Source organism: Phallusia mammillata, chromosome 3 (genome assembly GCF_965637545.1).
Source record: "Phallusia mammillata chromosome 3, kaPhaMamm4.hap1.1, whole genome shotgun sequence".
NCBI lineage: Eukaryota > Metazoa > Chordata > Ascidiacea > Phlebobranchia > Ascidiidae > Phallusia > Phallusia mammillata.
Window position 1 is genome coordinate 13929753 of NC_137254.1, and position 143294 is coordinate 14073046.

Here is a 143294-nt window from a genome sequence, read left to right on the forward strand (position 1 = left end):
CTGTTTCAAAGTTGAAAAAAGCTAACAGTGTTTGGCAGTTTAGCCCTGCCTTGATGGTTGTAATCCATTATTGGAACTGTTGTTGTTTATTAAGTGGAAGGTTTTGCGGCCATCCAACAGCAGATTTTGATCAAGGTTTTACAGCACCTCGTTTGAAAACTTCGACTCTTTAGTAGTACAGTCAAACTTCGACACTATTCTAGGGTTGCCATATTTTATGATATACAATCCCTGACAAAATTTACCTCAGTTGCTTTAACCCAGTGGTTTTCAAACGTTTTCATTATTTTTTTCTAAACGGTCCAATTGCCATTATTTCGAGGGCTCGCGGTCCTTAAGCTCAAATGTATATTTCAGAAAAACGAAAGTCGATTGCAGGATTTTAGCTAGTTATGCAAAATTGCGCATAACAATGATCCAAATCTGACATCACAGACAAGACAAAAACATTGCAATTGTGCGCGAACAATTGCATTTTTGTTAGTTGTCATGCAATAAAGCCTATTGTTTACAATGGAGACAGTCGATTTAAACTTATTCAGTTGCACAAAATGACGCCAAATCAGAACATAGAATTACCCTTTTCGCGGTCACCGCAAAATTGCCTCACGGACCCCAGTTTGAGAACCGCAGCGTTAACCTTTTTTGCGATCCAAACACTTCTATTATGAAATAAATTTCGAAAATTCGAAAGTGACACGCACGGCGACATGAGAACACTTTATACCAGGGGCGGGCAACTTCTCCAGTCGGCGGGCCTGATATGGTAAAATGAAGTACTTGGCGGGCCGGATTCCCGAATCGATACATTAATAGCGTATTCATCCAGTGATTTAAAACGGATTTTTGACCACCTAAACCAGTGGTTCTCAAACTTTTTTATTGTCAGGGCCAAATGGTATTTTTTTAAGTGTGCAGGGAGCCGCAAAAAAAAACGAAACCTTGAGAAAATCACTAAAGATTATGACTTTAAAAGCTAAAATAGCAATCTTTGGTGGTTTTCTGAGGTCTGGTGCGAGCCGCAAAATAAGTAGTTGGGAGCCGCATGCGGCCCCGAAAACCGAGTGTGAGAACCACTGACCTAAACCAAATACAATCAAGAACGTCACAATTACAATACAGTCCAAACAATTCTAACTGATATAACATAAAATTATTCACCACAGACTTAGATACTGCTGAAACACTAACTAGGCTACACGTGTGGAAACAAAGGAAACCGTGAAAGCAGGTCACATATAAGGTTGGCAGTTATGTCGTAACAATGGACGATATATGGTAACAACGGCGGGAAATTTTTTTGCTATTGGGTAGCGTTACTGTCCGTACAAATATAACTTGACGTAGTAAGCAAGTAGTGGGGGATTGCGGCCGACTGTGGCCGCGGGTCACTTTATCATGTAAGACCAGAAACTGTCTGCGGGCCGCTCAAAATCCCGTCGCGGGCCGGATCCGGCCCGCGGGCCGTATGTTGCCCGCCCCTGCTTTATACGATACTCTGATCCTTGTCAATTAACTTTCTGCGAAGGATTCTGTTTAGTTTTTAGGCTAAGCTCACTGCTCATACTGTACTTGAAACAATAAGCACATATATCAGTGGTCGCCAACCTTTACCACTCCAAAAGCCATTCCCACCAATTTTATTCAGGAAAAAAAACACTGTAAACCACAAAGACCTTTTCAAATTTGAAATAAAATGCCACTGTAAAAACGTTTTTATTATCTTCCGACATTCGACTTTTTGTTGTTATATAGTTTCTTGCATTTGAGGTACACAGTTACAGCAAATGAAACTTCCCACGTTTCCATGTAGCATCGAATGCTGTGGTTTCTTGAGACGCGGGTTTTTATTTGCGTATTTCAGGGGTGACACTAAAACGCGGAATGGGCGGGAGATGGCGGGACGTCGTGAAAACCGCTGAATATCGGGTTAAATTGCTGACGATTAGTGCTATTAAGTTTAAAGAGCTCTTCTGGCAAATGTGATTTTATTCCGACGTTTCGACGTCCTACAGGTCGTCTTTAAACTTGATACTATGCCTGGCAGCAATAGCTTATATAGTGCTATTAAGGTTGGGATAAGGTTTTATAATAGAAAATCATTAAAAATAATTCCCCCGGATACATTCCGCGACCGAGGGAAACATTCAGCTGCCGAGGTAGACTTCCCGCCCAAGCATTTTTTCTGAATGTCAGGAAACAGCTGAATAAGTTTTAGGCAGGGACATTTTTTGATTCACATACTTTTATAAAACCTCAACCCAAACCTAATAGCACTAACCGTCAGCAATTTTCCCGATATTTAACGGTTTCCACGACGTCCCGCCCGTTCCACCCATTCAGCGTTTTAGTGTCACACTATTTAAGGCGTATTGTTAGACTAGTAACAAACAGGTATTGTTTGCTAGTAACAAACAGGTATTGTTACGCGCACACACACACTGCAAAACGAAAAAGTAACCGTGTGCGTCAACCTGCGCGCCGCCAGTTTACCTCTTTACGTTTCATTGTATAGACGCGGTTGTAGTTTATCAAAAACTTTCTCTGTTGGTACATGGATTTCATAGTATAATTTTTGTTCTTAAATTCCTGATATAATTTTTGTTCTTAAATTCTTTTGATTGTTGCGTCACTCCTGCGCATGCGCGAACTGTAGCGTGGTTGATATCATTTCCAAGTTTGTGTGTCAGGGTTTGTCTGTTTCTGGCCGTGTCGATTGGTTAGCGATTGGAATTTATGTGAAAGCTGTCGTAGTTGTGTAAGCTAACCTAGTCTATACATTATTGCAGCTGTGGAATATAGTGGCAAACTGTAAAGATTAATTGGATGGATTTAACTGAAATTCGATTGGCGATCTTGTGATTCTGTGCATTGCTGTCGTGGTTAAGCTTTCTTGCATATGCTTTTAACTTAAAGTGTTCGACTTCAATCTAACTTTAAATGTAAGTATTACAGTTGTGACATCCGTCGCATGTAAACTGCACAGTCGTGTTGACTGCAAATACATATTGCTGGTGAGTGAATATGTCCTGTGACGTCATAATGCCTTATTCATGTGTGATATGTTATTTCAGCTTTGCCACTCACTGAGTTACCTCTGTGGGCCATTTCTCACAAGTAAAAAACTGCATTGCTACGTGACTGAGATTGATTGTGTTACGAATAAAATTACAACTTTCTTTACTGCTCTGTTTTGCCACTTGCTTAGTTTGTTGTTTTGTCACTATGTGTTTTCCTTTTCTCGTAATATGATTTATTGGTTTATTGAACAGTTTTGTTATTGCTTTGGTTTGTTGGTTCGTCGACATACGTTCATACGCGATTCATTTTCATATGTTGCGCACATTATTACCTTTGTTTATTCGTTTTCTGTCCCGGCACTATGTTTGATTGTTGCACTGTCACTATATGTTATTCATCTTTTCTGTTTGTGTTTCACCATTGGTGTTGTTTTTTTACGTAGGTTTCTCAACCTACCTTGCGTATATTTGTTTCTCATAACAGACTTTCATTTTGTTTTATTTCCTATTTCGTTTCGAATGCAACCCACCGTGTTGGCTTGGCATTCCTGCGCGTGTCCCTAATTACAAACATCTTCGGGACTTTGCTTAATTTGCCCCAAGATCAACTGCTGACTTTTCCTCGTGGCTGGCTCCCTAACGTGAGGGCTGTGAAAATGTGATCGGGGAGACTTGGTTGGTCGGCCTTGGTAGAACGTGCTTCTTGGCTTGTGAGATCTTTTATCTATTTGTCCGTTTTTACATCGTGTTTTTTAAGTGCTACGTTAGCCCGATTGTGTTGTCGAGAACCGTGCTTATTTTACTCCGCTTGTATAATAAGAACAAAGGATATATTGCATATTTTGTTACTGTTTTGCAAAAAGTAAGAGTAGCGCGCGGTCTAGTTATTGGTTTTACCGGCTAGCCGTTAGAGCAGCGTCCTGAACCTTAGGCGCAGAAATAGTAGCGCTACAATTGTATTCGCCGATTAAAGCATTTCATGGTGTCTGTCGGTGTTCTGGTTACCAACGATGCAGTAAGAACGGAGATTGCAGAGGTGACCTGTTACGCTGTCCGAAGAAGCTGGCCACTTTTCTAAGGGGGCTGCGTTACAAATACGAAACATGTTTGTTTTAAAGTGGAGATTAAAAAATTAAACAAAAAACAGCATAAAAGAAGGTAAACAGTGGGTTCAGTTCAGAGTCTGTTCAGTAAAGTGGTACTGGAAACAGATCAAATTCAATTTTAAAATGCACAAAAATTAAATCTGAAAAGAAGTAACCTTAATAATTGTCACACAAAGGTAGTAGTGAAAATCAGTTGCATTTCAGGTGTTTGTAAATTTGGGATCCTTTTGACGGGTATAGTTGCGCTTTTCCGCAATTTGACCTGGCAACACTAAACGATCTGTTGCCTGCCTCACGAGGTTCAGGACTTAAACGAAGCACAGAAAAACTAGCCTTGGAAAGTTACAAAAACTACAAAACCGTGCTGCAATTAACTTCTACATCTAAAGCTGACTTAAGTGAAGTAGGATAAAAAAAAGGTGTGAAAGTTAGCTTCTACATCAGTGATTCTAAAACCGTGTGCCGCGAAATATTTCCTATTTGAATATGCAAACATTTCTTGGGGTTTTATGTCTTCATGACGAAATACTGGTGTGCATGTCAACGTTTTAAAGCATATAATTTTGTTATTAATAATGAAAAGCATCATTACCCACCACAACAAAGTTGAAAATTAACATTCCTTAAATAACTTTGGTTATTTTTACGTGCAAAGTGTGCCGCGGAAGGAAATTTTTGTTTTTTAATGTGCTGCATGCTTAAAAAGTTTGAGAACCACTCTTCTACGTGTAGAAAGTTGATGCTGTTATTTAAAAAAGCAGTTTAATACTAGGACATAGTTTGATGTATTAGGAAGTTTAAATGATGAACAAGTTATATCAACCTGCAACCAAGATGGACCTGTATGCACTGTGCTTGGTAAGACTTACTTATTTTATGTTACCAATCAATTTTTCAAAGCCTTTTTTAACCTTACAGAGTTATAATGTTTTAATTGTGTTTGATCATTTGTGTGTGCTTCTCTGCATTCTTTCCTTGTTTAATCACTTACAAGTACTTCTTCAGCAAACCAGTTGATGATTCTGTTTATGTATGCAAATGGAGTGATTGCGTTAATACTGTGACTCTATCTTGTCTGTTTTCAATACAAAAATTTGCGCTGTTTTTAAACTACTACTAGTGATTTTATTACACAGTCAATGCACAGAAATGATAGAATATAGTTAAACCTCTGAAAATGTTTTCAATAAAGTAGTCAGTAACAGTTAATGCACCAGAACAAGTAAAATAGAAAGAAGATGTACATATCACAATTTGCAAAATTCATATCATCACAACCTTCAAGAAGTATTTTCAATGATAGTTATAAGTACTACTGGATTCTAAGTATCTTGTAAAGGAAGCATGTGCAGCCTGAGCCAGCATTACTCAAATCATTGGAGAATTGTCTGTTCCTTCAGTCAAAACATGGCCCTCCCAGCAGGCACCGCGCCGTCGAAATGAGGTTCGGACCAGACGTCGTTTCCACTAAGATTTTTTGGTCGAAAATGCAACAAAATTTAGGAAGTTCGACGTCTAACAACGACGTCAGTTTTTCGACTTTTACTGACGTTGAAATCGCGTCTATTACCGACATCTTTTTGCTACACATATTAAGGTTGGGTAAACATAAATGCTATTCACAGGATCTGTCCCTCTAATAGTAGGCATGTAAATATCCACGATCACTGAGTCAAAATTCTTTCAGTAAATGATTAATTAAGAAGCAAATGCTTCTGACTCAAAATCAGTAGACACTGTGTTGGTATATTCGAGATATATATTTCACCTATTCAGACATCGTCAGTCTCTAAAAACTGCAAACAACGAAGGTAAATTAAAAGAGAACAGATGTAAAAGCATACAAAATAAAATAGTAAAAAACTTAAAACACTAAAAGCATTTATGTCTAGTTTGGTTAACACAGTTTACACGAGCACAAAAGCGTAAAGTAATGAGGACGAAAAAACAGACGCAACGGCGGAAAAAAGGTGAGAGGCGTAAAACGGAAAAAGATAACGTCAACAGACACGCGCAAGATTAGAAATAACTCTGCGGATCAGCGCAATCTAGGTAAAACCATTTTTTGTATATTGATAGTGGCCTGTGTTATTTTAAGCCACTTGGTTTCACATGCATCCAGGTCTTTAGGTGCCGGCTGCTGTAGAAACGTTACGCTAAAACATTGTGTTATGTCGGGGTGTGTTGAAAAAACTGCTGTGTGTTTTGTGGCGTAGTGGTGCAATAATGCTGCATTGTCATTTTCCTCATTTACTTTGTGTTCTTTCCATGTGGATCTGTGATGTGTCCAACGGGTGCTAAACCGTTTTTTTGTTTGTCCAATGTATTGCGCGCTACATATGTTGCAAGTAGCCGCATATATGCCGTAGCACTTGCAGTCCAGGTCTTGCTTCAATTCTAAAACTTGTCCGTCTGTTGTGAACTTGCGCTGTTTATAAACAATGCTCTTATGACTACCATGATTGCCACACAAAGCACACTTTTCGCAAGGGCGCGACTGGCCGATGGGCTGTTTTGACGCATGGGCCAAGCTTCTGTAATTAGTCAGGAGGTTCCCCAGGGTACTTGCTCTTTTATAAACTACAGTCGCGGAAAGTTGTAAGTCCCTTTTCTTAGCTGTTAACTTCAAGGCCTGTGGGAAAGCTGTACCCCAAGCTATCCTTGGTTTGTGGGATCGACAAGTTGGTGACGCGAACCGTTTCATCCAAGTTTTCGAAACACTTAAACACTGTTCTGTAATGCTTTTTAGTACGGTTGGCGTCAAACAGTCGAGTAGTCGGTTCCACAAGGTTCCGGGCCCCACTGCAAAGCACTTCGCCAATACCAACCCAGCATATGTATATCCGCTGTTTAAAACTTACAAACTGCGAAAGGATGTCCTAAAGGAAGTGACAGCTTTAGAGATCCCGGTCAGACTAGTACAAGCAGCAGGGAACACCTACCTCTCTCGCTGTACAATGTTTTTAGAATCTTTGCTTAAGCCAATTTGCATAGATTACTGTACTAAAGGTGTCAATGAATACTGCAAGGACACTCAAGACTATCTTAAAGCATTGGTTGCGTGGCAGTTGGAAACTAGTCAGTTGCATCAAGAAACACCGGAACTATTTATTGCGGCTGCAGATGTTGTCGGACTTTATCCTAACATCCCTAGAGATTTGATAACGAAGTCTCTTTCTCGAGACCTTCGTCGTCACACTGCGATCCCGACCACGTCTCGTAAGTGCATTGTCGATTTTGTAATATTTACGATAAATAATGCAATTATACAGTACGGCGGAAAAGCATACAGACAGAAAGAGGGCATTGCCACCGGTGAGAACCATTCTGTTTCCCTAGCCAACATAGCTATGCACTATGTTGTGGAGTCGGTCGCCCCAGCAATAAGAAAAGCTGAGATATTTAAAAGGTACATCGACGATATTCTGTGGATTTCGTTTGGACGGAAAGCCACCAAGGAAATAAAGTTAGCGTTGCAAGCTGCTTTTCACAAATCCGGTTTAAAGCTCACATTTCGGGAAATTTCCAATAGAGATCGGAAAGGGAGTGTGGAATTTCTTGATGTTTTGCACTGCTATTTAAGTGTTACAAAGTTACATTTCGTCACCAAAGACCACGTGAAAGAAACAAGCAAACACCGTTGCTTCCTGTACGGAACTTCCCATCACCCTTCACATGTATTTCGGGGCATTGTGTTGGGTGAGGCCAGCAGATTAAGAAGGCTGAATGAGTTGGACAAAGACTATTTCACCAGTCTGGAACGACTCAGGGAAAAGTGCCAAAGATCTGCGTTTCCCGAACGCATTACAGAACAGTGTTTCGAAAACTTGGATGAAACGGTTCGCGTCACCAACTTGTCGATCCCGCAAACCAAGGATAGCTTGGGGTACAGCTTTCCCACAGGCCTTGAAGTTAACAGCTAAGAAAAGGGACTTACAACTTTCCGCGACTGTAGTTTATAAAAGAGCAAGTACCCTGGGGAACCTTCTGACTAATTACAGAAGCTTGGCCCATGCGTCAAAACAGCCCGCCGGCCAGTCGCGCCCTTGCGAAAAGTGTGCTTTGTGTGGCAATCATGGTAGTCATAAGAGCATGGTTTATAAACAGCGCAAGTTCACAACACACGGACAAGTTTTAGAATTGAAGCAAGACCTGGACTGCAAGTGCTACGGCATATATGCGGCTATGTTGCCTGCCAGGGCATTTCATGCAAACTATGTTGAAATAGCAAAAGTGCTGGAACTTGTTTCACTCAATTTAGATTTAAAATGCAGTTTACAAAATGTTTTGAGTAATTTAACTCACCTGTATCTTATAAAATTAAGTATGATCAGCTTTTCCTGACATTGCCAACAGAAACAAAACTTGATTTTAGGGTGCTGAATCTTGCTCTTAGATAATTCATGGCGTACAGGCTGCACAACTTATTATTCAGTTTTGTTCATATTTGTATGCATACATCTACTACAATGCCTATCAAATCACTATACTGAATGCCAGCAATATACATCCGTTGGCAAAGGTACTTCTCAGTTCCAAATTAAGCTCTGATATAATGTTTTAACTCGACTTTCGAATATAAAAGCGCTGTTCGGCATTTTCAAGCTTGCAATACATGTAAACGGTTCACAACAAAAACATGGCCCAAAACATACATGGCCTAAACTAAGTTCAAACGTTTTTTACTTCCAAATATCACATGACCCAAATCCGGAAGGATGTAGCTATCTTGTTAGATTCATGTCTAAAATACTCAAAAAAGCACGCAAACCACTTATATTGCCACTTAGTAATGATTTATTTCAACACTAACTTAATAACGTATATCCAGTACACCTATACTAATACACATCACAGTCAATCTACGCATATTTATAGGTTATTACACACTCGAATACATGCGTCCTATTAATCTAGAAATCATATCTGAAAAAATCCCTATACAAATGGCTAAAACAAAAATTATCGTCACTTTTCCACTCTCTCCCCATTGCCCGCAATGCATTTTTGGGGGTTATTTTTCAGCCGCCATTACGCTTCGCTTCAACCGTGACGGCCAGTAGCGCAATCCAGGGTTTATAGAGATCAGTGGTCAAAACAATTAAATGTGTGTTTTTCTCTGTAAAACGATTCATGCAATGTAAAGACGATAAGTTTTTACAGGCAATTTTATTGCCTTGCAACATGATGATATCTTAGGAATACGATAGTGTCCAGAATGTTTTGATCAAAGGTAATAATCTGATTATGTACAAGCAATCAAGTAAGAATATGTGCAAGCAATAGATTAAGATTACATGTACGACTGGTGTCATATAAAATTAAACAATCAACAAGATTTTGTATGCTTTCTTCGAAATCAGTTGGTAAATAGTTAGCGCTGTACCCTCCTCCCTCACTGTTTTCTTACATGTCCACAGGGAATCCGGCAATTTTTTATGGTGTGTTCTTGCATAAAATTGTGTTAGTTTGTTAACCCCTCTACCATCGAGTTACTAAATAAAAATAGTAATATGTAAAGAAAGTCATATTCCGGATAACCTTGATTTCTGTTGTTTAAATTGTGCAAGGCAGTTGTGGACAAAGTTGTATGGTTGAAAGCTTTGATTGGTGAGTGACGAGTTGCTGTTGATGTGCAGTAAGCGTGACAAGCCCATAATGGAATGCTTACAGCGTCAGAAATGTTTACGTCTCAGATCGTACCATTTTTGCTTTGGGCATGTGGCTAAACGACCTAAACTATATTATGTTTAAAGATTACAAATGCAATGTATCCAAATTGTAATTTAAGTTAGTAAATGTTCGGTAAAGTATTCAGTTCTAATATAGTCAGTTGTGTATGAAACTTGGTGTCACATGTGATCCAGAAATTTTACCGCGCAACCTACAACGCTAATGGTAAATTTAGGCCCACAGATACAAATCGCACATTTACGCCGAAGTCTAAATTAAACTACACCTAAAATTACAACACTGTATTAATGTAAACAAGCATACTTCAATAGAGAGGCCAAGCAAAAATGTTTTTATTGTCATTATTGAAAAGATCAATTGTTAAGTTTCTAGTTTCCGCATACGCAATTTTGAACATTAATTTTGCTGGTTTTTGTGTTGTTTCATTTTGTTCGTGGACAATGGCCACATTTGTATCGGCATGTACTACTTGTGTTACATGCAAAGTATGCTAGCAAAAGCATTAAAACTGCTTCTAAACAAGAAGAGTTTGGACAGCATTCATCCTACCAACGTATTGCTTGTCTCGGGCATCTCTTTCCATATCGTCATGATGACGTTTTCGCTACATTTGAGTTCCCAAGGCAGATCCTTATTTTGTAAACGCGACACTTTCGTTCCATAATCTTTCTCCGAAGACCTCATCCTTGGCAAACTCCCACAGTTCCTTTCGAGCACAGTCTTTAAAGTACTCTTCGCTCATTTGAGTAGCATCGTCGAATGAGCAGTTTTAATATGTTTGGGGAGCGTACGTCGGTTTTCCGAGTTGTTAATATTTTGTGTTGAATTTAACAAGCGCCTTTGAAATCCCAGGTAATCTCTTTCACAAAATCTCGATTGTTACAAATACTCAGTTAGAATTTTCTCAATGCCTTGGTTTAGTTTTGTGGCAATCGTTAACTTTCGCCAAGCTTATATTTTAAGTTGTCTCCCATTTATAATAATTTGCATTCAGTCACTAAATGCACATGGGTTGGGTATGCATTTAAGGACAAGACCCCTTACTCTTGTTTGATTAAGGTTGCAGCAATATCTGATGTGATATGAACAAGCTTTTGCAATTAGACCTGTCGAGTCGCTTCGTCTTCATAGACAAAAAGTATAATTTGCTTCGGTGCATTTGATCTAATTTGTCTGTAAGCATCAAATTGTAAAGCACAAAAAACACATTCAAAAATTTAGTGCAGTCTGCTACTCCTAATGGCGTAGATACAGTTTAACTCAGGGGTCTACAACTTAACGGTTGTCCCAGGCTAATTTTCTAGAGACCGCGGGCCACTAATTACTATATGCTACCAATCATAGAAAATAGACAGTTCATGGTCCCTTAGTGGCTAACGGCGTTATTTTTGTTGACCTCCAAGAGCTCATGACTTTACAATCTTACATGCGTGTTCATTAATGCTTTTTTTATTTCATAAAATTCAACAACAAAAAAATCAATTGTTTTGCGCATAATTCCATATCTTAGTTTTGCCTGTGATGTCTCAATCCGCTCTTAGATCATTGATATGGGTAACTAATTGATAATATGTAGGTAAAATAATTCATAAAGCTATAGTGAAACAAAGGTTAAATTACATTTAGTAGCTTAAGCTGATTAATTGGTTTTAGCATTGAATTGAGCGTGGACCGCGGAAAATTACGAGACGGCTGTTATGTAAATAAAATGGTTTGGAAACCACTGACCTATACGCATCTGAAAAAGTCAAATGCGACCAGCATAAGTGGGTTTGCCCTCAAAAATTTCCTTATCCCCAAGCTAAACAAAAATAGTGTACACAAAAAACTTAACGGATTTTAACTTTACGCTTTGATGAGACGCATTATTTCATCACAATTATACTAATAATCTATCACAACGGTTAAATTTGGTATTTTAACTTATTTATTTTGAATTGTGAAATACTTGAAGGGGAAATAAAACAAACACATCCTTTAAATTTTACAAGATATTACTTTGACTTTTCATTGCCAATAACGCCGTGGGCCACGGAAAACTGCCTGACGGGCCACATGTGGCCCGCGGGCAGCGTGTTGGAGACCACTGGTTTAACTCATGTCGTCACTGAGCGTACAGTGGCAGTCTTTTCTTCGTCATGTTTTTTTTCAAACAATCACTTTTAGACAATAATGTTGGTGACGTTAGGGTGCCTTAAGTGTCAATGACATCATATTAGTATTTAAATTGTTACACGCACGAATTAATAACCAACGGAAAAAATGTAGCAAAACTTATTCAGAAAAACTCTGTTGGTTAGTCATTAGAGTACAAAAATGACGCTCCATCAAACTAAATTACAATTGAGCAAACAGAAACGCATGCATGATGCAAGAACTGGTTTGTCAAATACTAATTTCGATTGTACTTTTTCTCACTTGAATCTTTCTTCATTTATAAACTTTTCTTATGCAAAGTTTGCCGACCACTCATTTAAGGAATGTGCAGGGGCTCTTTCCAACCGGGAAGTATGCATTTTCCGTTATTTTCGAACATATAATTTTGCAACTCCGCTTTTAATGAGGAGTTTATAATTACTTCTGGCGGTAAACGATTTGGTCCTACAGCTGACGGCTTTGTCTTTTGCGTAGTATTTCCAAATCCTTCGCCATTTTCTCCCGTCCGTATGCGTCCACCTTTTCCAAAGGGTTTTGTTAAAGTAATCGTAAAGTACAATATCCTGAACACAAAAGAAACCAAACTGTTACGGAACACAACGTTACTTTAACCCAAATCAAGCCTAGAAATAAGAATGCGCGGTATTCGAATCTATAAACTATCGCTTGACGCTTCTTAAATAACAACAGAAGTTTACTACTCCTGCCAAGTCATGCGACTTAACGTATAGAAGCTTACTATGAACAGTGTTATACATAATATCGGATTCCAGAAAGAGCGTTACAAAACTTTTTCTGTGCTTACGTACAATGTTATAGAGTTGCTGAAAGTTTTTCTTCTCCTGTTCATCAATTAGGGATTTTCGATTGTACAAATTTTTGTTTAAATAGGCAAAATTGCTTACAACATCCCAATCGCAACACAGTAGATCCTAACACAAAAAAGATATTTTTCGGTTCAAAAGGTCCAAAGTTTAACGTTGAAATATTCTTGCAAAAAAACAAACAATTATCTTTGATGATTTGCATCAAATCTATTCGCAACTCTTTTAAAAGAAGTCGTTGTTGGTTACATTTCAAGTTAGAACATGTTAAATAGAAGTTTGCATCTCAAACAAGCCTTTGAGTATGAGAGACTCCTCAAGATGTTCAAGCAGCATAACTAGATCCATGTTTTTATCCAATTCTCGTATCTGTCTTTTAACTTCTTTGTCATCGTTCAACATCGAGTCAATTCCTAAATCATATGACTGAGAATTTCGGTATCTGTACAAAGAAGGTTGGTTTCGTTTTAATCGAGTGTTTGTGACAGATCCTCGAGTCACTTCATCATTTTCAAACAATTTGTTCACCGCATTGGCACAAAACTGGCCTGAAATAAAAAGGAGCCGACGAATTGAGCAAGAATACTGATCGGATATTCCGCAGTCTGCAACTGCAAAATGTAAGCCATATGATGCAGAACGAAAAGGAAACGGAACAGTGTGATTTAAATACAATGTAACTGAGGCGAACCATTCAAACGTGACTGTTGGTACACCATTTTGTTAATTCGTAGTCCCTAAAAGCAGGCCTGCACAACACAAAACATTTCAAGTGCCGCAACGGGAAAAACTTTTGTCGCGCAAGCGCAAAAATTGGGAATGAAGTCATGCAATTCACATGCAAGTCCGTTCTTATAAATCGAAGCAGTACTAAAACATAGCATATTTTAGCGGCAGCATGGAGTAGGACTGCCCAAAAATAAACCTTTTCCAGATCACAAATGAAAGCGTAAAATTCTGTGCATTTCGAATGAACATCTAAAGTAAACTGTCAAGTCACAAAGACGGTACTACTAACGCTGAGCACAGGCTGGGGCCCGACCTGAGAACTTCTGGTAGGTGGTGCAACAAAGCATAGGCGTTTATGGTGCTGTTACAGCAATTTGGGTTTATGATAAGAATAATAGCTTAGTCAGCACCATAAACGCATATGCTCTTTTGCGCCACCTACCAGAAGTTCTCAGGTCTGGCCCCAGCCTATGCTCAGCGTTAGTAGTTCTACCGTCTTTGTGACTTGACAGTTTACTTTAGATGTTAGCCACAAAGACAATGCCAAAAAAAGGAAACAAACACAGTGAGTAGTGGTTGTTGCGATGAGTTTCATGTTATTTTAATCGAACAAAACCGAACTCTGCAATCATATCTTTTGTTGTAAACCACGTTATCCGAAGTTGCAAACCTTACCTGTGACACGTTATGTTTATTCATGAATTTGTGGAGCAACCACTAGTAACCAGTGTTATGAGTCTTTACAAACACGAACTTGAGCATAGGCCCGGAACATTTTTTATTTTCCATTCTGATCACTGGAGTAATGTTTGCGTGTTGTTGAATAATTGGCTACCAAAAACAAACAGGACCATATAAGAGGCGATGCACAGTGATAAAGATAACTAAGATCGGTGTATAAACACAGCAGATTAGAACAGATAATGAGATACGCAACACTTACCTTTACATCGATTACCGGTTTTATCGGTGTAATAAGCATAAAACATATTGCGGTCAATGATAGAAAAACTGAAATAATAAAACCGTTACGACACAGCTCTAGTCTGTTCATTATGGTCCCGATGCTCTGTAAAAACCGGTCACATTCAAACTAAGTTAAGCATGCCAGAATACCTTCTGTGTGCTGAACTACTGTAGTACCAACATGCCCCTATGTTTTAAACACGATACTAAAATTTAAGTTATTTGAATTGCATTTCGTCAACAGCAACAAGTTGTTTAAGCTTCATACTGTGCACAGTGCAATCAACAGCTACGCGGTGTATTAGAATCATTGTTGATGCAAACAGCGAGCCCACGACAGAACAAGCACAGGAACTAACCTGTCAATGGCAGAGCTGGATTACCCATTTGACGTGCTTTATGACTACTGAATCATGATCATAACGAACTCTAACAGAAGCACGCCATAGTTTGCGGTGCAGTATATCGCTGTTTAGTGTATACTAAGAGGTATTTTTATTGCGTCACGCGATTATGGGACAAATCATCAATAACCATTGGTTTTCTCTTGATTGTTTTGTTAGATATTGATCATTTTTGTCAAACCGCACAGACGTCTCTGATTTGCCTGATGTCGACAGACTTGTCGCTTGGATAGCCAGGCTCTCAGGGACACATCATTTGTCAGTAGATCGTGTAATTGTGGCAGCGTCTTTCAGCAGAACAGAAGTGACCGGAAATAAGCTATTGCTGCCAGGCATAATGTGCCTAAATTTTCTATACTTTTAGGATCTGGAAGGATTCGTCGCGTAAAACGCGTCTGATCGCTGCTAAGTATATGTTTGCTTATTACTGATTTAACTATCAAATTCACGAATGCGCAGCTGTGTTGTCCCTTCGTGGAGAGTTGTCAAGAAGAACACCGTACTTCATCAAACTCCTGTCTAACTGCTGAATGTTTTTGTTACATGGGAAGGAACAATAGGATAGGACACTCAATTAATTATTTGGACCAAAAGCCCCTGTCGTTTATTGTACGCTTTGTTGTTGTGCAGTTTAGGTTTCAAGTATTCCCATTCCTTTGCTTGTATGAAACTGTTTCACTATACGGGTGGCGTAGAATACGTTAGATAAAAGTCTAAAGTTGTTTGTTGAAAGGCGACCAAAAAAAAAAAAAACAGAAGCTAATTTTCTTTTCCAAAATCGCGACAACCATTTTACGAACGCGCAAAGACTGAGCACGCAGAATGTACAAATTCCTTTTTCGTTCGGCAACGGTTCAGTGCATGCATTTCTTCTCTTGTCACGCTGGTCACGTTTGACATTCACCATTGCTTTGAGATCCTTAGCGAAAATAAAAAAAACTTTGGCAATTATATGTACCTACATAGCAAAGGTCTCGAGATGTGTGTGCAGTCCATGTTTCCTTGGCAGGTCTACTCACCCTTCTTGCTTATTCCCTGGCACCCACACTTGCGTTTGATAAACAATTGTACAATTAACACTAAAAATGTAATAGAGTGGACAAAACAGCACGAATATAAGAGTAAACAGGGGGACAAACAGCGTTTCGAAGTGTCATTGTGTCAATCATCGACTTAAGTGTTTGGCAGTGGAAAATAGCATGAAAACAACAGACAAACAATATTTAATCGACACCAATTCGTTACAGTTCGGAGGGGTTGCATTTTGATCCGAAATAAGAATATATGAACAAAACAATCATATCTGCAGCGTACAATAGTCCATTAAGTCCTTGCAGAACTGTCACTTTTTGTGCAAGGCAAAAGAAACACTATTATTGGAAGAACATTGTAATTTTGTTTGTGTTGTATTTATGTAGAGACTGACGCTATTCCAACGCTCTGAATCAGCTCAATAAACGCGTTAACATAAGTTCAAAGTCAAAACTCACAAAAAGGCAGGATATAAAAAAGGACCCTGGTGTTTTCTGAATTCACGTTATATGTGCAAGACTATCACATAAGCAAGATAAAGCACCAATAAGAACTGTTTTACCACAGAAATACACAGGTTATATACACTGCAGAAGGTCTAGCTTGAGCCTTCAAACATATGGACGGAAATTGCGAAACCGTAGTAAAGATTACTTTAAAGAAATGGCGATTGACTCAAATAAAAAAGCACTGACTTAAAACAACAGATAAACTGTGGTGGTCAGTTAGCCAGCGCCTACAGATTAACTACTACACTAAAACGTTGTGTGCTAACCATATAGACCGGCAGCCCAGCGACATTTGGGTATGCGAATTAGATACCAATATCTGACTGTACAAGTGTGTTGAGGGTCACCAGAGGTCAATGAAAATGGGTGTCTGCCGGGTACCACCCACTGGGTATTCCCCCGGGGGACCCCGAAAGCTGCTAAAAAATGGGTACAAAACAAACTGGAGAAATACCACTTGATTCCACCGCCATGGGATGCCCATTTAGATCCTCATACTAATTCCACAAACGACAGACATTTTTCCCGCCTCATTTGGCCCGCCAGACCCCCCACAAAGGGCCCAAAAAGGGGGGTAGCATAAACGAGTGAGATACCACTCGCAACAAATGCCAAACGAACAACTTGAGTTTATACAATGATAATTGGAATACGACAGACTACTGTTCCGCTGCATCGCTAGTATCAGACTCCCTAAAGTTCGACTGTGTCATTGACGTGACAATACTGTTCTGACGTCAAATCCATTGTGGTGCAATTACCTTGTGCTATGCGTGACTGCATGATGTGCATTATAGTCTTTGCTGCTTGCAGTTAGTAACGAAATATTGTATGTGGAATTAGACAGGTTGTTTTAAATAGATCAGTGTGATTATTTAATAATATTAGTGTGCAACTAAACCAGAACGCACGTTATTTAATAAGAGCGTAATAAACATTAACATTCATATGACTTATTTTCCATAAATCGTGAGTTCTTTAGGTGTGTTAAGGCCCGAGTCGAAGAACCTACTCTGCAGACAGCAAACTCTAGAAACAGAGAGTTACATTCAATGACCTTTAGCACTATTGTGGCATTTATTGAATCAGAGGTGATCATAAATCGACAGGCAATGTTGATTTCGTCTTTGTTTGACTTATACAAGACAGAATATCTTGGATATGGAGGAGCAGAAGACACATTGGATAGCTACAAAATACAGACCTTAACAAAGAAAATAAAAGACAAGTTCGGGGATCAAATATCCATCTCGCTCTTTAATAATCAAAGAGGGAACTTCTTGTACAGCTCTGTTTTATCAGAGGAAGATGGAAAGGCATGTTTGCGAAATGAGAAAGATAAACACCAAACCACTATAAGAAGTGCAGCCCTTTACTTGAGAAATGAAATTCTGCGCATGCCGAAATGGGAAACACCTAGCCCTACATCCATTGAATCTTTGAAGACCTGCTCACCAGATCTACCCAAGGATCTGCTGTTGTTTTTTACGACCTTGCTTTGTGGACTTCGCAAAACTACCGGTGACACTAACAAGGATATCATAGAAAGAAAGGTCACTGCAATGTCATCTGATGCCGTGTTCAATACATCCCGTGGTTCAGTACATCCATGGAAGCACACTGTACTGCGGGTTTGGGCATGGGAACCCTTGCAGGATCCAAACTGATTCTTCGGATTTTGAACCGTCTTGGATATAGCCTGAGTTACGACGAAGTAAAGTCGTTGGAAACAGAATTCGCGTTTTCAACTGAAGAGAACGATGCACCAGATGGTATTAAGTTGAAATCAGATCTTGGAACAGGACTTGCGTGGGATAACTACGATGTCAACATGGACACTTTGGATGGAAAAGATACTTTACATGCGACTGTCGGGATTTGCTACCAAAACATCACAACAGATGAAACAGTACCATACAGACCGATCTCTATCAGAAGTGGGAGGAACAGGCGTTTGTTCGGTGGAAGAGAACGTGAAATTACACCAATGCACCAGCAGCTAAGTAAAGCAACTTTTCAACTGTCAGCATCAGATGACCAGCATGGAACTATAGCAACTACTCAACGCAAAACTGATTTCTTTTGGTTAATGAGGTTTCAAGTTATGCCACAGCCACTGTTTGCTGGTTTCTTCTCACAGTTTGTCCATGATGACCTACCTCAGCAGAAGATCTGTTACATGGATCCTATAGCTTTGCCTCCAACAAGAAATGATGTTGTTCGCGAAACTATGATGAGAACTATGAAGGTGGCCGTAAAAACAAATCAAGAATTTGCAATTGTTTCCTATGACCTAGCAGTTGCACTCAAGGCCTACTCTATTCAGTCACTTGAAGCTCCACGTTTTGATCGTCTGTTAATAATGCTGGGTAACTTTCACCTGGAGTTATCGTTTTACGGTGCCATGGGGACTTTCATCAATGAATCTGGTGCAGGATACCTTCTGACAGAAAGTGGAATATTGGCAGAGGGTTCACTCAATGGATTCATGCGAGGAAAATACTACAACCGCTGCACCAGAATTCATGAAATTTTGGCTGTAACAATGGAAAGGAAACTTTACGAAAGTTTCCAATCAAGTCTCCCACTGGAAAAGCAAGAAGCAATATGCACATTCTTACAAGATGCCACAAGAGATCCAATTGTGACGGAAGAGTTCCTTGAAACAAGTCAGGTGTTCAAGGAGCACATGGAGCAATATGAGGACTTCTTTACCTGGGTGATTAAGGGTGCTTTGGGGCCAACAGCTCAATACTGGCGTATTTATGTGTACATGATAAATCGTATACACCGAGATCTTATGCGAGCTTTGCGTACCAATGATGTAGAAGGATACATTGCAATTCTTCCTCAAGTTATTGATGTATTTTTTGGTCTTAATCGTCCAAACTATGCTCGCTGGGGAGTGCTGTATCTGGAAAAGCTTAAAACTTTGGACCAAAAGTTTCTTTCCGTTCTAAAAAAAGGAGCGTTTTCCATTCGACGGACATTGAAGGACTTCTCTCGAACTGCGGTAGACTTGTCCCTTGAGCAAACTGTAAACAGGGATGCAGCATCACCCATGAAAGGGATAACTGGCTTCCATAATTCCACCAACGCCATACGCCGTTGGTGCATCACTTCTACCCAGCGAGGGATGTCAGTGACCGAGTTGAGACGGCTGACAGGACTTCTACCAGAAGAACAACCAAGAACACAGCTTCATTCAAGCAGGATTAAGAAGGATAACCAACAAATTGAAGCTCTCCTCAATGCAGTGACAGAAGCTTGTGATCCATTTTCTGCAGCAGCATCTACATCTTCAATGCTCTTGAATATCGCCACAGGGAAGGGGTCATCTGCGCAAACACAAGAATACCTCACAGATTCGTTAGAAGCTGGCCATAAGCTACACGAAAAATTCAGAAATGAGTGTTCTGAAGATAGTTCAAGATTGTTAAAGCCAATCAAACGAAGAAAAGTGCAGAATTTCGCAAGTGAACACACAAAACCCAAGCAGAAAAGCACTTCAAAGTTTACCTCGACAGCTAACAGTTTAAGGGATAGTTTCATCCGCATGATGGTAGTCATTTCCGAAAACACAAACTTTCATCTGCAACACGTCTTAACTTACCCCATCACAGTCGTTCCACTGTCTATTGCTCAACCCGATGGTTCGCAGGTTAAGACCTCAAAAAGTAAGCTACTAAACAAGCTCGAGTCGATGCAAAAATGTGTACAAATTCTGCCTCATATTGAAGCAACATTAATCGACGGAGGACTGCTGCTCCACTCCTTCCTTTTAGCAATTGGCAAAATCTCCTCCTACGGAAATTTAGCAAGGCGTCTGTTAGTTCACATTTGCTCCAGCAAAGGAAAGGAATTTCATGTCCTGTTCGACAAGTACATATCTTCATCCCTTAAGGAAAGTGAAAGAACATTACGTGGAGCCAATGATCAGTGAGCAGGCGCCTAAACAGAACTGCCAAAAGTTGCTGCAGAATGGCATATTTAAAGACCAATTGGCAAAATTTCTTCTACTAGAGTGGCAGAAAGATCAATATGGATCCATCTTAGACAGCAAGACGCTGATTTTATCTCACGGAGGGCGGTGTGTACGAATCACATTCAACCAAATCAGTCGCAAGATGCATGTTGACTATCCGCATGACTTACAGGGCACACACGAGGAAGCAGACACCTTACTTGCGTTTCACGCTGCATATGTTCCTGGGAATGTGTTGGTCCGAACCAGTGACACTGATGTCATTGCGATACTTGTTGGCATGTTTGGTCGCGCTTTAATGGGTGGAAGCCAACTGAAGTCGATAATAATAGATTGTGGTTCTGGAAACAAGCGCCGTTACATAGATATAAGCAGTGTGGTAAGGGCATTGGAGAACAAGCAACGTGGACTTTTTGCTGCGCTTCCAGGTCTGCATGCCTTTACAGGCTGTGATTTTACAGCAGCTTTCTACAAAAAAGGAAAAACGAAACCATACGACATCTTGGAAAATGACAGCCATGGACAATTCATCAACTTCTTTTGCAACTTGTCGTCCAGGGACGAGCCATGCCGTCAGACAGCAGAAGAGTTTGTCTGCCACTTGTATGGCGTGAAACGGGTGAAAGATGTGAATAAGGCAAGGCACATAAAGCTTGTGCAAATGACAGGAAAAATAAGCAAGGTGATAATCATCCGTTATAAATAAGAGTTTAAATTGTTGAAAGTTTACGTACTTCGCTTAATTGTATATCTGTTTTTATGTATTGTGTACTCCTTAATTTGTGAAAAAGCAAATCTTGTTTCTCATTTTAGAAAAACCCAATGGCCAACATTAAAAACGTTGACTGTGCCCTGTTACCACCTTGTTCCAAGACCCTTTGGATGAAGACGCAGCGTGCACATTATGTCAGCATCTCATCTGGGGAAATGCTGATAGTGCACAACCAGATCACGATTTGGATCCATTGGAATACGGATGGAAAAAAGAAAATGACCTTGATATGCCTGACTGGTTTCCTAAATCAGTGTTGCCAGTTAATCTTTTTGAAGAGGTGACCGACAACAATGAAAACGACACCAATGAAAATGACACCAATGAAAACTACACCAATGAAAATGACATAGGCTCTGGTCAAGAGTGGAGCGATGACTCCGACTGTGAATTTGAAATGTAGGCCTGTTGACATCATATCTTGTACATTTACAAAAATTTTCACTTTCTTTCATTTATCCCTTACAGCGTGCTTGATAAACTATGTTTCCGCTGGTATTTGAAATACCTAAGGTAGATTAGATTTGGAGAGGGGATGTATATTTAGTCGAACTTTAGATCTGTTACAGCCGAGGCAGTGTATATAGATGGTCTGTAACAGGTCGTTTGGGATTCCTTACAATGTTCTAGACCATTTGTCATTGGCTGCCTGTGGTATTTGCAATCTAAGTTAAGAGAGATGGGGGCGAGGGGGGGGGGGGTATCTAGTCGAACTTTAGGGAGTCTGATACTAGCGATGCGGTGGAACAGTAGTCTGTCGTATTCCAATTATCATTGTATAAACTCAACTTGTTCGTTTGGCATTAGTTGCGAGTGGTATCTCACTCGTTTATGCTACCCCCCTTTTTGGGCCCTTTGTGGGGGGTCTGGCGGGCCAAATGAGGCGGGAAAAATGTCTGTCGTTTGTGGAATTAGTATGAGGATCTAAATGGGCATCCCATGGCGGTGGAATCAAGTGGTATTTCTCCAGTTTGTTTTGTACCCATTTTTTAGCAGCTTTCGGGGTCCCCCGGGGGAATACCCAGTGGGTGGTACCCGGCAGACACCCATTTTCATTGACCTCTGGTGACCCTCAACACACTTGTACAGTCAGATATTGGTATCTAATTCGCATACCCAAATGTCGCTGGGCTGCCGGTCTAATATGCTTGTGTCAAATGCTGGCATGGAAAATAAATTTTCCATTATCGCATAGAATTGCGTACGAACCTAATATACCTTCAAAATGAAGTTTTTCAATAAAAGTGCTGCAAGGCGATTTGAAACCCTCCCTAAACCTTGCTGAAGTGACTTGCTCATAACCAAGGTCTTGTGACGTAAATTAATTGTTATTTTTGCAATAATGCCTTGTTGCGATAACAAAATTATAGGCCAATCACTGGTGCAATTTTCATAACAAGACAGATAATTGAGAAGGCAAGGGAACAACAAGTCCCATTGCACCTCAACTTATTCGACTTCTAGTCCGCCTTCGATACAATATGGAGGGAGGCGCTCTGGAAGATGCTTGTCCAAATCGGAATTCCCTTACAATATATCAGGATTATGAAAATGACACAAGATGTGCGGTCAACGCAAGAGGACAACTTACGGACTGGTTTCCAGTTAATGTGGGAGTGAGACAATGTTGCAATATGTCACCGAGTCTGTTCATTATATTCCTGGAGCATATAATGAAGGACATCAAAAGCCTGGACAAAGAGTTCAAACTGAAAGACGACATGTCAATTGACATAGTACGCAGATGTCACTACGCTAATATCAACTGTGTTCGAAAAACTAATATTATCAACCATCGAACTCGAAAAAGCCTGCAGAAAATGGGACCTGAAGTTAAACCCTTCGAAATGCGCAATCATGTCTCCAGAACCCTATAACTTAGGTCATGTAAGGCTTTGGTTCTGAGTCGTGGACTCTCAGAGAACAAGAGAAGAGATCTGCTAGTGTTTGAAATAAAATGTCCCAAAACAGTCTTTAGAGTGACACGGAGGGACAGACCTAGCAATAAGCATGTTCGAAACACGCTGAGCATGACCGAAACCATAGAAGATGTGGTGTCGGCAAGGAGACTTCGATGGTTCGGGCATGTTGCCAGCAGCAGTAAACTCATAAATTTCAGCTACAAGCAAGACTTTGGTAAAGCTAGGAGAAGCGGACGCCCAACAAAGAGATGGACAGACGCCACCAGGCCACAGTGTGGTGTTCCTCTTCTGATGCTAGAGAGGGATGCCATCAGAAGAAATAAACTCACGTCCATCAAAGCGAGGGGACGCCAAGTCCTGAGCATAGATTGATTAATAATGTAGATCTTTGTGGTAACACAGTAAAAAAATGTGACTCTTCTTTAACCGGTTGGCCACCCCTGCTCTAGGTGTACCACAAAGTTCTCAATTAGGTCCCCCTATCATTTATTATTTACGCAAATGACTTCGCTAATGGTCTAAAATTTGGATCGCCATTAATGTTTGCTGATGACACAACCATATATTATCAGCTAAATCCAAAAGCACACTGCGGTGCGAACAAGTAAATCTCAATATTAATAACTGGCTATCAGTAGTTTCCAAACTTTTTGTAGACACGGACCCCTTTTATAAGCTTTATACGCCAGCGAACCCCAAACGTAATTTTTCGTTTCTTGCATTATATGTTAATATATTTTTGGGCGACATTTCAATCAGCCGTTACAGTCCTTAAATCACAATGAAGTGTTGTAAAAGTAGCAACAAAGAGATACATTGCAGTGTTTATTTTTCCAGACCCAAAATTCTGATAAACAGTCTGCACTTGTATTTGGTATAAACATAAAAGTGATCTGACCAAAGTACTGAAGGAAAACTCTTAAACTCTCAACCTAGGAGCTATTCCATCTTGAAACCTCCTTGTTAATGTATTAAGTAAAATATTAATACACTTCCAGATATATATTTAACAATTTCGTAAATAACCTAACATCGCAAACTTGTGCCAGCTCCTTAAAAGTTCTACCGCACAACACAAAGTCAGCAGTCAATTAGACATAGCATCGAGCGCAAGAATGTTCGCAAATCACTTTACTCCATATCTTTTGCACTATATAGTCTTGATACCACTGATGTGAATTATGTAACTATCTTGTTATAATTATCAAAACACCTGTACTTTGTTCCTAAAAGCTACGCCGTAGGCAACCAAGGTTCTACAGTGCCAAACCACCTGCATGCGTTTTAAGTTGTTGATGACTGTACACTGATTGCATTTTAGCATTATTCACCGTCACTATAGTGCCACTTCTACTAACAGATTTTCCTGCATGATGTCACGCATACTGCAATTTTAACTGAATTTGCTGCAGATGTTTCCGCGGGCAGCTGTCATCGGCAAGCACCCTAAGACGCGATAACCCATAAATTCGTTTTGAATTTCTTTTTACTTTTTTATTTATTTATCGTTTTGTATTTTTGTGCCTTTTTTCGAGTAATGTATTAAAACTACATATTGTTTAATATCGTCACTACGTTTTGTGCTGCACCCTTTCTTCCGGTGCCTGAAACTATCCAACAGGGTTTCTTTGGGTAGTTTCTTTTTCTGTTGAACCCCACCCTCTTTCCCTAAAATGGGTGGTTAGCTTCTAGGTCCCAACTTGTCAATAAGTGCTTGGTACCCGTTAGGTCATCATGGTACAAAGACAGGATACGCGTATCGTACAAGTAATTGTGGCTCCCCCTTCCAAAACAGACACATATTATTTCGTCTGCTTTTTTGAAAAAAATACACAGATGATATATATGACCCAACGGTAAACTTTGAAACTTCAGTTAACAACTCATGACCTTGCATTGTTGCTTGGTGTATCACTGAGTGCTCCAAAGTATTTTTTAACTTTTAGGTAAATTTAACCCGTTCTTTACCCCAAATGTTCTTCTTTTGTGTTGAAGGCCTTTTAGGTCAGAAATGCTACACCTAAACTTTAAACACTTGTTGTGAATATAATCACGCAAACGTCCCTAACTGTGACCTTCACTTTAACGTTTTAATGTTATGCAGCTCTTTCTGGCTTTGGGATTGCTTTACTATTTTGGTTACGCTATGCTTTCTTTTAACAAGCGAAATAACTTCTAGTTTCATCAAATTCCCATGGAAATCTGGAGTGTTAATTAGCAAACTGCTCATTCCAACTTGCGTTAAACTTTGCTTATTCAACTTGCGTTATCTCAATAAATTGAGACTTTTTTTCACAAATGTCGGATAAAATGTATTTGCTTGTAGGATCAAAATATGACAACACTTTTTCACAAACAAAATGCATTGAAATGTCCATTCATGGTAATCTTCACGCAACTTTTGTTGTAGTGTAGACGATGAGATTTCTTAATAATGTGCGCCGACATGTGCCTTTAAAACTACTCTTTAACTGTATGGATCAACATGTGTCTTTTCAGAACTCCTCTTCGGGCAAAGCTTTTTGCACAAACATCGCATCGATGAGGTTTCTCTCCGGTGTGCGTCAACATGTGTGATTTCAAATGCCCACCTCTTGCAAAGTTTTTTTCACAAACTTTACATCGGTGAGGTTTCTCATTAATGTGTAGTAACATGTGTCTTTTTAAATCTCCAGCTTGGGCAAATCTTTTTTTACAAATTAGACATAGATGAGGTTTTTCTTTGGTATGTGTCAACATATGTCTTTTCAAACCTCCACCTTTGGCAAATCCTTTTTTACAAATAAGACATAGATGAGGTTTCTCTCTGGTGTGTGCGTGTGTCAACATGTGTGTTTTTAAATTTCCACCTTGGACAAAGCTTTTTTCACAAAGTTCACATCGATAAGGTTTTTCATTGGTGTGTGTCAACATATGTATCTTTAAATGACTACCTTCACCAAATCGTTTTTCACAAACGTCACATCGATAAGGTTTTTCGTTGGTATGTGTCATCATGTGTCTTTTCAAATGTGAACCCAAAGCAAATCTTTTCTGACAAATATGACATTGATGGGGTTTCTCCTTAGTATGTGTCAACATGTGTCTTTTTAAATGTCCACTTTGGATAAATCTTTTCTCACAAACATGACATTGATGGGGTTTCTCTTTAGTATGTGTCAACATGTGTCTTTTCAAATGTCCACTTCGGCTAAAACTTTTTTCACAAACATCGCATCGATAAGTTTTCTTCCCAGTATTATAATTTGACTTCTGTGTTTCCAAATGTCCATCTTTATTAAACTTTTTTCTGCTAGTTTGTTGGATTTTCATCTTATTAGTTAAACAACTAAATATTGAAATCTAATGTTTAAAACAAGATAACAGTTTACTCTCTCGTCAAAATAATTTACCCAGTGTTTCCACTGCCCACAACACAATCGTCCTTATAGCACCAAACATGGTGATAAAAAGTGTAGTTTAGTATAGAGGGGACAACTTATATCCATTAGAACGCTTTAACCAGTGAAATCTCCATCTAAGCACCAAGATATTGGCAACAATGTGGACGGCACGCTGTCTACATACTGTCTTTGCCTCACTAAAACAGCAAGAATCGTATTCACGGTAGAGTTGCAAAGCAAAACCCGGACTTACTTTAATGGGTAGACTTTCTACGTGCGTGTACCACAAGCCGACGAGCATTACGCATGATCTACAGTTAACATTTTAAACCCTCTCTATCTCAAAAGATATAACTGTGCTAAACACACTAAGAGGGCAGGCAATCCGTTTGACAATAGACTAGGTTGAACGGCTACCCTATTTTGATGTGAGACAGTTTATCTAAACAGATCCAGGCGGTGGGACTTCGATGCTGTCGCACACAGAAAAAAATGCGACAAGGGGCGTAGTATATGCTATACCGTTCGGTGAGTGCGACGAATTCACACTACCGGAACGGTTAAATAGGCGCAGCAGAGAGCACGAAAGGAATTAATGCTCAGAAGTAATTTACATTTCTCCTATTTGGCAATCAACCGTCCCGTTACATCGTCGCACTCACCGACAGCATCCGTAGGTTTTTGAAATAGCACATTAAAAAATAGACGTATAGCAATAAAAAGTCTGTTTAACATTTATGTTGCTGTCCTGCAAGTGGAAATTTCTTGCTTGTGATGATACTAAGCTTGTTTCGCCAACACTGTAACAGCAAAAAAAACTATCGTGCTACTCTGTATCAACTGCTGCATTTAGTTCCCCTCGATGTTTCAACGCCACTGCTGATGTCGTGAAAATGTTGCTAATGCTACTGACCGCTAAAGCATCAGTCATATTCCTTAAAGGCTTAAATGATGTAATAAAAAGTCCGGTGCAGAAACTGGTGATGCGAAAACAAAAAAACATCTCTTTAGCATCCATTTTTTTCTCCTATACAGTGGTGCAAGACAACTGATAAGATGACAAAAATGCGATTGTTTGCTCGTCGCAGAGCAAAAAGATTTAGAGTGGGTATCAACGAATTAGTAAAAAGGTAGATCAAACACATAACGTTGCAGGCAAACATCCCCTGCAGGATGTAACACTCCACATGCCTGCCGCACATTTCTCGCTAGTTTGGTTTTCCCTTTCATGTTTGCGTCGGTAAGTTGTTTGCCATTTAATACTGATATTTTTGAAACGTTTTAAAACAATCGGTGGTAAACATTATACAGCACGTTTTTGATCACAGGAAGTTTTTAAATATCAGAGTTGTTCTACGCATATAACACACATTAGGGGATTATTAGAGAATGTATTGCTAAAAATCTGAACGGATTTCTAAAGGTTACGGGGTATTGGTCAGACAAGACTACACAATGCCGTGTCGCTTTCATGTGTCACTTGCTGTAATGTTGACTGGCTGTTGCGACCTATTACCTAAGAATTTATTCGATTAAAGTGTGAGCTAATCGGACTGTCAAGTGAGTATTGCTACGTATTAAAATAGGTCGCTCGTGAGTTCTATTTTTTTGTAATAAGTCTTATCTTTCTCAGTTGCCTATCCTGAAGTAAAGAGCAACGCCACTGCATTTTATATGATTAGAATTATATTTAACAAAAGACCGGATCAGAAATTTAGCAAAGAGACACGAAATTCAGCTTACTACTACGTAAACGAGAAATGCACAGTGGAGTTTGACTCCAATTCTTACAGTTCATATATACTGAAAACGAGAGAGCGATATTTGAAAAAAGAGAGAGAAAGGCATTACTCGAGTGAAGAAGTTCCCAGTTACACTTGAATTGGCACCGATAATTCGACTTTAGTTAGCAGTTCTTGCGAATCATAAAACATTGCGTACAATCCAAATATTACGAAATCGCGTTTTGAAAGACGTTGATCTAAAAACAAAGGACCATTCACCTAGAGATGCTGAATGGACAAATGCTCTTTACTACATATCCGATTATAAAAGGGATGAGGGTTCCGAGTGTTCATGGCGTTTGTGGCTATTTGTGTGACCAAGTTCTTGTTGCTTATTTCAAACGACGTAACATTGGCACTGTGTATGAAAATATCGAAGCTTTAACCCTTGAGGAAGACAGGCACAGTCAAACTAGTTCCAATTAGTGGGAGCCATTGTTTTCCTTGCGACGAAACAGACGCAAAACATCTCGTAACATCTTATCAATTTTCTGGTACCTCTAGCAATAGAAAAAGAAACTCTTGAGGCTAAAAGGGTGTCTGTTGTTTTGCACCACCAGTTTCTGTACCCGATCTGTTACAAATCACACTCAATCACTATCAGCATTCTTACAGATGGAATGAAGGCAGCAGTTGATTGTAGTAATAAAAGACACAAGACATTTGTTGCATATCAGATGTAGTGAATGTTAGCAAACGTGCACAACCAAAAACTATTGTTCAGGCTGTGAACATTGGGCAATAATATTTAAATGTGTTTTTTTCTTGCTTTTTGAGGTATAGTGAGTTATATGGAGACCTAAAAGATTGATTGTTCAAAAAGTTTGCAGGATCATAATGGCACACTTGGAAATGAAATCGAGGTGTTAAGGTTTCTCCTCTTTGAAATACAAACGTCATTCTGACAATAAAAACTCAACTGATTTTAAAAGAAAATAAGCTAATCAGTTCGAACGACCACAGTTGATTCACACTGTATAGAAACCACATAGATGTGATGTTTGTGAGAAAGTATTTGAGCGCTACGGAAACTTGAAAAGACATATCTTCACTCACACCAAAGAGAAACCCTATAGATGTGATGTTTGTGAGAACGTATTTGGACGCTATGGAAATTTGGAGACATATGTTGACTCACACCAAAGAAAAACCCTATAGAAACTGCATTTGACGTAATTTTGAACGTTTCTTCTTCACGTTGCAACAAGCAGATGTGACGTAAAATTCACGTTTATCTCTGACGTCAAATTTCACTTGTGTACAACTGTTTTCGACGTCAGTTTAAACGTTTTTTCTCCGTCATTGACAAGTAAACTACATTTACAATGTTATTTGCAAGTTTTAAACTGAAACGTCACTTTCAAATTGCATGTTTCTAAAATTGATTTTTCTGTGCATTTACCAACTTTTTGACGGCCTTTCTTGTTAATGTATTCCTTGTACAATCTTGGCGTGAAAGGGGTCTCGAGTCCGACTTAAGTCACCATATTCGAAGAGTTGACTTGATTCTCAGCTGTGAAAAGACTTCCAAATACCTGTACACATAATGCATTCACAAGTGTTGTACATGGGATGTTCATTATATGTATCACTACATCACAACATGTAAAATTTTGAAACACAGTTCACAGAAGTTAAGCACCATTCCAAAGGAACTTTGCACTGATTCTTCTGTATTTGTTGTCCATTTATGAGGCTAAATCCTCCCAACATTTGACAAATATAAATGCAGTTGATGACCAAATACAATCAAAATATAGGTCAGCTACCATAAACTTCCAGGGTCAAAAGGATTCTACAACAGTTCTTTTCGTGATAAATAACTGCTGTCACCACTAATAGTAGCTAAACTGACTGATACAGCAATATTCAAGCAAACCAAGGCAAATTCACTACCCCCAACTACCCACTTTCAAGCCCAATTTAGCTGAACACATATCATATTTTAAACAAAGATCGCCGCAACACGCGTGCGAAGCCCTGAATTCAACTCCAAACAGCTGTCTGTGAATCAACCAAGCGTAAAATAATATAAAACGGCTCAAACCAAAAACGAATTTTTACTTTCTCCTTACTGTAGTTAATTGTTTTCAAATACTAACATATCATTTTTTTTGAATAAATTGAATCCAACATGCATAAGCTTTCAAACGCACCCCAGTTGGAAAAAATATTCGCACTGATATGATTTTTATCGCTGTGTACAACGAGGCATGTCTCGGGGCGCATTTATGCGCTCCCCGCAGTTAAAGGGTTGAAAAAGAAGCCTTTTCTATTTCGATATATTTCTACATTTTCTTCCCCAGGTGAGGCAATCGAAATATGGGAACAATCAATTGCTCCAATAACAATGGGAAAACCTGCTACTGCATGAAATATCACCTTTACGTCTGGCATTTCGTCATTTGATGGAAAGTGAATGAATAATTTGTGTTGTTTAGCAATTGCTCTTGACACTCTGTGAATAATCCGACATGAAGATGATTGACTGATGCCTATGAGATCTCCATCGTTTTTTGTTTTTTTTTAAACTGTCCAGTTGCAAAAAATCGTAATGCTGTACAGATCTGCAAAATAGGTGGAATGTAGTTGTTTTTGGTTGTTGCACAGACAAGGTCATCTTCAATTAAACTCAATAGCTGAAGTACATTTTCTTTGCTAAACCGAAATCGGCTAAAAATTCTACATCATCAAACTTCTCAATTGGATTGATCTGTCTCTTATGATTTTTTTCAACAGTCTTGTGGTTTCTGTGACATTATTGTCTACACTTTCTATCACATCCATTTTACTGCTTTGAAATATAAATATCTGCAGTGAGGCAAGTTGGAGAGTGGTGATTTTTAAAAATCAGATTTAAGTATTATTTTTACATTTTTTAATTAATATACACAAATAAAGCTTAATTAAACACAAAACCTACTTTTTATCCCGGTTAAAATACCCAAACAACCCAGAATTCAACTTAATCAACCTTAAGCCTGGGGTAGGGCAGGATTAAAATTTTGCCTATTTAATCCGAGATTAAAATTTAATCTAGGTTCGTGAATACGGATCCCTCACTTAATCTAGGATTACGGTAATCTAGGTTTAATCCGACTTGGTGAATTCCACTCTAAAGGTACTGCAAAAAAAACATTATATATAGTACAAATAAACCTTGCAATTGGATTTGTTGAATTGTTGTCTGCCAGTGAGGGATATCGCTTTACAAGGTCCAAACAAATCAACATATATTTAAGTGGGGATGGGACATACATAACTTTTCTTTTCATTGCTACAACAACATGTCAAAGACCTGCATGTCGTTGGCACTTAAAAGTAGCAAACATGACTTGTACTATCTTGTTTCTTACTGCTTTTGTAAGAGGTTTGCCTTCAGCAATCACGTTTTTTTTATGTACAATGGTAGAGGCGGCAACTTAAGTTTTGCAACCCATGTTAACTCTTTATCTTCAAGTTGAACATGATTCATATCACTACTACTGGATGCAGCTTCACTCTTGGTACCCAGTATCACCTTCTGCATAATATCCACATAAATTTGTTTAGTTGTTTACACTAGAGATCATTTTTATCATGGCATAAAGTAAGACTGTGTGTTCACCTGATTCTTGCAGTAGCAATTTTACATTATCAGGTACATTTTTACCATCTATGACTTCATGCCAGTCCTCGAAACCCTTGTCATACACTTGAAGATATACTGCTTTATTAAGATTAAATGTACTTAACAGTTTGTCAAATAAACATTCTTTGTCTGTCACGCTGACCATTAGTTTTTTGTATTTATAAGTTACGTGATACTTGAATTCCAAGTCCTTAACATAATCTGCAAAACACTACACACTTTGTCAATTATAATTACACAAAGGCAAACCAATAATATTATAAAACTTCTCTTCCTCACTTTGAACAACATTTTTTGGGTTGTAATCTTAACAACATAACATTGAATGTGAGTCTGGAAACATATATCATTCAAGTTTCAAAGAATAACGACAAATATTTGTTTTACTACTTGTCACAATAATTTTGTAAACTTTACCAAACACTCGTCTGTCATCAATTGTATCAACAACAGTAAAAACTCCACACACAACAAATCACATAACTGAAAAACATTTAACTTTACGATGAGGAATCCTCCCAAACTTGGCTGTTTGACCAATCACAGCACCACATTTTCGATTTCGCAAAGCAAGCACGTGCAGAGGACTGAACGTACATCCGGGAGATTGTCATACAAATCAGTAAGAAAACCAAACTTGCTTGTTATCGTTCCGTTTACTAAAAGTTATATAATTTTTACTAGACATAGACCGATTATCGGCGCCGATATTCGGGGTTTCGCCGATTATCGGTATCGGCCTTTTTTAATCAGTTGGCCGATAATTGTTGGGGGTTTAGTAGACTCAGTCGTATTTCTTCGTCTAATCGTCTCAGTCTGGCCGCCAATTGGTTTCACCGCAAAAGTGAAGCACGTGTCTATTTTGTACAAATTTACGTTTGCGTAATGCGCGACGGCAAGCGACCTAGTGCTCATTAACAATGACCCCTAACATTAAAGCTGATTTTTCTGTTTTATGTACAGCATGTATTAAAACATACAAGACTAACTTTCTTTGCAGTTGTCGAACATTTTGTCACACAATCATGACATGCGTCATTATTTTTTACTTCTGATCATGCTCCTGCGAACACAGTTCATTAGCAGAGCATGGTCCAAGGGTGAACCAAAATTGTGTGGCCTGTAGTGGCCACATATTGTGTAAACAGAACATTTCCACGACGCAATGCCTTGAAACTAGATGAAGCTCGAGATGGTGCAATCTCGGTATTGCATAGGAATGTTGCGAGAGTTATTTGAAAAAAACTGAAAGTTAGTTGTTGTGTTGAGATGGTACCATTTCCGGCATTGCCTTTCTAATTTTGCAATCTCGATGTAAAACAAACTAAAAATCGAAAAGAACCGCCGTTGCGAAACATCGCTATTAGCGGTGTATATAAGCTCGCGTTGTCCTTCGGTTTAATTACTGGTGCGGGCTAGGACAGCACTAGTTATTCTTTAACCTATGACAGGCTTTTTAGTGTAGCGTATAATAGTTTGCCATAATTTTAGTTGCAAAATAAATTAATAACTTGTCGCGGCAAATAATTGTTGTCCTCCAGTGGTATAATTTCTGTGCTGTCGCCGGGTAACACGCCTGTGCGCATTACTAGCCCTAATCCCTCTGCCCCAGTGCACAATGCAATTTAAAACATTCACAATGCGAGAGTGATGGTCCTGGCAAAATCTACGTGGTACACCAGAAATTTAGGAACAGTGACTCAAACACAATGACCTTTCGTTTGAACTATTACGCAGAGTGAGCATTGTTACGTTTCACGGTATGTCGTGTTGCAATATAGGCTGCAAGCTGCAGCGGGTAAATGTGCACAAGATTGCAACACAGCAGGCTATTTGGTGTTTTTGACTGGTTTAAACCTAGCTGATGGCATTGCAAGAAAATAGTCAGTGACAGGAGTGTTGATGTGCAAGAATAGTGTAATTCAGCACGTTTTATTGCAGGAAAGCACATTGCAGAACTATAGCTAGTGAAATTTGATTGCAGATGAACAGACCAAAGGTACAAAGTGCAGTATGGACTTTTTATACTCAACCACAACCGGGAAAGGCAGTTTGTGTAGTATGCAATAAAGTGGTTAGCATGGGGGCAACTGTGGGAAAAATAAAAATACGTCAAACTTGTGGACCCATCTCAGGATTCATCACTTAGAGTTGTTTGATTAAACACAAAAGAAACAGAAATGTAAATCAAACAAGAATGAAGCAACTTCATTTCCGTCAACAATCGACAACATGTTTAAACAACAAAGAATGTGGTCAAATTCGGATGGAAGGTCGAAAAAATTGGATAAACTGGTTATAGAGATGATAGCTGCTGATAATTATCATTATAATCAACCATTCACAGTGGTGTCAGATGTTAGCTTCAAACGCCTTATGGCTTTAGCAGAGCCGAGATATGAACTGAAAGTGACAAGTACTACCGAACCGACAAGCTGCAAGAGGTTTAAGGTTGTGGATAAGATCAAAGGTATGATTCAACCAGAAAATGCTGGCTACTCACTCTCCTTCACCACAGACTGCTGGTCTGGTGTGACAGAATCTCTAATAAGTCTAACATGCCATTTCATTGATGCTACATGGACTAGAAAGCAAGTAATCCTAAACACAAAAGCAATACATGGGTCCTATACAGGGGAATATCTGAAAGTAACTTTCCTTAATATGCTTGATGAGTGGCAAATATGCAAAGACCGTGTAGCCCTTGCTCCGTGACTGTGGAGCAAATATTGTAAAGGGAATGAGACTTGCTGAGCTTCAAGACCCAAGCAGCACGACACACTCACCTTGCAACTTGTGGTAAATGATGGGCTTACAAGTGAGTTATCATTGATATCATCGCGATGTTGAAAATGTGTTTGAAACACATTTTCATCATTCAATCGTGGCCAAACAACGGTTGCGAGACATTTAGAGGGGGACTTGGCTTGCCACAGCACAACCTAATCCAGCCTGTACCGACAAGGTGGAACTCAACACTTCACACGCTACAAAGAATGCTAGAGCAAAAGCGCACACTGACAATATACTGTGGCGAGCATGGAGGGTTAGTTTGTCCCACTGCTTATCAGTGGGACCTTGTAGCCAATTTAATTGAGACTCTTATTCCAATAGAAGAAGTTACACTTCATGTAAGCCACAGCAACTGAACAGCTTCCTGTATAATTCCATGTCTGAGTGTGCTGAAGATGCTTCTTTGTGATGATGAGGGCCCCTCAACAAAAGACATTGGAACAATTAGGCAAGTCATGAAGGAGAGCATCAGCAAACGCTTTGTTAAAGTAGAAGACACAAAAGCTGTGTTGTTGGCTTGTCTCCAAGGTATAAGAGTCCTGCATTCTCTTGCGCTACCACATTGAGCAAGGCCATTGAATGGTTGAAAAAAAAGGTCACACAGCATACCACGCAAGAGACAGCAGCAACTGAAACCGAGGGAAACATGAGCAACAAAAGGTGCCGAATGGAAAACACATCTAGCAGGGTTGATGCGGTGTTTTAGCTCACACTGGTGATGAATTACATCTATATCTTAAAGGGCCTGTGATCGACAGACGCGTAGGGGACCCACTGCAGTGGTGGAAACAAAATAAAGAGCGTTTTAAGCTTCTTGTTAACCAGGCAAGAAAATTTCTTTGCATACCACCATCATCAGTCCCAAGTGAGCGTGTCTTCAGCGAAGTTTCTCAGATATGTGAAAGTAAAAGAAGCCGTCTCACAGGACAGCACGCTGAGCAATTGTGCTTCTTGCACCATAATTTACCCTTGCTTAATTGGGAATACTAATTAATGACACTTTGTTGCTGACTTTGGGTTACATGTTACCATATTCGTTTCGTTTTTGTTATCATTGAAAAAACATTTTAGTTATTGTCCAATAAACATGTGCTTCAAGGCATACAGCCAATGATTGTTCCTGAGACTAAACTTTTTCCCTAAAATATAAACAAAATATCGGTTATCGGTATCGGCCCTAAAAAAACATATCGGTTTATCCCTAATTGTTGCAAATGACTGCGTAACTGTTACATACAGTCTATGTTACAATACAATAAGTTAGGCGCACCTGTGGGAGCATTCATGCTTTTCTGTTGCCATTTTGCAATGCGAGGTTAGCAGCAGCTGAGTTGAATTGCTTCACAGGTTGTTAAGGCGTTCATGATTAACTTTAAAATTTAATGTTGAAATACTGGTTGCTGAGGAATACAACAGGTACCAAAAAGCACTGGGGATGAGCGCTCGACAAAAGACTCCGATTTTAAACCAGACTCATAAACCAGCCCAAGCAAAAAACTGACAACCAGCGCAAGCAAAAGTACATTGAAAAATTTTTAAACGTTGTTTTTACCTGTATTCTTATAAATGATAATTGACGTCCTCAACGCGTTGTTTGCTCCGAGGTTATTGTCAACAAGAGGCTGAACAGAAGGAAATTGAAACGCCATAATACATTGACATTTAATTGACAAACGAAAAGCTTTTTTGCTAGAATTGTTAAGTCAAAGAAAACCATGATAAACCATCTCTCAAGCTTTTTTGCTACAATTGTTAATTCAAAGAAAACCATGATGAACCACCTCACAATCTTGGAAAAATCTCAAAAGGCATTGTTGCGCCTTATGCTGTCGTGATAAACCTATATGTTTAGTCTTACAAATATCAGCTAGCAAATGAGTCTCAATTATTCCACACGATAGCCATAAGGACATATGTGAGTTCTATTTTGTTATATCTCGAGTTGCCTACCCTAAAGTAAAGAACAACGCCAAGAGACATGAAATACACTTGTTTTGTCATTTTCACGCAAACAAACGAGCGCTCGTTGTAAAAAACTAGAAAATAAAACAACATTGGTGTGGGTAAGGAACGTAAACGTTTTTAAAACTCGAAATGGCGTAAGTAAATAAGGCACTGGAAAACAAACTGAAGTAGCCCTGTATGATTGGCCCAACACAAACGTTAGGTTAGTTGCTTTTAACCTTAATGCTGAAACAAGTATTATTAAAATCCTTATTTTTGAAATCTACACAACTTCTTGGTCTTGACTCTTAAGATTCTCTTCTTGATATCAAAGTAAGGCCATGATAATGCCTTACTGGATGCAACACCCGATTTGCTAAGATCACCACTTAAGTCATAAGTTTTATGTATTTTCTTCCATTTGTTTTTTATTTAGGTTCTAATCTAAGCAGCAATACAAAGGATACATATTACAGGACAAAAATGTAGGTAGTCCTACTGAACTAGGCCATAAGTTCTTTAACAAATTGTGGCCTTTTAATGTCATTTCATTGACTATCCATAAAAAACTTTTTCTAACATTCTTTGAATCCATTAGTTGCACTAATTTATTTTGTTCAATACTTCAAATTAGGTCATTTGTCGTTTTTTCAGCTCTAGGTTTTCCATCTCAAAAATACTATTGTCTTAATAAATAACTTATTTTGAAAACCTTTTTTTTACTGTTCCCTGTAATCAGGCGTATAAAGTCATATGAAATAATTCCAGGTTAATCATAAATTTCAGTCAGGTATAATTAGTAGGAACTAAAACCTGAATTTAGAACAAATTTTCAGCTAACCAGTAATCTGGTACACACGCGTTTAGTTCATTTCCTAACCCAGGCAGTCTGAAATATGCGTCTGCCTCCACCAAACTGTCCAGTTGTTGGCTATTATCTGTCCACCCAAGCAATTTTTATGCCTTTACTTGGGCGTTAAAAACTTGAAATATTGTGGGAACTTGTGGATTATTACTGCAGCGTACAAAAACTCGAAACAAATCCGTTACCTAAAACGAATTTGTTACTGGAAATTGATTGGTAAAACTACGCTTAACATAGTGGGATTTTCGCTGTGCATTTATTCACATAAACTTGATGAAGTGTGAATTTGTACTTAAAAACCCCACTTGTACAATTTACGACTTTTAAAAATTCGAAACGTTTTTTATTTGCAATCCTCTACTGACATCTAGTAGTCAAAAGAAATGTCCAAAATTTGTTTCGAAATTCGTAACGAGGTTATGGTCAATAATAAAAAAATCGTTTCCGACCATATATAAGGGTTTGGAAAGCACGGTGGCGACCACCGTGGATATTTTGGTTTGTTTATAGCGGTGGTGTACGAAACATCGCAAATTAAAAAATAAATTCGTAAAAGTTTGATTTTAAACAAACGTAATGGCAATATAGCAACAAAACGTGCCGTAAAACTTCAGTGTCTAGTACCTAATTGTTTATGACATCAAACAATTGTTTGTCAGTGCATGTTTGGTCATTATTGTGTACAATGCGAATATATTATAATATATGACTATTTCAGGTGCCACATAGCAACAGCAACTTAAAACATTTTTCAAACTTTCCTAAACCAATAATAAACAGCAACGTGTTAAAAACCAAACAATGTTTCAAACATTTCGTTTTTTTTATAATTTTGACGGACATGTCATGGTATTGAAAGTTTGTTGGGCTTTGAGATTAAACTATTTGTAGTTACACACTTTAGTGACGTCATACTTTACGTCCGCCACCTTGCAGGTTTGTGAAACTCGGCGCCTATAGCGCACTCAAATTGCCACAATGCACAATCAAGACTACAATATTTACAAAAGCCGTTTTTTAGGGTGAAGTTGCCTTATCTGTTTATGCGAGTGTTGTTCGGGCTTAGTTGTTCGTCCACGAAAATTGATGACGACATTTAAAGTCGATAATTACGTTTGTAGACATTTGCTATTTGTGCAATTTATCTTATTGTAGTTCGTTGTTTTAATTGATTTGTGACAATATGTATGAAGAAATCTGAGCCATTTCGTGTACCTTTTTTGTGATTCCATGACGCGTTGCTTATTTTTTTTACTGCTTGCATTGGTTTTACCTGCTCACTTGGTTTCAATGCACAATCATCACTAGAAGAACAGGTGTGTAGTAACAACACGCCAATTTTGAAGCCGTGTACAACACACGACACACTAAGCCGTGTTGTCAGGTGGTGTGTTGTTCAACGACACGCCTGCCGTGTTGTGTGAAGCTGCAGTTTTGCGACACACCTGGTGTGTTGTTTGAACACACTCATACAACACGCGTGTTGCGTGTTGTTTAGAGCTATAAAGCATGACACACCAAATACCGTGTTGTATTTTATTGTAAACAGTACCGTACCAACGAAATGGCGCATATATCGAAGAAACAGAACAGAACAAACAAAGTTATAGCATGAATGTAACGGTGGGAGAAACACTGGTAAAAATACACACAAAAACAAAAGTTCAACTGCATGTCCAATGCTATATAATTGTAATGTACTCAACAAGGCATGTTCAATATCACTACAATAAAAATAACCAGTATTACAATGAAAAATCGAAACCAGAAGAAAACCTGTTCATTTCATTCTTATTGACAACAACACTTGGATAACCAGGCGATGTTGCAAACTGGTCCTGTAAAGTAAATAAGCAGTTATCAAACAAGGTTTTACTGCCAGTTAATGTGATTGAAATCAAAGTTTGTTGGAGTTACTAATGGATCTAATCAAAATACCTGTGTTTCGAAGATGACAACATTACTTTTTTTGTAGCAATTTCCTTTCACAAACAAGCAGCATATGATTATCTAAAGGTTCCCCTATGGCACTTTTGAGAACATCAGTTACGTTTACCATCTGCAAATCAGTAAACACCATATATATTTAAAATATGCTGGAGAAAGAGGCCGATTACTTACATGTCAATTAAACTCACACACCAAATGTCCCTTAAAGATTTCTGGTAGCAAGTGATATTGAGTGTCCCTTAATGTTGATTGTCTAAAAACAAGTAATGTATATAAAGCAATGTGTAAGTAATGTATCCATCAACAAGAACACTAGAATAATATGCTATTGCATAATGAAAAAAGATGTATTTTCTCAAATGTAACTATCTCAAACATGTTTACTTGTTTGCAACTCAGCCATAAACATTGGGTTTAATGCCTACCACATGCCGCCTTTGTAACAAAATTAGTTCCTTCATATAATTCCCTTTGTTGTTCAATTAATCCATGTCAAGCACAGTAAGGTCAGTTGCATCATTAGGTTTTGTACAGGACTCAACAAATTAAACATTGAAATATGTAATCATTAAGCAGAAAGTTCTGGTATAAAGGATTGATATCGTGGAAAGTTAAATTCTTTACCACTTTCAAGCACTTACCAACAACTGTAATAATTTGGCAAAACATGCAAATAGAGGTCACTAAAATGCATGTTTCGTATGCGTTCTACTCGACAGTGATACCAAGTTGTTATGATAACCACTTCGCTCAGTCATTCGGTAACAGTCTAGTCTAATACAAAAAACAACAAGCCATTACAAGATGCACAAACATATGTTTTATACATGCACAAATGTATGTGAAATTGTAAATATATCAACCTTTATTAGATTTGCAACACCATCCTAAAAGTCGTGAATACAATAAAACTTGTCAATAAATACTAAATTACCTCCTATTAGCCTTGATAATAGGTCTCTTACTCTTATCAATTTACTAAGTTTAAGCATAGATAACTTAATTCACCAGATGCGCAACTCGGCGTGATCGCTCAGACAGGTCACGCTTGAATGAACCAGTACACATTGTCTTCTTTACAATGGCGGGTAATGGGTGAAGAGTGAAGATATTGGCAAAAAATCGCAATTTATTGCATTAACCGTCAAATAACTTTGGAATTGAAGTGATAATAAACTTGCAGCTTACGTAAGTGTCATGTACCTCGTGTATTTTATTCGTTTTTAAAAGTTTATTGTGTGTTTTAAAAGGATCACTAACCGTTTTTGTTTGATTGATTTTGTATGTTAAATATACCATGGACAAGACTAAATTATCGTATTTGTGATTTAGTTGTATTTCTGTGTAATAGCTAGGTGAGCCACACCGTGCCAGCCAATGGCAAAAAAACTTTGTTTAAAATTTGCAATCCTGAATTTCAAAGCAACTCTGATATGAAGAAACATTACAGCAATTTACAAAAATGTGTGCTCTTATTGCGTGACCCAACTAAGGTCATAATACATGCTTCATAAAGAAACGTAATATTAATTTCCTTTTAACCCACTTCTGTTGTCAAAATCAAACAGTAATTCTTTTAGAGCAGTGCTTCCCAACCTTTTCCAGATCGCGGCCCACTTAAAAAAAAAATTTTTCTATCGGACCACCGTATAATATTGCGAGAAAACCACAATGAAAAAACTATTCATTTTGTAGCTACGCAAAGACCAAATAAACAAAGCGAGAGTTCATGCATCAAGATTTTACAACTAGTACAAGTACTGTTGTGACGCGACAATCGCAGTTTGTTTGTGTAATAAAGCTTTCTTTAACGTGAAATCTTATGCGCCATGCGGCTTTTATAGTAGTATCATATTTTTAAGAAAAATGGTTAAATTTGAAAGCACGTTCACACAAACTGTGGAACTTTCTTAACCTCTATATTAATATGGTAGTAGTTTGGAAAGCTTCGCGGCCCACCAGAAAGAACGTCGCGGCCCACCGGTTGGGAAGCGGTGTTTTAGAGCATTCATATGTGAAGATCACTTTGAAAAAAGCAATCTGCCGATTATTGGTTGCAGAAAAAAGTTAAAAATTTTCCTAAACAGCAGTACAGGACAAAATTGGTAACATTTCCCATGAACATATAAATGTTTATTATAGCTAAAATCATTTGTTGTGGCCTAGACAAGCAGAAAGGCACCATTTGACAGAAAGGTTGTTTCAGAAGTTAAACACCACAGCATTAAATGTGTTGAGAAAGCTTTCAAACAATTAGGTCCTCATCTGAAAGTCAGTAACAAGTTGTACAATATTTAGAAAAGTTGTCATTTTATGGAAAAGGCAAATACCTTTTGGTAGAACAATATAAAAATAAAATTGTTAAAGCATACATAAGGTACAGTTATGTTTATTAAGAATTAATCTGGGGTTTTGTATGTTGTAATTTTTGTGGTAGACTTTGCATCTCAAGCAATGTCGAGGTTGAATGGGCTCAATTTTATGGATGGCGTGTTAAACCACCATCCTTGGGTATTACTCTATTGAGGAAATCAACTTTAAATGCATTTTTAAGTATGACACCTGCTTTCAAAACAAGAAAGTTTTTATCCTTAGGCTTTTATTGTGTGTGTTTTTTACATCATTACAAGGGAGTTGGATAACTTTAAACTTTGTACGGGAGAAAGCAGGAAAAACAAGAATATTAACAAACATGTCATACAAGCATGGAACGCCCTGACAGGCACAGACATACATATATGTGTTTGTTTGTATTGTAGGCGGCAGGATTTCTTCAAATGGTTGATAAGCGGATCATTGCTAAAATTGATGAAATGGTAAATGAAGGCATATGCAATACTGGGGAGATCATGAGAGGCCTAAAATTATTTGTGGTGCATGAACTGTTTAAAAATGATAATGTGCCATCAAACACAAACTTAAGATTTTTTCCGACAAGAAAGGATGTCGAGAGCCACTTCTACAGGGCATTTTCCAAACGTAAACTGGCTAAAATCGATCAAACAAATGTCCAATGTTTGGTTGACGAGTGGGTCAAGTCTGAAGATCCACAGGACAACATTTTTTTAGACCATATATTCCTAATGTGGTAAACACCACTAATTTAGACCTTACAGATGAAAAAACACCTCCTGTAATTTCATCAGAGCAAACTATGTTGTTTGTCCATCAACTTCATTGGCAGCAAAAACTTCTTCTTCGTTACGGGCAGGACATTTGTCTACTAGATGCTACATATAAGACTTCTAAATATGCCCTGCCTTTGTTTTTTGTGTGGTAAAACAAACATGAACTACCACGTTGTGGCTAGTTTTATCACACAAAATGAGAGGCAAATTGATATTGAAGAAGCTCTTTCGCTTTTGAAGAAAAGGACACCTGGCTGGAAACCAACTTTTTTTATATGACAGACAAATGTGATGCTGAATTACATGCCATTGAAACTTTTTTTCAGGTAAGCTTGTTTTTAATTTTGAGTTATGTAAATGTTTAATGAAAAGACTAATATATAAACTATACTTTTGCAGATTGCCATGTTTTAATATGCGACTTTCATCGTGAGCAAGCATGGGAGCGTTGGGTGAAAAAGTCTGAAAACGGTGTTCGGGATAGCAAAGATGAAGTATGAGCATTTATGAGAGCTATTGCCAGAGCTGAAAGTGAGTAAATTTACCAAACAGCATTACACGATTTTCAGTCATGTGTTCAATGGATTGATAACGATAAACTTCAAAACTATTTTATTAAAACTTGGCTATCACAAAAAGAGGTAAGGAAGGTTGTTAAATAAAAGATACAAGCTAGGTATTTATGACAGGTACGTTTTTAGCGTTGGTTGTGGCTGTATCGAGCAGATCAATTAAAAGTACTTGTTCGCACCAACTATGGTGTGGAAAGACAAAATCGAGTTTTAAAAGAATGCCATACACGTTTCAGAACAGACAAATCTTTATCTGGACTGATTAGAATTTTACACAAAGATTTTCTCCCAGAAGGAAAAACCAAGTAAGCTGCAACAAAAATAGAATTTGTTAGATCCCTGTTTGTACAACATTTGTCAAAGTACTCAACTTGTTAAGGAATATTCACATTTGTCTCATACTTTTTTATTTAATTATAGTTGACTGTCGGTGTATGAAAAAAAGTATGTAATCTAGGTATGAGCAAGAAAACTTAAGATCTTCAAGCAACTACAGAAGTTACAACAGTTCTGTTCCTGACTTTTTACAAAACAGACCAAGAGAATTGGTAAAACATTGTATTCAAAGAATTGGGGAGTCTGCAAATTTGCAATCAAACACAATTGCAAGGAATGGAAATGTATTCTCAGTTAAAAGTGAATCTACTGGCCAAATATACACTGTGCAATTGGGATCAAAGGATGAATTTCCCAAATGCACATGTGCAGATTTTACCCGACACTTCTTGCCATGTAAGCACATGTTTGCTGTGTTTAACAAGTATGATGATGTTGATTGGTCCAGTTTACCTGAATGGTACCACAATTCTGTTCACATGGTGTTGAATCCAAATGTTGTGAACTATATAAGTGCATTAAAACCGAATGAAGAAGCTGTTACAAGTAATATCATTTCAACTTATTCATTGTGTTCAAACACAACTGTGAATTCACCCACTGTTGCAAATGAAGACACTCCAAGACAGCAAACCATCCGGAAATTCAACGATTTGTTGGTTGACATAAAAAATATGTCTTATGATGTAACATCCCAAAAAGCTTTGGAGCAAGGTATCCAAGACCTTCAATCTATCAAAGACAACCTGATGGAAGCCTGTTGTTATGATGATGGACTTAGAATTTCAAAAATTCCAAAACACAAATCTGTTAAAACAAAAAGAAAGGTGCTTTGGTCTGAAAGTGGTGATGAGCTTCCCCGTAAACGACCAAAGGTGAACCCATTTACATCAAGAGTGGGAGCTTCTGCAAATACTCTGCAGCCATTGTACCAAGTGACTACTATGCCTTCCCCTTCACACAAGGTAACTTCAAAAGCTCCCATTGTCAAGCCAATTTTGAACAGTTTTACACCAAGTGTAGAAAGCCTTAGAGGTTACAAACTTAATGAACAAATTTTGGTAAATGGAACACATTACCTTTCAATTGTGGAGTTAAAGTCACTGGAACCAACTTTACCAAAACATGAAGAGCAACTATTAAAAAGAGTTGATGAACGCTTTGTAGCTGGATGGCTTTATGGCGAAGTAATTAACAGTTTTTTGTGGCAGATAGTTTCTGCTAACAACCATACTTTGTATGTCTGTTCTATGGTGGCACAAAACCTTGACAAAAAGGGTCCCATTGAAAATCTTTGGCGTGGCATGTCCCTTACAGACAAAAAGCTTATTTTCATTCCATGGAACCCATCGCAGAGCCACTGGATTCTTTTGACAATTGATATTGAAAACAAAAAACTTATTTACGGATCCTATTGATATGCCTTGTATTAGGACAAGTACAAAGATTCAAGCTGCAAAGGAGTTGGCTACCTACCTGCTGGCTGAAAAATTCCATTTCCATCTAGAATCAGTGGAAGTTCCGAAGCGAACCCCACAAAAAGATTCTTCTAGTTGTGGTGTTTTTATTTGCATGCACGCAAAATGGCTTGCAGCAGGCACAAACCTTATGCAACCCGCTTTCACAGTTGTATATCGAAAAAATATGTTCCACTGTATTTCTGGTAACTGTCTTCAAGGAAGTCTGAAGAGAGACCAGTGTAAAATATGTCAAACTGGCACTATGTTAGACAATACCAGCGTTATGAAAGGGGAATGGGTTAAGTGTGTGAGATGTAAACAAGGTTTTCACACCAGCTGTCTTTACACAATTTCACAATGTTCCATTGTGGACAATAGGCTTATATGCCCTTAAATGCTGCAATATCTAGTTGTGCATGTAATAGACAAGAAAAGTTTATCAGTATCAGTACAAATGCTTTGAAAGTGTTATTACCTAACAAGCATTTTTCCTGAAACACATTATTGTGGTCAACCCCTAAGCTTTTTAGCTTGAACGCCTGAGTGTGGTTAACCCTTAAGCATTTAGCTTGAACGCCTGAGTGTGATTGACTCACTGCAATAGTATTTTACTATTACGGCAAGAAGTTTTGAACACTTCAACAGGTGTGGTTAGCCTTAAGTCTGCAGATTTAAACCCTGCAGTCTTGAACGCTTAAAGGTGTGGTTGTACTGCAAACCCCCAGTTTCATAGGGCTACTGGCGAGGCGTCTGGGTTATCAAAAATGCCAGCGACCACAAATGAGAGCCCCATGGGTGTGGTTGGAATTCTCATGATAGTTTACATAAGTTCTCATATTAGTAAATACAATCCTAAATATTGTTATCTTTTTATCATAAACATAACTGCCAAAGAAATTGTGTATATGGAACGCATTATGCAGACTAAAACTTTCAAAAACGACACCATAAACAACTTGTTCATTTTATTTCTCTTCTTTCTGCAAAGCATAGCAACAGTTTCAAAAAACTTTACACTTAAGGGCTTTTACCATACTTAAATTTTCCGCCAGGGTGTCCTGTTTTGGTGCCTACAAAAATGGTGATGTCATTATCTCTATCATAGACATAATCAATTGGTAAAAACACCTTACTGTAACCCACTGTTATTAATAATTCCACATACTTACATCTTCCGCTGGGGTGTCCTGTATTAGGGCCTACAAAAATGGTGATGTCATTATCTCTATCATAGACATAATCAATTGGCACAAACACCTTACTGAAACCCACTGTTATTAATATTCCACATACTTACATTTTCTGCCGGGGTGTCCTGTTTTGGTGCCTACAAAAATGGTGATGTCATTAGCTCTATCAAAGACATGATCAATTGGCACAAACACCTTACTGAAATCCACTGTTATGTCACATACTTACTTTATTTTTAAATGGGACTCTTCTTAGGTCTAAAAACACAATGTTGTTATCTATTTTATAAACAGGCATATTTAAAAAATGGTCTTACTTCTATGATTAAATTTGTTTCTGGGAAGCCATCTGTAAATAATAATGCAATAGATGGATTAATTACTCCAAATTTCAGTTACACCCCTTTGCTTACTCTGCATTAGGGTATATTTTATTTTGTCTGTAAAATATAAGACATATAATAGTAACACATTGTACGGTAATGATTATAAACAGGTCACTTACTGTTGTAGGGCCCTGAATTGCCGGTAAGGCATAAATCTGTAAAATTGAACATATATACAGCATTTCCATTTATGTTAAGTCATCTGCCACACAGATTTCCTAATTAGCAATCAACTGTATTACCTTCGTTGCCGATTTTCCCTTTGTGTCTGTATAATAAACAGAATGAATTAGGTTGTCTTGCTAAATTTTGAACGACTACTTGACAATTTAAAACAACTCACTTTGCTGTCAGCAACCTGCCGCAGCTCCACGTGACAGTTTTTGCAATTAATAAACTTTATATCCATTGCTCTACATGAAAATTAATAAATTTAATGTCCATTTTATAAAACAAACACAACATAATTAAACTACACACCACGACCAAATAATGTAAGTACACTTTCAATAATACGCCTTTTTGGCGCGGATCGCTCTATTGCGCCACCTACCGGAAATTAGGTCATTTTGGGGGGTAGATCCTCGTTATCGTGTTAGTAGCTCTACCGGTACGCGAAGGTCTTTTAGGTGGTACGCGAGTAGATTTCGTTTTTTTTTTGCACAAAAACCTGGATTCACAACTTTATTTTTTGTTTATCTGGTTTTGTTTACAAAAAAACGTTACCTAAGCCTATTCTTATTGTTACGTAACTACTACTGTTGTGACGTGTTATTGCGATCTTCAAAATACAGGCCATGTCAATTGTCAGCACACAGTTGTTTTGAAAAACCGTAAAAAGAATCACAGTTGTTTTGAAAAACCGTATAACGGTGTGGCGCAGTGGGCGTTAATCATGTCAAGCAGCGAAAATGCATGTAACAAAAATCTCATTAAATTTAGTTGTGGCGCTTTAGTGTTATTTTAGTAGGCCAATATTCTTCTTCTCCATTCAATATGATTCGATCAAATTAGTTGTTCTGCAAGAAGTGGTACGAGGTCGTAAAAAGGTTGGGAACCCCTGGTATATATGAAGTGTAAAAATTGGATTCAAACGATCTACTAGCTGATATTCGTTAAAACAAAACATTATGTTTATCACGGCGCTACAACCAATAAATGTTTGTAAAATTCCGCTGGTAATTAGTCTAATCCCCGGGATTTGTTATTTTTCATTGTCAATTTTCCCTCACACACACGCGCTTTTTTTCTCGCCCAGTGTTGGACAAGCTATATTACTAATGTAGTCGTATATTTTACTAGTAGTGCAGAACGGGTTTTTGTTCGCACTGTACATCCTTTTAAAATACTTTTGAAGGGTGCGTAAAATTGTGGTTTGGTGTGTTTCTTTCTTCAAAGTTAGGTTTAGTCGCGTAATTGTTTTCTTTTCCACTGCGTTTTTCGAGGCATAGAAAGCATGCATTACTTTTACCTCCATATTCAACCCACCGAGCTTTATATCCTACTATTGCGCTTTTGCTATACCTTTTCATAATCTCATCATATTTTTCTTGTGTTACCGTAATTTCGCTAGTTATGCGCTTATCATGGGGTTGGGGTAATGTTTCCAGCTCTGTTTTGCTTTAGCCTTCCTTTTTGCTTGCATACTTTATAATGCAACCGCGAAGGTTGCATTTCAGTGCTTGGATTTAGGAAATAAATCTCCGATGTTTAGCTGCTATTTAATCACTATCTTTGTTCGTTGTGCCACCAGTCTACACAATTGTCTGATGTTAGTAGGTCTAGCATATTTTTCGAGCGTACATGTGAATGCTTACTTAGGCTTTTTCGTAATGGCGCCGTTCAAAACTATGCTTTCAGCAAACATGATTTTTGACTTTGAGCAGCCTTCTTGGATTCCAATCCAAACGCAGTCGGAGGCTTTAAGCAGATTTTAATACAACGCATCTTCAATCGGCATTCATTAAGAAACTTACGAATCAGGTTTTCAGTGAAGTTAATGCGATCATTCCCTTTAGCAAAGTACTGCAATACGACTGTAGAACACCGAACATTTACAATGCCCGCATGTTTTTGTGCAATCAAGTTATTGCTAGCAAGAAGTAAAAACCGAAAATGCGCAACAATAGAAAGTTTCAAGAGGAAAGGAAGTGACAGAAACTATAATGAAATATGCGAGCAAATAGTTGCAAAAATGGTCCAATAACAGTAAAGTGAAAAATAAATCAATGTTCGATATCAACTGTTTCAAGCCTTGTGAAAGGTGAAAAGGGATACTTCAATATATCCTTCCACGTTTCGAACGTTAAAACAATAGCTAATAGGTTGCAAGAAATTGCTGCTGCAAATAGCTCCAACTCCACATACAAGTTACTAAGTATTGCTACAATATCAGTTGAAATGCAAAGGAGGGACATAAAAGCTGTTCGTTTGATCATTTGTAGCCCGGCAATGCCATTTACTCCTGGCTGGGCGCATTTAAATGGATAGAGAAAAAGGAATAGTAGTAAGCACTGGCCACCAAAATCAATTGCACTTCCCCCTATTAAAGGCCACACAGCATTTCCGTCAACATGTTTACACCCATACCCAAATGACTGAAATCGTTGAGTAATCGAGTATCCAATGCAAGCAGTAAATATGCCTGGATTCAGAAAGACAATGCTCAACCAATTTAGTACTTTAATCCAACGTTTGTAAAGGTGATTCAAAAGCGAACTTTTGTAGAAACATCGTTGTTTGTACCACAGAAATGTGTAAACTGTACATGTATTAAAACCTAGCACCATGGCCATGACTTTTGTTAAAGTTTGACATGTGTTCGTTGATCCTAGAAAGTAACCAACATTTATATAACATAAGTCAAGCACGGTGTATATGACGACTAGGATGGACGCTACACTAGTCAACATGTACATAACCCATACATTTCTGTCTCCACTTGTATACTTGTTGTATGAACAACCATAAGCAAATATTGCAATAGTCAAGTAAATGGTAAAGCATAAGTTGCATCTATCGTCTGCCAAGCAATTTTTTGAGAAGAATTTTTCGTTCTTTCTTCGATGTCTGCGAGAGTGGAAACGTTGAATTCCATCTTTCAGCAAAATCCAAAACGTAAACTACAATTTTCAATCAATAATAATCTGCCAAACCAAGCCTGAGTATAACGTCATACAATGTCAACCGCAGTTATAAGCAGCACAGCATATAAGAAACCATACTTCCTTCTTTAACGCGAACGTCTGATTGTGAAGTGTTTCGGTCCGACAATGAACTGAAACTCAGAAGTGAAAGTCCGAAAGTTTCGGATTAGACCCTAAAGTTAGATTTATCAAAGTTTAAATCAGGGAGTCGAACCGCTTGTTATATGGGTTCAGGTTCACCATTTATTGGTTGGATCAAAATATTTCGTCCGAACCGAGATGCAGTGTTTAAATTGGTTTAAGTTCCATTTTTTCAATTTTAATTTTACTCTTCATCTACAGTCTACACAGAACTCCAAGATAATTTTGGCGGTGCGCTGCGCGACACATTATGTTTTATACCAGTGGTTTTTAACCGGTGGGAAATTTCCCACTAGTGATTGTGGATATTAACATGCCTACTGTTAGAGGGACAGATCCTGTGAATAGCATTTATGTTTACCCAACAAGAAATCACTCAGTGATCACCTCCAATGATAGTGGTATCTTTAACTGGAAACAATCAGAGGCTGAAAAGATCAAAAAGACCTTCCTGAGGAAGTGTGTACGGGCAAAGGTCCTGTTACCATCGAATAGCAGAAAGGGAATTGACTTCGATTTGCTGCTGATACAACAGCAGAGGAGAATCGCAAGACAAGATGTTATTAGAAAAAAACGTGGGCATTACAACCGCGATGGACGAATTCAGAACAGGTCCACACCCACGTCTAGGGAGGTTTACGCGTTTAAAACCGGTCTACACAAAAAGTATGAACGCAAATTTATTTGGCTGTTCCACAAGCAGTCTTGTTTTCGCCGCAAGTGGACGTATGAAGTAGACAAAACCCGTTTACGAAAAAAAGTCAAAAACAAGTGCGACAGAGTAAGGTACCGTCGAAGACAGGCTATCAAAAGAAGTTATGAACACGTTACTGCAGTTACGGACACAATTTTGAACAAATCGGACGTAGTTTTAGATCGGGATGCAGAGTCATTGCTTATCAGAGGACTAAATTTTGTGCCAACCCCTTGTTGGAACAGCCGTACTGAGGAAGCAGAGTGGATGAGCATGGCGTCGCATATCAGACGCATAGAATGGGCGGATATATACAAGGATAAGGAGAATTTGGGTCAAACAGATATACCCGGCAAACTGAGAATTCCGAAAATATCTCGACCACACAGAGATGATTTAAGTGAGGAGGCAACAGTGTATGTTGAGTTGATCGAAGCAAAACTCAGAAACCTCGGCCCCAGAGTTCGGGCGGCATACAACTTGCACAACAATTTGGCACCACCGCTCAGGAGAAGCCTCACTTTTTTAGCCACAGCAGTTCGCAATAGAACCATTGTTGTTTGCCGGTCTGACAAAGACGGCAAAATTGTAATAGTCTCTTTTAAGGACTATGATGCAATTATGAGAAGGGAAATGGCTGACTATGAGTTGGTGGCTACAGACCCTCGCACTCTGGAAGTCATGGTAAAAAACGTAAAGACCGCCGCTGAACGATATGCCATTGGACTGTTCAACCTGTCGGTCATATCCAAGGAGTTGCTTTTTAGTACGGTTGGCGTCAAACAGTCGAGTAGTCGGTTCGACAAGGTTCCGGGCCCCACTGCAAAGCACTTCGCCAATACCAACCCAGCATATGTATATCCGCTGTTTAAAACTCACAAACTGCAAAAGGATGTCCTAAAGGAAGTGACAGCTTTAGAGATCCCGGTCAGACTAGTACAAGCAGCAGGGAACACCTACCTCTCTCGCTGTACAATGCTTTTAGAATCTTTGCTTAAGCCAATTTGCATAGATTACTGTACCAAAGGTGTCAATGAATACTGCAAGGACACTCAAGACTACCTTAAAGCATTGGTTGCGTGGCAGTTGCAAACTAGTCAGTTGCATCAAGAAACACCGGAACTATTTATTGTGGCTGCAGATGTTGCCGGACTTTATCCTAACATCCCTAGAGATTTGATAACGAAGTCTCTTTCTCGAGCCCTTCGTCGTCACACTGCGATCCCGACCACGGCTCGTAAGTGCATTGTCGAATTTGTAATATTTACGATAAATAATGCAATTATACAGTACGGCGGAAAAGCATACAAACAGAAAGAGGGCATTGCCACCGGTGAGAACCATTCTGTTTCCCTAGCCAACATAGCTATGCACTATGTTGTGGAGTCGGTCGCCCCAGCAATAAGAAAAGCTGAGATATTTAAAAGGTACATCGACGATATTCTGTGGATTTCGTTTGGACGGGAAGCCACCAAGGAAATAAAGTCAGCGTTGCAAGCTGCTTTTCACAAATCCGGTTTAAAGCTCACATTTCGGGAATTTTCCAATAGAGATCGGAAAGGGAGTGTGGAATTTCTTGATGTTTTGCACTGCTATTCAAGTGATACAAAGTTACATTTCGTCACCAAAGACCACGTGAAACAAACAAGCAAACACCGTTGCTTCCTGCACGGAACTTCCCATCACCCTTCACATGTATTTAGGGGCATTGTGTTGGGTGAGGCCAGCAGATTAAGGAGGCTGAATGAGTTGGACAAAGACTATTTCACCAGTCTGGAACGACTCAGGGAAAAGTGCCGAAGATCTGCGTTTCCCGAACGCATTACAGAACAGTGTTTAAGTGTTTCGAAAACTTGGATGAAACGGTTCGCGTCACCAACTTGTCAATCCCGCAAACCAAGGATAGCTCGGGGTACAGCTTTCCCACAGGCCTTGAAGTTAACAGCTAAGGAAAGGGACTTACAACTTTCCGCGACTGTAGTTTATAAAAGAGCAAGTACCCTGGGGAACCTTCTGACTAATTACAGAAGCTTGGCCCATGCGTCAAAACAGCCCGTCGGCCAGTCGCGCCCTTGCGAAAAGTGTGCTTTGTGTGGCAATCATGGTCGTCATAAGAGCATGGTTTATAAACAGCGCAAGTTCACAACACACGGACAAGTTTTAGAATTGAAGCAAGACCTGGACTGCAAGTGCTACGGCATATATGCGGCTACTTGCAACATATGCAGCGCGCAATACATTGGACAAACAAAAAACCGGTTTAGCACCCGTTGGACACATCACAGATCCACATGGAAAGAACACAAAGTAAATGAGGAAAATGACAATGCAGCATTATTGCACCACTACGCCACAAAACACACAGCAGTTTTTTCGACACACCCCGACATAACACAATGTTTTAGCGTAACGTTTCTACAGCAGCCGGCACCTAAAGACCTGGATGCATGTGAAGCCAAGTGGCTTAAAATAACACAGGCCACCATCAATATTCAAAAAATGGTTTTACCTAGATTGCGCTGATCCGCAGAGTTATTTCTAATCTTGCGTGTGTCTGTTGACGTTATCTTTTTCCGTTTTACGCCTCTCACCTTTTCTCCTTTTTTCCGACGTTGCGTCTGTTTTTTCGTCCTCATTACATTTACGCTTTTGTGCTCGTGTAGACAGTGTTAACCAAACTAGACATAAATGCTTTTAGTGTTTTAAGTTTTTTACTATTTTATTTTGTATGCTTTTACATCTGTTCTCTTTTAATTTACCTTCGTTGTTTGCAGTTTTTAGAGACTGACGATGCCTGAATAGGTGAAATATATATCTCGAATATACCAACACAGTGTCTACTGATTTTGAGTCAGAAGCATTTGCTTCTTAATTAATCATTTACTGAAAGAATTTTGACTCAGTGATCGTGGATATTAACATGCCTACTGTTAGAGGGACAGATCCTGTGAATAGCATTTATGGGAAATTTAATGTTTTTAGAGGGATATTACGTGAGTCAGAAGTCACCAAACTCAGGCCCGTGGGTTGAAATTAACCATTGAAAGTTAATTTAATACAATATTTTCCGCAACAACATGTAAGATTAACTTCACCTAGTTTTACAAGGCGCATAAAAATCTAAAATCGTTTGTTACGTCACAGACATTACTAAAAGGATCAATGACTTTGTTATTGTTCGCGAATAAATGCATTTGGACTGTTGATTGTGATGCGATAAATGACTATTGCAAGCACCTGAGATTTTTCAAAATCCCACACAATTTTACTTAACCACGAAATCACTAAATAAGATTTCAGTGTACCTTTAAGGTTTCGACCAAATCGCTTCACAAAATTATTTTGATTAAAGAATCATTTTTTGTTGGACACAAAACATCATTATAAAATTAACAGAGTGGGAAATTCGGACTTGGTGATTTACTTTAGTGGGAAACCACACCAAAAAGATTAAGAAGCACTGTTTTATACGCCTACTCAATCAGGTGTCATGTTTTATACGCCTACTCCATCATATTATCAACTTTTATGTCCTTTACCCAAAGTACCTACTATATCCGGCAATCAAAGAATTCCCAACTAAATAATTCAAGCGTCTTTCTGTGCTATACGCTCTCTAGATAGGACGTGCCTTGTTACACTGCTGTGCAGTCATGTATATTGTTGCCGCATTACCTACGGCGGGTGTGTCAAACTCGTGGGGTTCGAGTGCCAAATTGCAGTTTGAAATTATGTTTAGGGCTGCATGTGATTTTTAATCCAGTTTTATACACTTAAAACACAATCTTTTCCACTACGACAGTCGCATTGCAGATCCCTATTTCACCAACAGACGCCAATCACCTGCTTGTTTTTAAAATTGCAGATGTAAAGAAATAGGTTTATACATACCGTCTACTGACTCCCCAAAAGTCCAGATTAATTTCCATTTTGATACTGAGATTGAACTACACAGTATGAAGATCAGTTTTAACTGTCTATTACGCCATAATATATATTGCGACGCTTTGGTGCATGTTTTTCGCATTGTTTGCACACAATAGGCCTACAAAAAGTCTGGCGCATATGGCTGATAAGCTAGTAACACTCTTTTCAGTAACACAAAATCTGTTTAGAGCAGTTTGCCTAAGGAATTGTAATTACATCACAGCCGTCAGTACATTATCCTACGGCCGCATGTGGCTGTGAGGTTTGAGGAACGGTTTAATTACTATCGTTCTATTCATAACGTATTAACTAATGTTTGTAAATTAAATTTCTGTAAATGCCTGGTTAAATATTAACTTTTACTTTGAAAAGTGAGAAACAATATCATTATAATTAGATAAAAATCTGACAAAATACTAAAATTTTTGTTGACACCACTGGTCTACGGCCTCGTCTCACAGGAAGCAATTAAGTAGTCCCGGGTTAAACGTTACATGTAGGTTTAAATGCATATAAACGGTATTAATATGGTGAATGCATGCAGTAAAAAGCAATATAGGGCAGTAAAAAAAATCAAACAAAATGCATTATCTTTACACGAAGCAATTGTGCTAACAAAAGACCACTAAATTATTGTTTTAGATTTGTAGCCGAACTAATTTTACTTTACCAAATTTACATGCTGTTTTCCAAATTGTCTGGTTGGTTAAATGTAATTAGATTGGACGGTTTTTAAAAGGCGGCTTAATTTCTCTGTTAAGTTGCACAGTCCCAATGTTTTACTCGAAATGGACGTTGCTATTAGTATGAACCGGCTTGTGTGATGTAAAATCTCTTTGTTGGAGTACATAAAGTACCCTATCTATTTGGAAGGTGACAATTTGTTTAAAGTGAGGCTTCTCTTGCGCTCGTTTTCACCCAGTACACATTTTTCTAAAATCTTTCCCTTACAAGATTAATCTTTTGCACGAGAGTCTGTGCCCCAAAGCTAGGCAATAAGATCGCAAGCAACGAAAGCGACGCGCTGGCAACGAAAGCGACGCGCTGGCTTAGGCAATGACGAAATAGCACAGGTGCATTTAAATTTAAAACACACTTGACCCAGAAACAACAAGTCTCTTCGAATATTCTTATTAATGCGATGACTTTTATGACAAGCACTTATTTCACTTATTATGAGCCAATTATTCGAATAGTCAGCACTGACTTAATATAAATAACAATCGTAGGGTACAACGTAGGTAAAACTCGAAACGATATTACTTTTACGGTCAACGCGCACAATTTGTTGAGTTCACGTCAACAACTATCAGTAAAAAAGTGGCATACGAACAAACTGATAAAATAGTTTGTGCGCAAGAGTGCTCGAAAGGCGTATAACGTTGTGTCAAAAGAAGTTGTGACTGTTGTGCACTGACTTGTAACTGAAAAGAAAAAAAGGCAGTTGTGCATTCCGCAAGCGCTTTTATTACAAGTACGAGTGTCTGACTCCCTTCGCTATTTGGGCATCTGTTAGATTACTTCAGGCAAGCCGAAAACATTGTTATTACACAGATATCTATCTGCACCAGAGCAGCATAGGTATAAATTTTTAAGGGTTGTTTTAGGAATCTAGGATGTTGTGTAAAGTTTTCGCTCTATCAACTGTGCAGATTTGCTTCGTTGCGCTAACAAATGCTGATCGTTCTATTGATTCGCATAAACACAGTAGTTTCACGCGAAGAAATATTCTTATTCATGGTGCCATGCAATGAGGTTAATTACTTTTGCTTGTTTCTTGTGCCAGAAGGAAGTGGTACAGAATTGCTCTTTGTAAATGTTTTAGCATGTCGTTAAGTTCGCATTAAAGTCGGTGTGATTTACAATTTGTTTTACAACAATAATGGAGTATTATATGCTTGATAAAAAACGTTGCATACCGTCACTGACATTCTACATAAGCACTTCGTGAAGTATAATAAGGTTGAAAATTCGTTGACCCAGTTTACCACAGCAAACAGTAATTATTTCCTGTCCCTGTAGAAACAATTAAGGAAGTTGTTGTAACTTAAATGCTGCATTCTGGTGGCGGTTGTTATGCAGTTTCATCTCATAACTTCTGGACATTATCAGTAGTCTGGAGCAGTATTTCTTAAACTGTGCGTCGCGACGCCCTGGTGCGTCGTTTCCTTTTTCCAAGGGCGCAGAATAGTTCCGTTTCGTGACTTTTGTTATTGTATCAATAACAGAAATTAATAACAAGTTTCCTCATTAACTTTTATTTGCTGGTGCGCCGCAAGTCCAGAAACCTTTTCCAGAGGCGTCGCAATAAAAACAAGTTTGAGAACCACTGGTCTAGAGCAGGGTCACTCAAACTTTCTTGCTCTGCGACCCCGTTTTGAAACAGAAATTTCTAATTTCAATACATAATCTATATTGTGACGCTTGTTGTATCTGCTTTTTCGCATTGTTTGCACACAATAAGCACACAAAAAGTTGGGCACTTGTGGCCTCTATAGGGTGGTAATACCCCTTTAAATTCTAAATGTGCTTAGAGCAATTTTAATACACGGGATTGATGTTTAAACAATAAATATACGCACGTATACCATTTATTGTAACTGACATAATAATGTTATATTACGCCCACAGTTTGAGAAACCCTGGACTAGAGTACGCATGATGAAATAAATGTTGATATTTCTTTGTTTGTCTTTTATTATCTGAACGTTCGTTGTCTACAGTGCAAAAATAGTTTGTCGCATCATTTCGATGAAACAGAAAGTACATTTGTTTTTATTTTTGGCAGGTATAACACTTTGTGAACAAGCTGCGACAAAGAAAATGAGCATTCTGCAAGTGGAGCCGCAACACACGCGGTCAGTTCAGAACAATGAGCGATCCCATCGTTGTAATGTTTGTGAGAAAACATTTTGTTACTCAAATGTGTTAAAAACTCACATGTTGACTCACAGTAAAGAAAAGCCACATCGATGTAATGTTTGTGAGAAAACTTTCAGACAGCAAGGACATTTGATAACTCATATGGTGACTCACACGAAAGAGAAACGCCATAAATGTGACGTATGTGACAAAAGATTCAGTCACGGCCAAGGTTTAAAAACACACATGCAAATTCATACTGAAGAGAAAGCGTACAGATGTGATGTTTGTGACAAAAAGTTTGTGCAAAAAGGAAATTTGAAAAGACACATGGTAACTCACACCAAAGAGAAGCCCCATCGATGTGATGTATGTGAAAAAAGATTTGCTAATAGTGTTGGTTTGAAATCACACATGTTGATTCACATCAATCAAAAATCATATCGTTGTAATGTTTGTGAAAAGAGATTTAGACACAGTGGAAGTTTGAAGTCGCATATGTTGACCCACACAAAAACAAAACCCCATCGATGTGATGTTTGTGACAAAACATTTCGCCGACGACATCATTTGACAGAACACTTTTTAATCCACACAAAAGAGAAACCACATCGATGTGAAATATGTGAGAAAACATTTAAAATGATATGGGATATGAAAAAACACATGATGACGCACAGTAAAGAGAAACACCTTCGCTGTGATATATGCGAAAAAAGATTCTGCACAAGAGAAACTTTAAACCAACACGTGATGATTCACACAAGAGAAAAAAAATTTCATTGTGATGTTTGTATGAAAAGATTTCGCCGCAATGATACTTTAAATCGACACATGTTAACCCATACCAAAGAAAAATCTCATAGATGTAATGTGTGTGACAAAAGATTTGCATTAAAAGGATATTTAAAAACACATATGCTGACTCATACCAAAGAGAAACCATTCTGTTGTTACATATGTGGGAAAAGATCTCGCCAAAAGGGACATCTGAAATCACACATGCTCACCCACACCAATGAGAAACCCCATCGATGCGAAATATGTGAGAAAGCGTTTAGCCACAGGGTGAGTTTGAAAGCACACATGCGGACTCATCAGAAACTCCGTGAAAGTTTACCCGCATAACAGAGACATTTCTGCCACAAAAACGTATTTAATGCGGCTAACTTCGGGCGTATTGGGCTGGTTTGAAAAATGTGTGGCAAGTTGGAAGTGCAAAATTTGACTCAGACGAAAAGCCACTTCGACGTGATTTCCTTTTCATAATAAATTAGCCTTGTTGTATTTTAGACTTTGACTCACATAATTTTCTGTCGATGTTTTGTTTCTGTACTGATTTACTTTTAAAAACTAGCAAATCTAAACCTTTTTTTTTTGACTGTACAAATTGTTCTGCCAAGTGCAAAAATTGCTGGGGTTTATGATGTGTGTTCATTGCGCTGTTTTGCATAGAAACTAGGCAAAAAATGTTTCTCGTATCTGGCCCGAAACCGCCTTTCAAAATAAACGTTTTAGCCCCTGAAGTTAACAAATTGTGAAATCAGGTCGAATCAAATCCGTTTCGGAGAAATTCACGCCCTGATGACAATAACCAATAAAAATGTGTTTGCTATTGCAATGAATGCAAGGCCCAACGGGAATATCCAAATATGATAATATCCACCAAAGAAAGTCTGGCATTGTTCTCGACAAATACCTAAGCGTGTGTGCCAATAAAACTTTTCTGCTATATTTGAGTGTTATATTTTGATACAGCGATTTAGACCCAGGAAGCGTCTCAACAAAGTGACGAAAAAGATGGAGGAAGGGAATTAATCAAAGGTACAGGTCTGTATTAAAAAATATGCAGATCGTAAAGCATACGATGACATTTTCGTTACACGCGAGTTACTAAGCCAGATAGTTTTTCGTAACAGAGACACTTTCAAATTTTTCTCCGAAAACATCATCCTTCGCCAATTCCCACAATTCTTCTCGGGCACAGTGTTTAAAGTACTCTCCGCTCATTTGAGTAATTTCATCGTCCAATGAGCAGTACAGAATAGTTTTGGGAGCATATATCGGTTTTCTGCGTAAAATAATATTTTAACTGAAATAAGTGCTTTTGAAATCAGATACGGTCCCAACCATTGGCGTCCGCAGCGGGGGGCAAGAGGGGGCGCGTTTTTATTACGTCATTGATGGATGTGTCAAAAAGCCATTATGTGAGATACCTTCACTGTGTCTGTTGTTACATCTGATATCGTGTATGTAAATTCTACCTCCGTTAAAAATCGTTTGCCAACCTACCAAATATTTCAGTAATATTTAATATTGTGTTTTTTGCAGGGGTGTCCAACTCGAACACACCGCCGTGCCAATTTTGGTTTCAAAATATACTCGCGTGCCAGCCTTCGGTACTTTCTCCAAACCATGTCTTAAACGTCTTAACGGCACAGGCTCAATCCGAATATTTGGCCAATAGGGTATGTAGAACCCTACTAAACGGTTAGAAAAATATGGGGCACTGCAGTACTTTGTGTGCGTCAAAAACTTATCTTTGTTCAAGTTACGTCGTTTCAAATGTTTTTCCAACTAAACACAAGTGCGTTTGTTGTCACGTAATTAATTGAACAGACATCGGTTGAAACGCAAAAATTACAATTGTTTCGAAATAAACGGGCATTTTATTGCGACATAAACATGGCACGTTCACTAACGTTTTAGCATTATGTGGCGCAACAACTTTCTGATATAAAAATAATTATAATTTTTTTGTTAATAAATTCCACGTGCCAACATTAAACAATGCAATGGGTTTTATACTTTATAGCCGCTTTTAGATGTTGTTATGTACGTTTGCATTACCGATTCTTAAGCCGCGTTCAATGTCCGTTTGCCAAGCACTGCAACGGCCCAAACTGGATTCAAGATGACTTAAGTTTCGGTCAGCTATATTTGAAACGTGACCAATTCTTTAAAAACTAAATCGTTGTTAAAATGACTGATTCGGCAAATCGTCCTTTCGGTATGTGCATACGTTATTGGACGCACAGCAAAGACCCCAACCACAAAGTGACCATTTACAATATAATGCGACAGAAACTACAGGCTAAAACACAGAAGGTATCGGCGCTATTGATCAAAAGTCGCACCCCTGGCGTTTTTTTTAAGCTCTACGCCTATGGCAAGAAGGCTTTAAATTTTGTTGAAAACGAACAATTTAATTAGTGGGTTGTGTAACTTTACCACTGGTAATCTTTACAGAGGTTAGAATAAAGGCCAAGAAGAATCAATAGAAACAAATTTAATTGCGTGACAAATGTTTACTATCTAAACGTGTAGAAGCTCGCGTGCCATTTTTAAATGCTCTACGTGCCACTTTTGGCACGCGTTGGACACCCCTGGTTTATTGCAATACTTTGCTACATTGGGATTGGCAAGAAAGAGTATCACTGTCAGATGATTTTTGTTCCGAAATACCGTTTATTGAACGGCGATGTGACGATAGTTTGCCTTCCCCCGTGTTTTTTCCTGCGGACGCCCATGGTCCCAACCCTTTCACAAAGTCTCGATTGTGACAAATACACTGTATGAAAGGAAACTAAGTTATAATCACCGTAATGCTAATAATGTGTTAGCTTCATGGCAATTAATCCTCGCCTTACATGCAAGGCAAGTGTTTGCGTTATTGCTTTCACAACAATTACACCATCTATACTTATGTCATAATTGTTAAAATGGGTTGGGCCTATACATGCGAAAGGTTGCTGTGCTTCAATTACATACAATCAAACAAACATACCGTCAAAATAGGAAGTCGATTAAATAGTTTCCAGGTATTCTCAAAACGTGTGGCAAGGCGACAGCAGTCCATATGTAGTGCCTGTCATAGGCGCCGAGTTTTACAAAAATGCAATGTGGCGGACGTAAATTATGACGTCATATACAGTGACGTCACCAATGCGTACAACCACACGAGCACCAACTGACGTCACCAATGCGTACAACCACACGAGCACCAAAAGAAAATAGAATCCAACCTTCTTCAATTTGTTTGGAAATAATATTCATTTGAAACTCTTTGCTTTAACGTTATTATTGGTTTAGCAACGCTTGGAAAACGTTTCGTCATGTTGTTGCTCTTGTATCATCAAAATAACTATTTACTACAGTACAATCGCATTGTACACAATAATGGCCATACACTCAATGACAACAATTGTGTGTTTGAGGTCATAAACAAGACACTAATTAAAACAGGTTGCAGATTCGGTACGTTTTGTTGCTTTTGTCGCCAGTACCATGTTTAAAAGTAAAAATGTTCCCAGATTTTACGATGTTTCGTACGATACCGCTACAAACAAATCAAAATATCCACGGTGACCGACACCGTGCTTCCCGCCACCGCCCACTCTGTAAATAAAAACTAAATTGTCTCTTTGACGTTCACTCCTACGTCAGAAATTATTTTGTCAACAGACATTAAACAAATATGGTGATCACAGCCTATGAGTGGTTCTCAAACTTTTTTTGGTTGCGAAACCTCTGGATAAGTTTTCTGGGCTTGCGAAGCACCAGCAAATAAAAGTCAGTGAGGAAACTCATCAATAAACAATTAATTTAAATCTATTAAACACAACTTAGCAAACAATTTTATCCTGACTGTTTTTCGGCAAAGTTATAAAACTGCACCCAATACTTTCAGTGCACCCGGCAATCACGTGCGGGCTGTTGTTAATTGTTTTAATTATTGCGCACAATTGCTTTGTCTTATATGCTGCAAGGCCCTAATTCAATACGAAATACAATGAAAGTAATGTTTCAACTTACGCACAATATAAACTGATGCACAAAAAATTACTGCTGCAACTCGTGCACAATAATTACTTCAGAGTTTGCTAACAATTATACGTTATAACTACCTCAAGCCTTTGCTAGAAAAGACGGCTGTGTTACACTGCTATGAAGCAAGACCCGTTCACATAATCAAGTTTAATGCCCGCCAAGCTTCGCCCCAGACACGAGCCTATCACGCACTTGCTGCTTGTACTGTTTGGTATCGATGTACATTAAAGGCAACCGCATTTTTGATCAAAAACTTTTGAGGTAAATTTACGTCAATCCGCACTCTACGCAAAGAGTATTTGGACGTAGATGTACGTCTACCGCACTAAAACCTCATTTTTATGAGATAAACTCCGTTCAGCCACGAAACGGAAATATTCTGCGACGCACCAGGGCGTCGCGACGCACAGTTTGAGAACCACTGGCCTATGTTGTAGAGGAATTTGTGACGGATGCAGGGTGTTTTGCCGAATAAAAACTAATTTTGTTGGGCTTCGGAAAGCTAACAACAAAGGAAAACGAACTGTCGAGTGTTGTTTTGCTCGTGGGAGGTAATAAGATTGGACAATTACCTGGATGCAATTACCTGCAGTATTCAGTGACATTGAACCTTCCCAGGCAAAAATTTATGTCCGGGCCGTGTCCAAGTACGTATGGCTTGCTGGTGCAAACATGACAACCGTGTCTCTCAACCTTATATGAATGTATGGCTAATGGTTGACATTGAAACACCCCCATACATGGGGCGTACCTCAGGATTATGTTTGGTCCACCTACGTTCCGTACGTACGGCCAGACATTATATCCATGTCTGGCACATACCTGACAGCCCCTTACTTCTTACGTTGTTGAGCCCCACTTAAACTAACCTGACCCTAACATAAACTAACCTGCCCCTAGCATGGCCGAGGCTGCTTATCCGTATATCGCCCAGTCAGCCATTCACATCGGTGTTACTGTTTGGCTTTTATTTAAAGTAAAAACGAAATTGAAACGAGCGAACAATTGTGAGGAATACGCGAAGTAGAAACGAAATTGAAACGAACGAACGAGTGTGAGGATTACGCTTACTCAACGTCTGACAAACAAGGATCGGTTAAACTGCCGTCCGCTTCGCCATCGGCTGTAGCTGGAAGTTTATCAGATTGGATCATCTGGGGGTCTTGCGATTTGTAACCCTTTGCTCGCAACGCACGACCGCCATCCCAGTCTGTCACGCCGTTAAAAACTTTTTTCACAGCCGAACCGATTTCATCATGTGTCGCCTTTTGGTGTTGCGTGTATTGCAGAACATCTGAAGAAATAAGTAATTTGAAACAAAGGTAACACTGTGTCCCTACGCCTGAGGTGCACAACCTTTTCGCTACGACGGCCGCATCGCAGTTCCTTATTTCACCAACGGCCGCCAAGTGTTTGCTTGTTTTTGTTTTATTACTAAGTATATAGGTTTTTCTCACATATATCCCAACTAATGGCGCCTGAAAAGCACAGATTAATTTTTGACTTGTTGCACAAATTTAGCTGCGTGATCTAATCTGAAGAACTGTTTATGACGTCATAATCTATATTGTAAAGCAAAAGGTACCTATTTTTCGCATTGTGTGCACACAATAGGCATACAAAAGTCTGACGCATATGACTACAATGTTAATAATACTCCAGTACGCATATTTTATGAAACGTGTTCACGGCCGGCCCACAAACTCGTCTCTGCGGCCGTATGGGACGGTTGTGCACCCTGCCATATGCCAACATTGTAAAAAAGCCAAAAACGTGTCTTACCTGAAAAGAAAGCCAACAATGCATGCCTTTTGAAGCTTTTTTTTGTCTGCTGTCTTCCAGGCCCCAAACCACTCCATGAAAATTGTAGGGCAAGATTTTTGGTCATAAAAATCTTTAAAAAATTTCGAAAAGTGCCGCGAAGACCATCCATTTCAATGACTTTGGCCAATCTAGATTTATCCTGAAACACATAAGAAAAGGAATTAGACCAATTTGCAATCACATTTAGTGCACCATAAGAATTTGTTTTTGTTTTTAAAATAAACAACACATTTAAGTTACCTAACATAACAACTAGAATACCATAATCATTAAACAGTAACTTCAGCATTATTTCTTCTAATACTATAAACTTTAAGCTCAACACTATCTCCGAAAATGAGCCTATTTTAGTATGTAAACTTTGCACATTTATAATATTACTTACTTTCATCTGTGTGATAATATCCATTAGGCCTTTTTCATTATCTGCAGGTTCTGGCATCCACAGTTCTTTGAGGCATGTATCCTTTTCTTTTATAAGGTCCAAAAGTGTTTCCAGTTTGGAATCCATCCTGTTAAGTTTATCGAATATCATCGTCAAGGTAGTGGCTACTTGGTGTAGGGTGGGTCCTGGATCTGTACGCTTTCTTGGTGAAAGAGGTCTCTTAAAAGTTGCCCTATGTAATAAAACAATAACTCGTTACTCTAGGAGTGGACAACAGTAATGAAAAGTAAATTATAAGCTGTAATGAACCTCTGTGCTGTGTCGGTGCGTATAAGTGGGGGGATCATCTGCTTATTCACTTTGGGTGCTGAACCTTGGACGTCTCCTTCCTCACTTGAACATTCTTCTGTTGAAGAATCTACTACTTGTTGTTTTGAATAGCTTTTTTTCACACATCGCTCATATGTATCTACAATTGACAACACTTGTCATGATTGTGACCAAATCAATACAGTACTAATGTAGTTTTTTACTTACTTGCTTGACATATTATGGAACAAGGACAGGTTGTCCAATCTGCTGCAGGCATGGCTTGTTTCTGAACAAGTGATTGCATGTTGGTGACATCGTTGGGCCATCTGCACTCACTTGTCCCTACCAGCCACTGTTTGGGTACTATGTCATTAGACCCATCACAAAATTTAACACATACAAACTGTTTCATGTTTTGTTTTTTTCTGCAGATTTAAAACAAGTTAGCAATGTATTAAAACAGATGCAACAAACTTTTTCTTATAGGGCAAAAGAAAACACTTTTTCATTTCACTAGATACCTTCAGAAACAAGTAGGATTTCTGCAAACCAGAAACTTTAAACACTCCAACCATTTTGGAATTAACAGGCATGGCAAAAAATGGACGATTACGGGTATACTGTTGAACCACAAAATACACACAAGAATCAACTTTAAAAATGTCACAAACATTGTACACCTCATTTCTGTACAAAATGGTAGAATCAGCTTGTGTGTTACGTTTAATAGTAAATTTATTGTCAGGGAACACAAACATTTTCAAATAAGCAACAGCATTGTCATTATAAGGGCAATTTGTTATATTGCAAGTTCGTATTACAGCCTTTACAGGTTTAGTAATTGAACTTGACTGACACTTATTGAAACAATCAATGACATTTTGGTTTTCATAAAACACAAACCGTGCAACTTGCTGCAATGGTTTAAAGCCAGATTTTACACTATTTTTTAAAGCTCCCAAATAGCTTTCAAAAACAAAGCAATTTACATTTTCCAACGAACCATACTTTTCATAATCTTCAGGTAAATGAATTAGGCTATGCACATTATAACTAACAAAAGATTTCCCATACAACTGGCAACACTTTAAAACAAAATCTTTCAAAAGACAAGTACAATCTTTCACATCCTTACTTGTTAGTTCAGTTGTTAACAAGTATCTCATAGCAACAGCAAAACTTAAGAAATTGAGGTAGCGCTCAGATGACAAGATATCCTTGTTTTTTAAAATAACCAAGCCAATATACAACAAAAACATCCTAAACTCCATTGCTTTCCAATAAAGCAAATCAGACATGGGCCTTAATTTTCTATTAAATTCTACAGGGATATAATGTTTAAATTCTTCAATTGCTTCAGATATTTTCTTTATAGCTGTAGATGATACTCGGGCTTGGAGTTGTTTTGGGACACCCCGCCACCATAGTAACAATCTTCTCATTACTCCAAGACATGCCAAGTGCATGTAATCCAACACAAACCCAGATACCATGTCAACATTAAAATTCGACAAGACTGAAACACCCCTATGGTGGTTTGAGTCGACATGAAGCATGAAACTGTAATCTGTTCGCTTGTTGCCGTTTGTTGATGGCATACATACACGATTGTCACAATAATCCCCTTTAACATCACATCTTTCACAACTGTAGTACCCACAGTGTGACTTAATTAATTTAAGTCCAGACCTTGCGGGTGCATCACAAATGTATATGCCACTATTTCCCATCTCAAATGTAAACATTTCATTAAAAAATGGATTGGTTTGCAAACATTTTATATCTTTTAAAAACAAGTCCAAAAAAATCTCTGGATCAGGCATCTCTCGATTTAGCGACTTATTACTGCAGTATATTCCAGCACATAATGGCCGCATTTGTACATTCAAAACAGTAACCAAAATTGGATATAGTTTAAAATTAGGAGATGAATTGAACAATGGAAGACCATCAATATTTATCAACAAAAAATACTTGGCTACTGTAGAAGAAGAACCAACGGTTGACTTGATAATGGATTTAAGACTTGAAGTCCAATTTGTAAAATGAACATACTCTCCAGCAGTGCCCATTGTTTCATAACACAGATTTGGGTGGGGTAGCAAGGTGCTGTAACTAGTTGGTAATTCATTATAAAAAGTGTTCATAAGCTTAAGAAGATTTGAAACAGCACTTTTAGATAGATTTGGCTCATTAATTGCCCAGTGACGAATTGCATCAGTTAATGATTGCTCAATAGTACTGGCATGATCCGAATTCTTACAAATTATTCTTTCTGGCTCATTTAAGACAAAGTCATTACAGGAAAAGCTGCCACTGGATGCAGTGTTTTGTATGTCATCAGTTTCAGACAACCGCTGTACATTTGTTTCTTCATTACATACTACAGCTGCATCTTCGGTGTAAACAGACTGCATGGTTAAACAAGTGTTGCGTCTTTTTGCTTTTCTTCTCCATTTCTGTGTTCTTTTAAGAGCGCTAAATTGTTTATACTGGGTACCTTTCCGAGGAGCCATGTTTTCTTAATTAACAATATTTATTTAGTATTTAACGGCCTAAAATGGATTGCGTCCAATTTAAAAAACAAACAAACAGTAAACCAATACCAAACAAGTATAAATACATCTACAAGTAGCTTGTACCTCAACAAGCTTTCTAAAAACTTACAATCTATCAAAAGCAATAAAGAACAACTAAGTACATGTAACAAATATTCTGTGATGCTCGTTTCTATTCCTGCCTGCAAGAGGTACATACATAGTTTAACACAAAAGCACAAGTCTAGCTACAAAGCACGCTTTAAAATTCTGCCTACTGCCATTGCAAGCGCCTCGTGTCGCACTCGCACCGCATTGTCAGGTTTTCGCCTTTGTCTTTTTTGTTGTTGACCAATCACAGCGCAGCATTGAAGGCGCCAACCAGTTTTTTGAGTAAAACTGCGTCGCCCAAAGGGAGGCTATGCTGCTAAGTGATTGATCGACGTGTCAGTATCACACAATGGTGGGATTCCATTAGCACAGCGGGGATCGTCCGTTAAAAGCCGATTCTAACTCCTGCTTATTAAATATTGGGCTGGTAATAACATTCTGGCAAAACACATCAAAGCTTTTAGACCGAAAAGCAGGCCATAGCGCACAAGTGCTGTCTTTGAAAACATTTGTTTTTATGTAGGCTAGGCGTATACGCTACCCTTTATTTATGTTTCACATTTTTAAATTCACCCTTCCAAAGTTTCTTTTAATACAGTGTTTAGCGTTTCGCTTTTAAAATGATGTAATATCGAAAAAGGTCACAACATTAGCCTACTTTAGGCTACCATTTTTTAAACACTTTTATTGACTTCCAATTACGATTCCGTGTCCTAAAAAGAAATGCATCTTAACACATTGATTGCGAACCCTTAGGACCCTGCTTTAAAACAATCTACGTACTGGGTATTTTGCATGTAAAATCTAGCGAAGTCGTGGTACACATAATCGAAGAATGGCCGGACTTGACAAATCCTAACATAAACATAGGCACCAGTTCGCCATACAACTTCGGGCATACTCGGTATATGTTTTTGTCGAGTAAGGGCCAAGTATGGAAACACCACAGGTCAACCTTGCTAACATGTACGGTCATTGTTAGGGGGAGCCGATTATTGGCCGTGAGGTAGATAAGCAGTTGATAAACGTGTGTGAAGGGCTGACGGCCGCACATAAAAGGTAGATAATTTCTGACTGGGTTGTAGCCCTTTCTTAAGTTCCCTTGTGAAGTAAACATTAGCAAGTTTCGTTTTGGCGTAAAGCTGGAGCTCAAGCCCTTCTAAAGTTAAAATATCCATGACAAAGAGCAGTTTTTGCAAGCTTTCTTCACTCCAGCTGCACCAAATAATGTAGTGTGCGCGATTTTGCGAGATTTATGCTAAGGTTAACCGCTAAACCACAAATTAAACAAATACCACCGTCCCTTGCCAAGATAAATGTCTGGTAACACTAGAAAGGAGGGTGGAAAAACTGTAAACTAAACAAAAGGAGTTTTATATATAATCCGGATAAAGGCGTTAAACTGTAGATATGTCTTTTGATTAGCTCTAGTGCAAATCCCGCACGAAAACAGCATTCGATCACAGCAAACATCACACAGCTTAAGCACATGAACAATTTTTCAGAGTCACTTCTACCTCCTACATAAATACGACTTGGGTATCCCCGTGTCCGAATTATGCCCGGTCTTCTTATACCTATTCACGTGTTTCGTTTTATTCCAAATATAAAGAGGAAACAAACATTAAGCAAAATAACTTTTGATAACATGCTGTTATCTAAAACGTTTGGTGTATGTATACGCATAAAAATAACCTTAACTCTCAACAAGTTCCAACGACAGTTCCTGACCAACGTTTGATTCATGGCCGTGTCTTTTCGTGCTGTTTTTGCCCAAGTAGTTTAAATTAATATACTGTCCTGGTATGTGTTAATGTGCTCTAAATCCCAAATGCTTTATTAAGAGTGAAATATCAAGACTTGTATATCTAGTTTAGGTTATAATATTTGCAAATGCAAAAGTTCCTTGAAGACTGTGCCTTCTTAGAAGATGTTTTATTCGTCGCGCTTCTCATACGAATCCGTTCTCCGACGTTTGACAGCCGGACCGGAATATTCTGACGGCTCCGAATCTTCAAACTAAATTAAACATGGGTTGTAGATAGTTAATTTTTCAACCAAGATAGAAATGAAATGTTTTGTCTAAGCAATGTTCGTGTGGATGTGCTATAGACATAACTCTAAACGCAGGGGGCGAAGTGGTCAATATATGGGTTGATAAAAAATGTCATGGGGTCGTTGAGGTGTAGTCGTGGAATGGCTGGACGAAACATTCGAGCTTCGAGGGGCAGGATAACTATATTTTAAGAGGTGCAAAAATGCGATTGCACCGGGCTTACAAAAAATCAGTACGCGCGACAAACTTGCAGGGCATTTAACCAAATTTTATCAAAAATAATAAAATATTGAACCACTGAAATCAGTACATTGTTACCCAATTTGATCCCAAATGTCGTGGTGTCGCCAAGTTTAACTGGTGATAATCTTACTACTAAACTTTACAAATATGTTTGCGCCACTGCTATGGTTTCTGGTACTGGGCTCAAAATTGGGTCTTGTTACAAAAGCTTGGGAACCAACAGTGGTTTTCAATCTTTTTCACCCGACGACCTGTTTTAGAAACCCGATGCAACTGACGACCCCCAAACATTTCCATCGTTTTTATCGCAATAAGTAGATTAAAATTTGACCATAGGCAAGGGTCAGGCAGGTAACAAAGTATTTAAAATCATTATTTTTATGTCGTTCTGTTATAATAGGCCGGGATTTAAATATCGAAACATGAAATTGGTTAAGGATAGTTACTTTTTTATTGCTTTTCACTTAAAAGTTTTACTTTCGGATTGCAACTCACAGGTTAAAAATCATTGTTTGAGCGATGTTTCAATCGCAACACCAAAAGGCAGCTCCTTTTCCATAGACAACCCAGTCAGTTGATTCGATTAAATTTTGAATTTGTCGTCTATCTCTTCGGGGTCATTTTGGTAAATTCCTATTTAAAATTCATAGAGTGGTTTTGTACAAATTTCAAATAAGTCCAGTGTCGATGGATCGCAGTCAAACCCGACAGGACTCTTTATTTTAAATGATGCCGTTTCCGAACTGAAAAAAAATTTGAGAACTAACAGCCGTGTTTGGGATTGTGCATCTTTTTCGTACCTAATGTTAAATGATTCTTGGTGTACTTCTTTTCTTAGGTAGTTAGAATTTAATAACTGAACAGCAGAAATGTCACATATAGAAACATATAACAACCGCTTTTTTTATTCCTCAGAAATAGACTTGTGGTCAAGCTTACATTTTAAAATTTTAGTTTTGGCCCAAAAATAATCCTTTATTTTTTCTAAAACATACCTGTAAAAATTTTTGAATAATTTTTAATAAAAAAAATCGCTAGGACGTTCACAACACGGAAATATTCTGCGACGCCCTTGGAAAATTGAACCGTCGCGACGCACAGTTTGAGAACCACTGGCCTATGTTGTAGATGAATTTGTGACGGATGCAGGGTGTTTTGCCGAATAAAAACCAATTCTGTTGGGCTTCGGAAAGCTAACAACAAAGGAAAACGAACTGTCGGGTGTTGTTTTGCTCGTGGGAGGTAATAAGATTGGACAATTACCTGGATGCACAGAGTATTCAGTGACATTTGAACCTTGTAGCCCTTTCTTAAGTTCCCTTGTGAAGTAAACATTAGCAAGTTTCGTTTTGGCGTAAAGCTGGAGCTCAAGCCCTTCTAAAGTTAAAATATCCACGACAAAGAGCAGTTTTTGCAAGCTTTCTTCACTCCAGCTGCACCAAATAATGTAGTGTGCGCGATTTTGCGAGATTTATGCTAAGGTTAACCGCTAAACCACAAATTAAACAAATACCACCGTCCCTTGCCAAGATAATGTCTGGTAACACTAGAAAGGAGGGTGGAAAAACTGTAAACTAAACAAAAGGAGTTTTATATACAATCCGGATAAAGGCGTTATACTGTAGATATGTCTTTTGATTAGCTCTAGTGCAAATCCCGCACGAAAACAGCATTCGATCACAGCAAACATCACACAGCTTAAGCACATGAACAATTTTTCAGAGTCACTTCTACCTCCTACATAAATACGACTTGGGTATCCCCGTGTCCGAATTATGCCCGGTCTTCTTATACCTATTCACGTGTTTCGTTTTATTCCAAATATAAAGAGGAAACAAACATTAAGCAAAATAACTTTTGATAACATGCTGTTATCTAAAACGTTTGGTGTATGTATACGCATAAAAATAACCTTAACTCTCAACAAGTTCAAATGACAGTTCCTGACCAACGTTTGATTCATGGCCGTGTCTTTTCGTGCTGTTTTTGCCCAAGTAGTTTAAATTAATATACTGTCCTGGTATGTGTTAATGTGCTCTAAACCCCAAATGCTTTATTAAGAGTGAAATATCAAGACTTGTATATCTAGTTTAGGTTATAATATTTGCAAATGCAAAAGTTCCTGGAAGACTGTGCCTTCTTAGAAGATGTTTTACTCGTCGCGCTTCTCATACGAATCCGTTCTCCGACGTTTGACAGCCGGACCGGAATATTCTGACGGCTCCGAATCTTCAAACTAAATTAAACATGGGTTGTAGATAGTTAATTTTTCAACCAAGATAGAAATGAAATGTTTTGTCTAAGCAATGTTCGTGTGGATGTGCTATAGACATAACTCTAAACGAGGGGGCGAAATGGTCATGGGGTCGTTGAGGTGTAGTCGTGGAATGGCTGGACGAAACATTCGAGCTTCGAGGGGCAGGATAACTATATTTTAAGAGGTGCAAAAATGCGATTGCACCGGGCTTCCAAAAAATCAGTACGCGCGACAAACTTGCAGGGCATTTAACCAAATTCTATCAAAAATAATAAAATATTGAACCACTGAAATCAGTACATTGTTACCCAATTTGATCCCAAATGTCGTGGTGTCGCCAAGTTTAACTGGTGATAATCTTACTACTAAACTTTACAAATATGTTTGTGCCACTGCTATGGTTTCTGGTACTGGGCTCAAAATTGGGTCTTGTTACAAAAATTGGAGAACTAACAACCGTGTTTCGGATTGTGCATGGTTTTTCATACCTAAGGTTAAATGATCCTTGGTGTACTTTTTTTCTCAGGTAGTTAGAATTTAATAAATGAACAGCAGAAATGTCACATATAGAAACATATAACAACTGCTTCTTTGATTCCTCAGAAATAGACTCGTGGTCAAGCTTACATTTTAAAATTTTAGTATTGGCCCATTTGGCCCAAAAATAATCCTTTATTTTTTCTAAAACATACCTGTAAAATTTTTTAACTATTTTTATAAAAAAATCGCTAGGACGTTTACAACACACGGTTCTTGCCAAGTAAAATGAGTTGTATTGAACTTGTGCTTCAAATCATCCTTATAATAAACGGTTTCAATATCCTTTCACTTAAAACCATCAACACTTTCTTTTAACTAAAGTGTAATAACAAAGTTAATAAAAAACACTTAAACCAAAAATAATATTAAAATTAAAACATACCACAATCTGTTGTGGAATTTCCGAGATGTAGCTTGTTGGTAAAGTGATCGAAATATATTTTTTGAATTTCAAATGATTAGGTTCGCATTAAAGAATTGGAGTGAATTGGCCCTAAGCGACATTAAAGGTGATTAACTTTAGTTTACTGACACAAATTTTGTTTACCGTTCTGCTACGGCTTCCGTAACATAAAGTGAGTTTTGCGAAATATCAACAGTACATCCTCTAATCTTAAGTGTTGCTCCCTCGGATCCAACGACTAAGGACGTAGTTTCGATAAACTCGTAGCCGTCCTAACAAAGCACAGCATTTTACACACAACACAGCATTTTAGCTTGGTGCACATTTAATAAATAAATAAATAATAGTGTTCTGATCAAACATAGTGCAAACTAATTATGGCGCATGACAATCCGCACTACATGATTCAGCAAAAAAACATTGGCAAACTACTTACACATTTTTATGGAAATAGCGAATTACAAAAAAGTCAAAGCACACAACGGTAATTAAAATAAAAAAGTTAAAAAACTTACTCGGTGTTTCAGCAACTCCAGTTTGGGTTCAAGAATTTTCATCACATCATCAGACAGGCTACCATATTTTTCATAATTATGGCAGGCTACCAGATTAATCTTTTATATTGTACAAACAAGTCGCAAAGTGCTCACCGCCTTCGTTACCAAACAAATTTTTTCCCACATCAAAATATTTCATCTAGCAAGACATGAAGATACGATGAAGTATCAAATACATAATTGTTGTGCAAACGTGTTGGGAGCGAGACATACACGAATGAAATTCAAACAAATTGTATATTGTAGTATTATCTTACCGAGTGCGATTGTTAAAGAATAAAGCACTTTAAAGCTAGGTTTACTAGTAAAGCCAAGTAACTGGGCGTACCATTAGACTTCACACAACAGAGCGATTACGCATCTTAAACAGTTGAGTCACGAGACCTGTATTTGAGTTTAGCAGAGTTGAAGCTCCGGTCTAATTTTGACAATTTTCTGAAACCTACGCGAACCCAAACCAAAACGCCAAGTACGACTTTCAACTTTGGCGTACCGGGTATGGCCTTTTGTAGATGGCTGATGACAATTTGATTATACCACTATCATTTATGAAACAGTTTTGGAGATAAAGTTCATCAATGTTGTGTATGCAAGTTGCTAAATATTTCGCTCCGTCATCTTTTACTTGATTCCACTCGAGGAATAATCTTTCCATCTGAAAAGTAAATGTCCAAAAATGTTAACCTTTATATGTCAATTATGTTGGTGTTTTCAATAAACATCAAAACAAAACGAATATTCGTACAAGAAATTCAAACAAACTAAATCGTAAACGACAAAAAATCGTTTTGTAGCTCTCCCGATAAACAAAGTGCATTGAAAGTCATACTATTATATTTGGGTACTTGGCAGCATACTTATTAAAGGTTTTTGGAGAAGAATTTTAACTTGCAAGAATATGTTGGGGCAAATCATGTCACTGGATGAGGGTACAAAGACAAAAACTTTGAAGTCTGCAAACGCAGAATTTTAAGACAAATATTTCAGCAATGAAAGGGTTGAAACCAGCATTGCAGCACTCTAATCAGCAAACTTCTAAATATAGACTCTATTTGGACTTAGACCAAGAAGCGCAATGCATTTACAAAAAAAACCTCACAAAATTACCGGCTTGGTCCGATTACTGATGGCCAATGACAAGGCTTTGGTCCAGGTCGGTCAATAAAGTCTATGCAAGTAGCTAAGACTTTCGATCCACCACCACTAATCGGATTGCACGCCAGCTCCAATTTGTCCATCTTTGCAGTAATTGTATGTTAACGGCTTTATTTATACAACAAATATCAAATATTAAAGATTTTTGCCGTACAACAAATATTAAAGATTTTTGCCGTATTGAAGTTATACATTCTTAAAAGGCAGCAAATTCACGAATTAGGGAATACTGACTATCCCAGCACAATTAATGCAAGAATTGGTAACTAATTTTTGTTAAAATCGTCTGTCTCAACCTCAAATACATCAAAGTCAGAGCAGCGGGCAAGTGATACCACAGATTTTTGTACCTGGGGAAACCCATCGTCTTAAAAATCGTTTACGGGTCACCTGTTGTTGCGACACTTTGATGATTACTGTAATGAGTGCAACAAATCTAAAGGGCCTTGCAGTGTGATAACAGCAGTTTGTGCACTGCATTGTGCCATCTATATACTAAACCGCATCTCGTTAATCTGTACTGGTCAATAGACACCATTCATCTGCTATTTTACGGATGCATCTGAGTTAACATCAGTACAAAATTTGGGACTTGATAAAAGAAAAATTGTTGTTGAAAGTTTGGTCTCACGTCATCACGAGCGGCGTCGACCGACAAGCATTTGAAGGGCCAGAGCTGTTGTTCTGTTATGTGAAAATATCCATAGGCGTGCAGCAAAAGTTCGACTTTTCGCTGTCGGTATGGAATATATTAACAAATGAGTATCGACAATCTTATGCCGACGTTGGACATCGTAACTTGTTTTGGTTTTCTGTTTATAAGGAGCAAATCTGCCGGATTTGGTTTTAGAAACTTGTGTCAGATCCATAATCGGGGAGCTCGTGCGTTATGGTGAATTGACCGACTTTTTACTATTATCTCAGAAAAAACGATGCTTTGCAAATTGTTTATAGCCTTGGACAAGGCCATGTCCCTGGGAGTGGCCTATTTGTGTGTGCGTGTGTGGAACATGCTCTTGGTTAAGTACGATAACCAAAACGGATTAAGCCCCTAATAACAGATCACTCGGAAGTTGTCTTACACCACGTGAAGCTTAGTGTTGACATGGAGGCGGTACATGCGTTTGTGGTCACAGTAGTTATATGCAGCCGTTGTTACCACCGAGTTTGACCTGAAGTATCTTATCCTGAGCATTTTGTGAAGCAATTTGGCAGGTAAAATATTTACAACTTCTTCTTCGATGAATTAAACGATGCCCGAGATATGTGTTTTTCCGTCATGGTTTCGCACAGGTCGAGCGACTCGGCAGTGGCATACCTGTTTCAGATGTTTGTAATAAAACTGCTAAAGCTACAGTTGTAATACAGTGTTTTGTCAGCAAAAGTTAGTTTGCTAAAAGTATACCTTTTGGGGTTATCACCATTGACTGCAATGTGTCTAAGTTCTAGTTTTACACTTGAAAATTGACTACTGGTTAAATAAAGTCTTGTCACTTGGATAAATCGAAATCAACGATGACCTAACATCTTCACGAATTGCTGGCAGATACTACCCTATCTAATTTGGAAAATAGCTGGTAGTAAAATTAAAAGTTTTCATAAACGTTTTATTAACTAAGAGAGTTTGGGAATTTATTGATATATTATTTAAATTTTTTCTCAATTTCAATATGCTTGCTTGTTGGCAAAAATAAGCACATTTACCTAGCATAGGTGAAATGAACAGGTTTCTTATACGTTGGGTATCTGGTGCAAAACACGATTCTTACTGGATTCGGTCGTATGCTGATCGCCGAGGACAATGCAACAATGCTTTCGCGTGATGTCACAATCCCAACAAGAGCTGATCAATATTATGTATACAGTTTGCAAATGCTTCTACGTCTTGGCATTGAAGCGAACTGCTGTTCAAAGATATTTTTTGTATCTGTAAAGCAATGGTATAATTTGAACCAATGGTAATTTGTAATATGGTCAGCATTAAAGTTTACGAACCCGTTTCAGCGCCTTCATTTGAAATTGCTGTGTTCAATAATCATGAAGCACGATTTTTACCCTACTTTGGTAAAATTTAAATTTCTGAATAAAAACTCGAAAGTTGGCCATCCGATACATTTAATGATTTCATATACACACCATTTCAATCTACTAACACACAAAAAAAGCGAAAACACATGTGCTCATGCGAATTAGTTACGATAAAAAAGGACAAATTAGTAGAAAGCGTTCACCCAAACGGTTTTGTCCACATTTGCTTTACAACATCATGTTGTCCTATATTTACGTAAGTAGTAAAAAAAGACCAGATAAAGTACTTCCAGTAATCTGGGAATTTTACTTTCTAGCTTTGAACTTTTGTAAAACAGCTAAAATGTTTCTAAAAAACATTTTTTAACTTTCAAACTTTGGGTGAAAAACTAATGTGTTTGAATTTTTTTCTAACAGTAATTAATCATTGGTTTGGTTCTACTTGCTTACTGGATTGTTTAGGTTTGAGATTCCTTTAGCAAGATGCTGAATGTCTTCAGTTTCGATCTTACAATGGCGAAATTCCAAACTGTTTATTTTGTGTAGACAGTTGACGAAGATGTTTAGTGATCCGCGGGGCTACAAAAAGTCATAAAAACATACAAAATTATACGGCTTGTTGTTATTTGTTATTCAAGTTTTCAAAAATGTGTTATGTAAAGCCGTAAAGCGAAACATACTCAACTCGATAATTTTGGTTGCCAACTACAATGTAGCATGGGGAAAAAACTAATTGTTATTTGGTTGACACATTTTTTCTTTCCTATGCGCTGAAAAGCTAAAGCAAAACTGTAAAAATATTTTTTAGTTAAAGTTTACAACCATTTCTCACTTACCAGTATAGAGAGGTTGATATTTAAATCGTGAGATGTTATCGAGTGACAAATCAAATCCGTCAAACCAGTTACCTCTAAAGTCGACAAAAATGTTTTTTCGTAGCAACCACTAGCTGAAAATTTTGGATTAACTCTAATCCGCTTGGGAATTTGATCCGCTATTTTGACAACTTTGCCAACTTCCACGTTAAGATGAGCTCATAAGCAGCAGAGCATTCAATATCCAGAACGGATATCTGAACCATATGCCTTCGATATAATAACCGCAGACGTAAACATACATTGATAACATCATTATAAGCTTCAGGAACGGGATTAAAAAGCAGACTTTCAATGCAAGAAATCTTCACATATATGGGTGTCGTCAAAAGGAGGGATTTCCGCGAATCGCTGAATTTGCCCTTGACGTTCTTTCGCTATTCGTGAGCACTTGCCCGTGTGAGCAAGCATCATCTTTTCTGGTTAACGTGAAACTGATCTTAGAGTTTGCCGTTAGGAAACAAAGTCACTAGAATTGTCGATGGAAAGCAACAACAAAAGAGCCATTAAATTTCGTTTACTTCTCTTTTCTGTTTCGTCTTTCGTTTATTACACTTAATGTCATTTTTGTGGGTTGCAAATCTGTATCATATTGGGGTTCGACGAAAGCTTGCAGAAAGTCGTGTGGGTTTGGCATATTAAAAAAGGTAAGGAACCACTGCTCTATGGTAACCTGAAACATAACAAACCATGAGTCAATCAGAGATACAGAAGTTACGATAACCACAATAACCAAAACATTTTTTAACGTAATTTATTAACTTCAGAACTTGGGAAATATTTTGACAAGTGATATGCGGTAGGGTAACAAAACGAAATCCAGAACCACCCTACATGGAAAAATCTTCTGTCCAATCTATCCTACTGTTGTCGTGCAATGTTGAAGTTAAAAGAGAAAATGACACCAACAGTCCATAGTCGACCATAAACAACTAAAATGTTGACCAAAGTTTATCAAACGATAGACAACACGACAAGAAATGTAGAAGTATGACGTAGGTATAAACTTATCTCGTCTTCGTGTCGGTGAAACTGCTCTTAGTGCTAGTCTCTGAGTCAGCGTCTCGGTTACGTTAGCAAAGCGAATGTATATTCAAATGACAACGTGTTGTTTTAAATCTTGACAAAAGTCAAAAACAAATCATTATGTACATGAACAGTTTGTGAAGACATAACAACACCTATTTTATTTCATGGGATATACAAGATAATACGTAGCTGGCAGTATTTCTGGCCAAAATATTTTACCCAAGGAACAGTGATAAGGTTCTCTCTGTCAAACATGTTTGCCACTAAACATTCATTATATGTCTTTTTAATGTTTTACTAATTATTTACAAATATTGCATTAATGAGAATTCAGAAGTAATGTTGACACAGTTTTCTTTAGTGTGATGAGATTTCGGAATAATGTGCGTCGACATCGGGCTTTTTAAAACTTCTCTTCAACTGCGTGGATCAACTTGTGTCTTTTCAGAACTCCACTACGAGCAAAGCTTTTTGCACAAACGTCACATCGATGAGGTTTCTCTCTGGTGGGTGCGTGTGTCAACATGTGTGCTTTCAAATTTCCACTTTGTGCAAACCTTTTTTCACAAACTTCACATTGATGAGGTTTCTCATTGGTGTGTATCAACATGTGTGATTTCAAATATCCGCCTCGTGCAAAGCTTTTTTCACAAACTTCACATCGATGAGGTTTCTCATTGGTGTGTATCAACATGTGTCTTTTCAAATCTTCACCTTGGGAAAATATTTTTTTACAAACAAGACAGAGATGACGTTTCTCTTCGGTGTGTCTTAACATGTGTCTTTTCAAATTTCCACTTTGGGTAAATCTTTTTTCACAAACACTGCATCGATGAGGTTTTTCATTGGTGTGTACCGACATGTGTTTTTTTAAAGTTTCTCGATGGCGAAATCTTTTTTCACAAACATCACAACGATAAGGTTTTTCGTTGCCGTGTGTCATCATGTGCCTTTTCAAAATTCTTCCTTCGCGAAATTATTTTTCACAAACAGTACAACGATGAGATTTTTCGTTGGTGTGTGTCAACATATGTATCTTCAAATGACTACCTTGAGCAAATCTTTTTTCACAAACATCACATCGATAAGGTTTTTCGTTGGTATGTGTCATCATGTGTCTTTTTAAATGTGAACCCAAAGCAAATTTTGCTTCACAAGTACGACATTGATGGGGCTTCTCCTTAGTATGTGTCAACATGTGTCTTTTTAAATGTCCACTTTGACCAAATTTTTTCTCACAAACATCACATCGATGAGTTTTCTTTTCAATATTAAGATTTGACTTCTGTGTTTCCAAATGTTTATCATTACTATTCTTCTTTTCACAAACATCCAAAGTGTGGGCGCAAAGGTGATTTTTGAAAGCATTTTTGGTTGCAAAGCATCTTTTACAAAATTCGCATTGGTAATCACTTTCTTTTTTGCTAGTTTGTTGTTGGTTGGAAGATAGTTGAAACGCATTTTCCTTTTGCGAAGATGATTGCTCAGATTCCGAATCCAGGGTTTTCATCTTTTCTTATTAGTTAAACAACTAAACACTAAAAATCTAATGTTTAAAATCTAATGTTCAGTTAACTCTTTTGGCAATTAAAACAACTTAGTCAACGACATTAGAAACCTAAGCAGATCCAGATGGAAAGATTTTAACAACCTACGTGAGATGCCGTCGCACAGAAAATATCAACTACATGCTACACTTTTCGGTGATTGTGACGAATTCACACTAGCGTAACGGTTCTATCTTCAGGGGTAACCAGCCAAATACCCGCAATATTTTATGGCTTTTCTAGAACAAAGGCACAGCTGCGTTCAGCAGGCTAGAAAACTAGCTTCCGTTAATACATACTACTTTGGTGCAATATACGCAAAATTTATCCTGCCCAATCAATATTATGTTTTTGACCGTTTTTGTGAAACATTACCTTTATCTTCAAATATTCAAATGAAGTTTTAGATTCTTATGTACTTTTGCGTTAATATCTAATTACCGTTTGCCCCTAATATTTGAAAAAAAGCTTTAATTATTATTCCTCGTATTTCTTTTCTAATAATTCTTTTGCTAACAACGATATAAAATAACAATGTAATCAACCGTCCCGCCCGTGTATACATCGTCACACTCACCGAATAATGTAGTAGGCCTTTTCACGCACTTTTAAAGTCCTGATATTATCAAACGTCTGTTCTAACGTTCATGTTGCTGTCCTGCGAGTGGAAATGCCAGGACTTCAAGAAACCTCGCTTGTGATAATAGGCTTCTTTCGTCAACACTGTAACAGCAGAAATCCCTAGCGTTCTGTTATATTATGTTTACATCAGCTGGTGCCAAAACATCACTTTAGCTTTAGAGTTCTTTTTTTCATTTTCTTTTAGACAAGGGTGTTAAAATGTTACATTATCTGTTTGTCGCAAAGCAAAAAGATTTAGAACGGGTGTCAACTAATTAGTGATATGGGAGATCAAACACATAACGATGCAAGCCAACATCCTCTCTACGTTCTAATTCTCCACAGGGTTGTCGCACTTTTTTTTCGCGTTTGTTTGATTTTACCTTTGAGGTTTTCGTTGGTAAATTGTTTGTTACTTAATACTGATGTTTTAAAGCGTTCTGAAACAATAGATCTTACACAACTAATATACAATCTTGCTGACGGGTATGGGGCGCCGTTTGTAAAAATATTTGTTGTCATTTCCATTCAGATTTACCTAAATCAAAACGGAAATGCCATTCCGCTTTAGTTAAATCAGAACGGGAATAACATTTTCATTCCGATTTAGCTAAATCAGAAAGGGAATGTCATTCCGATTTAGCTAAATCAGAACGGGAATAACATTTTCATTCCGATTTAGCTAAATCAGAACGGGAATGCCATTCCGATTTAGCTAAATCAGAACGAGAGTCACATTTTCATTCCGATTTAGCTATATCAGAAAGGGAATGCCATTCCAATTTAGCTAAATCAGAACAGAAATAACATTTCCATTCCGATTTAACTAAATCAGAACGGAAATGCCATTACGATTTAGCTAAATCAGAACGGGAATGCCATTCCGATTTAGCACTGAACCATGACGAACTAAGTGATGGACCGAACCATTATAATCAACAGGGTGTTGGGGCTTAAATTACATGCTACGTTTCTGATTTCGTTCAGAAATCAGCTGTTCATTGACAACTGTACCATTTTATAAAAAATATAACCAAACAGGTTAGGACTGATAGTGACAAATACGGTTAAACATCAGCAATGCAGCGAACGAACGGCGTGAAAAATCTCGGTTCCAAAACCAGAAAAAAAATATTTTTATGTGAACTCCCGGTGGTGTAACATAGAAGGTACTCGTTATCACGTAGGATTTGTTTCAGTTCGTTTTTTTTGGGCGAAACGATAATATGGATGCAAACCTGCAAGAGCACATAAAAAAAGCTGTAGGTGACTTTGCTGCAGCAATTATTGGTACTGTAACCAACAATTCGGATTCTCCAACATGCTCTTCCACAACTGATAAAATTGGACCAGTGACACCCAACCATGAACAACCATCAAAAGTAAACTAAATTTCAATTCTGCCATTTGATTTACATTAGGTAACACCCATACAAAAATAAGTTATCTTTAGGCCAAACATTTTTACACTCCCAAATGGTTCTTGTTGGATTAATATCATTCAGTATTTGACACCTTAAAAATTAAAACAAATAAAAACTTTGTGCCCTGTAGGTATTTTTTGCATTTAAATGTATATAATCACTAGCATTATCATTTAAACATGTTGTACTTTAAATTAGGTGACAAGGCCTGGTGGAAATGAAGCAACAAAGCTGTTGTTTATAGAATCTGACAGTGATGATGACGATTTTAGAAAGGTAGTTTTGTATATGACAGTTAGTGTTTTTCATTCGGTTAATTCGGCTATTTGGGTTGGTTTTGTTGAAAAAAATAAAAATGTTTGGCAGGATTACAAACATTCACTACCCTCGTGCACAAAACAAAGAGGATCTAGGTATGTGCCAACCGCAGTAAAAGGAGGTAGAAGACGAACAAAACCAAAAACAATGTATTACACCCGAACTATAATTTGCATACCTGCAAATATAATGGAGCAAGTACAAAACAACTCGCACAACATTGCGTTTAAAATACCAAGAGGAAAAAACAGAAGTGAACTTGCTGCTATTGGGTTAGTTGCAAAGATTTCAATAAGTAACAGCTGGTCTGAACAGGAAGTAAGATGAGAGATTTCAGATGTTTTCAAAAGTCAATTTACTCCATTTCAAACACCATTATTGTCAAAAGATTTACTACAGTTTGATTATCTCAGCAATTTGCCTGGTTTGAAAGTACTTGTTAAGCCAAAAGTAAGTGAATCATTTAGATGGGATGCTGCTGCAGTGCTTTCACTCGGTAAAAGCATTATTTACGTCACTGTACAAAAAGAACACCAACTTTTGAAATCCTCCATGAATCTTTTGACAGAAAAAACTGTTGAGGTAATATGAGTATGTAAATGTCAAATTAACAATCATAAAACAATAGGGAATGACAATTTTATAAATTTATTGCAGAAAGGTGACAAAACATGTTCAAACATTTCTTTGCATAAATATAATTCAGTTTTAGATGAAGATTTCAAGTGTGGGGTGAGCAAAACTTTCTAGTTAGATTTTCTAACATTTCAAATTATTTTTTATTGCAAAAATATTTTGTGTTTACAGGAGTGCTCAAATACCAAACCTGGCACATGTCAGACACCTTCTTTGTACATGTAAGTGGACACTTAAATTTATCTCTTAATTTTTTGTGGTTATTTGTAATTACTAAAATTGACTTGCACACAACAAAATAACTTCAGGTATGTTTGTGTATTGGTTACCAAATTGCACTTATGTTGTTAGGGATTATGTAAACTTGATATCTGAGGAAATTGATGAGGACACTCTGATTCAAGAGGCAATTGAGGCTTCATTGCTAGAAACCCCAAACAAAGATAGGTACATGTTTCAGTGTTAGTTTTTTCGATGAGTTTGGAATTTGACACATGGTAGCAATATTTGGTACAAAGAAGGTTAATTAACTGTGTTTCTGAAGGTGCCAAGTTGAGGAATTATCTGCTCATGAGTCTATAAGGTGTATTAGAGACAGCATCGATGAAAGTCAAGTAAACTTCTTTAATGTCAATCGCCAAAATGTTCTGGACTGTGCTGTCCGTGCCATAAAGCGAAAAAGTTTTTGTGCTAATGCAAGAATGAGTGTGAAATTTAGTGATGATATTGGCCAGTCTGAGGGTGCTGTAGATGCAGGTGGACCTACCAGAGAATTTTTAAGATTAGTAATGCAAGCTGTGGCAAACAGCATAATATTTGAAGGAAATGAAACAGCAAAAATTCTCACAAGAAATGAAACAGGTACATAATAGTACATTAGATATACCTTAGTTCTACAGTTTGTTGATTAGCAAACAACTTTGTAAAATGTGTACTTTTGTTACGGTATATTGAAGCAAATTAAGAATGAAAAATACTACCAAATTAATAGTTGTGTTTATTTTATAGCAATTGCCAAGGACCTGTATTATGTGTATGGGTGTATTATCTCCCTTTCAATCATTCATGGTGGGCCTGCTCCACGCTTTTTTTCCCAGTTATTGTATGATCAAGTTCTTGATAGATCAAGAAATTTTTTGGACGCTCTTGCAACTATAAATGACCCTGTCTTGTTTTCCAAGTTAACAAAAGTAAGCGCTAATTCAATTGTATAGTATTTGTATGTTAAACTGTCAACTTTGTAAGATAAATTCAACTTGTCAACAGATCAAAAATACTGATACAGTAGAGGAATTAAATGTGGCATTGTCAGATATGGATGATTTCTTGTCTATTTGTGGTTCCATTACATTTGTGAAGGACCTGTCATGCAAAAATGACATTGTTGAAAAAGCAATTAAATTTTATAAAGAGGATCGCCTTACCGAGTTATTGGCCAGGTATGGCTTAAAAGCAATGATTTATATTACTGAGACAGTAAGAGGTTTTTGTTTATTTCAAGGTTTAGACTTGGTCTAATGACACATAATTTGCTACATAAGGCAAAATTGGCACCAAATGGATTTGAGGATATTTTTCTGTGGCAAAACAATAAACCATTGAGTGGCATAGAAATTGTTGACTCAATTTTCATCAATTTAAATCTATCAGAACCTGGAAGCAACGAAAGATGCCAGGAAAATCGGGCGGTTTCCTTCTGGAGGGATTACATACTGGATGTTGAAGGTATTCACATTCAGCACATTAGCATACAACACATGACTTGTGTTTTGACTTTCATTTCAGATGGGGAATCCTTATGTTCAATAAAAGAAATTTTAATATTTGCAACTGGGGCAGATCAAGTGCCTCCTCTTGGTTTTTCTCCAACTCCATCCATTGAGTTCTCGAACGAGTCTATGTACCCTTTGGCAAACACTTGTGCGAACATATTGACTGTACCCACAAGATACAGCAAGTATGAAAACTTCAAAGAAGCAATGGATTTTGCAATCCTGAATTCCCCGGATTTGGTGTTGCTTAACTGAAATATAACACAAATCTACCCTGATATTTTGGATCCTTTGAAATGGCTAGTTGGGTGTTCTTTTGTTTTTGATCTTTTTTAGCCAGTGCTTTTCTGGTCACTACCTGGATTTAAACCCGAAATAAATGACATCTTGCTGGCACATTTTTGTATTGTTTTCAAAACATGCAAATCAAAAAACTGTTACATTAGTTCATGCATCAAATTTACACTACCAAAGCATTGTGTTGTGTCCGGATTAAATATTCCAACGTTTTATTGACTGCATTTTTATACAAAATAATTCCATCTAGATTAGAGTTTTGCTGCAATAGGTCCTGTAGCTCACTCACACATTCATGTGGTAAATGGGGAATAGCGTCTACTTCAACAGAACTTGTACCTGGGCATACAATATCCTCACTATCTATTTTACCAGTATCGTTTAAAGTTTGCAGTTGAAGTAAATGTAAGTTAAGATGAAACAACTGTTCAGGAGTGCAATTTTTTTCAGTGGAAAGACTGTGCTTGTTCCAAGCATTAACAAACTCCTGGATTCGCTTATTAATGATGTGGCAAAACACAAAATGTAAACAAAACAAATCTGTATCATTTGTTGGGTCAAGCAAATTACTTTCTTCAAGAAAGAAAAAGTCATTGTAAAATTTATTTACAACTTGTGTGTTTATATCACGGTTGAACCTTTCAATGCGCTGGTTATGGACAGAGCTTCCAGTAATAACTGCATGATAGTTCTGATGCTTTTCTAGCATGTAATTCCACACTTGCACATTTTCTCCTCCATAGTCGGATCGAACATGTAATGGTAAACCATATTTTGCTTCAGCTTCCTTAAACAATTTTAACACTACAGATGATCTGTTATTGGTTGAACAGTGGCAGAATGTAATGAGACGACTAAAGCCATCCATAGCTGCATGTATGACAAATTTCCATCTTATGAGCTTATGTGTTCCATCTATGTGCCAAATATAATTAGGACACGGAACAGTGTAGGTCCTTCTGCTTATTGTAGTCAGCTGTCTTGCATGGATCCCCTCGCCATCAACTCGGTGAAGACTCTGACGCAATCTTTTTCTTTGGATACGTATACCCTGTGATTGAAGATGACCCTTCATCATTGCCTCTCCAGCTGCTGGGTGGTTTTGTTTTATGTTGCGGACTACATCATCCAACTCATTATTGGTCAACGAACTGCAAAATAAATACCCGACCTTGAGAAAATGTACTTTTTGAACCTGTGTATACACATTGATCAGATACAGTATACTCATTTAGAACCAAAACAAAGTTCATGATATACCTGTACTGATTAATATCCACATCGTTTTCTCTCATAACCCTTTTTAGGGTTGGTCGGGAAATTTCCAAGATTTTTGCAATTTTTGTAATTGAGACTTTAAGTTGCAAAAGTTCCAACAACCTGTCCATCGGAACTTGCTTTTTTGGCCTTCCCTTGAAGTAGAATAAAGAAAATAAAAAAATGCTCTTGCATGGATGTTACCAAACTAACCATAATAAAACACATGCAGGTCCGCCTCTACGACGTCCACGTTCCATATTTCTGGTTTTGGAACCGAGATTATCCACACCGTTCGTTCATTGCATTGCTAATGTTTAACTGTATTTACCTCTCCTAACCTAATTGATTGCAATTAAATAATATGTTACAGTTGTCAACTAACAGCAGATTTCTGACCGGTTGCGAATTAGACAAACCCCGAAACGTTGCATGTAATTTAAGTCCTTACACCCCGTTGGTTATTATGGTCCGGTCCATCACTCAGTTCGTCATGGTTCAGTGCTAAATCGGAATGGCATTCCCGTTCTGATTTAGCTAAATCGGAATGGCATTCCCGTTCTGATTTAGCTAAATCGGAACGGAAATTTTATTCCTCTTCTGATTTAGCTAAATCGGAATGGCATTCCCGTTCTGAAATAGCTAAAACGGAACGGAAATGTTATTCCCGTTCTGATTTAACTAAATCGAAATGAAAATGACATTCCCGTTCTGATATAGCTAAATCGGAATGGAACTGTTATTCCCGTTCTGATATAGCTAAATCGGAATGGCATTCCCATTCTGATATAGCTAAATCAAAATGACGTGGTTCTTTACACATGCATATTTTTACAAAGGGCTTCATTATTTGGGCAAAAAAGGCTTTTTAGAAATGTCATTGATATTTTTACAAACGGCGCCCCATAGACGGGAAGGTATTGTTTCAATGAAATACTGTGCGCTCTTACAGAAAGTTTTAGTTAAATGTCAGGGTTCAAAACTACACATTAAAACACACATTAGGGCAGTGGTTCTAAACACGTTTCAGGCCATGGACCACAGCCCCAGTCATAATAATATCGTGGACCATTTTCTTTTTAGCAAGATCGAAGTATGCATATAAAACTACTATTTGGACTTGAAACATAATTGTTTAAAACCGATTCTCAAGAAGTAAGATACAATAACATTTTGATACGCTTTCAGCATGTAATCATCTCTAGTATATCACCAAATTTAGTGGACGTCCTGTAGACGATCCAAACACTCATGCACCACCAATTGAGAACCACTGCATTATGGGATTGTTAGAGACTGTATTCAAGCCAGAACTTTTTTCCAAAAGTTACGGACTATTGGTTAGACAAGACTTGAAAATTGTCTCCCGTGCGATGTGTAATAAGTGCTGTTAGTGATCACACACATTACGAATGCCAGTGTTGTTGTGACTAAGTTGATACGACTGTTCTATTAACCATCATTCTTGCACAGTTGTAAACCACATTATTTTTCTGTAGAAGCACAGCCCTCGCATATTTGGCTATATACAAACTTATCAGATCGGCCACATGACAACTAACAATGCCACGTCGCTTTCAGGTGTATCGCTCGCTTCAGAACAGGATGTAGGTAGTAATGTCGTAAAACTAAATCGTCCAAATCTTTGTAATGTTGACTGGTACTGTGTATGAAAATATCGAAGTTTTAACCTGGAGGAAGACAGGCACAGTCAAACTATTTCCAGTTTGTGGAGGCAATTTTTTTCCTTGCGATAAAACAGACGCAAAACATTTTTTAACACCTTATCAGTTTTCTTGCACCCCTGTCTTTAAACACAGAAGATAGCAATGGCAAAAGAAACTCGGAGACTAAAAGGGTGCCTGTTGTTTTCGCACCACCTGTTTCTGCACCCGATTTTTTTACAAATCACACTTATTCAACATCAGATGTAGTGAATGTTAGCAAACATGCAGAGTCAAAAACTATTGTTCAGGCTGTAAACATTGGGACCGTAGCAGAATAATATTTACATTTTTTTACTTTTTGAGGTATAAGCAGCTATATAGCGACCTAAAGGTTGATTGTTCAAAAAGTTTGCAGGATCATAATGGCAAACTTGGAAGGTTTCTCTTCTTTGAAATATAAACGTCATTCTGACAATAAAAACTCAACGCGACGCTTTAAATCTCAACTGATCTTAAAAGAACATATTGGAGAAGCTGATCAGTTCGAACGACCACAGTTGTTTCACACAGTAAAGAAAACTCACAGATGTGATGTTTGTGAGAAAGTATTTGGGAGCTACGGAAAATTGAAGAGACACATGTTAACTCACACCAAAGAGAAACCCTATAGATGTGATGTTTGTGAGAAAGTATTTGGACTCTATGGAAATTTGAAGAGACATTTATTGATCCACAGTAACGAAAGACCGCATGAATGTAACATTTGTAAAAAACGATTTAATCGCCGCGAAAATTTAAAAACGCACATATTGACTCACACGCATGAGAAACGCCACCGATGTGATATATGTGAAAAGGCATTTATCACGGGCGGGTTGTTAAAAAAACACATGTTGACCCACACCAATGTCAAAGAGCATCATTGCGACATTTGCAAGAATAGATTCAGGCGCAGTGGCGATTTGAAAAAACACATGGTGACTCACACCAACGAAAAACACTATCGATGTAATGTCTGCGAGAAAAGATTTGGCTGGAGCGGAAATTTGAAAAGGCACCTGTTGACACACACGAAAGAGAAACTCCACCATTGTGAGGTTTGTGAGAATCGATTCTGTCGTAGAGATGCTTTAAAAATTCACATGCTGACTCACACCAAAGAAAACAACGGTAATGTGGTCAATGTGGAAAAGGACAATAAGTAAAAAAAACATACTTTTATCCACTTATATGTTATAGTTAGTAATAAACTACTTGTGTTTTTTTGCGGTATTATAATTTGAAGCATTACGTTCAATTAATTTTGGAGCCTTATTTGTATTGTTTTGTTTAATAGTAGTCCCTGCAATTAAAATATGTTGGTGGAGAGTGTAAAATTAGAACATGTCCGGGCACATTTGCGAACAATCCAATGCGGCACAGTTGTGTTTTGTATTTCTCCTTGTTTACCGACTGTTGTTGCTGTTTTTCGTTTGGTTGTTAAAGTTAATGATGTTCTTGTTCATGTTTACTCGTCACCTGTTCATGTGGTTTTCTCCTTTTATGGTTAATTTTTGTGGAAAATTTCAAGAAACCAAATTGCACATCTAAATCTATTTTCCAAAAGGATACATTACAGTCAGAACATACGAAAACACCCGTGTAAAATAAAATAGACTATTGTGAAAATTGTACCTTTTCATTTAAATGATTACGTTAGGTTTGTAGGCTTATTGTGACGACGTTATTAACGACTAAGATAAAGTTGTTTGAATCTGTCAGTCAGTCAAATTTTATTTGCATAGTCACTTCATCATCATCACAGTTCCATTGTTGAACGGATACGTAAACAGCAAGGACACCGAAAAAAACGTAGTTTATCGAGTCAAGTGTCCTGTTATTTGAATTGTGGTTGAATTCCGTTGTGGGTATGTTCTGCCGTAGGATCGCAACCGACCGCACGAGCCTGGCGGGGTACGTCCGGTTGCATAAGACGGTAGTTGAACCCGCAGATTCTGCTGGCCAAATGAAACCCGCCTAAACGGAAACACCAGCTCGGTTCCTCGGAACGTTTCCTGTGATCCTGTAGGCAGACCCGGGTGTCCCGAGGACAGTTCGTTGCGACGATGAGAATGTTGCCGTCGAGCATCTCCTCCTCTGCTTTTGTAAGATCGATGACGAGATTTCAGATGTTGTTCGCTAGGAAGGTGCTGCACTGTCTTCGACCCGGATGGCTGATCTGAAAAAAAAAAACTAAATCCTACGGCAGTATTTTGTTCTTTTGTATGTGACTAAGTTAAGTTTTCCAGTTTAATGATATAATAGTATGGAATAAAAAAAAAAAAGTAAAATCACACTAAGATAAAACTGAAACACACACAAAAAAAAACACAAAAGGAAAAAAATAGTGAAAACTGGGGTAGTTATAACATAGAAGAACAAGCTCTATTATGTGTATTCTGGGGTGAGCGAGGACCCGGAAGTGAATTAATTGTTGAGAGGTCGTATTTCCTTAATAAATGTAAGCGAAGCTGTTTTTTAAGAGGACAAGCGTGACAGAGACTTGATATCGTGTGGTAATTCTTGCCATACTTTTGGACCTCGATGACAAATTGATCTTGTGCCGAACGCGGTGTTTACGCGTGGATGAAAGTAGTTCTGGTTTTCAGCCCTTCTGGTGTTGTGATGGTGCAATGACGCAATAGGTGTGAACAGGGAGTTGTATGTGGAAGGTGTACCAGTACGAAACGCATGTAATAGTTTGGCTAACTAAAGTTTGTAAATGTCTTCAAATTTTAGAAGACGCAAGTCGTGATATAGTGGAGTAGCGCGACATCGGTAAGGGCTGCGAGTAATAGCTCGCAAAATTTTATTATGTTTGATGTTAATGTTACCGTAATTTTTGCGTTATGTTATCACCTTGTTTTACGTTAGCCACCACCGTTGTACTGTCTTGTACTGTCGGTTTATTAAGTTTGTTTTCTGTGTATGTGCTTATTTTCCTAAAACGGAAGTTATTACCTTAATTTCACGATGTGTTTTTCATGTTTTTTACTTAATCGCATTCACATCTGTTTGTTTAGTTCACGTTTATCTTTTAACTGTTCGATTGCTTCCCTGTGCATTGTTTTCATTTATACGGGAATTTAACCCACGGCACACCTTGTGTTCACTGCACCTTGCTTTAACTCCTCCCCTGCCGTTGCCTTTCGCAGCATTCCGGCTACAATCCCAGGTGTACCTTCTAAAGTAAGCCGCTAGGGCGATGATAATTGACCGGTGCGTTTCGACCACGTGACTTGTTGGTTTCCTTGCTTCTTTTACTAGTTTTGTTGCGATCCCTTTTTCGAGTGTTTTGCAGTCCTTTTGCGGGCCACGTGTGGTTACAGGGGTTCTTCCCCGGCTGTCGTACTGTTAACTTGTGTTCGTTTTTGTGCAGCGCAGTGACTTGGCCAATATTGTAGAATTTTATATAGTGTTTTTAAATAAAGACAGCAGTGCTCGAACGCGTCTAAACTAGGGTTTTTCGTGACTAGCCGTTAGTGCAGTGTTCGAGGGCTTTTGGCAACCATTAAATTGGGCGCCACACAAAATTGGACACTGCAGTCACGCAGGCGCGTTCATATCACAGGGGAAGGGCTACGGTTTTTGTTGGTTTTATTATGTCTTTTAATTTGAGTATGTCGCCTCCGTATTTTAAATGCGGTGACAATTTTAATACTTTTCTTATGCTTTTTAACTCATATTGCGCAAGTGTCAAGGCTACAGACGACGTCAAACGCCATTTGTTTTTAACCCACGTCGATAAAGACTATTTGTGGGACCTTAGCAGAGGAACAGGCGACGTGTACCAATTATCTTTTGAAGAACTTGTGACAAAGGCAAAAGCCTGGGGAAACAGCCATGCGAATTTAGCAGCATTGCGTAATGAACTCCTAGATCGTGCACAAGGGCCTCAGGAAGGAGGGCGTGCGTTCGTTTATGCCTTGCAGTCACTTGGTGAGCGCGCATATTCCGCCGAGGTGGAAGCTGCGATTAAAAATGAGGTCTTGTTTTTGGCTTTGTTGCGCGGCCTTCGTGACCGCCAGCTTGCGGCCTCTTTAGGGCGTGAAATTGTTCAACGCGACTTTTGCACCGCAGCCAGCAGAGTTGCCGATATGGACGCCCGACCCCATATCCTTCCAGTTACGACGCTTCAAGGCCCAACGGAAAGGCAAGAAGTAAAGGAGATGCTGTCCAAGATGGGCGAACACTTACAGCAGTCCGTCTGTATGCTTCGATGTGAACTTAACGAGGTACGGGCAGAAGTTGCAAGGATATGCTATCAAGATCATCGTCTGACGGCATATGACAGGCACCGTCCGGCCTTTCGTCCAGCGAGTAAGTCAGTGCGAAAATGCTTTATTTGTAACGCTGAAAGACATTTGGCGAGAAATTGCAAAGCGAATACACGTAGGCAGCAGCCGTCTATACATTTCGGGGACGCACCACAAGATTTCAGTAGAACCAGAGTGGTGAGGAACGTTCAGTGGAGTGGTCAGGAACGTTCAAAACACGGAGACTCTACACATCAACCGGGCGTTCGTGTAGATCGGCTCATTACCCCACAAAAGATGCGACATGATGCGATTTCGGCTCTACATAACCCACCTCACGGCGGTGGACACCTTGGAGTGGCCAAAACGCGTTCCAAAGTTGGCGATCGGCACTTTTGGCCAGTGTGGCCTGTGGAAGTTGAAGCCTACGTTCGGAGCTGTACAAAATGTGAAAGAAGTAAGAAGTTCAATGCTCGGCCCAGGGCGCCTTCAGGCGAACTAAAGCCGATGGAACGCTTGGAAATTGATATCCTGGAACCTTTACCTCTGTCGGTGGCTGACAGTACACGGTGTCCCCGATATATAAATGTTGCGACCCGTCCCGAAACGAGGCCCCAACATTACAGCGGCAGCCACGAGACGAAGGCGTAAATCTCCCTCTCGAAGGTAGAAACTTTGATGTATCGCTAACCGCCTTAGGGTAAATCGGCGGCGACCGAAGTACTTTGCAGATCTGTAACGGGTTGCACAGGAGTGCAACGAGATAGGGTGGGGGGTGTGTTACCGTAATTTTTGCGTTATGTTATCACCTTGTTTCACGTTAGCCACCACCGTTGTACTGTCGGTTTATTGAGTTTGTTTTCTGTGTATGTGCTTATTTTCCTAAAACGGAAGTTATTACCTTAATTTCACGATGTGTTTTTCATGTTTTTCACTTAATCGCATTCACATCTGTTTGTTTAGTTCACGTTTATCTTTTAACTGTTCGATTGCTTCCCTGTGCATTGTTTTCATTTATACGGGAATTTAACCCACGGCACACCTTGTGTTCACTGCACCTTGCTTTAACTCCTCCCCTGCCGTTGCCTTTCGCAGCATTCCGGCTACAATCCCAGGTGTACCTTCTAAAGTAAGCCGCTAGGGCGATGATAATTGACCGGTGCGTTTCGACCACGTGACTTGTTGGTTTCCTTGCTTCTTTTACTAGTTTTGTTGCGATCCCTTTTTCGAGTGTTTTGCAGTCCTTTTGCGGGCCACGTGTGGTTACAGGGGTTCTTCCCCGGCTGTCGTACTGTTAACTTGTGTTCGTTTTTGTGCAGCGCAGTGACTTGGCCAATATTGTAGAATTTTATATAGTGTTTTTAAATAAAGACAGCAGTGCTCGAACGCGTCTAAACTAGGGTTTTTCGTGACTAGCCGTTAGTGCAGTGTTCGAGGGCTTTTGGCAACCATTAAATTGGGCGCCACATTAAGCGTTTTAATTGATGCAGCGTATCCGCTACCCCACGCCGCGACGGCATATTGCAGATAGGGGTACGCAAAAGAGTAGTAGATAATACGGAGAAACTGTTGTCCAAAGTAGTCACGCAGCTTGACTACGTAGTCGTACAAACGTTGATACATATTTTTTTTAAATACCTTAGCAAAAGGGGATAGCAATGAAATTGGTCTGTAGTTAGTGCATTCAACTCGTGAGCATGATTTATGAATTGGTATTACTTCCGCAATTTTAAGTTCAGTGGGGTATTCTCCATGTTGTATAGGCCAGTGCTCTTCAACCGGGTATACTGTATACCCAAGTGTATACCACATTAAAACTAGGGTATACGACTGAAGAAAGGTATACGAAGGGAATACAGCTGAGGTCAGTGTTACTAAACATCGCTATTTTTATGAAATGCAGGAAGACATAGCATGCTGGTGACCTATGTGAGACTGACCTGCTTGCTGTAAATATTATTACGTCAGGTTGGGATTGTTGCGTCAATAATGTGAATTATGAAGCAAATAAGCACATCCCTGGAGTCTGTTAAGGTTGAACAATGTACTTTCTGAAATTTTAGTTTTAAAGGCCCTGGAGTAAAGGATTGCGAATACAAAAAATTGAGAACAAGTCAACACCACACCACATGTCCACATCGCTGAAAGAATGCAGCAACAAGCCAGCCATTAAATCAACTACTTAGGTTTACACACTTTTGTATGCTAAATTTCCTAGACGTAGCACAGGGGGTGCACAACCTTTCCGCTGTGACGGCCGCATCGTAAATCCTTATTAATAGTGCCTGATGGCCAATTTAATTTCTAGCTTGTTACGTAGAACAGTCTAGGGATCAGACTTTACTGTTTATAACGTCACCATCTAAATTGTGACGCTAACGATGCCTGTTTTCGCATTGTTTACCCATAGTATGCTTATAAAAAGTCTCAAACATGCGGCTTCTTGGCTTCTGGGCCAAATATTTCAGTTTACATGTTCACGGCCACAGGTTGTCTACTCCTGGCCTTTTGTATGACAATAATTCACGCGACCAGGCAAGTAGCCTACCTATTGGTAGACTGTTACTTTCTATGCACAATTATAAATTGCTATGTGTAGGGTATACAAAGTTGCTTAAAAATTGTAAAAGGTATACAACGGGAAAAAAGGTTGAAGAGCACTGGTATAGGCTACACCAGTTGAAAGTCTCCGAGAGCATAGGTGAAATAATGCTTTTAACCATTTTGATGTATTTAATAGGAATTTCATAACTGGGCACAGATTTTTGACTATCAAGAGTGGATATATACATTTCCACCTCATCAGGGGTAGTGCCATAGAAGAAGAAGGATGATGGCTTTATGATGGAGGAACTATCAGGTGGTGGCATAACTGGCTGTGGAATGGATGATGCCATATTTGCTCCTATTTTGGCAAAGAACTGATTGAAATTGCTAGCAATTGAAACTGGGTCTTTAGTGCATTGTGATATTCCATCTAGTTTGAGTTCTACAGGAGCTTTGAGTAAAGTTTGTTTTCGTGACAACAAACTATTAATAATTTTCCACATTCCACCAATATCATTTCTGTGATTTGTTAGTTCTTTTTCAATGTATTTATGTTTAGCTTCTCGCAAAATGTGGTTTAACTTATTACGATACTGTTTATATTGATTATGTTTACTTGTACTTGAAAACCCTGATCTACATAAAGCATGATACATTTTATTTTTTACTTTGATTTATAAATACTTTTGCTTATCCAAGGTTTCTTGGCCAATTTTCTTCTTCTACTCACTGTGGTCAGTGGTGCATGGTGTTGCAGTATTTTGTTAAATACATGGTTAAATGAAGAAAATTGATGTAATATAGTTTCAGATAACAGTGGTATTTTCATAACAGCATCTTTTATATCAGAAATAAAATCTTCACTAAAAAACTGGGTCTCATTTCTTCTCAGGAATTTTTCTGTTTTATCACAGCAAGTTAAATGCAATAACACAAAAGTTGGCAGGTGGTCAGAAATGTCTGCAGTCAGTATTCCTGATTTGCAGGTAATATTTACATTGTTGGTGTAAAAATGGTCAATAAGAGTTTGGCTGTGGTTTGTTAAACGTGTGGGTTGACATATTAAGGGTGATAGACCATAAATTTGCATAGAATCTAAAAAAATTTGAATGCTTTTAACTTCCTTGTATTGCATGAGATCTATGTTAAAGTCACCACACATATATACAGGATGGTTGGTATCACTGAGTTTATGCAATACTGATGATAGTGCATCCTGGAACACTTCAAATGAATGTTTGGGATGTCTGTATATTACTCACAATATTACATTTTTTTGTTTCAGTTTAAATTGCAACCAAAGACTTTCAGTATCTGGAGCAGTAAATTTAATATCAGATCTTATGCTATATAAAATGTGTGATTTTATATATACTCCTACTCCTCCTGCACTATGTGAAGTATCGATATGATGGAAATTATATCCCATTAAATCAGTAGCAGTGATTATGCCATTCAGGCTTATTCTAGTCTCAGATATCATAACAATATCAGGGGATCTGATAAGCAGGTTTGTTTTTTCTCAAACTTTGAATGTTTGTGTGCAATATATACATACCTTTGTTGCTAAGTTTCTTTAGGGCATGGTTCAAGGATGCACAATCATAGTAACCTGAATGGGTGTGATCAATGCAGGCTGGTAAACAGGGTGAAAATGGTGATTTTACTGGTGAAATAGCATTTACTAGCTCTGAGTTACTGACATTGCTGAATGGTAAATAGGACAAAAGGCATCGGGTACAAAAGTAAGGGGTGTTATTGTGAAGATTACTTGCACATTTGTTGCAATTCATGTGGAAGAAAAGTGGTAAAAGTTTGTGGGTTTAAATACTACAAGTATTAACAAATCTTATGCCTCACCAAGTCTTTGTCACTGTGGATGGGAATGATGTTGCTGTTGTCATCCTTCTTCAGAAAAGTCTCTCCGTTCAGTCCAGATGTGATCTCAGCCTCGTTGTTTACCAGCTAAGTCTGCACCTTATCATATTGTTCCTGCAAGAAAGTTTGGCTCTTGCGGATCTCCCTGAGCTCATTGATTAGTTCTTTTAGGGTTGAGTCGGTGGAGATTTTACTCTCCCGAACCTCATCCCTCAGGGATTCTATCCTTTCAAGAACCACAGATTGGTCATCTTTCTTTTTCCTCAATTGAGACATTTTTCCAATAATCCTCAAGTTTTCACGAAATTTCACAGCAAATCAGATTTTGTATATTTAAATAATGTTACCTAAGCAACCTTATTCAAATAGAATCTTTTCAGGCACATAATCAATCTCAATTCTTATCAAGTGTTAAAACAACAGCATTCCTGTGCCCGCCAAGTCGTCATGGTTGTACTGCCCTGTGCTATAGTTTGTGTCAAATAGGGTCTGTCGAAAAACATTAAGGTGTGACACGCTACACAGAATATACTATAAAATATATGCTAAGTTAACGAATGTATTCTTTAGCAAGAACTTTCTGCAACGTGCAGTGAGGTTTAGGTAGTAAACGAACGTGTTGTCAAACAGCACACCTGACGTGTTGTCTACGCCTGCAGTTTCACGACACACCTGGTAGGTTGTTTGAACACGCGTGTTGTCTAGAGTTACACAGCACAATACGCCAAACACAGTGTTGTTTTCATTGCATAGTGCAAAACGGAACAGTGCATAATAAATAGGAAAGAAAAGTTTGAACAAACAAAAAGAAACGAACACTGAATATAAAAAACATTTGCCACACAGTGAATTTTTGCACATTAGTTTTAAGTATTTGAAAAAAAAAATTAATTAAAATTTAAAGCTAATCTACCATAAAAGGTTTCAACCCGAAGTACCTTTTGCCTGCCATCTTCATTGAGAACAATGTATGGATACTTAGGCATGTTTCTAGGTTGGTCCTTTCAAGAAAATAGCCAATATTACAACATGTTTAAACAAACATACAAATTGTAATAACTTTTTTGCTGTAAGTATCACAAAATTTTAGGGTGGGGGGAGGGGGCGTGAGCCAAAAGGTAAATAACCAAATTTATTTAACTTTGGACTCACCTCCCCCTACAATTTTGCAACTGTAGTGTATTGTTTGCGAGCATTGTTCACGTTTTCAAAAAAGGAACGAATATTATGATGCGATACCTTATGGCGTAACACAAACTTTAAATAATGACATACAAGGCAAAGTTTTTGGTTTGTTAGTTTAGAACAAGGTTCACCAAATTGGATTAAATACGTGAAGCATGGTCCAAAGCGTTTATCACCGGGTCTTTGTTATCAATCACTTTGGCCCTTTTCTGCTGACTCATTTACTCATGAAGAGAATGAAAATGTCAGCCCTTGCGTCACCAGTGCGGATTGTTACCGTTTCTTCTTTCACGTATATGTAAGATTTACGCACCTTTATTAGCATGGTAGAGCTACTAACACCGTAACGCAAATGACAACGAAAAGTTAATAGGTTATATCTCCAAAAATACTGACGGTTAGGTCTATTAGGGTCGGTGTAAGGCAGGGGTTCCAAACCTTTTTTCGATCTCGTACCACTTCGACGCTTTGTACTGCCACGCGTACCACTTCTTGCAGAACAACTTATTTAATCGAATCATATTTTATTATAAATAATAATAATATTGGCCTCCTAAAATAACACTAAAGCAAATTTAACAAATCACAAGTTCGGGAAATGTTTATTTCCAGGCTAAAATCACAAATTAATTTCGCTAAAAAGCATCTTCAGTGTCTAGAAAGCAATAAAAGGGATTAAAAATAGAAAAGGCATTGAAAATAGAAAAATCTAATGTTTCCTTTGCACACACAATCAACCCTCAACTGAAAGCCCAACAGACTAAACTGACTGGACACGCAACGAAAGAAAACGAACGAAAGATAAAAACGTAAAAGGCGATGGAAAAAACACGCGTCACTTACACCTCTGTAAAACCATTTTTTTGATGTTTATTTTCGCATTGATTTTGTTTAGCCATTTGTCTTCGGCTAAATCCAGATCAGCAGTACGTGGCTGTTCCACAAACACGACACAACAGCAACTTTCAATTGATGGCTTTTTCGCAAACTCGTTTGGATGTCGTTCTTTATAATGGTGTAAAAGCGCCGTCCCATCATCGCGCTGCGCTGTGTCAAACTTCGCCCAAATGGCGCGGTGACCCGACCACCGAGTTGCAAACCGATTCTTTGTCTGGCCTACATATTGTTCTTGGCATAAGTTGCAAGTGGCGACGTAAATGCCATAACTCCTACATGTCAGATGTTGCAAGATCTTAATAAATCTGCGCATCGGGGTTTGCAGAAATGCGGTATTTTTAACCATGTCGGTTTTGTGGTTTCCATGGTTGCCACATAGAGCACAATGCCCGCAGGGATAGCATCCTGATGAAGCGCGATGGTTTAGTTGCCCTAAAGCAAGTTTCCTAGGGCGTAAAAACACTTGTTGTAGGGAGGGTGGTCGTTTATATGTCACCATACAGTTGGGTTTAAGTGCCCTTTCTTTATCTGTGAGGTGCAGTAGCGCTGGAAATTCCGTGGCCCAAACGAGTTTCTTTGTTCTTTCCTTTACACACGTACTGTTCTGGGAATGCCTTCTGTATTCATAACGCTGATCTTTCCAAGCTTTTGCCTCTTCAACTACAGCAGCAGTCATTCTTTTGGAAAAACCCGAGCAGCTCGCCTTTAATTGCAACTTTTCCAGGCTGTTTGTGTAATCTGCATACAACATACAAATGTTTACAAACAATAGTGGCTGAGAATTGATGGTCGCTTTGATCATTATAAATCTGCCTTCGACGTCTCGGTATATATTCGATAAAGAATAGGAAAGATGTTTGTCAAATAGAATTGCGACCCTGCGACTATTTGTGTTGCCGTGTGCCCAAAATGCTTCACCGCCCCACTCCATTCCCCACAATTTTTCATGCTTCTCACAGCCATGTGTTTCTTGTAAGAATGATACATGACACTTTTTACGGTGCAAATATTTAAATATAGTTTTTCTTTTTACGGCTAGGTTTAAACGTCGGACATTGTGAGAATTAATTTTAAGAGCCATGAAACCTAAATAAGAGTGATAATTCATTTATGCACTTGTCCTATCAATCAATGAATCGTTTTTTTTTTACCCGCAAACGCAAATAATAAATTGAAAAGAAAAGTGATGGTCCTATATTAATGTCCCATTCATATTCTATACCACATTCGCACAAAAAGCGGCTGGCTGGGACTGATAAGACGAGAGGATTTCTGACCACGCTTGCAATTAACAATTTTGCATCTGCAATCTTTGTTAGAACATTCTTGGCACGTTGTAACTTTCGGCAATGAGTTAACGGTATTGCACAAACACGTTAATGAAAACTTTTGACACACAAAATACTCAAACAAATTAACTTCCACTTGGAAGTCTCTACAACAAGGCATCCATCTCATTTGATTGGTGCATGTTTTCGCGTTTTCTTGCACCAGGAAGAGTTCGTCAGTGCAGCTTTTAACTGCTACCAGAAACTTTTCAGAACAGCTCCAACATACAAACAAACGTATGGCAACATAAATCTTGTCGGTTTCGTAAAGTGTAATTTGCTTAGATTTATCTGACTGCTTTGAATAAAGTTCAGAACATTTTCGCGGCTTGTGCAAGTCACATCGTTTCTGTTACTTCGCATCTCAGCTATACCAATAATTTTTTCATTGGGTAATCCAAGTTCTTCAGGATTGCCTCATTACGTTTTCCTGTCTTGAAGCTGTGACGACTTGGTCTTTTAAATCCAACTGCTGTTTTATTTAGCGCCTCTGCGTAACTGGGTTTATCAGCCATTTTTTGCTCCGCATTACACGAACGCAACACGTGAACGTGCGATGCTTAAATCAACTCCGGTCAAAAGTCGACCTTTTGCGCAGCGTCACCTTGTGAAAAATGTGACCCATTACAACATTTTCAGTGGAATTCTATGAACATACTGGATTTTCCAACCTAAAATACTGAGTGGGGTGTGTGGTTCATTCAATGTAAATTTAATTTCCACCTTTTCAATTTACAGTGTGTCTCGATGGTTCCAAATGGATATTGGGACTTCCCTGTGCCAAGCGCATAATTCGTTCTGCTTTAATCTCGAAAGTCTTTGGTGCAGAGAAGATGTGCATGACAATCTCCTGCTTTTTGTCCTATTCGGAATTTTCTTAGTTTTTAATTTCGCTCCCTGACGACCGAAATTTGTAATGGCATTTTGGTAATCTTATCATTGCAAAAACGGAATCTTTGAAGCGCTTGGTCGTACAGTTTTACTTTCGACTCCAGCTCCCGAGGCCCGTTGACTAATAAAACTAATAAATAAACTTGCAAGCAGGTAGAACAGTGGAAAAGAAATAAACACATATTCCGATTTGATTCCTGTAAAACTAAAGTATGTGGTACATATCTCGACATACAATTTTCTCCTGTGAGGCAAGTAACAGGTTGTATACATCAATGATTTTGCTGACACTTTAAGAGAGAGCTGTTTTTGTCAACAAAATGTTTCTGCAATGAAAGACTTTCTTTAATTTTTTTGATATGGAATGCTTCTGTTGATTTTTTCAAGCTTTAAGCATTTCCTAAATGCTAAATGACATTTTCTAAATAATCAAGTAAAAGATTTTAAAAATATACATTTAATATCTAACGTCAGGAATCTGAGCGCCTGGTATTGCGCTGGCGTCACACCAATTTCTGGAAACGCGTGAATTTTATTTAAGCACGTCAACACGTTCACAACACGTTCACGACACGTACAAATCAACACGGTTTTCTGCGTAGAAAACATTCGCTCAAAATCGGAAACACAAATCAATTTTATGCCGGCGGAAATAAAGCTCACCAGAGTTTTGTACCAGGGTATCACAGATGTAAATATCTTGACATCAGGTAAGAATTTTATGACTCATATTAACACAGTTGACATAGTAACAAATAAAATTTTACAGATATTTCATGCTTTTGTATGCAAAGAGCCCAGCAGCTTATGACACCCTTAAAGATATATTGATATTGCCATCGCCAACCATACACTAAGAAAAAAGCGCAACAGTAGTGGACAAGTGTAGCCAGGAGTTCAACCAGGCTTGCAAAAATTGATTGAAAAAAATTGCTAATTAAACAAGTATTCCCCATGAACAAACAACAGTGCTTATTCTGGATGAAATGACTATACGAGGTTAAAACAGATTGTCTAAAAATTATGTTTAAATCTGAAAAAAAAACTGGCTAAAATTAAACTGTCACTTTTCTCAAATAGAGGACACTATTTACAATACAAACCTAAATAAGGTGATAGGGTATGCAGATTATGGAAACGGGGCAATAGGGAAAGTGGCCAGTCATGGTTTGGCTTTATTTTAACGAGGTACACGGTTGGTTAAGAAATTTAAAAAATCATCGCTAGAAGAATAAATCAAGATCCACTTGAGGGCTACTTTAAGGTTTAACGATACACCAACAGTCAGCATATTTGGTTATAATGCAAGAGCAACAATTACTTGTCTGAGGAAATCAGTGCAAATGTGAGAGCACATGATTTTTTTATTTGTTCTATCCTTGCATCATATTTTTCATGAAAGTAGTGGTTTATACACATGGTTTCATACAAACATACATACACGGTTATTTATACATATATATCATTTGTTTCGATACATACAGCAGGGTTTCTAGAATCTGGTCTTTTAGTTTCGGAAACTGTTTCATTAATTCAAGGACCACGTGCTGATACTACAGGTGTTGGGGATATCTTTTATGCAAAATAGAAATTGTAATTTGTGATCAGTATTTCCTGTCATCTTACAGTGTATGAACAGACATTGAATAAAATAATATCTGACAAATTTGTCTTCTAGCTCAGGGGTGTGCAACCTTTATTACAGGAGGGCCAGAAATGAAAAACTGGAAGAAACCGCGGGCCGCATGTTCGTTTAACATAGCCTAGGCTTTCTAGCAGTTGCAGGCACAAAACTAGTTTCTTTTCGTCATTGATCCGATGGCATTATTAGGGGTTATCTCTTTGCAAAAACATCAAGTTAAGACGCATAAATTACTGAAAAAAACTGCATCCAAATTTATTGTCACACCCACATTACACGAATTCAGTGAGAAATTTGCAGCTGGCTTCTTTTCCCGACGACTTTTTCCAAATTTGTTTTAATGGATGTGCTCGCAATTCGAAGTCCGTTTTCCAAGTGTTCGTCTGTCAAAGCCGATCGATAGGGGGATTTCATCACGCCCATTTTCGAGAAAAATTGTTCGCACAAATACGTTGAGCCGAAAAGGGCCATTTTTGAAGCCATAAATTTGTTTAAATGTGGAAAGTTATCCGGGTTGAGATGTTTTCGGTAAAAATCACCAAGATTCATTTCCAGGTACTTTGCTTTCAAATCAGTATTCTTTTGGAGATCAATCAGTTCAAGTTGGATATCAACTGGTGCTTTGTCAACGTCTGTGTTGAATGGCGAAGAGAGAATATATCGAACAGATGTTCATGAGATTTGAAGTCCTTAAAACGATTCAAGAATTCACAACAATTTTTCAAGTTGGTCTGCAAATTCAGTTTTTTTCTCGGGATGCATTCCACAGTTTCTTAAAGTTGGAAAGTGGAAAAGATTTCCTGTCAGTATGTGAGCTTTTCACAGTCGTAATTTGTTCATGAAACCTTTTATGTGACCATACATTTCATTTGCATACTGGCTTTTTCGCTGGAGTCTTTTATTAAGTTCATTTAGATGCGTTGTTATATCAACCAAGAAACCTAGATCGCATAACCAATTTTCGTCTTCCATTTCATCTATTGGGTGCCCTTTAAGTTTCAAAAAAATCGCGACTTCTTTCCGCAGTTCGTAAAATCGGCGCAACATGCAGCCCTTGCTTAACCAACGGACTTCAGAAAAGTACACTAGATCTTGATGTGTCGTGTTGAGGTCATCCAGAAATTTTTGAAACTGACGATGGTTGAGCCCGCGTGCTCGAATGAAATTTACTGCCTTAATTACCGGGCTCAAGACGTGTTTGAATTTTAAGGATTTTGCACACAGGTTTTGCTGGTGAATAATACAATGAAAAATTGCAATATCTTCATCGATTTTTCTCTCCCTCAAGGCAGACTTTAAGAGACCTACAAATCCAATGCCAGTTCCGGACATGGATCGAGCACCATCAGTTGCGATTCCCCATAACAGAAGCTCTTCGGTTTCGTTTAACTCTTTGTCCACTCCTTTTACAAATATGGCCAACTGTGCAGTATCCTTCTGGTCTGTACTTTCATCGATAGCAAAACTCCACTAAATAAAGTTCTTCACTTTATCCCTAAGAGTCTCACTGATATCAAACGCAAGATCATCGACACGCCTCGCTATCGTCCACCGTGACAGACTTATTTTCTCAAACTCGCTCTTCAGTTTAGGGCACATTTCTTTTGCTACATCGATAAGACACTGCTTCACAAAATTACCGTCGGAATATGGTTTCATGGTTTGAGTTATTCTCTGTGCAATCAAGTAACTGCATCGGATTGCTTTTTCGTTATCGCTATTTATTTTTTGAGTCCTCGAACGCTGGCTTTTTAATTCTTCCTGCATTTGCTTCGCTTTCATCTTTCAGTTTTGTCCTTCTAGCTTTCCATAAACACCTTCAGAATGCTTTGTCTCATAGTGTCGTTTAACGTTGTACTCTTTAGCAACATTAACAGTTTGATTGCAAATAAGACATAAAGGCCTTTTATCTGAATTTTCAATGAAGAAATACTCAAAGGTCCATCTCGTCTGAAACATGCGTTTCTCTTCCTCTACCTTTCTCTTTTTTGCATTCTGCAAATTTGCTACTGAGTTTGCCATTACAGACAAAAAAAATTTACAATGAGTCAGTGTACAAGATTCAGAAATGCTCACTGCTAAGCAATTGAATGCTTTGTGAATTGCTTTGTTCGCTTCCCACAAGCTATTCTGATAGAGCGTTGTTACGTCATAGGCGTAGATAACAAGTTGAATTCGCTTTCAAAATTGGCATTTCTCCGCGGGCCGCACAATTTTTCTTCGCGGGCCGCAGGTTGCACACCCCTGTTCTAGCTTGTCTGTCATTACAATCATGAATAGCCTGTCGCACCATAACAGGTACGACAGGCAGTTTTCAGTCAACAATCCAATCGGTGTTACTACATGTGGCCACTGGTTCATCTACAGGTTTGTTTTGGTCAAAGTTGTTGGATTAAAAAAATTATCTGCAATAAATATATGTATACTTGCTGCAACATCATCCTCAGAACTTAATGGAACAGTGCTGGCCACAGAACTGGAGGAACATACATCCTGAAACAAGCAAACCTGGTTAAGATTTACTACAAAAAAAGTGATTTACATTTATTCACCTGCAGGGAGAACAATCAGTTTGGTCTCATCTGGCAAGATTTCAGGCATGTCAATGTCCCCCAATCCCGAAAGTCTACTACATTCCATTGTTGCAAACGAAATACATCCACACCAAACGTGCTTTTACTTTTTGAAATATTTCACTTTTTCACATTTTAAAACTTGTTTCCTATCATTGCAGCTAATATGATATTGATTACTCATGTTCCTGTTTAACTCTTATCCAAAAAAAAATAGTTAAATAGGTCATTTGACACTATCAATAAGTATCATAGCAAAATCATACTGGTAATACAAATAACAATGTACGTACACAAATCAAATGCATGTAATAAAAAACAGTTAAAACTGATCTTCACATCCTGCAGCTCTATCTATGCATCAATTTGAAAAATAATCTGGGCTTATGGGATGTCAATAGATTGCATATGAGTGATACAAACATTTTTCTACATCCGTAATTTTAAAACAAAAACCAGCAGATATATGGCGGCTGTTGGTGAAATAAAATGCTTCCGTCAGAGCGAAAACGTTGTTTAAGTACATAAACTAGACTAAAAATCACATGCGGCCACTGATCTATAAAAAAGCCTGGATAGCGCATCCAAGCGGAAAAGTGAAGCCTACATGGAGGGTACGGCGGCCATATTGGAAGGATCACCTACGCTAGGCGGTGGTAGCCATCGGAACGTAATTTGTGACTAAATTCAGCGGTAGTGCTAAGTTTTTGTATCATTTATGTTGTGTTTAGGTTGTATTAAATGTACTGCCCTTAATATACGTATATTGCGCGGTTCTGTGGAGGTAAGTTGCTAGTGTTGTCGGATTTATATTATAGCTATTTTACCTTTTACGCAGGTATTTTGCAACAAAGATATTTTTTAAGCAATTGTTAATTAATAGTTTATCTAAAATGAGACAAGTTGACAAATTTGCAACATGCAATGAACAAATAACGTTTATTGAAAGTTTTGAATCTTTACTGATTTTTAAATAAAACTAGTTTGCTGTACTTTTTTCTGATCATGTCTCCGGTAATTTTTGCAGTTTTTTCTTTGGCAAGGTGGTGAAGTCGCACTTTTGTGTAACATTTTGATACTATTCTGATTAATCCAAATTTATGATTGTCCAAAACAGAGCAATCTAATGAATGGTCATCTAGCTCCTGGAACACTTTGGAATGAGGATCATCTGTGAGCACCGATAATGCAATTGCATCAGAAATACCTTTTCCTTTGGGTAATTTTCCACCTGTGGTGGCAAGCATACGTTGAAATCCTTTCTCTGTTTCCAGGCAAAGTGTAATTACACTAGGCGATGGTTTAAAGAGACCTCCTCTATCCTTTAAAGACAGAAAGCTATGGTGAGATGGTGAAGAGGGTGAACCAAGCGCTTTGTTGCAAATGAAACAAAGCGTTTGTTTTTGGGCCATCTTGCCTACATATCCTCCAATGTATGAAATCGCTGCTGTTTTATAGTCAGATAATGTTTGTATTGTTGGAATGTCTGCAAAGTCATGATCACTTTGGAGTGGATTTCGGTCTTGTAAGTCATACTTTCTGATTATTGCAGAATGTGAAATTGAAATTTCCTTATTTCTGATCTTGCATGTATCACTCATCATATTTAAAATATTGGTACAATCTTGATTTTGGCAATTGCCATTTTTCCCTGTGATGCTGCTTCTTAAAAGAAGGCGCTTGTATGCTGCTGTTAATAGCTGAGTCGTTGGGTTGTTGTTAAAGCCTCCAGCAGAACGTATTGCTCCGAAAAAAAAGCTCTAAATGGTCTTCGCTAAATTTGTACATCAACAAATACTTTAAAGGTGAGTCATTTTTGTTAACCAAATCTTCAAACAGGCCTTCAGTACTTTTAATGCATGTCAAAAATCCAATGAAACCAGTTTTTCTTCTTGATTTGTGCAATGGTGTGTTATTAGGCAATTTTAGACCAACAATATATTCAAAGCACTCTTTCAGGAATGGTTGCCATGATGCCTTTTTACCAACACGTAGGGGTGATTTAAAGCCACGGGCAAATGGATTCCGAGAGTTTAATACATCGAACAAATGATCAAACAATCTAATAAACTGAACTGTAGCTTCACTACCAGTAAATTCTTTTAACCTGAGTTGTGTAGCACAATACTCAATTGCATCTGCAACATTGGAGCTCCTTGCAATATTCACTTTCATTTTGTGTTGGTGCCATTTAATATGTTTTAATTTAAGTTTGTTGCCCAGCCGTAGACCTTCTCTGTCCTGCAACTTATGCAACTCAACAATATACTGCCATTTAATTTTTTGTCCTTTTAGGTCAACAAAAACATTCCAGTCAGCAATAGTATTACGAACAAGTTTCAGCATATGGCATACATCAAGCATGATGTAACATCAAGCTGGGATCAAGACAAGCACCAAGCTCCGAAAGCATAGAGAAGTGACATGATGGTCCATCACAAGTCAAAGACACTACTCTTGCTCCAGTGTCAGCAAGCCGTTGGATACAAATTTTAACAATGTTGGCGCGTTCAATGCCATTCAATCCATCAATGTAAAAATAGGCACATGGCATTTTCCATGAACTGTTAACACATACTGCCATTAAAACAAGTGCTTCCCGTGCCAAAGGTTGTGAATCATTATCTTCTACCCCATTACCTATGTCAACAAAGCCACAGAACTTCTCACCATCCCATGCAACATGCTTCTTAATAGCCATCTCATCCAACATCAAGGAACATACCACTTGTTTGCCACAATCTGCATAATTTTTGACTTTTTCTTGTATTGCATCAAATGAGGGTTTTGTAAACCCTGGCTCTGCAGGAATTTTCGAGTACCATTTTCTTATTTGTGCTTGATGAGGAAGGGCAAACTGAAATGTTTTACGGACAAACTCATAAGCCTTGGTGGAATAGAATTGCAATGTTAATGCAAATGCTCTCAGTGAGTCTGGATACTTGGACCCTTTACCTGACTTGGTTTTAACAATTCTACTCATTATATCCAGAGGTACACCTGCCAAAGCCTGCTGTAGCTTCTCTTCACATTTTAGTGTTATCAGCTGTTTATCTCTTAAGACACTGATTACTTGTGTAAGAGATGTCACCTTCTCTTTAAGTCGCCTTGTTTTTTTGGTTTGCAAGCTTAATTTTTCTGTTTAAACTGCAAATTCTGCTACCCATTTTTTTATTTATTTTTGTTGGCAAATCTGCTAAACAGTAGTTGTGGTCGTTCTTCGCTTCTGTGCTATTTTGTGCAGATGGTTTGTCAATTTCGGCCTCATTCTCTGCATGCCTTTTTAAAGGGGGCCTTCGTTCTTTTTGTGCCTAATTTTTTTTAATAGACAAATGTAAATATATTCTCATTCTATTGTGTGTTAAATGTAATTATTTTTCAATAAAATTCATTATTCAAAATAATACAATTATTTATCACCTGCTTTAAATGTTTTGGCAAATTCTTAAATCTAGTGGGAACAGCATCATCACTAAGAGTGGTAATTTGACCAGTACGGTTAATATATTTTTCCAAAAAGTGATCTGAGCAAACCAGAGAGTGTTTGCTTGGAATCCAGTTTTGCCGGCGAGTGTTATTAATCCAGACTTTTCGCCGGCCCGATTCTGATGGAAATCTAGGAGCAAATGTAAAGTAAACCTCCAATTAAAACGTTTGTAAAATAGTAATGAAAAAAACCTGTAGTATATCTTATTAGTTTGGCATCAACTTACCACTAGCACTACAATCAACTGACCACATAACCAAGTATTTGTATAGTTATTAATCCTGCCTGGAATCGAACCAGGGTCCTTTGCCGAACAGCAAATGTGATAAAGCCACTACACCACAGGATTTGACAAATGTATACATCACTTGGATAAATAGGTACTACTACACCACAATGTTTGGCTGAGGAGCGCCTGCTTGTCTTGTACAATTATAATAGTATGAGATGCGTAGTAACAATACAAACGTAATGTTCCCAGTCAAATACAACTAGAATCAGCTTGGCCTTAGTTGCTGCCTGCTGGCACTAACTCAACTGAACTGCCAAAATATATCCTACTTGTGAAAAGTACGGGGATATCTGCGCTTTGTGCAGCTCTCTTCGTCGTCACTGCCTTCGCTGTTACTTCTACTTCCACCTTTTTTAACTTTTCTTTTGCTGCAACCGAAAGCAGAACACTGCGAACCTGCTTTGCCCATTGTGCCAGACTACCAGGTGATCCTTCCAATATGGCGGCAAAAGCTACACACAGGCTTCAAAAATCCCCTCATCGTAACGCCTGGTTGCGCTATCCAGGCTTTTTTCCAGATCAGTGCATGCGGCCCTCGACATAATTGCCAAACTGCAATGTGGCTCCCAACCCCACGAGTTTGACAACCCAGGTCTACCGCCTGATGGCGCATTCATCGCCGCAAGGTGGCGCAATATATTGCATATTATATTTTACAAAATTTTCGTATTTTTTGAACATAAATAAAATGCAACTAGCTTTTACTGAGTTTGTTTAGACACACATCTTCTTCGACTTTAAGTAGTGTCTGTAATAGGATATAAGGGCATCCAAAACATTAATCCTCATATTGTTGTTATAATGGCTCCTTCAAGTGATCTCAGAGGGACCACAAAAGGCAAGTATTTTAAAGAAAAATGTTTGAGAACCACTGTTATAATGGTTTTCGCCGTTGTGGTCGAGACCATGAAAGCACAAATATTTGTAACTCCACTTGTTAGGCCTTATCAGCATGAACTGTTTCAAACAGGAATGGGCTATGAACGGCACCACCATCTGTTCGTCAACACAAAGATCCGGTTGTTGCGGATTGCGAGTAATGAGAAGTTTATTACTATGGTGGCGGGGTGTCCCAAAACCGGAGTATCATCTACAGCTATAAAGAAAACGTCTGAAACAATTGAAAAATTTAGACATTATATCCCTGTAGCATTTAATGGAAATTTAAGTTCCATGTCTGATTTGCTTTATTGGAACGCAATAGTGTTTAGGACAGGGGTGGGGAACCTGCGGCCTAAAGGCCACATACGGCCTATTGAAGTGCGGCCTTCCAAGTCAAAATACATTTTTAGGATGTTGGGACTATTGACTGCAACCGGCGCAGAAAAACTAGAGCCAATAGTCCCATATTGCTACACGCAGCGATTTCCGTAGGACTGCCGAAAGGCCAAGGTTCTACAATCTTAATTAAGTTGCAAGCGCATAATCGAATGTCTTAAACTCGTCTGTGATGTCACAAGGTTTTCTTAGATCATTGATATTTGTAAACAAACAAGTTTCTAGTATAAATTAATCCATAATGTTGTAGTGAAGGTGAAAATGCAGTCAGGAATTTTATTTAGCTTCGACAGTAAGTCCTACATCACTACGAGGGAATAACAAAACGACCATTCTGCAAGTCAAACGGTTAAACAGCACTGTCAATGGCCTGGGAAATAGTCTATGCGGCCTAACGAGTGTCGATAAACTGTTTGGTGGCCTTTACATACAAAAAGGTTCCCCACCCCTGGTTTAGGATGTTTGTGTTGTATATTGGCTTGGTAGTTAACAAGGATTTCCTGTCAGCGCTATCTCAGTTTCTTAAGTTTTGCTGTTGCTATGAGATACTTGTTAACAAATGAACTAACAAGCAAGGATGTAAATGTTTGTACTTGCTCTTTAAAAGATTTTGTTTTAAAGTGTTGCCAGTTGTATGGGAAAGTCCCTAATTCATTTACCTGAAGATTATGAAAAGTGTGGACCTTTGGAAAATGTAAATTGCTTTGTTTTTAAAAGCTGTTTGGGAGCTTTAAAAAATATGTAAAATCTGGCTTTAAACCATTGCAGCAAGTTGCACGGTTTGTGTTTTATGAAAACGAAAATGTCATTGATCCTTTTTATAGGTGCCAGTCAAGTTCAATTACTAAATGTGTGAAGGTTGTGATAAGAACTTGTGGTTGAAGTGTTTAAAGTTTGATGCTAAATAAATCAGTCTGTATGTGTTAAATTTTGTGACGGGTCTAATGATATAGTACCCAAACAGTGGCTAGTAGGGACAAGTGAGTGTGTAGCGGTCACGTGCTTTCAAACCATCATTTTGGCTAAGCAGTACGTAATGGAAAATTTTAACTTTGGAAGCATGACTTTTCGTTCAATGAATTTTATAAGTTGCTTTTGTGACATATGGCTTTACTGTTCCATGTGTTCTCATGATTCAGTAACTATTGGAAGCACATATTCTGTGTCGTTCTTACATGTTTCCGTCTTCCTGATATCGTCCAACAGCCTGACCATAAAGAGCTCTACACACCAGACGCGGTTGACGGCTGGGGCTAGCGACGTTAGTCAGCGCCGGCGGTTGTTGGCAGATTTTCCGCGTAACGTTTGGAGCGACGTTGACCCTTCACACCGGCAATACGGTTGACGTCCACGACTTTTTTTGCTAAGAAAACTGGCTCAATGTGTTTGACATATTGATTGTTTCTGTGTTTTAAGAGAGTTGCTACAAAATTCCGATCAGTTTATTTTGTGACAAAATATAACGTTGAGCATAATCCTCCTACTGTAAAGTGTTTCCAAAAACAATTGCAACAGCAATATTGGATTTAGTTTATTTCTGTCATTGCTGTTGAAACACACGTTACTGTTTTACATACACTTTTATGTTTGAAAGTTGGCAATATAATAGCAATAACATAAATGAACACAATTTAGGAAACACAAGATCGCAGAAATGCAAAGAAAATATAACAACCTTCCAAAAAAGCTTAAATGTAAAAATATGCATGTACATTTCAATTTCATTACAAACTTGCACATTGTTGCACAATCACAATGATGCCAGATGTTCTGAAGTATGAGAAAAAAACTTTTATTCTTTGGCTGGTGGCATTATTTTAAGTTTGAAAATTGATCATTTTGCTGCGCGATGTTGGATGAGGTTTTCATTGGAAAATTGCTTTCTATAGTGTGAATAACATGTCACAAATTGATGACTTGAACTCTGGAAACATATGGGACAGTCGACTAGCAGAAACTACATTTTATTCAAGTATACTAACCTGGAAATCCAATTATGCACACATTTTCTTTTCTTGCAATAAAGTTTATTGAACTAGTGCACTGGAGTTGAATCAGTCAGAGCTACAATTCTGCAACAAAACACAGTTGTTAAAGCAACAATACATTTAGAATATATACCAAAATTCACCTACAAATATGCTCATATGAGTAGTAATTCCATCCTGGTAAGATTATAACAGCAGCACCTCTCTTGCACTTTTAAAGTAGTGGTTTCATATTTACAAAATCATTTCATTAAAAATGACCAGTTGACCACCCAGGACTACACAAACAAGCTGTGTATATAAAAGTTATTTAAACCACTGGTAATAAAATTTTAGTATGTTTGTATTCAGCATTAATATCAAACTGTTTACAAGTCGAACACCCGCCGAATACCAAGTTTTTCACCCAGCAGTTCATCGCGGCTGACGGAAAAGTTAAATCCGATTTAACTTTGCCGTCACGGCAAGTCGCTGTCTGGTGTGAATACCCCGTCGCTTGCCGTCGAACGCAAAAACGCGTCGCTATCCGCCAACCGCGTCTGGCGTGAATCTTGCTTAAGACAGGCTGTTGCGTAAACCGGGTGTTTCGAAATAGTTGTGCAATCCTTTGCAGTGCTGCATATCTTTGCAAGCATTTAACTTAAAACAAACTAATAACTGATGTGAGTAAAAGAAGGCACTACTGTTCTGGAATGATTGCACGAAAAACGAGTATCATTTTAAAAGCCAATGTTTATCGTTGATCTTTTTCTTTCCCATTGTATCCTTTCCTTGGAGATTAGAGACTTGATGTGTGTTGCGTAACCACAATAAAAGACAAGAACTAAATTAATCTGTTGCTGGATCATGTCGGCTCTATGCAGCAAGCGTTAAGAATCGTACCAATGAACTTACTCGCTACTGCAGACGACCGATACTAACCACGAGAAGCAGAAGAAACAATGAGCTTCCTAGTAAAGAATGCCATAGCTCAGCTGACGCAGGAGCACATTTCCAAACCAATATTAGCTCTGTTATTCATTGAGGAAACCGCGCACGCGCATACACCTAGCCCCGCAAGTGCAGACGGCCCAAGATGTCACCAACATGCAATCACTTTTTCAGAAACAAGCCTACAGCAGATTGGACAACTTGTCCTTGTTCTATACTGTGTCAAGCAAGTAAGTAGAATATATATATATATATATATATATATATATATATATATATATTCGTAGCTGTATTGATTATGTCACAATCATGACAAGTGTTGTCAATTGTAGATGCATATGAGCAATGTGTGAAAAAAAATTATTCAAAACAACAAAGTAGTGGATTCTTCAACGGAAGAATGTTCTGGTGAGGAAGGAGACATCCAAGGTTCAGACTGAGCAAAAGCACCCAAATTGAAAAAGCAGATGATCCCCCCACTTGTACGCACTAAAACAGCACAGAGGTTCATAACTGCTTATAATTTACTTTTTATTAGTGTTTCCACTTCTGGGAACAACAGGGCAACTTTTACGAGACTTTTACCACGAATGCGTACAGATCAGGCACCTACCCTACACCCCACTAACTTGCAGGTGGTACTCGATAAACTTAACGAATGGATTCCAAACTGGAAACACATTTGGACCTTATAAAAGAAAAGGATACATGCCTCACAGAACTGTGGATGCCAGAACCTGCCGATAATGAAAAAGACCTCGTGGGTATTATCACACAGATGAAAGTTATATATATTTTTTATATGTGCAAAAACTTTTTGTTTTGTTTTTGTGTGTACACTGTACTCATTTTCGGAGATAGTGTTGAGCTTAAGTTTATAGTATTAAAAGAAATGATGCTAAAATTACGGTTAATGATTATGGTATGCTAGTTGTTATGTTAGTTAACTTCAGTTCACTTTGATGAACCACTGTTTGTTTCTTATGGCAATTTATTGTTTTAAAAATAATTCTTATTGTGCACTGAATGTGATTGCCAATTGGTCTAATTCCTTGTCTTATGTGTTTCAGGATAAATCTAGGTTGGCCAAAGTAATTGAAATGGATGGCAATTTTTAAAATTTGTTAAAGATTTTTATGACCAAAAATCTGGCCTTACAATTTTCAGGGAGTAGTTTGTGGCCTGGAAGACAGCTGACGAAAAAAAGCTTCAAACGGCATGCATTGTTTGCTTTCTTTTCAGTTAAGACACGTTTTTAGCAATGTCGGCGTAGGGATACAGTGTTACTTTTGTTTTAATTTACTTATTTCATCAGAAATTCTTCAATACACGCAACTTCAAAAGGCGACACATGACGAAATCGGCTCAGCTTTTAAAAAAGTTTTTAACGGCGTGACCGACTGGGACGGCGGTCGTGCGTTGACAGCAAAATCTTACAAATCGCAAGACCCCCAGCTGATAAACTTCCAACTACAGCCGAATGCGAAGCGGGCGGCAGTTCAACTGATCCTTGTTTATCAGACAGTGAGTAAGCGTGATCCTTACTCTTGTTCGTTTTTGTTTTGTTTCTTCTTTAAATAAAAGTAACACCAATGGGGATGACTGACTAGACCAGTGGTTCTTAACCGGTGGGAAATTTCCCACTAGTGGAAAATATGTTACGTAAATTGTTGTCGCTGATTTTTCTTCAATACCTATTTTAGGTTTATATGCATTATTAGGTTTATACAGCAGTACGCCTGTAGTTACAATTCATACATGTTGTAAATCTGATTATTGAGTCACTAAGTGTTTTTTCATCGAACAAAGGCCTATTATTATTTTGATACACACCGTTGCTAAAGGAAGAAGGGGTGCCTTCGAATACTACATGTGCGCTTGGTAACCTTTTTTCGTGTAACGTAACTTAAAACTACTGCAGGTAACTCTCTTTGGTGCGATTAAACTCATAATAGGCGCGACGTAACTCGAAAATACTGCAGATGTCCTGTTTGTGTATGCGACGATTCATAAATACTGCAGTTCACTTTAAAACAAGCTTAAAATGTTGGAAAAGTGTTACGATAGTCACAACAGACACCCAAAACCTAAATCCCTGAACTTAAGACCCTGAAGCCTTACCCTAGGCCTAAATCAATCCCAACCTTTATTGCAGAACCTACAGCTTTTTAAACTAAAGTCGCACTACGAGTTTCCTCGCTTCAGAAAAGGTTACCTGCACTGTTTACGAACTTTGTCGCATTAAAACGAGTTACCCGGAATATACTTTTTTTCACGGGGTTCGAACCCAGGACACTCCCGGGGACGCATCCCGATCAGGTTTTTATGTCTGTATATGAGTCGGGCGCGCCAGGTCTTTCGGCCAAGTTCCTGCCCACCTGCAATATACCTAGCAAAGTACCAGCGGACTAAGAGCACTTAGCGCACCAGGTGGACCTGCAGTATTCGAAGGCACAGAGGAAGAAGTAGTAAGGCTAGCTGCAAAATTGTTCTGTTAACAACACATACTTAAAGGAAAGAAACCGCAGAGCTAAAACATTTTAGAATATTTTTAATTTATCATTGTTTTCCGCACGCATCTAGTGTAAGCTAGTGCAAAATGTTGATTGCGAAAGTTAAAATTAACACTAAGCGATAGTATGACGAAGATTACACCAGGTATGGATTTACTTGCCTCGTGAAAGATGGAGTGGATATACCGCAGCGTGCGTAATGGTTTTATCATGCGCTAACAGCTGCTTAAAACCATTTCAACTCAACCAGCCTTCACACAACGTCACAATAAGCTGCAAATGGAGGATGATTTACGAAGCTCGCTTTCTAATATCAATCGTCGCATCGAGATGCCAGTGATAAAAAATCAATCGCAAAAATCACATTGATTAAAATTACCTCTTTGCTTATTTTGTTTAAAGTAACAGGTAGTAAACTTGAAGTTGTTTTAATTGTTATGTCCGTTTTGCAAAGTTTATAGGCTACAACATAGTGCGTACGGCTAATATTGTTATGGCACAAAACATTATTAAATTACCAGAGGTGGAAAATTCCAACTTGGTGATTGACATAAGTGGGAAACTACACCAAAAAGGTTAAGAACCACTGGACTAGACGGTATACGTAGGGCGAACACAATGATAAGCAGCCTCGGTCAAGTTAGTTTAAGTGAGGCTCAACGACGTAAGAAGTAAGATGTCCGGTATGTGCCAGACATGGATATAATGTCTGGCCATAAATACGGAACGTGGATGGACCAACCATAAATCCGGACGTACGCCCCATGTATGGGGTTGTTTCAATGTCAACCCTTAGCCATAATTTTATGTAAGGTTGAAACACGGTTGTCATGTGCGACCCGTACTTGGTTGCACCAGTAAGCCATATACGTACTTAGACACGGCCCGGGCATAAATTTTTGCCTGGTGTGCAATGCGAAATGAGACGTGTAGTTAGCATCGAGGCAAACTATAATTCCATATCGCGCGATCGGAAACAACATTCTTCATTTTTAAAACAATGATAAAAATGCATACACATTTTTTAACTTAATGATGACAGTCCCCCAAGACTACCATGTGCCCCGGTGCGACGCACCGACTGCCCTCCCCTCTTATGAGGCCTGTCTTATTGCCTTTTAGTTAGCTCGCCTAGACTGGAAGCAATAAAAACAACCTGCTGCGTCGCAGCGTAAAAATAACCTGCAAGTCGTAAAACCGCATGGTTTAGCCATATTTATCCTCGACAAAACTTTCATGCAAAAACTTATGGCCAATCAATGGAATTTATTGCGATACATATTTCCAAGAGAGACCAACAAAAATTACACAGATAATTTAAATCACAAAGCAACAACTGCGTACTCAAAACAAAAGGATCAAAGTTCCAAACTTACCACGTAGTTATTTGTTAGTATCAACCTACTCAATTTCCTCAAGTGCGTAAATTCGAGAAAAAAATTACGTTTGGCAAGGAGGGTTACTAAAATACCACACCTGTTACAGACCTGGACTAAATTACTCAACCACCGCAACAAATTAATTGATTTTGCACTTGTGTGTATTTAGGCAAGAAGCTGAAATGAAATTCTTTGTACATTTAGGGCAATGAAGTTTTTTTTAGATTGCCTTTTCCATGTTCTGTTCTCATGTGATCTTGAAACTTCTCTACTCTTGGAAAGCTAAGTGGACATTCAGTGCACTGATGACGTTGCGGCGTTGTGTGAACTTTCATTGACTCAACATATTTCCGCGCTGTCGAAATTTCTTCTCGCAATACTTACAAGTGAATGGCAATTCGCCGTTATGAAGTAACATATGGTTTTGCAAACTTGACTGTATCCGAAGCTCTCTTTGCAAACTTTGCACTGGTAAGGTTTTTTCTTGAAATGAACTTTTTCCTCATGGGTCGTCGCTAGTGTTTTTGTTACAAAAGTCTTTGAGCAAACGCCGCAATTAAATTGTTTCTTTCCGGTGTGTCGCACCATATGATACTTAAGATGATGCTCTCGACGGAAAGTTTTCTCACAAACGTCACATCTAAAGGGTTTTTCGTCATTGTGTACTCTCATATGGGCGATTAGGTTATGTTTCTGGTCTGAAGAGAACGTGCTTTCCGAACACTGGTGTCGCTGCTGCATGGACAGTCCTGGATGTTGTAATTTAAAATGCTCCACGAGATTTGCTTTGGTGTTGAACTGGTCTTTACACTTGATGCATTTGTAAACCAAATCTGTAAAATTGTTATGGTTACATATAGAAACGAAGTGTAACGTGGTACCAGTGTCTAAATGAAAAAATGATGCTGCCACCAATCAAATAAAATCTTTCTACTCAAATCTGAAAAGTTATTTATCATTTCGGACGAATTTAGCGTTTGTGAAAACAAATGTCAAAACAGTTTGTGCGATTAGAAATTTTTGTGACGATATAAAAGCATTTTAAACAAACCGTGATGAGATTTTTCGTGAAGTTTGCAAGTCCCCGTTTGTGCAAATTGCTTGTCGCAGAACTTGCACCTATACGGTTTTGCTCCCGTGTGTTTGTTTAAATGCTGTTCATAGTTAAACTTTCGGTTGAAGACCTTTTGACAAAAACCACAAATAAACTTCTTTTCTTGTTTATGCGTAGATCGCTTGTGACTTTTCATGGAACTTGACTGGCTAAACTTTTCCCCACATTCTTTGCATTCGTAAGACTGTTCAAAAGTATGCGTGCGAGTGTGAAGTTTTAGATGCTCTTTCCGCTTGCAAATATCGCAGGAGGCTGGGCGTTTCAGCTCCTTCTGAAAAGACATATTTATGCAGTACAACAATCACCGACTAATTAATAACAAAGCTAAAAGCTAGCATATGTCAACGTTAATTGAAGCTTTCAAATTTAGCCTGTTTTAGAAATGCGTCTCTACCTTCAAAGTTTGCTGTACATACATTTGAGCTCATTCGACACAAGTTACTATAGCTCACTATTTATCCCAACCGTATTTTTTTAGTTCCTAAATATCGCAAGCCACAGGGTAAAAATGATTTTTTGTCTCTGAAACAGTGGTGCAAGAAATCCGATAAGACTTATCGAACTTTTTGTTAAGAAAAGATACGTTCAAGTTAGGTACTCACCAATGGTTGTACTTTCCCATTGTTTTCCTTACAACAAAGGGGTTTAGTCTCAAACTTTTGAAAACACGCAATTCAACACCATACAAAGACCCCATAACAGTGACTTGTTCTTCTTACTTTTGGGTATTTTTCGTCTGGTTACTTGCATACGTCGGTGGGTGGTTCAGTTTTGTTGTCTATAAGCATAAATTTTCATTCCTTCGAGGACAAGCAACTAAGTCAACCCACAAGTTGCATTTCGCATAAAACACATTTTATATCTATATTTCGTGCGCGAACAACGCCAGACGTTGACGGTAGCTACGCCTAAAAACAGCTTGAACTGTCGGGCTGTCCGGTTGGTTAATCCGGCACTGACTGCAATATAGATTTAATAGAACAAATAATAATTAAAATGTTTACCCTCCCCAAACAATAAAAGCTGCAGTAGTGTAGCCTGAAATAAGTACTACAGCAACTTTCAGCGATCATCAAGACAAATCGTAAATAGTGAAGATCAACTTCCTTAGAACACTAGCTTGGTCGTGATTAAACCGAAAAGAAAAACAGAAGCAATCTGGTAATTAAATTACTGAAACCCACCGGCAACTTTTTCAATTCAGGTTCCGATAAATTTTCACACTATCGCTAAAGGGTGTAACATGCGGCATCACTTGCAAATGCATTCATCTCTGCTGTTTTACTGGCTGTTAGGTTAATGTTGCCGAAATGTTTGTATTTTGCTAACAGTGTTAAAACGACAAACACAATAGTTTAAGTTATTAATTTGGTTCAAGTCGGCCAACAAACACCGACACTTATTTAAGATAATATGCAACACAAAGTGAGTTAGTTCTGGTCTTGTCTGTTGAATTAAGATCTGTCTAATTCAGTTTCATGTTAAGTCGTTAAGTCTGGTTCTTAGTTCAATTAAGTTCTGGTTATTTAGTGTCTCAGGTATCATGCACATATAGTAAAGCAAGTGACGATGACGTAACTGCACAGATGTAGTGACAAATGGGAATTTAGGTCGATTGTCAATAAAGTGATGATGGCGAAACAATACCATCACATGATTTAAATTAATAGTCCGAATGAGAACCCGACAGTTTGCAATAAAAAATTTTTGCAATAAAAATTTAAACAAGAAAATCACAAATTGGTTTTGATGATTGTGTTCGAGATCTGTCGATTTATTTCTCAGGGTTCGAAATTTTTCTAGTTCCCTTGCAATAATCTTTTGGTAATCCGAGAACATTTAAAACTTGTTGTTCCTTTTCTGATTTGCAGGCTCGTAGACCCTTAAAGCGAAGGGTTGCTTCGAACTTTCAAATCGCGGTAAAGTCCATGGTGAAATTTGACTTGTTGACTATTGTGGCATCGGCTTGTTGCAATTGTTTGGCACGCGTGATGAGAAATTTCCTTTTCCTGTATGTATTATTGTAGTTAAGATTTTTAACCCTCTGTTTGCAAACCTTGTTGACGAGTTTCTTCCGCATCGCCGTTGGTTTGGCTTCCATAGAATTATTCAAAAAATGAAGGATAGTGTTTCAAATTCATATAGCACACACTGTATCAGAAAGTCGCGTCATTATATGACCCCGGTGTTCTAACTTCTGAAATTGAACAGCGCAACTGTTTACAGTCAGTGGATGAACGCAGATTAGGGAACTACAAGTAAACAACGTCAAAAATACCCTTCCAGGATAACTGTTAAATAACCCTAATGTCGGTCATATCAATATTTCGCACACATTAATCCAATTGCTTACTGCCAAGGGTTAAGAGACATGCAACGCAAAGACAGAGTCTAATTTTTATTAGCGAAATAAAAATAAACAACAACTCAGCAGATGCAGAATAGGCGCATTTCGGGGGTGCACTAAAAAAAAATCAGTTTAGTGCTAGACTGTGTCACATTGTAAGCATTTCTAGAACAAATCAAAAAAATACAAACACGGGCAGATAGCACGTGAGAGTACAGTTTGTTTTGGATTCTGCAGACCTGAATACATCTAATCACAGAAACACAAAATCAAGTAGCACGTACTCAGCGTTCCAATGAGAGCGAAAAAAATACAGAAATTTCACATCTGTTATGCATGACCGTTTCCGGAGAACACATGTCAATAAAAAGACCAAAACGCCATACCAGATAAAAAAACAAGTCATACCACATAACCAAAAGAAAACAAAATACGACTGATGTGCTGGTATAAAATCTTTGAATACTGCTTTAAACAGATCCAAATCCTGGTTAACAATTTACTGCTAGCATAAAAGACTTTTTAATGGTACCAATGTCAGCAATATGTACATTAATTTTAAGCGTTATAGCAACCATTCTTCAAATCCTGTAAACCATGAACAAACTCCACAGTTATGCCGAGGAGGTCAAGCTCTGATGAAGTGTGGCAGGAAAAGCATCTAATCGTTAAGATTTTATAATAAGGTTACTGTTAGTCAGCCCTCTACAAGTTAAAATAGACCTTATACCTTACCATCAAAATAACACATTTCAGCAAGAGAAATCCTGCAAAACTTCTCAAAATTCCATTCAAACAATGGGGATGAGTAAAAAAACACTAGTCTTCCATTTGTTCTAATATCATTTTAAAAATTTCGTAAGACCATTCAATGCTATCCAGTGGTGAAAGCAATGGCGTAACAAAAAATTTATGTATATTGACCTTTAAATACATAGAGTAAACGAACATACATAACACTGGTTATTACTTTTAACCCAAAGAGTTACAAAAATATTTCCTGTTGAACAGTTGCAAAAATATGATTTGTTACAAACTAATACCCTCAGTTACTAGGGTGTTTTATTTCAGTATTACATTTTTTAAAAATGTTGAATTAAAGAAAACGTCAATCCTAAAACGCTGATAAACAACTAAAATCAACAAACTGACTTTCTCATCACAAAATGTAGAAAGCAAAATGTGAAAGTGAAAGGTTTCTTTTACGTGATTTACGATTGGGATTAGGAGACCCGTCACTTTTGTCTACATTTTCCTGCAAAGTCATGTTAAAGTCACCCCCTCGTCTTACGACTTTGGGTGAGTGCGAATCTTTTTTTGTGAGCAAGATTGCCTTTTTGTGAGCAGGATTGCCTTTACTACGGGTAGAGCTATGTGCCCAATCTATTTTGTTACCCAATTCTATTTCAACTGAAGAGTACGTTTCCTGGAGAAAAACGACATAAAATACTTTCCCTTTAAGAAAGTGAAAAATAGCTTTCGTTTGTTATAATTCCCAATACCCTCCACATTGAATGAGGTATTAATTTATACGGACATCGCAGTAAAAAATAAGTTAAGAACAAACACTCTATTGATACTTTCGTCAATTGCTAATGAAATCAAATCGCTGAGGCAAAAAAAATCAACAAAATGTATAATTATTATATTACTTTGGTGGTAAACAAAGAAACATACCAATCAAAACTTTAGCAATTTTATTACCCTCATTTTTAATTATACTATCTTATTGGCTGTGCAATTTTTGTCCCTTTCACGCGCCCGCCATTCCAGAACTTTTGATGTTGAGTCTTCGCATGTCATTTCGTTATTCCAACTTGCTATCAATGAAGTATTTGCCGGGGTAAAGCGTAATGCCTTTTACGAATCACAACCTTGCAACTCTGTTTATTGCCTTTTTGTGTTGAGTGAATTGACATGTGCCTTCAAATGTTCACCACGTTGAAATGTTTTTTCACAAACTTCACATCGATGAGGTTTCTCATTGGTGTGCGTCAACATGTGTCTTTTAAACTTCCAATAAGACTGAATCTGTACAAATGCCTCCCACAGGTGTTGTTATGTTTTGATTTAAACGTTTCAAGCATCGAACAGCGTGTAAACTCGTGGTTGTATTGTGCTTGCTGTTATAAGAAAAAGCAATTCACAGGCGTAGATGTGCAGTCTGTTATGAGGATATTTCGTCAAAGGAAAATTTATTTTTTAAGTTGATGCAAAGGACAGTGTGTAGCCATGCTGTTTCCATTTTATGATATTGTAGCGCTGTTTACTTGCGCAAGTGCAAATATTGAATAAACACAACACAGAAAGGGCGAGACAAAACACGTTGCAAATAGAAAAAGGCACGTGACGTATTGTGCAGTTCGATTACGCGTGAATGGTTAACGCAGTTGGGGAAAACACCCAGTTGTCGCCACACAGCCCCCCTCCAGAATCGTACAATGCGCGACAAAAATGGTTGACGTCTGGTCGCATTCTCGCGAAGGCATTGCATGCGTTTTTCTTCGGGGGCCGTCCTCTTCTTGGGGGTTGTGCAACCTGAACAGGCATAGTTAAATCGACCTGTGCTGGTTTGAGTCTGTCAACCGAAACGGTTTGTGGTCGCCCACCCAAATCCACTATGAAAGACTTCTCGCCGGTCTCAATGACTTTGTAGGGACCCTCATATGGCGGTCGATGGGAATCTTTCCTGATAAACACAAACTTTGTTGTTGACAAATTAGCTGGAATAGCTGAGTTTTTAAGACCATGGCGGGACATACGGACCGGAGCCTGCTTTGAAATCGTATCTTCCAGAGTAGGGAGAAGTGTTGCTAAATCTGACGAAGGATTTTTCAGTGGGACGATGTCTCCCGGTATCCGTATCGGCACACCATATACAAGCTGAGCGGACGATGCTTGTAACTCTTCTTTAGGTATGGTTCTAATTCCTAGAAGTACCCATGGTAACTCATCAAGCCAATTTGAACTGGGATACTGGCCATGAGGGCACTTTTTAAGTGTCTATGAAATCGTTCCACGAGCCCGTTTGCTTGCGGGTGGAAAGCCGTGGTTTTATGAAGCTTAATGCCTAAAAGCTGATTCATCATTGACCGCAGTTCTGAAGTGAATTGCGCCCCACGATCTAAAGAAATATCTGCTGGAATGCCAAATCGGGCAATCCAGTTGCTCTAGCACAGTGGTTCTCCACTAAAGTAAATCACCAAGTTCGAATTTGTTATTTTTATAATGATGTTTTGTGCCCAACATCAACAAAAATGATTCTTTAAAAAAAAAAAATATGTGAAGCGATTTGGTCGGGACCTTAAAGGTATACTGAAATCTTATTTAGTGATTTCGTGGGTAAGTAAATTGTGTGGCATTTTAAAAAATCTCATGTGCTTGCAATAGTAGTCATTTACAGAATCAACGGACCAAATGCATTTATTCGCGAACAATAACAAAGTCCTTTGAACTTCAGCTTAGTAATAGAGGTGCGATAAGGTTGCATCTCGTTATGAGCTTCTTGCTTGGCGGAGCCAATAACATGTAATCAAAATTAACACAGTCAGAAACACTTGCGAGCAAGGACCTGGAGAGTGCATCAGCAACATGTTTGTTTTTACCGTCAATATGTTTAATATCAGTGGTAAACTCTGAAATGTATGAAAGGTGTCGTTGCTGACGTGCTGACCACGGATATGTAGCTTTATTAATGGCAAATGTGAGTGGTTTATGGTCCGTGTACGCGGTGAAAGATATTCCTTCCAAAAAATATTTAAAATGGCGGACAGCCAAATACAATGCCGCTCGCGGTAAAAGGTGCTGTACTTAAGCTCAGCTGGCCGTAGGCATTTGCTAAAAAACGCCAAAGGTCTCCATTGACTGTCGATTAGCTGCTCCAAAACTGCGCCAACAGCAAACCCGGCAGCGTCCACGATTAAAGCGGTTTTTGCCTCGAGCCCTGGGTGGTTAAGTAGCGTAGCATTTGCAAGTGCGTCTTTAGCTTCATCAAAAGCGGTTTGAAGGCTTTCTGTCCACGTCAAATCTTTGGCTTATTAGACAGAGCTTTGTATATGGGTAACAACATTATGGTAGCAGCTGATGGTATGAATCGATGATAAAAATTTATTACCACTAAATTGCTGTAAACCTGCAATTGTTGTTGGGCGTTTGAATCTTCGTATTGCCTCCACTTTTTCCGGCAAGGGCTTGGCCCCATGAACATTAACTTGATGTTCAAGAAAATCAATTTGTGTCTGCCGAACCTGCACTTCGCAGTGTTAATAATAAGCCCATGGCTGTCTAATCTTTTGAACAGTTGTCGTAGATGGTCAATATGCTCACTTGAAGTTTTGCTGGCCACAAGAATATCGTCAAGATAAACAAAAGCAAAAGGTAAATTTTGGCAGACGAAATCCATTAAACGCTGGAAAGCTTGTGCTGCGTTTTTTAATCGAAATGGCATACGCAAGAATTCGAACAAAGCGAATGGGGTAATTACTGCAGTCTTTGGTACATCAACTGGCGCAACAGGCACTTGGTGATAACCACGAACCAAGTGTAGTCACCACAGGGCCTCCAACCGCCGGATGCTTTGGGCACCATGTGTAAAGGCGATGACCAGAGACTCGAAGAACGCCGCACGATTCCTAGGTCAAGCAAGTGTTGAAATTCCTGTTTGGCAATCTTCAATTTTTCAGGGGGCGGACGCCTTGCCCTGGCATGGACTGGCGGCCCATTTGTAATATTAAAGTGCTCTAACTGATGCTTGGGTTGTGAGTCAGAAAAGCTACTTTTGGTCAGATTGGGGAATTCTGAAAGTAGTTTGGTGTAAGTTGGTTGTACTGCAAATGACATTATGTCACCCGCTGAATTCACTGTCTTAGAAGAATTCACAATATCTGCAGAACTCGGATGCCACAGTCGATGGCGCTTGACGTCGACAAGCAACCCATTTGCATGCAAAAAAAACGATGCCCAGCAGGGGCCGAGATACATCGGCTATTACAATTTTCCAAGCAAATCTACCAATGGAAAGATGCAAACTTAAAACTTTGAAGCCGTACGTACGCACACTAGTTCCATTGGCTGCTTTTAGTGAAACACCAGGTCTGTTTGAGCGACGATCCTGTCCAGTTGCAGGTAGCACACTTACTTCAGCACAACTGTCGATTAAGAAGTTGGCTCATGTGTTGCGGTCTGACACGAAAAAGAGTCGGTTTTGCCTGCCGGCCGTCGCAGTCAATGGGCGGCCGGCTGGCTCGTTTCCCTGACAAATACATGGACATGCCTTGGGCCCAAAGCGCTAATGTAGAAAACAAAGCCCGTCTCCACGCGGATCAAAAGCAGAGGTGTTGCTTTGACTCTGCACTTTTGAAACAATAAAATTTGGGTCGTGCCTTGCTTGCCATAAAACATCTGGCCTCTTGGCGAAACTTCGAAGGTCGTCGATGTTCTCATTTGCCAAAATAATTCTGATGTCTTCTGGCATTTGTTCTAAAAATATATGCTCAAAAAGGAAACACGGCTTGTGATCGCCTAATAAAACCAGCATTTCATCCATTAGGGCTGAAAGCTTTCCGTCCCCTAAATCAGGCAAATTTGAAAGACGAGCGGCTCTCTCTTGCTTTGAAAGAGAATATGTGTCCAACAGTTGCTGCTTAAGCGCTTCATGTTTTTCTTCTGCAGGCGGATGTTCCAACAAATCAATTAGACGTTGTGCTGTGTTTTGATCCAATGCAGAAACCACGTAATTAAACTTTGTTTTATCGTCAATTATTTTCCGCAAAGCAAACTGTGCTTCTGCTTGATTAAACCAAACACGCGGTTGCGCGGCCAAAAATGTCGGCAACTTTAAAGACACTGCATGCTCTTCCATCCTGAGAAATTCGTTCTCAGGTTACGGGGTCACCACTGTAGCGCTGTTTATTTGCGCTAGATCAAATATCGAATGAACACAAAGCAGAAAGGGCGAGACAAAACACCTTGCAAATAGAAAAAGGCACGTGACGTATTGTGCGGTTCGGTTACGCGTGAATGGTTAACGCAGTTGGGGAAAACACCCAGTTGTCGCCACAATATAAAGCAAGAGTCAAATGTAGCAGTTAGAATAGGTTTGCAATAACTTTCTGTTGTTGACACTTTTGTGTTGCATTTAGTGACAACAACGAAAACGACACTGGCAGTTATGGAAATTGCATGTATGCTAAAACAATTCGGCCATGTATCAGCAAGGGTCATAGGATTTGTACATTGGTCGTTTCTATCAGGGTTGTGGTGTGCCTACAGGTTGCGTCTTTATTACATGCTACTTAACAGTTTTATTGCCGTTGTCTATATATCTGGCAACCCCTACAGAGCGTCACAGGAAGTATGACGTCATCTAGAACAATGGTAACACAGCATTACAATAACCGCATGTCCATATTATACTTGTTTGTATTGGAGCAACGCGTTCAAAAAAAGCATACACGCAAGTCGTAGTCATCTTAAGAATCTAAAAGCTTGTGTAAGAAGTGCTTGATTTTACTAATTTGATTTGGACGCTTTTTCTGAAAAAGTGAAAACAAGTGGCTTTCAGGCATTATTCGTCGAAAAACGCAATACAAACGAAAATATTACATTTTAGATTTTGCATTTTCTTAGCCTAAGTTAAACTTTATTAGTCCGGTGGATGCAAACCTGATGATGTCATACCATTTAGGATTTTCTCGTAGTGGTGATGGTTTACAAGCAGGAGAAGATTCCTATTCAGAAGTGGGAGTCCCACCTGCAAAACCTATTCCTGTTCAGGGTTATGTGAATTACAATTTTGAGGTAGGAAAAACATACCCATATCTTCCTAGTTTTGTTCATTGAAATCTATCCAACTTTCGCTAATGTAAAAACATTGATGTGGAGTTTGCATTACTAAATAGTTTAACTTAAACCGCACACACTTTATAGGTGGGGAGAAAAGGAAAGGTCCCAGGTCAGTGCGGGGGCTGGGTACAACATTTTACCACCAGCAAGGATGGCAAAATCCTGTATGTATGTGACCTTTGGAACAAACGCGTACAGGTAATTGACTTGTTAAAGCGAAAACCAATGTGAGTAGCTAAGTTTAAAACACTGAAGATTACGATAGTTACGAGCTCTAATTCCACAGTTGTTAATTGTTGGTGTAAAAAAAAAGAATTAATTTAACACAAATTTATGATCTGGATCTCGCATTCTCTCTTCTTTACAGAAGTACCACTATGGAGGGATTTAACTTCCAAGCGCAAGGTGTCCAGGTTTTTAGGGACGGGAACATGTATTAATTGCGTTGGTTTGGACGCGACTTCGAGGATTCGGATTTCTCTCCCGAAGGCCGAAAAATAAGCAGCTTCGGACCGGGTGTGATCGGTTCAACGTCTTGTATCGCTGTAGACAATATGGACCGAATCGTTGCTATTGACAGGTAAGTTTCAAATTAAGAGCACATTCAATTCAGTTTGTACATCCGCTGAAACTTTTTCTTAGTATTCTTTAACTTTAGTTGTTAATGGTAACAGGCCAGTGAATAGAAGAAATATAGACTCAGCTAATCTATAAGTCTGAATAACGAATATAAGAATGATTTGTAAAGAATGTTGAACTTATAACGTAACATTATTGCAGTTGTGTGAAGATAAGGTTAAACATTTGATTTTTCTGTCATGCAGACGCAAGATGCGGATTTCTACGTGTTCAAAAGATGGCAGACTCTTGGAAAGTTTTTCATCCGGGCATCAAGGGCGACCTCCTGCGAATTTGCTGCAACAGTAAAGGCTACGTTGTGGTGCCAAACCACCTTGAAAACCAGGTGGTGGTTTTTGACCCTTATGGGAACCCCATACACCTGATCCGCCCCCTAAGCGGTTGTGGGTACGAGATGAAGTACCCGGCCGGCGTCACGTGCGATTGTCATGACAACGTGTTTGTTTGTGATGTGGGGAATCACCGAGTTTTGCAGTTCAACTCTGATTGTGAGTTCAGGGCAGCAACATTAACCAAGCGTGACCACAAGCTATGGCGACCTCATGACGTCACTGCGACAAAATTGGGCGATTTAGTTGTCAGCGAAGTTTCCGAAATTTTTCGCCAAAAGTGTATTAGGATTTGCTTTCTGTAAAATCTCATTTTTTATTTTGTTTGTTGTTGAACGAGCTGATTTCAATCGTGTTTGTATGTTACCAGTTTATGTGTATATCGCTCCTGAAATTATTTATCAAAATAACAGCACTGACATACAGCAAAAAAAGTTCGGGCCCAAGAAGGAAAAATCACCTAAAATCCTACAGTTGACTTCATGAAGGTAAAAGCGGTTAAATAATTTCTTTTCCTCATTTTTTGTTATTATTCAACACCGCTCGGGAGATCTACTTAGAGGTAAATAAACGAATGTTTTAACAAGTATCGTAATAAAGCTATACTGAGTTAACACCTCAAAATGATGGACTTATAGCAGGCACATGGCCACAAACAAAGCAAACTATCATCGTCTAACACAGGGCTTCTCAAACAGTGGGTCGCGACCTCAATTGGGGTCGTGTAATATAATTTTGGGGTCGCGAAACATTATGGGTTATTATGTCAGTCACAGTAAATAGTATACGTGCGTACATTTATTGTTTAAACATCATTCCCGTCAATTCAAACTGCTCTAAACATATTTTGTAAAACTTCAAAGAGTATTGCCAGCCTAATAGCCATATGCTCCTATTGTGCGCAAACAATGCGAAAAGACAGATAGCACAAGCGTCACAATATAGATTATTACGTCATAAAAACTAAGACTGTCATTCTGTGTATCAAGTCAGAAAACAATTTAGGCTTTTTAGGAACTATTAGATGGTATATATATATATATATATATATATATATATATATATATATATATATATATATTTCTTTACAGCATACCCATCAAGGGGTCGCGTAGAACTTTCTGTTTCAAAATGGGGCCGCAGAGCAAGAAAGTTTGAGTAGCCCTGGTCTCACAGAGTTTAAAATGTATTTCTTCATATGCTTTCGACACTAAGTGTGGTCAGAAACGGGCAACTGAATTGCTTCCGATTGTATATTAGCAGTAGCTACACAAACGCCATATATTGCGTGGCGCGAACTATGGAAAGGTACGTCTAGGAAAAGAAAGTGTATACCACATCCATTATTTTTGTAGAGCAGTTGCTTAAACCGATTTCAGGAAATCCGTATGTTATTTATAACATGGTTTAAAATGTTGATGCTTTTCATACTTACTGCTATATTAAAGCGTAAGGTTTTACATCACTGTCGTATAGGTATTTTAAACCATGTTAAGAATAACTGTAGGAGTTTCGAATTTCACGTTAAAGTTTGTTGAAGTTAAAATAATTTTTTGGCAAAAAATGACCACAAAGCCTGCACTTGCGGCTACTTTTACATTAAAAGCACAGTTTTATTCCAAAGAACAAGAACATACAGTATAGGAGATTGTACGAAACAACTTTATCGGATAACGTGTAGTTAAAAGTATAACCTGCGTCGGAAAACAGACCAGTTAACCACTAGACGTGCCATGAAAACACACTAAAGATACCCCGATTCATTTGAGGGCCGCTGCTTTATTCCGCCCCACATTACGTGCTCTGGTTTCCCAACGTGAATTGAATTGCTTCCTGTTTGACAAGAACACCTGCGTTCGCTGCACAACAATAGACTTATTCTGTGTGGAAAGGCAAGGAAAGGTTTTGGAAAACTTTACTACATAGAAAACCGAGTTGGATGTAAGTTGCATGAAACTTAGACTTACGATATGACTTTGCAAATGCGTACGCAACGATATGCGGAGTACCACTTGAATACCCAATGGAGCAGTTATTTTGGAAGTGACTTAGGTGGTCTACGACAAAAATTAATTTTAAATTTCGTGAGTGTCGCTCCATTTAGTAGGCAGTGTGAAACGTATGTGAAACAGTTATGGTTTTACTTGAAGATTGGTGTTGATTTTATTTCGCCATCTATGTTGCAAAGATTAGGAAACATAAGAACTTCCAGTTTTAAAAGTTGTACGTAGTGGTGTCAAGTTTGTACCCTGTCAGTTTGTGGCATACTTAAGTTCCGGCGCGCGGCGCACATTACGGTTTTCTTTTTTAACATCGCTGAATACAAATTTGTTTCTTATCTGCAAACTATGAACATTTGGTCCGAATTCTTCAAACTTATCAATGTATTTCACTAGAGATCTTGTGGTAATTTTACAAAAAAAAGTTAGTCCCCGCCGTAGCGCAGAATGATTTTTTCACATTTAAACGAAAGAATTGGGACGCCAATACACGCTTCATATTTTTCATGCAACGTAGCTTGACGTATTTTAGAGCAGTGTTTTTAACTGGTGTGTCTTGAGAGATTGACTAGCGGACTAGCCTGTCGCAAAATTATTGTAATAAAGAATGCACCTACTACTGAATATTTTAGGGCTTAATGACTAAGACAGGGACCTCATTTTATTTATTCAATTGTTACACAAATTACCGACATCTTTCACACCATATTTAAAAATATTTGTAAGCTTTTTAGCAAATAAAGTGTAATGTGAAAAATGGCTTTTTACAGCGGTAATAATGTAATAAGCCGCATTAAATTCTAAATAAAGTTGTGGTAAGAATTGTCTCGTTGCCATTTACGCAGCTGCTTGTTTCCAACTGCCAACTTTTGTGTATGGCCTGAACCTAACAGTGTTAACTGTCGGTCATTATCTAGCTTGCGTGTTCTTTTGCGACAAAGTGCGATGTCTTATCGGTTTCCTCGAACTACTGTTTAGGAGTTTAGTTTGCAAGAGAAAAAATAGGTGCAATGTTGATAACTAGTGTGATTAAAGCGCTCTTTCGGTCAAATTAGTCATTGCTTGAACAAAAACGCATACCAAATAGTTAAGTATTTCATTTTGTGCACAAGTCTACAGTTTCAGCTTCTTTAAGACATTAGTGGGTATAAAGTCGTTCACTGCTGGAAAATGTCACTTCAGGAAAATCTGGAACGCCCGTTTTCGTGTGAAATTTGTGAGCAACGATTCAAGCGAAAGGAACATCTAAAACTTCACATTCGCACGCATACTTTTGAACAACCGTACCAATGTGACTTATGTGGGAAAAGGTTTAGCCAGTCAAGTGCCATGAAAAGTCACAAGCGATCTATGCATAATCAAGGACAGGAGTTTGTCTGTAGTTTCTGTCAAAAGGTTTTTAAATGGAAATTCAGTTACGAACAGCATATAAATGGCCACACAGGAGAAAAACCGTGCAGATGCAAGTTTTGTGACAAGCAATTTGCACGAGCAGGAACTTGTAGACTTCACGAAAAAAATCGTGAAGGTTTGTTTGAAATGCTTTTTAGTTTACAAATTTATATTTTTATAGGTCGAGTAAAATATCTTTTGAATTGGACTGCATAAACTTCTTTTTATGTTATTAACAAAATTACCCCTATTTACTACAGTTTGTAAAGAAAACGATATCGAAACAAACAACTTATAATACTATCAATATCAATATGGCTTCTGCTCTAAACCACGATATTTTCACAGATACGCTTCACAAGTGCATCGAGTGCGAAGACCAGTTTGACAGCAAGTCTAACCTAGTCAAGCATTTTAAGTCACAACATCCCGGGCTCTCCATGCAACAGAGCCACCAGTGCTCAGAATGCACTTTCTCTTCGGACCTCAAACACAATTTGATCGCCCATATGAGAGTCCACAATGACGAAAAACCTTTCCGATGTGACGTTTGTGAGAAAACTTTCCGCAGAGAGCATCATCTTCAAAGTCACATGGTGATGCACACTAGAAATAAACAGTTCAATTGCGGCGTCTGCACAAAGACTTTTGCTACAAAATCACAAGCGACGACCCACGAGGAAAAAGTTCATTGTAAGAAAAAACCTTACCAATGCAAGGTTTGTAAAGAGAGTTTCGGATATAGTCAAACTTTGCACAACCATATGCTGCTCCATACCGGCGAGTTGCCATTCGCTTGTAAGTATTGCGAGAAGAAATTTCGTCAGCGCGGAAACATGTTTCGTCACATGAAAGTTCACACAACAGCGCAACGTCATCAGTGCACCGACTGTCCTCTGAGCTTTCCAAGAATAGAACAGTTTCAAGAACACATGAAGACAGAACATGGAAAAAGAAAGCTAAAAAAACTTCACTGCCCTAAATGTACAAAGAACTTCATTTCAGCGTCTTGCCTCAATACACACAAGTGCAAAAGCATTGAAATTGTTGCAAAGTAATTTAGTCCGGATTGTCTTTAAACCTAATTGTCAAGCGTTTTTTTTTTTTTTTGCTTCAACCTACATACTGTTGTAAACTGAAAAAATACCTACAAAAAAATTGTTGGTCCTGTTCTGTGTGTAGTTTTTGTCAATTGTGCCTATACTACCTGGTCTCGCTTGAAAACATGTAACATTGTTTTGTAATAAATCCCTTTGATTGCCGTTAATATGGAAGATTTTATGTTAAAGTTGCTTTGTAATTACGGTTTAGCAGCAAGATACAACATTTCCAATAAGTCTTACCTTGACGCTAATTTTGCAAAGATAAAGTGGATCGCCACGACCGAACTGTTGAAGGCTACATAGTCGATGATTCTTATCTCAGTGATCCACGTAATGCAATATGATAAAATTCACCGAGCACTGCAAAGAACTACGCATTAAAACACGGGGGAGTGCTAGCAGTGCCGGATTAACCATTAGGCAAAGTAGGCACGTGCCTACAGGCCAGTCAAAAATCCAGGCCACTTTAAAATCAGTAGAATGATTTGGCAACACTGATTTTCGGGCCACTTAATAATTGTGCCTACAGGCCAGCAGACCCTTAATCCCGCACTGAGTGCTAGAGGGAGGTCGGTGAAGGCTTACTGCTTATAATTTATATGAAGGGCCGTTTCCATGCAAAGTTCAAGTGTGTTTTAATTAGATTTCCTTCATGAATACCGCGCACAAACAATAACTGACGCAACGTGTCATAAACGAAAACATTCCAACACTCTTGGTTTTGCATACCATCGGAAACTGGTAATCAAAAATGGGTTCACCTACTTAGTATTTCAGTCTACCAGCAATCTAAAAAGGGGGCATTTTGAATACGCGAAGGCACATTTTCATTTTTTCCGCAATGTTTTTATTGTCACGCTTTGAGATTTAAATAAATTCATAAACGAACGTAATAACTGCGCGACCGGGTCAGTGAGAGCCAAACATTGGCAATCGAGTCACTTGACCGATTACTCCTTACTTAAGAATAAAATGTGGGAAAGGGACGAAGGGTAATAAATGGACATGCGGAGTGTTATTAACACGTTGACTGCCATGTCAACAATTATTGTTGACGCGGCGGTTTTATAAGAGGCCGCGTCAACAATTTTTGTATACAACCTCATTACACCTGTATGGTGCTAAAAGCGTCTAGCGTCCAGTGCATGTTCTTTCTCTGGTCTGTGGCACCTCATGCAAAGAGAAATATATTGCAACTAGGAATTTTTATTCCCATTTCACATCACAAAATCTGTTCGGTGGTTAAAAAATAGTACTCAATTGCAAGCAGTTGTTTATCAGATCGGAAAAAAGACACAATTAAAAAAACTATTTTAAATCAAAACATAAATAAACTTTGACAAATTTTTATGCAGTACCTTATATATGTAACAATAAATAAATAAATAAAAAATAAAAACAGAACTTTAAAAATATAAATCCACAAAATAAAAGAGAACTCCATAAAAATAAATCTGAACCAACGTAACATAAATCTTAAAAAAAAAACTGAATAACTAGTTTTGTTTGTGACTTTCAGAAAAGCATGTAACACACATAACAGGTTCATCTGGACACCCAGAGCAAAAATACTTGGATCTTGGATTTTTTTTCTTAGCAGCAGCCCTGCCTTGTGAATTAGACAGTTTCTGGTAACACAATTTGCAGGTCCGATAAATTTCTTTGTTGTTTGTATTCTTCAATGTTACTAACACATGACTTTGCTTTACTTTGACAGGATCTGTAGGATAAGACAGATCTAAAATTGCTGAAGTAACTTCCTCTCTAAATTTTCGAATTTTCATTTTAGATCCTTTTATTTCCTGATACAGCACATGAGCATTTACTATGCAGATTCCAAGTAACAGTTCTATGCCCAATTTTCGATACCACTTTACACCTTTTCGAAGAGTTGAACCATATGAAGCCATCTGATCAGACAGATCGATGCCCAACTTTCCTTTATTGTATGCTGTTATAGCTAATGGCTTTTCACTTGCCCTCATACGCTTCTTTTTGGGAGGTATATTTGATGGCCTGTTGTCTTCTTCTAACCTTTGCCTTTTTCTTGTTACCTGCACAAGTTGTGGTCTGTGTTTGGTTGAGAGTATACGGACATCTCTAACATCCTTCCATTTTAGAATTACTATTCCATTTTCATCCTCTTTTGCAACAAAATCTCCTCTTCTTAATTTTGCATCCATTACTTTCTTTGGAAAAAGCTTTTTAGCAGCTCGGACTGTCCCAACCAAATGTGTGTTCCTTTGTAAAAGGCAGTCAGCTAATTCATAGCTAGTGTAAAAGTTATCTACATAGAGTGTCCGTCCCTGATCAAGCAGACCTTCCATCAATTCTTCACAGATTCGCTTTGCCAACCCCATTTCTCTTTCACCTGCTTCCGTCTTTCCGGAGTAGACAGACAAATTATAAGTAAAACCCTTCAGGGAACAAAGTTTGAAGAGTTTAATTCCATATTTGTGAGCCTTGTTTGGTATATATTGACGAAACTTTAATCTTCCTCGCCATGGAATTAGGGTTTCATCAACAACCACATCACTTCCTGGAGTATAAATAGATTTGAAATTTCTAATAAGAAGATCTAATAAGGGTTGTATCTTCCTTAGTTTCTCTCCTTCTGACTCCTCATTGTTGGAAAAATGAAAGCAGTTTAGAAGTAGTTCAAACCTATTGCGGCTCATTTTCGAAGAAATATGGTTTTTGTACAGTGGATTATGGCTCCAATATGATGAGATCGTGCCCTTTCTATTCAATCCCATCCACATAAGCATACCTAAGAATGTCTCTATTTCTTTTCTTGTTGTTGGAACCCATTTTGCATGCCTACATTTATGAGTTAGCTGGTCTTTATTTGTTTTTATTACTGTTAGTTGATCAGCATACAGGTTCGTCTGTGTGACAAGCAAATTTACTACTTCTTCATTGACAAAAAACTTGAAAGCATTTACTGGAGTTAAATTGTTTGACTGTGAAATGGATGGATGAGGGCCTTCATCACCAGTAAAGTTAAATATTTTGTGTCTTCCACTATATTCTGTCCACTTGGGTAAAGTACCTGCTATTCTAACTTGCTGATTCTGTCTTTCATTTTCTATTTCTTCCTGTCTTTCCTCTTCTATTACCATTTGGTTTAGCTCCATATCTAAATCATCTTCAGCCTCCACTTCAGATAAATCTGGCTGATAATTTGGATCACTGTCAGAGTCATCATCCATAAAATCGGATTCATCTGACATAAAAGATTCATCTGACACTTGTATGATAATTTTCTGTATCTTTTCTGTTTCTGCAGCTTTCTCATCACTCATATTGTTTAGTTTTCACTAGGGACACCAAATTTATCTTAAATTATCTAAAAAATACAAAGTCTTTTTACAAAAGTAGGTACAAAGTCAAATGATAGTAGTTCAAAATTGCACTATATTGTCTCAACATGTTTATAGTTGAAACAGAGTGTCAACAACATATGTTGGCATGGCCAAAAAAGCAAACCAATTTTTGTGTCACATTTTTGCAGCACACAATGGCACTGAATCTAAAAAATAACTGAAATCATGTTTTTAGCACAGTACAACTACCAGGTTATTCTAAAACATTTACATATACTTGCAATTAACACGCAAAAAACCCGAAGAAAAAGTGTCAACAACCTATGTTGACATGGCCAGGCATTTGTCAATCAGGATATGTTTGCAGTTTTTTGGAGCACATAAAGGTACAAAAACACAAAAATCAAGTGGAACAAAATGTTTACCTTTCAAACTTTAATATTATGCAAAAAAAATATGTGGCCCCATGTTTACGTTTTTTGAACACATACATGGCAGTCAATGTGTTAAAGCAGCAAACAAAATGAAAACTACATTAAGCAATAAGGTGAAACACAACATGCAATATAGAACATAGATAGTACCAAGAACATAGCAATTGTTACAGAGTACGAAACCTGAAGTGTCATACAACGGAGTAAAACGAAATGCACGAATCGCTTATTTCGGAACAATCTCGTAGATAAGCCCCTTTTACATAGAAGGCAGGGTTGCATACAGTAAAAGCATAGATGACATGAACTACAAAATACACATTGGTATGTACAAGAAAAGTGGCAACTAGTACGCCAGCTAAAGTTTTAATTGTGGTAGACACATTTTCGCTGTGACTGCAATTACCTCTTTTTTGTTGAAAGATTTTGTGACATATTGATTTTATCTCGTTTAACTCATTGGAAACCGCCTCAACACCGCCTGTTGACAACCGCCATGTTTTTAACAAACATGCTCGTAATACATTTTCAATGTAAAAAAAAACGATTGGTAATCCTTTAAAGTACGTCAATTTCCACACAGTACCGAAATTGTTTTGCAAGTCTTTCTAGCTTTTTGCAAACACCTGCAAATTAATCTGGACAGTTAAAGTTTTAGTTTTTGAGCAAATGTACAATACCTTGTTTGTAACACGAAAAAAGCGTGTTTTGGAAATACCAATACATAAAAAAGTGGAAACAGAAACGTTTTAACACTGCGAACGACATCAGTGCACAAATCTACATGTTAATTTGTATCGTGACTTGGATGAAAGAAGTTACAAACTTTTTCATCGGGTTTCATAAATAGAAAACAAATATGGCCAGAAACTTCAAGTTGAATAATGTAACAGCTGCATATTGTGAAATACGCTTAAAAATCAGTTTATACGCCAACCTAATTATTTGTTTAAGAAACAAACTAACCTTTTTGATTGGCTGTGATTCTCTAGAAAATCAAACAAACTACATTAATTGTATTTCTACTGCGCATTTGAAATTGTTCTAGGTAATTCCTGAACAACCGTAGTTAACAGTACCAGAATCTTCACTACATTAAACCGCACACCTTACTGTGGAGATACAAACTGGTACATGGCTTTGATCAAATACATCCTCCAACAACGTAAGCAAAAACAGGAAACCGTATTGTGATCGTAAATACAATTGTTGAGTCTTAATCCTCATCAACATGCTTGATCGTATGCTCGTCAGTTGAAAACTCTTCTCAGTGCACAAAGTGGCGATGTTTGTGCAACCTATGTGTGATTAACGGTTCGTGATTCTTGTCTTAATTCATCCTTTAAGATGACACGGTGCTTAGTACAACCGCCTTGATAGCAAGGTTGGTGGTTCTCATCTCAGATTTACCTCTAAGATCGCACTCAGAAACTGTTTACGCATTGCAATTGTGACAGTTAAGCTTTTTTTCAACACGTTAGTAGACACATTTACACATTTAAAAACTAAAGCGACGATTTGACCAAGTAGTTACATTGTCCAAACCAAGATAAAAAAGGTTAACCCTTCGGAGTGGGAAAAATCCTTTCAGCTATACGCACCATTTGCCAGTACTCTGAACCCATTGCATTGCAATCTATTCTGTACACAATTATAATGTTTAACAAGCATCAAATTCACAGACTTAGTTTTACACAAGTAATTTCATTTTCATGTATACTTGATCAAAGTAAATTAAATTTTCCTGAGCTACTTAGATATGCTTACATTTTACATTGAAAGTAATACGCCAACTATACTAGTAACTTACTAGAATTGGGGACCTTGATATATACTACCAAAAGTGCAAAGGTTGTATAGTTTGTACCAGACTCCAACAATACATAAAAGCTGCTCAACTGATTACACACAAAAAAGACAATTTCTTGACATAATTTTACAAGAAGGACACTTTTTCTTGTATAATTATTCTCGGCGTTAATACCGCGTCGTCTATCTACGTCGTTTGCAGTACTTTTTAGGGTTGAACATAATTTTCAACACTACCTGTACAATAAATAGAATTTATTAAAAGAAAATTGAAACAACAATCAACAACAAAAAACATGTTGAATAAAACCACATTATTTGTCAGGAGACATTCCTATTTTCCAGGATTTTGCCTGCTTCAAATAGTTAGCGACTTTTGAAAATCACAGCCACTTCCGTTACTGGAAAACATAAGTGTTGTGTATTTGTACATACGCCATAAATCAGTAATTCTCAACTTGTTTAAGGCTAGAGACCACCATTTTACATTTTCAGTTTATTGCAAAAGTGCCATAAAAAAGGCATTTCTAAACACTGATCTTGTTCAGCGAGTTGTGGTATATCCACAACAATAGCAATAAACTTTACCATGAAGCATTTTTGTTTGCATCCGTCGAAAAAAAAAAACATTTCTGACATGAATATTTGCTTCACTCCTAATCAAATTGTCCAGCGTAAATACTTCGAAGCGAAAGCTTTTGTGTTGCAATGCTTTATCTCCCAAGGTAAAACTAAAATATAGAACCTAATTCCTAGTTTGAACAATTACTGAAGGTGACAACGATATAGCGCCCAATTTCAAAACTGTCTTCATGGTTGAGTAATTCTTAGACTAAGTTTGATTTCTATGATAAACAAAAACTCCAGGAACTAATTTCTGTTTCCAATGAAATCGAGACAATGAAAACAAGCAGAACATTTTCCAATATGCGCATAATTAGGACTATACCATGTAGCTTGTTTCAATTTTTTTTTACTAGTTGAGGTAACTGTAACCTTGAATCACTCTTACAAACAACTATTATAAACAAGTCAATTTAAGTGGGTTATTTTTGTATTAAAACAACCGCACGAAAATTAAATGCATTCTGTGTAAATATAAGCTATAACAATAAGTTTGTTTTTCAAGTCTTTTGGTTTATCATCATATTCATTCATCCACTCTTCGTTTCCTTTTCATATTGCTTCTAAATCACAATCTTCTTTACATCTTTCTTCTTCATCACCATGACAACAGTCAGAATGAAAATGATCAACATTATCAGGCCAAGAATCGAGATAAGAGAGACCTCCATAAGTAAATTAATGCCTCTGCCTCGATTTACATGGATGCCTCGATTGACCAACAAATAGGTGTAAGAGTAAAAACTTGTGACAGTTTACAATGACTCATAGATTGGATTAAATTTCAACGCATCCAGGTAATTGTGTTTTCAGCAAAACCTAAATTTTGAAACAAATTATAAGCAGACTTTTAATTGTGTCTTACCAAGCCAAGTTTTTCATCTTTCGTCAGCAAATATCCTTCAGAACAATAGCAGTAAGCTGCACCAGTCGTGTCGATGCCACACATGTGAGAACTTCCCAATTCCTTCTACAAAGCATCGCTTGGCGACACAATTGCACTAAAAACGATCCTTAAGCCGGAAATAGATGCGTTATTGAACGCAAAAAAGGTAAATAAAGCATTAGGCCCAGTCTATTTTATATGTCAAGGTAAAATACAAGTTTACCTTATTGCAAACAAGTTGGTCATCATTATCAAGTTCAGGTGCAAGGATAAAGGGTCGTAGAGAGATTTTCTTAGAAGCATCATCAGTATCAACTGGGATTGATCTTTTGACTGGAATATCAGGTATCGGTCCAGAAGGACAGTTCTGATGAAATCATGTTTAAACGATTTACAGGTGGCGGGTAACAACATACGCAGCAAATAGTTAATAGAAGAATATGATTCTGGTAAGTTGCCACTTAGTCTGTGCAGCAATGTTAATAAAATATCATGGAAATACACAGGTTGACAATCATCTAATTTCAATGACATTCAAAAAGAGATCCGAAAAACTCTCATACCATTTTGCAGTCGTTGTCTTCCATTTTTTTGCAGATATTCATTCTGCATCTAAGCTGTATCTCCTGGTCAGAGTCTTCGACACCAAACCAGCTGAATCCCAAAAAAGAGAAACCAAACTTGCGGGAGTCGTTCACATTGTAGATGACGTTCCCATCCACATCAAGAGGATCAGGCGCGACACAACTGTGAAAAAGAATTGAGTTGAAGTGGAACTTTCGTCACTCTGAATTACAAGCGCTCACCCTCCGATGACAACAGGATAAACAGTTTCAGTTTCATTCTCTGCGTCCGCCAGAATACAGTCTATTCCCAAACCATTTAAAGTAATGAAAAAGAGTTGGTGGTTTTTATCCCTGGGTATTCAAAGTGTGTTTATGTGACATTAATCCTGCAAAACCAAGCTGGTGTCAGCCTCCACATCAATGTTGACACCAATGTAAACAGGGAATCCAATTGTTATCATTTGTTCAGTTTCAATTACAGTAAAACGGTCCGATGTGTAACGAGCCATTTCCATGGTGAATGATGACGTTGTTTTGCCCAAATCCACCTTAACGTGGCTGCACAAGAGGATTTATCTGGTTAATGTTTGTCACTGCGATAATCAGTGAAATATTTTATTCCGCAAACACACGGGTGTCCAACACGAAAGCACCGCCGCGCCAGTCTAGGTTTTAAAATATACCCGCGTGCCAACGTTTGGTAGGCATACTTTTTCAACGTTTGGTAGGCCTACGGTAGAAACAATTATGTTGTCAAACGCGAATACGGAGTAAACTTGTTTAAGATATTCCAGGAACTTTTTATAACATACCATGTTGTTTAAAGGGCAGAATCCATATAACACGACAGCATAAAGGCCCGGAATTATCCAGAATTAGACAGTTTCAAGTGCCTCAAAGTAGACGAATCGAGTCTAAAAACGACCAATTTAATTAGTGGATTTGTGTAACCTTGATATTGATCATTTTTACTGAAGTTAGAATAAAAGCCAAAAAGAATCCATAGAAACATAATAATTGCGTGACAAATCCTAATGTTTACCATCTGAATGTCCAAAAATTACGTGCCATTTTCCACTTTTGACACGCGTGCCACGTGTTGGACACCCCTGCGCAAACAAAACAACGTAACCGTTTTCGTAAAGTAAAGTATAACGCATTCTGCTCACAAATGATAACTGATTATTTTGACTGATCCGTAAAATAAAAAACAAAATCTAAATGAAGTGTTACCTGTGTTCATAACCGCCATGTGACGTTTTTGGAAAAAAATATGAGTTTGTGGTTTGTTTGGCTGCAGTTTAACAAAAGAGTAAGTTGTAAAATGATTAGTCTTGTGATTGGCAACAAACCTATCTGTTGTGTTCAGTTGGTCTATATTGCTTCAAAAATGGTGTATTTTTCCGCCCAATCATTTGCGTTGCGACGGTTTTGATGAGAAAAAAGATTTTGTTGACTAACATTATGATTTGCACTCTGTCATAATTGTTGATAGGATATCTTTTGCACTGGTCATGACCTACCTGATTTTACCTTTGCAATGCTTTTAAAAAAAGAAACAAGGCAGCTTTAGAAGATTGCTGTGAAATCCGTAGTAGTTTTTTGCATCAGTGGCATTTGTTTTGATAAAATTACGGCTTAAATCGATGATCTAGCTTAACACCAACTACGAATGTTTTTGTGGTTCTTGTTTTATTGTTTGTGACTCATTATCCACAAAATGTAAACGCGCAAATCACGGTCTGTAAGATTGATCAAAAACTCTATTGACCCACTGTTTTTACGAACGTTTATCACAAAATGGTTTAAATTTGTAAATTTTAAAAATTTTGATGGAATGCAGATTAAATTTGACACTGTCTTTATTGTACATTGTTACATGTATTCTCAAAATTCAACATGCTGTTAGGAGAAATTTTCGTTTTTGTTATTTATTCATTCTGGAAATACAACTAAACCAACTTTAATAGAGTTGTCTAGTTTTATGCAAATAACATTGCAAACACTTCAACACACTATCGATAAAGCCGTTGCCAGAATGAAGTTCCTTTTACAAATCCAAACCTTCCACTTTTTATTTAGTGTGAATCAACAGGTGTCTTTTCAGAGTATCAAAACGTTGAAATGTTTTTTCACAAACGTCACATCGATGGAGTTTCTTATTTGTGTGTTAACATGTGTCTTTTCAAACTTCCAACAAGACCAAATCTGTTTCCACACACATCACATTGATGGTTTTTATCTTTGGTGTGAGTCAACATATGTTTTGACAAATAACTTCCGTGCCTAAATCTTTTTCTACAAATATCACATTGATGTTTTTTCTCGTTGGTGTGAGTCAACATGTGTGTCTTCAACGTTCCTCTCAGACCAAATGTTTTCTCACAAACATCACACCGATGTGGTTTTGCTTTGGTGTGAGTTTGTCATGTGCGTTTTTAAATTTTCACTGCGACTAAACCATTTGTCACAAACATGGAATCAGTGGCGTTTATCCTTAGTGTGAGTCGACATGTGTATTTTCAAAAGTCCCTTCCGACCAAATTGTTTCTCACATACACCACACGAATGCGGTTTTTCATCAATGTGAGTCTACATGTGCCGTTTCCAATTTCCTCGGCGACTGCATATTTTCTCACAAACCTCACACCGATTTGCAGTTGGTGTCAGTAAGCCCGAATCCTTTTAAGACGTCAGAGAATCTGGAAGTTGTAGATCTGTCGAATAATGCAATCTCATCATAAATTTATTTATTTTTACCTACAAAATATCATGAAATACATCTT

At 38.1% G+C, this 143294-nt stretch overlaps 12 protein-coding genes, 6 long non-coding RNA genes and 3 pseudogenes across 24 annotated transcripts; 7 read left to right on the forward strand and 14 right to left on the reverse strand.

Moving 5' to 3' along the window:
• Positions 1–5923: 5923 nt before the first annotated feature.
• LOC145219000 (uncharacterized) lies at positions 5924–7329 on the reverse strand. Its single transcript, XM_080086419.1, has one exon. It carries the CDS (start codon positions 6828–6830, stop codon positions 6165–6167), a length of 666 nt encoding a protein of 221 aa, XP_079942545.1. The 5' UTR covers positions 6831–7329; the 3' UTR covers positions 5924–6164.
• Positions 7330–23483: 16154 nt separating this feature from the next.
• Positions 23484–26507, reverse strand: LOC145218979 (uncharacterized). Its single transcript, XM_080086396.1, has one exon. The coding sequence runs from the start codon at positions 26430–26432 to the stop codon at positions 25581–25583; it is 852 nt and encodes a 283-aa protein (XP_079942522.1). The 5' UTR covers positions 26433–26507; the 3' UTR covers positions 23484–25580.
• Positions 26508–30572: 4065 nt separating this feature from the next.
• LOC145218953 (zinc finger BED domain-containing protein 4-like) lies at positions 30573–35822 on the forward strand (annotated as a pseudogene).
• A 3343-nt stretch (positions 35823–39165) lies between these two features.
• Positions 39166–39951, reverse strand: LOC145219032 (uncharacterized). Of its 2 annotated transcripts, none has more exons than XR_013857810.1 (4): positions 39896–39951; positions 39663–39723; positions 39459–39579; positions 39166–39358 (listed from the first exon to the last, which is right to left on the reverse strand). It is a non-coding gene; the product is annotated as an uncharacterized LOC145219032 (long non-coding RNA). The 2 variants fall into 2 exon arrangements; XR_013857809.1 differs by having other exon boundaries at positions 39659–39723.
• Positions 39952–46644: 6693 nt separating this feature from the next.
• LOC145219055 (uncharacterized) lies at positions 46645–46936 on the reverse strand. Its single transcript, XR_013857833.1, has 3 exons — positions 46886–46936; positions 46785–46810; positions 46645–46697 (listed from the first exon to the last, which is right to left on the reverse strand). It is a non-coding gene; the product is annotated as an uncharacterized LOC145219055 (long non-coding RNA).
• Positions 46937–50528: 3592 nt separating this feature from the next.
• LOC145218949 (uncharacterized) lies at positions 50529–53352 on the forward strand. Its single transcript, XM_080086366.1, has one exon. The coding sequence runs from the start codon at positions 50791–50793 to the stop codon at positions 53044–53046; it is 2256 nt and encodes a 751-aa protein (XP_079942492.1). The 5' UTR covers positions 50529–50790; the 3' UTR covers positions 53047–53352.
• A 451-nt stretch (positions 53353–53803) lies between these two features.
• LOC145218960 (uncharacterized) lies at positions 53804–59046 on the forward strand. Its single transcript, XM_080086382.1, has one exon. The coding sequence runs from the start codon at positions 57202–57204 to the stop codon at positions 58438–58440; it is 1239 nt and encodes a 412-aa protein (XP_079942508.1). The 5' UTR covers positions 53804–57201; the 3' UTR covers positions 58441–59046.
• A 4049-nt stretch (positions 59047–63095) lies between these two features.
• Positions 63096–65075, reverse strand: LOC145218967 (uncharacterized). The gene is made up of 5 exons (XM_080086388.1): positions 64889–65075; positions 64661–64820; positions 64352–64583; positions 63925–64105; positions 63096–63436 (listed from the first exon to the last, which is right to left on the reverse strand). Exons 1-5 carry the CDS (start codon positions 65073–65075, stop codon positions 63210–63212), a joined length of 987 nt encoding a protein of 328 aa, XP_079942514.1. The 3' UTR covers positions 63096–63209.
• Positions 65076–65087: 12 nt separating this feature from the next.
• On the reverse strand, positions 65088–67943 carry LOC145218950 (uncharacterized). Its single transcript, XM_080086367.1, has one exon. The coding sequence runs from the start codon at positions 67177–67179 to the stop codon at positions 65107–65109; it is 2073 nt and encodes a 690-aa protein (XP_079942493.1). The 5' UTR covers positions 67180–67943; the 3' UTR covers positions 65088–65106.
• Positions 67944–72774: 4831 nt separating this feature from the next.
• Positions 72775–78033, reverse strand: LOC145219025 (uncharacterized). The gene is made up of 5 exons (XR_013857808.1): positions 77387–78033; positions 77001–77129; positions 74475–76449; positions 73326–74022; positions 72775–73082 (listed from the first exon to the last, which is right to left on the reverse strand). It is a non-coding gene; the product is annotated as an uncharacterized LOC145219025 (long non-coding RNA).
• A 447-nt stretch (positions 78034–78480) lies between these two features.
• LOC145219031 (uncharacterized) lies at positions 78481–81166 on the reverse strand (annotated as a pseudogene).
• Positions 81167–81324: 158 nt separating this feature from the next.
• On the forward strand, positions 81325–85168 carry LOC145218955 (G2/M phase-specific E3 ubiquitin-protein ligase-like). Of its 5 annotated transcripts, none has more exons than XM_080086375.1 (10): positions 81325–82004; positions 82245–82946; positions 83022–83096; positions 83172–83221; positions 83352–83447; positions 83545–83861; positions 84009–84190; positions 84267–84439; positions 84651–84725; positions 84786–84849. In XM_080086375.1, the coding sequence occupies exons 2-9, from the start codon at positions 82917–82919 to the stop codon at positions 84721–84723; spliced, it is 996 nt and encodes a 331-aa protein (XP_079942501.1). In that variant the 5' UTR covers positions 81325–82004; positions 82245–82916; the 3' UTR covers positions 84724–84725; positions 84786–84849. The 5 variants fall into 5 exon arrangements, with proteins under 5 accessions (XP_079942501.1, XP_079942498.1, XP_079942499.1 ...); XM_080086372.1 differs by having other exon boundaries at positions 81327–82004; positions 82245–82322; positions 82413–82946; positions 84502–85168; XM_080086374.1 differs by having other exon boundaries at positions 81328–82004; positions 84502–84725; positions 84786–85168.
• Positions 85160–86892, reverse strand: LOC145218962 (uncharacterized). The gene is made up of 3 exons (XM_080086383.1): positions 86540–86892; positions 86330–86481; positions 85160–86220 (listed from the first exon to the last, which is right to left on the reverse strand). Exons 1-3 carry the CDS (start codon positions 86552–86554, stop codon positions 85233–85235), a joined length of 1155 nt encoding a protein of 384 aa, XP_079942509.1. The 5' UTR covers positions 86555–86892; the 3' UTR covers positions 85160–85232.
• A 370-nt stretch (positions 86893–87262) lies between these two features.
• On the forward strand, positions 87263–89661 carry LOC145218987 (uncharacterized). Its single transcript, XM_080086406.1, has one exon. The coding sequence runs from the start codon at positions 88416–88418 to the stop codon at positions 89196–89198; it is 783 nt and encodes a 260-aa protein (XP_079942532.1). The 5' UTR covers positions 87263–88415; the 3' UTR covers positions 89199–89661.
• Positions 89662–98733: 9072 nt separating this feature from the next.
• Positions 98734–99495, reverse strand: LOC145218989 (uncharacterized). The gene has a single exon (XM_080086408.1). The coding sequence runs from the start codon at positions 99469–99471 to the stop codon at positions 98734–98736; it is 738 nt and encodes a 245-aa protein (XP_079942534.1). The 5' UTR covers positions 99472–99495.
• Positions 99496–102714: 3219 nt separating this feature from the next.
• LOC145219046 (uncharacterized) lies at positions 102715–105335 on the forward strand. The gene is made up of 2 exons (XR_013857824.1): positions 102715–105023; positions 105104–105335. It is a non-coding gene; the product is annotated as an uncharacterized LOC145219046 (long non-coding RNA).
• Positions 105336–116963: 11628 nt separating this feature from the next.
• On the reverse strand, positions 116964–118662 carry LOC145218969 (zinc finger Y-chromosomal protein 1-like; annotated as a pseudogene). The gene is made up of 2 exons (XR_013857794.1): positions 118148–118662; positions 116964–117929 (listed from the first exon to the last, which is right to left on the reverse strand). The product of XR_013857794.1 is annotated as a zinc finger Y-chromosomal protein 1-like (transcript).
• Positions 118663–120594: 1932 nt separating this feature from the next.
• LOC145219059 (uncharacterized) lies at positions 120595–121608 on the reverse strand. The gene is made up of 2 exons (XR_013857836.1): positions 121293–121608; positions 120595–121218 (listed from the first exon to the last, which is right to left on the reverse strand). It is a non-coding gene; the product is annotated as an uncharacterized LOC145219059 (long non-coding RNA).
• Positions 121609–125844: 4236 nt separating this feature from the next.
• LOC145219603 (uncharacterized) lies at positions 125845–126471 on the reverse strand. Its single transcript, XM_080086947.1, has one exon. It carries the CDS (start codon positions 126415–126417, stop codon positions 125845–125847), a length of 573 nt encoding a protein of 190 aa, XP_079943073.1. The 5' UTR covers positions 126418–126471.
• Positions 126472–131385: 4914 nt separating this feature from the next.
• LOC145218963 (uncharacterized) lies at positions 131386–133027 on the forward strand. The gene is made up of 2 exons (XM_080086384.1): positions 131386–131896; positions 132109–133027. The coding sequence occupies exons 1-2, from the start codon at positions 131539–131541 to the stop codon at positions 132816–132818; spliced, it is 1068 nt and encodes a 355-aa protein (XP_079942510.1). The 5' UTR covers positions 131386–131538; the 3' UTR covers positions 132819–133027.
• Positions 133028–139400: 6373 nt separating this feature from the next.
• Positions 139401–140811, reverse strand: LOC145219037 (uncharacterized). The gene is made up of 3 exons (XR_013857815.1): positions 140749–140811; positions 140506–140689; positions 139401–140309 (listed from the first exon to the last, which is right to left on the reverse strand). It is a non-coding gene; the product is annotated as an uncharacterized LOC145219037 (long non-coding RNA).
• Positions 140812–143294: the final 2483 nt, after the last annotated feature.

Bases quoted from the DNA above. Each gene is read 5' to 3' on its own strand.
- LOC145218962 (XM_080086383.1), bottom strand. The intron at 86,221-86,329 runs GTATATCATGAA...TTTATTTTGCAG, and splicing joins GTGGATATTAATCAGTACAG to TTCGTTGACCAATAATGAGT.
- LOC145218963 (XM_080086384.1), top strand. From the start codon at position 131,539: ATGTCACTTCAGGAAAATCTGGAACGCCCGTTTTCGTGTGAAATTTGT. The intron at 131,897-132,108 runs GTTTGTTTGAAA...ATATTTTCACAG, and splicing joins TCACGAAAAAAATCGTGAAG to ATACGCTTCACAAGTGCATC.
- LOC145218967 (XM_080086388.1), bottom strand. From the start codon at position 65,075: ATGAAACAGTTTGTATGTGTTAAATTTTGTGATGGGTCTAATGACATA. The intron at 64,821-64,888 runs GTAAGTAAAAAA...TGTCAATTGTAG, and splicing joins TTCCATAATATGTCAAGCAA to ATACATATGAGCGATGTGTG. The intron at 64,584-64,660 runs GTTCATTACAGC...TTTATTACATAG, and splicing joins CGCACCGACACAGCACAGAG to GGCAACTTTTAAGAGACCTC.
- LOC145218960 (XM_080086382.1), top strand. From the start codon at position 57,202: ATGAAACAGAAAGTACATTTGTTTTTATTTTTGGCAGGTATAACACTT.
- LOC145218949 (XM_080086366.1), top strand. From the start codon at position 50,791: ATGAGCATGGCGTCGCATATCAGACGCATAGAATGGGCGGATATATAC.
- LOC145218989 (XM_080086408.1), bottom strand. From the start codon at position 99,471: ATGACTGCTGCTGTAGTTGAAGAGGCAAAAGCTTGGAAAGATCAGCGT.
- LOC145218955 (XM_080086373.1), top strand. From the start codon at position 82,917: ATGAATCTTTTGACAGAAAAAACTGTTGAG. The intron at 82,947-83,021 runs GTAATATGAGTA...AATTTATTGCAG, and splicing joins TGACAGAAAAAACTGTTGAG to AAAGGTGACAAAACATGTTC. The intron at 83,862-84,008 runs GTACATAATAGT...TTTATTTTATAG, and splicing joins TCTCACAAGAAATGAAACAG to CAATTGCCAAGGACCTGTAT.
- LOC145219000 (XM_080086419.1), bottom strand. From the start codon at position 6,830: ATGAAACGGTTCGCGTCACCAACTTGTCGATCCCACAAACCAAGGATA.
- LOC145219603 (XM_080086947.1), bottom strand. From the start codon at position 126,417: ATGGAAGAGCATGCAGTGTCTTTAAAGTTGCCGACATTTTTGGCCGCG.
- LOC145218950 (XM_080086367.1), bottom strand. From the start codon at position 67,179: ATGGCTCCTCGGAAAGGTACCCAGTATAAACAATTTAGCGCTCTTAAA.
- LOC145218979 (XM_080086396.1), bottom strand. From the start codon at position 26,432: ATGAAAATCCAACAAACTAGCAGAAAAAAGTTTAATAAAGATGGACAT.
- LOC145218987 (XM_080086406.1), top strand. From the start codon at position 88,416: ATGGCAAACTTGGAAGGTTTCTCTTCTTTGAAATATAAACGTCATTCT.